General features: G+C 44.1%; 2 protein-coding genes and 1 non-coding gene across 7 annotated transcripts in view; all 3 read right to left on the bottom strand.

Annotated features, from left to right (window-relative positions):
• Window positions 1–28,734: 28,734 nt before the first annotated feature.
• Window positions 28,735–119,889, bottom strand: CDH17 (cadherin 17). 3 transcript variants are annotated; one of them, XM_031439328.2, is made up of 19 exons: window positions 119,770–119,889; window positions 99,700–99,904; window positions 78,518–78,588; window positions 73,317–73,415; window positions 67,633–67,767; window positions 66,601–66,739; window positions 65,440–65,598; window positions 65,128–65,327; window positions 62,215–62,346; window positions 61,709–61,859; window positions 57,592–57,807; window positions 53,666–53,742; window positions 51,501–51,692; window positions 43,469–43,713; window positions 40,189–40,319; window positions 37,223–37,462; window positions 31,865–31,981; window positions 31,615–31,728; window positions 28,735–29,650 (listed from the first exon to the last, which is right to left on the bottom strand). In XM_031439328.2, exons 3-19 carry the CDS (start codon window positions 78,566–78,568, stop codon window positions 29,550–29,552), a joined length of 2,499 nt encoding a protein of 832 aa, XP_031295188.2. In that variant the 5' UTR covers window positions 78,569–78,588; window positions 99,700–99,904; window positions 119,770–119,889; the 3' UTR covers window positions 28,735–29,549. The 3 variants fall into 3 exon arrangements, with proteins under 3 accessions (XP_031295188.2, XP_010974309.3, XP_031295187.2); XM_010976007.3 differs by lacking the exon at window positions 99,700–99,904; XM_031439327.2 differs by lacking the exons at window positions 99,700–99,904; window positions 119,770–119,889 and adding an exon at window positions 88,404–88,487.
• A 10,513-nt stretch (window positions 119,890–130,402) lies between these two features.
• GEM (GTP binding protein overexpressed in skeletal muscle) overlaps window positions 130,403–144,179 on the bottom strand; it is a 24,744-nt gene continuing 10,967 nt past the window's right edge. The window contains exons 1-5 of one of the 3 annotated variants that reach the window (XM_031439331.2): window positions 142,776–142,868; window positions 141,038–141,377; window positions 134,492–134,568; window positions 133,533–133,737; window positions 130,403–132,032 (exon numbers count right to left, since the gene is read on the bottom strand). In XM_031439331.2, coding sequence (XP_031295191.1) covers window positions 131,755–132,032; window positions 133,533–133,737; window positions 134,492–134,568; window positions 141,038–141,368 — 891 coding nt within the window. In that variant the 5' untranslated portion in view covers window positions 141,369–141,377; window positions 142,776–142,868 and the 3' untranslated portion in view covers window positions 130,403–131,754. Of the gene's footprint in view, window positions 132,033–133,532; window positions 133,738–134,491; window positions 134,569–141,037; window positions 141,378–141,621; window positions 142,679–142,775; window positions 142,869–144,179 lie in introns of those variants that run through there. The other 2 variants (XM_031439330.2, XM_031439332.2) reach the window with 2 other exon arrangements.
• On the bottom strand, window positions 139,779–139,850 carry TRNAV-AAC (transfer RNA valine (anticodon AAC)). Its single transcript has one exon. It is a non-coding gene; the product is annotated as a tRNA-Val (tRNA).

Genomic DNA, 144,179 nt, shown 5'->3' with positions numbered 1-144,179 from the left:
CAACAGAATACAAAGAAACTATAAGGAACTAAAAAAAAAAAAAAAAAAAAAAAGCTGTGTGCACACACAGTTGGGGACAGTCATGCACAAGATACAAAAAGACCAAAAACCTAACTGCCATTTCTGAGATGGTGGGAGCAAAAGCAGGGTACTGCGCATGATCGCTGCACACAGCACCACCAAGGTGGGCAGACCACCTAAGCCACCCCTCCAGCCCAACCTCTGGACTCAGCCCTGTCCTCACCCCATTTAAGGGATCAGCTTGCCCTGCTCAGGGAACAAGCAAGGGAAACTGCTACATGTTTTTGCCCCCTCCTGCTGCAGCACAAGTCCCAGTAAACCCTGCCTGAATTTCTCATCTGGCCTCTTATCAATTTCTATTGCCTGGGGAGTCTAAGAACCCTGGCCGGTAACAATGGGATCTGTCTTTGGGGTCAAGTTTAGAGGAAAGATCACCAGGGAAGCTGTAGCTCCCCAGAAAAGTGGTGCAGTGCTTAACAGCACACACTTGGAAGGCTGGGGAGGTAAGCTGGCAAAATCTAATCCCTGCCTAGATGTACTACTCCACTGTAGAGTGATGGGTTCAGAAACGTCAGCGTCAGGGGTGTGGCCTGGGGCAGCACAGCCACTCTGAGTCTCCTTAAAGGGAAGATGAGCCCAAAGCTCTAGCAACACTTCTGTTTTCTCCCCTAGTCCCCTCCACAGCCTAAGAATGGTGTGGTAAGCAAAGGAGCATTTCCTCACACACTGAATAATAAAACGAGAAAGAAAACCAAGAAAGGCACTATCCCTAAATATTACCGCCAGGAAGTCTCCGCAAATGACTAAGAGTCATTTTAGTGATAAGATTAAGTCTGTTCAAGGAGAAGGCACTCCGAGGAGCTGCTGGCCTCCCGCGCCCTCCCTCCCACATCTAATGACATCACCGCACCGACAGGAGGAACGTAAACAAGGCCCGCGTGTGCCAGCTGGTACCCGTCTGCTCAGGAAGAGCACAGCAGACGGCTCGGACTGTTGGCAGGTGAACCTACATCAGATGTTTATCTAATATTTTTGTTTAGCTTTTCAGGGGCATTTCAGGGGCATTTGGGATCTATACACAGAACCTCGGAGCTACTGACCAATTAAGTTAATGCAGTAAGAAAAAAGGCATTGGTCCCAGGGACAAAAAGCAACCAAACTATATTCTCTCTCTCTTTTTTTTTAACTGAAGTGTAGTCACTTACAATGTGTCAATTTCTGGTGACAGCATAATGTTTCAGTCATACAGGTATATATATATGTTCATTTTCAAATTCTTTTTCATTATAGAGTACTACGAGATATTGAATAGAGTTCCCCATGCGATACAGAAGAAATTTGTTTTTTTATCTTTTTTTAATTCAAACTATATTCTTTGATAAACCTTTAAGGAAATAACTATTAAAAATATTTTTTGTTTTATTAGATTTTCCAACTAATTATTTCAATGCCTACTTTAATATATAGTTATCAGAATATATAGCACCTACCACACTTTTAAATGTAAAAACAGCTGTACCCACACAGTGGAATACTATGCTGTTATACCATTATGAGGAATAGTATTATATTTACAGATAGAGGGAGACGTTTACTGGAGTAGTATTTTTTTTAACAGACTTTATTCTTTTAGACCAGTTTCAGGTTCACAGCAGAATTGAGTAGAAAATACAGAGAGTTCACACATAACCCTTCCCACCCACACCTATGAGACTCCCCTACCCTCAACCTCCCTCATCAGTGTGGCATATTTGGTACAATCGATGAACCAACACGGGCACATGATTATCAACCAAAGTCCATAGTTCACATTAAGGCTCACTCTTGATACTGTACATTCTGTGGGTTTTAACAAATGCGTAATGACATGTAGCCACCACTACAGTATCACACAGAATCATTTCATTGCCCTAAAAATCCCTTGTGCTCCATCTATTCATTCCTCCCTCCCTCCCTCTCCCCAAACCCCTGGAAACCAAGATCTTTTTGTTGTTCCTGTAACAGTGCCTTTTCCAGAATGTCATTTGATTGGAATCGTACAGTTTATAGCCTTTTGAGACTGGCTTCTTTCGTTTAGTAATATGTCTTTTAAGTTTCTTCTATATCTTTCATGGCTTGATAGATCATTTGTTTTTTACTGCACATATATTTTTTAATTTACATATATATACTGTTCATTGTTTCTAAGAACATTTAGAGCTTTAGCTTTTTAAACTTACATAGTTATCAAAGGAATAAAGCCAACCACAAAGTAAGAATTAACTCAAAAAGATACATACACCCTGCTATTAACTTGAGTAGTATTACTTAAGTAATATTAAACACAAAAAGCAAATCACAAAATAGCATTGCATGAACCCTTAGCAGGGAGCGACCAAAAGATTTAGGACAGGAACTAGTGTATTAATTAGGCAGGTAAGGCTGTATTTCTTGTTTTCTTCCTTTTACTTGTTGACTTCTAATTTTTGTAAATGATCTTATATCATTTTGTAAAGTTTTAAAAAATCATTTTTTAAATAGTCATAGAGTCAGGGAAAGGGCTGTTGCATCATTCAGTCAAGAAAAGTCCAGGGTTGCTTCACAGGCCCAAGTCGCAACTATCAGCAAATACGACAAAATTATTTCCGGAATAGCAAGAACACTTCTTGCGATAAGCCAGAAACTCAAGGATGCTTCTTGGGGAGGAAGCATCTGAGAAAGGGAGAGCCTGTGATTTGAGAGAACTCTGATGAGTTCACCGTGAGAAATGTTGGCAACAGGGCACAGGAGGAGGCCAGGAAGCCACTGGCCTGCCTGCCTCCTGTCACTCCCGGGAGCCCGCTGTGCCTGGACTCCTGGCCCCTGCCCTCAGGCAGCGTCTTCATCCTTTTGGTCTGCTTCTGCTTCGTTGTGGCGCTCACTCCCATTGTTCTTAGGACTCTTGCCAGACCAGTCCATCGGTTGTGGAGACAGAAGAGGCAACAGAATGGTCCCAGAGACAAGGCGAGGGGTGAGGGCGGGCTGAGCGCCTGCAGGTGCTGGGTCAGGCTCTGGGCCAGTCTCCTCTCCCTGCTTGTATTATTGGACTTCATCCTTCTGTGAGCCACGTGGACCAGCGTGGCTTTTGTTTCCCCATTCTACACTCAAAACCCTAGAGGTGGGAATTTTTAAATTGTAATGCATTATTTAAAAATACGTTGTAGGGGGTTGGGGAGATAGCTCAGTGGCAGAGCGTGTGCTTACCATGTGCAAGGTCCTGAGTTCAATCCCCAATATCTTCATTAAAAAAAAACCTTGTAAACTACTGAATGGAAAATTCTAGAAGAATCTCAGAGATGGTATATCTGCCTTACAAAGATGTTAGGAGGATTAACTTTCATATAAAGCATTTAGCATAGTGGCTGACGTATAATAAGTATTTTATAATGCATGCTAGCTGCTAATAATTTCTAACTCAATTTATCCCCTTTTTAACATAAATTTGCCTGTGTTCCAAATCCTGTTTATTTCCAATAGTTAAAAAGTTGGTTTGATTCATTCTTGTCCTGTGGAGACAGAGAGAAAAAATTCTCAATCATCAGAGAGACATTGATGAGGCATTTCAATCATGCTTAATTTCTGCAGGCGTAGATCACTTTCTGTGGCAAATTGAATACCCCACTTGATTTCCTTCAGAGTTCAGAAGTTCAAAGAGTCCTTGCAATGTTTCCTGGCTCTGTGAACCTTAAAATGGATCTTCTGTGCCCTAGGAACCAACAAGGTTCAATCTTAGTGCTTTTATTTGTTTAAATTTGCATTCGTGTCTTTAGTCCTTTTGAGATCCCATAGCTGTGTTCTACTGGATTTGGGATGCAAGTCCAGGGCAGTTTGCTCCATAAAAGAGCTGTTGCTGATGATCTGATTGCTTCTGACTACTAAATGATTTAAGAATGAAACTTCTGAGACAACAGGGGAGACCATAAAAAAAGCTGAGCACTTAACCAGGATGACAGTCCACTGCAAAGATGACTCCAAATGACAGCTTAGGCAAGTGATGGATATGTGTTTTTTGTTTGCTGAGATCTCTTGAGAGAAATATCCCTCCCCATTCTCCATCCTGTGGTTCAGCCCCATGTGGCCTGGGCCTGTCCAGAGTTCTCCATGCCCCTGTCACAGTTGTTACCCAACCAGGATGAAACAGAGCTTCCACTGGACTTTTTCTGGAACTAGTAAGAAAGAAGCACTCCTTTCTTTTTTCATTAGGATCATTAACTGAGAGAGTTATGTAAGCCTAGAGCTGCTGCTGGCTCTGTTTGCCTTTAGAAGGAGAGGTGGGAGAAAGGTACCCAAGAAGAAAGCTAACATGGAGCTAAAATTTGGAAAGACAGTCCCCTGAGAACATCTCATGAGTCCCTGGGTCCAGCCCTGCCAGAAACAAGCTGTGTCCCAGTCTTCACAGTTACAAGAGCCCATAAAAGTAAGTCTGACTTGGCTTCTTCGCTTGACAACTGGAGGAGACCCACCTACTGCGAAGTTTATTAAGCACTGTTTACTGATCTCTTTCTCTGTGCCAGGCATTGAGCTGTCTTGAGAGCCTTTCATTCTCTCCTTTGAGGCAAATGAAACAGAAAGTCTTCAGCAGCAGTGAGTCAGCTCCTAAGAGCCCATGGCACCCAGAAATATTATTTGACCTAATCCTTGAATATTTAGTGAATCTTGAAATACCATGGATGTACTTCTCATCAGCACCATCTCATTATTCAGTTTTACCAAAGAGGAAAATCACTCCTGAAGCATTGCTGTTTCCACTGGAGAGCTTCTACACCAGGGCTCCCCAGGGGGTACTGTTAAGAATTCTTAGCTGACCCTGCTCGAGAGGAGAGAGTGAAAGAATCCAGTGATGATGGAGAAGAGGACCCTCCCCAGGGAGTTATTTTGTGATGCTGTCTTCCTTTATCCCCAACCCAGAAACACAATGACCATGCCTTCTTGAGAGCAGGTGTTTGTAAAAAATAACCCATTCTCTGCTTTGAAATTTTCTAACATGGAAACCCACATCCGAGAACAGACTATGAAAAACAGTATCTTTGCTATTTTTAGGAGCAACCACCCTCTTTCTCTGAGTAATAAACCTAATGCTCGGACTCGTGACTCGAGGACTATAGGCAAATGAAAACTGTATTAGGTTCATATTTTCAAAATAGCACCTCTATTGTGCTTGCCGTTTTGCTCAGAATAATTCTGCCAAAAATACTATGGAGGAATGTGAGCACGTGGTTTCCTTGCGAGAGAGAGCTAGCAAAGAAAGAGGAGTGAGGGCCTTGCGGGTGGGGAAGAGGCAGACAGCTTACAAGCTACAGGGCTGCTTTGAGGACACCTGTGACCAATGTCCTAAGGAGAATTCTGTACAGTTGCAATTTGAATTTATGTCCCCTCTGCTTCGAAGTCTTGTCCCCACGGTACTGTCTGATACCAGAAACTGCCGCATTTTTTAAATGTTTGTATGATCACACATCTGGATCTTGAGGCTGAAAGGTCCAGGATAAAGAGGGGTCAGTGGAAGATTGGGGTGGGGGGAAGAACAATAATACCAATGGGTAGCATTTATTAAGCACTCGCTACCGGTGATATTGAGAGATAGTAAGAAATATATATTTGGTCTTTGCTGCCATTCCTGGCACGGAGCTCCTAAAAGCCTTGTAATTTCAGTGATAAGCGCTATAAAGTCTAAAGGGGTGTCTTCCATTATTCATAACAAGCCCCTTTCAACCACAGCAGAATCTATGTCAATGAAGTGACTTTCAGAAAGCCCCTAAGGATAGGGGCTGGTTGCCAAGGGAAACAACCAAGTGACTAGAGGGTTGGAACTTTCAGCCCCACACCCCTCCACTTCTCAGTAGGAGAAGGGGGCTAAAGGTTGAGTTTAATCACCAATGGCCAATGATTTCATCAATCATGCCTGTGTAATGAAGCCTTCGTAAAAATCCCTAAAGTATGGGATTCAGAGAGCTTCCAGGTTGCTGAACCCAGGGAGGTGCGAGCCTGGGTGGTGAGCCTCGAGAGAAAACGGAAACTCCATCCTCCTTCCCTCATGCCTTACCCTATGCATCTCTTCCATCTGGCTGTTCCTGAGTTGGATCCTTTCATAATAAACCAATAATCTAGTAAGTAAACTGTTTTGTCTGAGTTCTGTGAGCCGCTCTAGCAAATTATTGAGCCCAAGGAGGGAGTCATGAGAAACTCTTATTTACGGCCAGTCAAGGTACAGACGCTAACTTGGACTTGAGATTGGCATCTAAAGTAGGGAGTGGGGTAGTCTTGTGGGACCGAGACCTTAACCTGTGAGATCTGATGCTGTCTCCAGGTAGACAGTGTTGGAATTAGTTAAATTTGTAGGACACCCAGTTGGTGTCTGCTGAAAATTGGAGACTTGCTCAATAAAGGAAAAACCCTCCCCCACTTGGATTACAGAAGTATTCAGTGAAGAGTGAATAAAGGGAACAAGTCTTTTCCTTTTCATCACCTTATTTCCTATAACCCTGATGGTGTCCTGGCAGGGGAAAGTCTTGGTTACCCACCCAACATCCATTTCACTCTTTCTTGTAACTGAATCACTGTTTTGTTCTTCCCCAGTGTAGCCTTAGGAAAACCGAATGCATTCCCCATGCCAGTGATGGGCTGGATTCATCTCAGGGTACTCTCATCTGCTTCCTGGTGGCTGGTTCAGAAATGACCACTTGTACCTGTCATCTGGAAAGGGAGTGGCAAGGAGAATACTTCTGGGGGGACTTCTTAAGAAAGTCCCCTTAATCTTTAACGCTTAGAACAGCTGCAGCCATATCGCTAACAGTTTGGGCAGAACCAGCATGAGGAGGGCAGAACTGGGGGAGGAAAAGCCAGCTTCCTTGGTGGCACAACTGAGCCGCTGAGCCAGACAGCCCTGAAACCAGAATTCTTCTGCATGTCCTGTTATGTACAATTATCAATGTCCTTGCTGCTTAAGCTCATTTGAATTGGATTGTTTTGCTACTTGCAGCCCAAAGCACCCTGATATGTGGCTATTATTTTTCCCACTTGAAAATCAAGACTTATGAAGCTAAGTAACTCGCTCAAAAGTTGGAGAGCAGAGTTCAAGGCGAGGTCTCTCTGACTCTAATGACAAAGTCTAACCTGCAAACTAGTTGGGAAAATGGGCCATTCATAGCAGGGAGGGGAGCCATGGAAACAATGATCCAGACCCTTGACGGGGTGAGACATCACACAGGAGTGAGTGTGATTCTTCTTTGACTGTTCCTCATCGTATGGGGGAGGGATCTGAGGCAGGGCACCCTACGTGGCTAGAGTGGCACAATGTCCCAGTCTTTGGCTGGGGGCTGGAGGAAGTGTATGGAACATGTCCCCGGAGGTCCATTTAAAAGCATAAAAGGCACATTGATCAATTTTACAACATTAAAAATAACATTTTCACAGAGTTTTTCAGTGTACAAGGCACTTTTCTGATACATGATTTTAGTTGATTTGATTCTTTTAAGGATATTATGGAGGCATGTGTTTGCCTCCAGAGGAAACTGAGGCTCTGTGAAGTTCCTAGACTTGCCAGAAGTCTCTCAGCTAAGTGGTGGAGCTGGGGCTGGATCCAAAGTCCGTCTGATTCTAAATCCATGCTCTTCCTGTGTCACTGTGTTTGTCAGTACGACTCTTATTCCTGCAGGTGACACTCTCAAGGTTATTTGCTTAAAAAAAATTTGGCAGCACTTTGAGGAATAGTAGCTTGCATGGTTTTTGCAATGACTATGTGATTTATTTTTTCTTTCAATGTTGTGTTAGTTTCTGGTGTACAGCATAGTGGTTCAGTTCCTTTTCACATTCTTTCTCAATATAGATTATTACAAGATACTGAATATAGTTCCCTGTGCTATACAGTAGGACCTTGCTGTTTACCTATTTTATATATAGTAGTTAGTATCTGCAAATCCCAAACTCCTAATTTATCCCTCCCTCCACTTTCCCCTTTGGTAACCATAAGCTTCTTTTCTACTGACTTTCTGTGAGTATCTGTTTTGTAAATAAGTTCATTTGTATCATTTATTTAGATTAAACATATAAATGATGTCATATGGTATTTTTCCTTTTCTTTCTGGCTTACTTCATTCAGTATGATAATCTCTAGGTCCATCCATGTTGCTGCGAATGGCATTATTTTATTCTTTTTATGACTGAGTAATGTTCCATTGTGTATATATGCCATATCTTCTTTATCCAGTCATCTGTCAATAGCCATTTAGGTGCTTCCATGTCTTGGCTATTGTCAGTAGTGCTGCTATGAACATTGGGGTGCATGTATCTTTTTGAACTAGAGTTCCCTCTGGATATATGCCCAAGAGTGGGATTGCTGTATCATATGATAACTCTATTTTTAGGTTTTTAAGGAATCACCATACTGTTTTCCATACTGGCTGCACCAGACCACATTCCCATCAACAGTGTACAAGGGTTTCCTTTTCTCCACACCCTCTACAGAGTTTATCATTTGTGAACTTTTTAATGATGGACATTCTGACTCATGTGAGGTGATATCTCATTGTAGTTTTGATATGCATTTCTCTAATAATTAGTGACATTGAACATTTTCTCATGTGCCCATTGGCCATCTGTATGTCTTCACTGGAGAAATGTCTGCTTAGGTCTTCTGCCCATTTTTGATTGGATTGTTTGGGTTTTTTTGTTATTGGGTTGTATGAGCTGTTTGTATATTCTGGAAATTAATCTCATGTTAGTCACATTGTTTGCAAATATTTTCTTCCATGACTGTGTGAATTAGAGGGACCTGTATACTCTCACCCTTCTAGGGGGAATGAAGGGAGCCAGCTTTCTTGAGAGTTCCCAAGCAAACTTCAGCCCTGGAGCCAAGAATCCTTATTGTCTGGAAACAGGAGAAGCTCTTTAGGGAGGGTCTCATAGCCCAGCCTCCCACAGGGAGGCTGCAGTGCTCAACCCTCAATTGCAAAGCTCTTGGCCACTGGTACCCTTAGGTCACAAGAGAAGATGTTCCCAGCATCTGTCTTGGTACCTGGCCGAGGAGTCATGCTGAGAGGAAACTACATCATAAATCAGTGGAGAAATTCAAGCTATCTGTCTCCTAATGTTACTCGCTGAGGTTTCTCTTTGATTGTTTATAAAGATGATTATAAATTGAGTTTCCTCAAGCAAGCACACAGCTGCCCAGAACTGTTCTGTTCTCACCAACAGCTGTGTGCACGGGGTAATTCTGTCTGGAGCCCCGCTCTGACATTGCCATGGGATGTTCTACTCGTGATTCTAGTTTCTTAAAACATATATTGAGCACTGAATGCGTACCAAACACCAACGATACCTTTATTCCTCACAGTCCTGCGTCAGCAGGTGTTATTATTTCCACTGAAGAGATGAAGAGACCCGGGACTAGGCTACTGGACTACCACCAGAAAGCAGTAGAGGAGACGCAGGTTCTGTGCGGGTCTGCTTCCACTGCAGGTGCGTGCCCTAGTCCATGACGAGCCCACAGCGCCCAGGGTGGCAGCACCAGACTTCCTGGCAGTTCTGGTTTATGAGCCAACTATGCACACATGTTGTGTTTGTACTTAGTGGGATCAGGGTTACTGAAGACCTAGTCTTCCATGAGCCTTTAGTCTGCTGAAAACAGCTGTTGTGGAGGGGACTTCCAGATGAAATCCGATATTCATTTTCCTCTTCTCCTAGGAAAGACGATTTATCAGTGGGTGCATTACTACCAAGCTAAACATTGTATTCCCAGCCCCACTTGCGGCCAGCCCTGTATCTGCCCAGCCTCAGGCGTGAAGAAGGAGCCCAGAGTCAGCAACAGAGGCATCGGTGGTTTAACAGAAGGCAGAGCTTACATGTCTGAAGCAAAAGGGTCCTGGAGCAGCAGCCCACCGTGGACAGCAAGCAGCAGGCAAGACGTGACAGCAGCCGTCTTCGTCGTCAGGAAATAGGGGGACCACCAGTTAAAGGGGAACTGACGTCAGGTTGGCTCAGTAGAGGGGCTTGTCCCTCTCAGCTCCTCAGGCCAGCGATCTTCATGGGGCAGAGGGACTTCAAAAAACTATCACAGTGGAGCTTCAGAGCTAAAGATTAAAACAGTCACTAGCTGGGGCTGGGGCAACTATGTATGTACTTACTGAGGGGAGTACAAAGTCAAACCATATATGTAGCCAAAGCTGAGGGGTGTATGTGTGTCTGTGTTGAATTTGAGGGTCCTGTATTAGCAAGAGCAATCGTGGAAGGCTTCGTGGAGGAAGCATCTCCAGATCCTGGCCAGTTACAGTAAGCTCAGAGGGACTTGCAGTTTTCCATTCCCTCTAGCGTCTTAACAGGTAGCCAGATGACAGAGCTGGTAGAAAGCTGATGGACAAATTGAAGAGTCTGTCCTTCCTTAATCCAGTTGTTTTGGTTCATTTATCAAGTATTCATAAAACAAAAGTACCTAGAGGGTCCATGAAGGGAACGGCAATGAGTGAAGTGGAAACCTGGAGACACGTGTCCCACCCAAGTCGACAGTGGATGCCCAGATCCTGCTAAAGTGTTGCCATGTAGGAACAGAGATCCAGAGCTGATTAAATAAGATTTGTCTAATATAATGACCAATTTTTTTAATGTGAAATATCCCAATTTTTAAAACCTGATTATTAACTCAAAATTTTTAAATACAAAGAGGGACAAATTAAATTCATCTTTGGGCCACAGTCAGCTGCATCCTGACATTTTGAGACCACGTTGATATCTGTGCTCATTGTTTGCTGAATACTAGCTTTGAGCAGGGCACTGTATTAGTTCCAGGTTGTATGTGTGTATATGTGTGTGGGGTGAGATGAAAAACAAAGAATGCCTTCAAGGGATTAACAGTCTAGGGGGACAGATACAACATAAAACACATGCAATTGCAGGGAGGAGGAAGTCACATCTTATTTGGGGAAATCAAGGCTGGACAGCTGCCTGGAGGATGCACCTTTCAGGGAGAGAAACCAGAAGAAAGAAGAGGACTTCAGGAAGGGTGCGGTGGTCAACAGCACCAAATGCGACCCAGAGATGAAGGAGGACAAAACCCGGGAAAGGTTATTGACTTTGACAAATAGGAGGTCACAGGTCACCAAGGAGAGGGTATTTTTCGAGGGTAATAGGACTGAGGCAGTGGCAAAGCTGAAAGTACAAGTGATGCCCCTGGTTGGAGAGAACTGCCCACTGCAGGAAGGAAGCAGGAAGGTGGCTGAGGGGGCTTCCGCTCTGGAAGAGACAAGGGGTCAAAGAGACTGTGGGAAATGGGGCAGGGGAGAGGGAGAGATGGATGATGGTGGAAAAGAAGAGACAGTAAGAGCAGGCTGAGAGGGGAGGAAGGAGAGGATGCAGCCTGGGGTGTGGGTAGGGGGTTAACCGTGATGGGAGGAGGGAGACCTCTGGGAAAGGAAGGCGTTGTCTCTCTGAGAATACCACAAATCACCAGACAGTTCCCAAAAATCTCATTTCTGAAAAACATGAGAACAGAAAGCGGTGTTGGAGAGTTGTAAGAAAAAGAAAGAAAGAAAGAAAGAAAGAAAAAAACCCTTTAAGTTATTTCCATGGAAGTTCATTAAAGAGTAAATCTTTTTGACTGCAGGAAATCTCCTTGAGAACATAGGAGCTCAGTGAGAAGGTTTTTAAAGAGTTTGAGGCAATGCAAGTCAAGATGCATGAAATTCAGCTTGGCTAGAGATGAAATCAGAGTGGATTAGCATGAAGTGTATCTTGAGGAATGGAAAAAATGTTCTAAGAGTCCATATTAATAGAGTGGGGTTATCTGTGGAGCAGAAAGATATCCAATGACCCTTTAGCTATGAACTAGAAAAACAAAAGGATTGGAGCACTGTAGATTATTTTAGAAAGGAGTGGGAATGCGCCTGCTGCTGGGTAACCCCCTTTACATTCTCTTCCAACTCCCCTGCCTTTGTGGGAACTCAGCGTTTATTTCTCTCCTAGCTTGACTTTAGCTCTCCGTTGGCAGTGGCGCCATGTCTGCTTTGTGCTGACTGCCTCTCCCCAAGGGCTTCCTAGAGAGCAATGTGAACTGCCTTACCTGGCTTGTTACTATCCCACTAACTTGGTTTTCGATAAAAAGACTCAGTGCTTTTACTCGTGCTACTTTCCCCACTCTTGACCTCCAGCAGATTCCTGTAACTGTTCCCTGGAGGGCGTCACAGGCAAAAGGTGACCTAGAAAGATCAAGTAGCATTTATCCTGGTGCGAACCTACCATGCACCAGCAGGGCTTTCTTTACACACATACATTATTGCGTTCAGTTCTGACACTAACCCTCTATCTAATCTCTGCCACTTACCAGCTATGTGACCTCAAGAATCTTTTTTTCTGCTTAAAATGCAATAATAATAATAATGAGTCTATGTTATAGAGTTGTGAAGCTTACAGGAGTTTAACATGTTTAATGAGCTTAAATAGTGTTCTATATGCAGTAAGCTCTCAATATATGGTGATGATGATGATGATGATGATGGAGGGGTCATTACTATTCTTATTTTACATATGAGGAAATTGAAGCACAACTTGTTTATTTCCCCACTGTCAACACAGCCAGCTGGTGAGCGGTGGAGAGGGCTGAAGCCAGAGCCCTTCTTTTTATACAAGAAAACAGTTAAACTCGTGAGCTAACAGAGCTCCACACTTCAAGAAAGAAAGATAAGTCATCAACGGTTGTATGGACTCCAAGCTCATTGCCCCTCATTTCAACTGGCAGTGGCGCATGACTGTGGCCTGCTCCGTTTGTTTACACGCCCAGCTGGTTCACGTGGACTTCCCTGGCTATGAGCAGTCCTCTGAAGTTCTGTGAGCTCCGCTTTCCTCCAGCTGGATAGAGCACAAGCCATTTATGGGCAAAAATCTTCTCTGAACCTTGACCACAAATATCTGCTAAACAGGGAGTTATTCTGGGGGAACCTTGGTGGTTTGTCATGTAAAGAGAAACATGGGTCGTGGGATTTGCAGAGTGAATCACAGAGGCAAGGATCCCCTCATATGGAAACACTGTCACAAGCTTCTGTTGGGGAAACACTGAACGTGCTTAATTTACTTTTCCTAATCCTCTTAGGAGCTGACTCCTTCTCAGTATAGATGCCTCTAAAAAAATTCCAAGGCTCTTCGTATGTGTGCTAAAACTGATACTTAATGAAGTTTTATTATATCGCATGGAGAATCACAGCCTAGATTTAACCATGTTGTGTGAAAAATTCTGTACTGATACACTGTCTTTCTTTCCAGTGGCCAAAAGGGATGCTGAAGCCTCTTTTGTTCCCTCTGTCAGCGCTGTCTTTGCTAGATAATTGTTATTGTTATTATTATTAGTCCATTGGTGTCAAAACTCAGTTCGTTGATGCTAAGGAATGATTCTAAGATTTTATAGGTGGTCAAGGGGAGAGCTAAATAATGTCTCTGTTTTTGCCTTAGTTGCTTCCTTGGTTATGGGGGGTATATAAATGGACCCTAGTCTTCTGTTAAGACTGTTTGCAAGTAAATGAAAGCTCAACATCAACTGTTCAAATAAACATGAATTTTTTTCACATAACAACAATAAAAAATCAACAAGTGGAGATTCTGCAAAAAACTAAAAATAGACTTACCACATGATCCAGCAATCCCACTCCTGGGCATATATCTGGAGGGAACACTAATTCAAAAAGATGCATGCACCCCAATGTTCATAGCAGCACTATATACAATAGCCAAGACACAGAAATAACCTAAATGTCCATCAACAGATGACTGGATGAAGAAATTGTGGTATATTTATACAATGGAATACTACTCAGCCATAAAAATAATAAAATAATACCATTTGCAACAACATGGATGGGCTTGGAGATCATCATTCTAAGTGAAGTAAGCAAGAAAGAGAAAAAAAATACCATATGATGTCACTCATATGTGGAATCATAAAAAGAAAGAAAGAAAGAAAAAAGAGGACGACTAAAGAACTCATGTACAAAACAGAAAGTCTCACAGACATAGCAAACTATCTTATGGTTACCACGGGAAAGGGGTGGGAAGGGGTAAATTTGGGAGTCTGAGATCTGCAAATTTTAGCCACTATATATAAAAACAGATAAAAAATAAATTTCTTCTGTATAGCATAGAGAACTATATTCAATATCCTGTCATAGCTTTTAATGAAACTGAATATGAAAATGAATATATGTATATACATACATGACTGAAACATTATGCTGTACATCAGAAATTGACACATTGTAACTGACTATACTTCAATTTAAAAAAATCAAGGAGGGGGCCATTTTTTTCCATTAGCGATTCAACAGCTAAATGATGTTAAGACTACGGTCCCTGCAATTTTCTCATTTGCAAGATGGTTGCTGAATATTTGTCTCCTTTTATCACGGAGTTTCCCCCACCCTTTAGCAGACATCTCTCTGTTTTTAACTCCTGCCAGAATGGTGGCATATGGCCACCTTTATCTATCTGCAAGGAAGGCTTAGAAAACAAGCAAGAGAAGAGGGGACTGCGGGTGGCTGTTGGGTGTTGAGTAAGCCAACCCTTCACGTCTAAGTCCTGAAGTATAGGTTTATAAAACTAAACAACTGACTCAAGTTGTTCAGCAACTTAATGAAAAATATTTAGAGATTTGTTTGGTGATTCAGCCATCAACTGCATTTGTATGTTATTGTTTAATGGGTTGTTTGACTTTATTTGGACACCCTAATCCTGCTCAAATCTTCTGTGATTTTGGTCCACTAATATATTAGGATAAAATCTAATCAAAACCAATGGTTTTTCAATAACATTAGTGAATCAGTGCCGGGTTGACTGTGTAAGAATCATCTATTTATTCCTAAGTCATTTTTGGTCATTTGAGTCTTTCAAAGAATTTGTCCATTTTGTCTAAATTTTTTAATTTGTTGGAATAAAATTGTCCATAATATTATCTTCTTATCATTTTAATGTCTGTAAGATCAGTAAAGATGTTCCCTTCTTTCATTCTGATATTGGTAATTTGTGTCTTCTTTCTCTCTCTCTCTTTTTTTTTTTTTTTGATCAGTCTAGCTAAAAATTCATCAATTTCATTGATCTTTTCAAAGACTCAGCTTTTATATAAATTGATTTTTGCTATTTTTCCCCATTATTCTAATTTATTGCTTTCTGCTCTTTATTATTTCCTTTCTTTTAGCTAGGAAATAACTAATAGTTTGGGTTTAACTTACTCTTCTTTTTCTTGTTTTTTAAGATGAAAGCTTGGATTGTTGATCCTGGCCCTCCTCTTTTCTGATATAAGCATGTAGAGTGTAAAATTCCCTCTTAGAAACTGCTTTAGCTGCATCCCACCCATTTTAATATGTTGTGTTTTTATTTTCATTTAAATCAAAATATTTTCTAAAGTTTTATAGTGGTATCTCATTGTTTTTTTTAATTTGCAATTCCCTAATGGCTTACAGTGTTGACTACGTTTTCACACACTTACTTGTCTTCTGTATATCTTCTTTGGTGTGGTTTCTGTTTAGGTCGTTTGCCCAACTTTTAATCAGGTTGTTCATTTTCTTATTGTTGAGTTTTATGAGTCCTTTGTGTACCTTGGGTTACAATCCCTTATCATATATGTCTTTTGCAAACATTTTTTCCCAGTCTGTGAATTGTCTTGAACTGTTTGTTTTTTCTAAACCTGTTTTTTTTTTTTTTTTTCTGGGCTTCAGTTGAGGTAGATTCTATGGTTATATCTTTAAGTTCATGAATCTTTTCTTCTGTAGTGACGAATTGGTTATTAATATGATCCAGCAAACTTTTAAAAATGTCAGATATTGTGTTTTTATCTCTAGAATTTCTATTTGAGTTCTTATTTATAGCTCTGTGATCTCACTGTATTTTTCTTTTAAATACTTGAATACAGCTGTTTTAACATCCTTCTCTGCTGGTTCCTTTATCAATGTCATTTTCAGATCTGTTTCTATGGATTCCTACTCATGCATCATGTTTTCCTCCTTCTTAGCATGACTAGAAATTTTCTATTGGATGTTCGACATTGTGAATTTTCCCTTGTTGAGTGTCTGGACTTGATTGTATTTCTTTGAAGACTGGTGGACTTTATGTTGCAACTAGTTATTTGCTAATGTATTTAATCCATTTTGAAGCCAATTTTTAAGCTTTGCTAGGGTAGGTCTGGAGTATCGTTCACTCCAAAAATGGTAGAGCTCTGTTATTATGATGTGACTCTTCTGGGTTCTCCACTGAATGTTGAGGGTGATCAAAAAGGATTCATCAGTCTGACTGGTCAGACCTCAAATCTCTCCCCTCCCTGTGTGAGCTTTGGGAATTATTCAGCTTATAACTCCCTGCTCATTCTGTGCCCAGCCTTGTGGAATTTCACACTTTACACACATGCAGCATAGTACTCAATAAAGACTCAAGGGAATCCCTATACAGAGAGTCGTGGTTCTTTTTCTGTGTTATTCCCTCCTTTTTGGAACTCTGTCCCACAGGTTCAGCCACCTCAGCCTCTCCAAACTCTTATCTCTTTCCCTTCAACTCAGCAAGTCTGCCACACTCTCTCTGGATTTCCTCCCGCTATGTCACTGGTCCATAAATTGCCTTCGGGCAGAAGGTTGGGGCATTCAGAGGATTCACAGGGCTCACCTCATCTCCTTCCTTCCCTCAAGAATCACAGCCATGTGCTGCCTATTGTCCAATGTATGAAAACAATTGTTTCATCTATTTTGCCCAATTTTCTAGTTGTTTACAGTCTCAAGTCCAAACCTCCTTACTTCATCTTCACAGGAAGGTAGGTTCTCCAGATGATTTTTTTATATGCAGCCATGTTTAGGAACCACTGGTATTAACAATTTTGGCATAATTCTTATCTATATTTTATCAACATTATGATGTTATTAATGGAATCACCTTCCCAGGTCCATTTTAAATATCCATTTCTGATAACAGTATTAATAATGTATAATATACTGTACCAGGCAGTTTTAGAAGACTTAGCATGGTTTTATTTACATCATTTTTTAATCTACACAAATACTATTATTAAACCCATTCTCTGAAAGAAAAACCTAAGGTTCAAAGATATTAAATAGCTCTTCCCTGTGTCATACTGCGAGTAGATGGACCAGACAGGACCAGATCCTGTCCTCTTAACCCACTGTATTACAGTGCATTCCAGGAAGCCCACTGGATGGCATATAGATTAAACTGCTGTACATCTACATTTAAAGCTGGAAAACCACAATTATGTGGATCTATGTTAGTGGACACTGCTCATTTTGTGTAAAGATCACAAAAGCAAAGAGATATATATTATCAAAAATAGTATGCCTCTAAGTATTTAACATTCTGAAATGGCCATACTGATAATCAGATTATTTTAATATACCCCCTAAACTTATGTCACTAAAATTTTACATTTTAAAAATCACTCCACAATACTGTGAAGTTGTCATCCTTAACCCAATCCTAACATTTCATCCCGTCATCAACTCCTACCTGGAAATTAAGATCAAAGTTGTCTGAGGATGAGGGAGGATCAGAATAGAAAGATCCACTGATGTATTGGGTCCATCACTAGGTAATTTAAAAAAATAAACAGCAATTTTATACGTTTTCATTTCAATAAAACATCAGAACACTGGGGTCAAAATAGTTATATCAAAATATTTCCTAAATCAAAATAACTATATCCAAATAGCTGTGTTGATTGATCCTAAAATATTTTTCTTCAGGCGTCTTTTTTTTTAAAAGAAGGAGTGACTTTAAAACAAATCCCATTTTAAAACATCACAATTTCTGGAATATTTTGTTTTCACTCTTAGTCATCTGTTTTGTCTATTTCAGTCAAGTCAGATTGGAATTTTCTAAACAGACCTTGAAGCAATAGGTGAAGCCATGAATTAGGAGACCGAAGAGTAAACTGAATGGGAGAAGACGTCCTTCTTCTCAGCTCCATCATTCAGGAAGGACGTCTTCTGTGTTTATCCTTAAGTCTAGGGCCACCACTATTTGCTGTTACGTGAGATCCTCAACAACAACGTAGCGTACTTCTTGAGACAAATGAAAGAAATCCATGTCTATTAATACATATTCCTAAATAGTAAACGACTGCATGGATGTGCTTGGATGCACACGGCTGCTGGCAGGCATCAGGTCCACCTTGGCTGCTGGCCAGAAGCATTTTTTTTTTTTTTTGTCATGTGACTCTCTCCCTAGGACAGCTCACAAGGTGGCAGCTGGCTTTCCCAAAAAAAGCAAATGAGATGGCAGCCCAAGAGAGAAGCCACGGTCTTTCTGTTATCCAGCATTAGAAGTGACATCCATCACTTCTGCCAGATCCTATTCACTAGGACTGTGTCCCTAAACCCAGCCCACGCTCATGGTAGGGGCTTAGACAAAGGTGTGGCCACCAGGTGTTGGAGGCAGTGCTAAAGGCTGCCTACTTAACGGGTCTTATATGCAAACTGAACCTGTTATCACCCAGGTCACCACTTTGTTGTTAAATCTGCTTGACACTTACCAGTCCAAGGCGCCTCACTACCTTTGAGCTTGTCAACCGCTTACTCCCCTTTATAATTTTCTTCTCTAGTCTGCAAATTTTTGTCTTACTCGTTTTGGCCTCTGTTTCTATTCTCTTTCATAGGGCTAACTTACTCTGCCAAACTTCAAGAATTTTCACCTCGTTCTTTTCATCAGATAGCATTCATCCACGTGTTTATGTATCAGTGAAATGAACATTATTGAGCAGCTATCACGTATTAGGTGTCCTGACATTAACCACTCTGTTTGGCAGTATTTAAAGGTTAATCTCCTTTGAATCAGTGCTCCAAACTTATTATAGTCACATTATTGGCTCTGAGGACAGACATACTGGAGATTTCTTTTGACTGTACTTCCCTTGCATTCAATCTGAAGTCACCTGCATAAGCAGGTGGGGGTGAGAACCGACCATTCTGCTTCATTGTTTCCCATTTTACTTTGGGGAACATATGAGGTAGTTTAAAAACTTGGTAATGTTTGCCCTGAACTTGCTCATCTGAAAGTGATTTCAGTTGAGTGATTTAATGACTGGAACATTTCAGGGCTTTTTCCAGGGCACCAAAACTTTTAACATGGTTTATGAATTCTGCATCACTCTCTGGCTGACCATTTCCAGCTGTTGGGGAGCCTTTACCAAGTCTCTCCCTAAGTCCATAGTTCTGGCCTCACAAAGGGATTTTGATATCTTTTATTTCTTTAATATGTTTCCCGATTGATCTTTAAGATCAGGCTCTGACTGTGGTGAAATACTGTCAACATTTGCTTAATAATCTTTTGTTGGAAGCATCCTTAAACCTGGAGTCTAGGGACATCCAAAATTCCTTCTAAAAACTTGACAGGGTTCTGCTGAGTGAAAAGATTAATGAATAAAGATTGAGGAAACTGCATGAACAAAGGCTGTGGTGGTTGTCACCACTGCGTCTACCTGCTTCTTGGGAATAAAAACGTCATAAATAGTGATTTGTGGATTAAGTGAATAATGCATGAATCAGAAGAAGGTAATCCTTAGCTAAATTCAGAGTGTCCTAGTTCAGGGAGCAAATATGTCAATCATTGGGATGACTCCATGGACAAGGCTCTCATCGACAGAGCAGTCTTCCCCATGCACTATCAGGGTGAAGGCTCACTCACCCTCAACACATACTTTCTTCTTTACTTTTCTCTCCTTTCCCTCACTCTGAGCATTTTCCATGCTTCCTTTATATTCTAAACACGACTTTATAAAGAGACTATGAGCATTACTAATGTTAAGCTGTATTAAAAAGCTGGACATATGTCAAGAAAAAAAACTATTCAGGGCACGATTCCAGAGAACACATACCCAAATGACTTCATTCCTAACCCCATCGCAGGGTGTTGTCCTTGGCCGGAATATGGCAATTAACATTCCCTACGAACTCTGAAATAGATAGACGCTTCTTACAGGACTGAGGTTTGTGGAAAAGAGTTTTGCTTAGATTTTTAAATCGTTGTCCCATTATAGCAGAAAGTTATTTCTAGTTCATTCTTCTGTATTCTTGTTCAGTAACGTCTAATCTTGGGTAAGGAGAGACTTCCCAAATTAAGCCACGTGAGATTTCTTCTCTTTAATAGTCTTTGACATGGAGGACACGGATTTGGGTTTATATGGTTAACAAACACCAACCTTGGGCTCAGGTGAATTGAGGCAACTTGTTCTGCTATAAAGAACTTCTGGAAGGTCTTGAAATGCTTCAGTTCAATTCAACATTTACCAAGAAGCTGTTTTATTGAAGATTCTTTGCTGGCAGCAGAGGCTCAGTGACCATAAGAATGGTCTCCTGACCTCGAGTTGCTCAGAGTTTGTGACTGATGGGTGTGCAGTGAGGGGAGAACAGAGAAATAAAAAATAAAAATAAGACTTGATGCTCTATAAATGAACATCCTCCTAGACACGTAAGATAAATAAATGCCTATTGCACATCAGGCAGAACATGTATCAAATGGTAACAAGTCTAGACCTTCAAAATGTATGGTATGGAAATCCATGAAATTCAAAGTTGTGCAAATACAGCTACTCAGCGAGAGAATCAAATGATGAGCTCTATGAGATCTGTGCATGTGGGAGCGTGGGAGGGGACAGGAACAGCTGACTGAAGACACCGTATTGGCAAGCTATATCTCTACGTCTGAAATCTTTGAAGGGATTCTAAAATACGGCCATCTGAGGTCCTTTCTGGACATTGGGAATCACTTTGCTAATGACGCACGAAGTGAGGACAGCATCCATAATGGTCCCAGGCTGAGGAGTCAGTGAGAGTTCAGTCTCAGTGTTGTGTGTGGCCCCCCGAGGGAGCCCACCAATGCACTCTGGGGACAGAAGGCTGGACAACCGGCTACCATGGCCTGAGCCCCTGTTTCAATAATTAGAAGGAGAGTCAGGAGGTAGGAAACCTAGGGTAACCCCAGATACTGAAGACAAAGATGCTTCAAACCCGCAGGGAAGAGAAAACTATTTTTCGTTTTCCCACAGACTGGATTTTCCCTCCCAGCTGGTTTTCCTCCAGGGCCGCCCTAAGTCTCTGGGTTCTGCTCTGTTGCCTGCTTGCATCTCCTTGACAGTTTCTGCCCACGTCGATCTCTCCATTCCTTGAGCAGGTCAGCAGCTAACTATTTTCTGTGTCATAGAGGTACATCTTGGCTCCATCATTAGATTCTAAGCTAAGTCATTCATCCATTTAAATATGGAGCGTCAGCCATATGCCGGGCACCGTGCTCAGTGCTGGGAACTGTTCGCAGCCATGAACAAGGTCTCTGCCCCTTAAAACGCAAACTAATAAAGGACGTATTATATGCTATGAAAAGTGCTAGGAAGAAAATTAACAGGGGGAAATTAACAGGCAGGGCAGCTCAGAGGAGACAAAGTTTACGCTGAGACCTAAAGCAAGAGACAAGGCCAGCCACACAAAAGGAGCTGGAGAGGGGAGAATGTTCCAGGCAGAGGCACGTGGAAAGGAACAGAAGTGGAAGGAATTCAGCCTCCTCAAGAAAGTGTCAGATGCTCAGTGTGACTAAAGCATGGTGAGCAAGAGGGAAGAGGCAGGAGACGAGGTCTGAGCGAGTAGAGGCCAGATCAGGCAGGCTCACAAAGGAATTCAATGTTATATCTTATTCATTCAACATTTGCTGCTCAGCCCAGGACTTCCTTCAGTGGTAACCCTGACGCCCAGCACAGACCTCTGCTCAGGGTGAGCTTTCAGCAAATACTCGACAGTTGAAATGACTGAGAGGTCCCACCCAGCCTTGCACCAACATTTCCAGAATCTCCCGCCCATCAGTCATGCTGTGCCCAACTTCACAGCCAGACCTCAAAGGTCCCTCTTCAATCCATGTGTTTGACAATGTCCAGCCCTCACCCGTGCTTCTCCCAGAAAACGGAGAGCTCGGTGGATGAGAATGATTTTGGCGAGCACCTCTCATCACTAATTCTCCTCTTTTTTTTTTATTTTTAAATTTTTTAGCTTTATTGAAATATATAGTAATTGACAAATAAAATAGTAAGATATTTAAACGTGTACAACATGGTGATTGATATACATACACAATGTGAAAGGACTCCTCCCATTGAATTAAATTAACGCAACCATCACTTCACATATTTAACTCCAGTGCGCGTGAGAACATTGAAGTTCTGCTCGCTTAGCAAATTTCAGTTACACAACACAGTGTCATCAGGCGGATCTGCTCCCGAGAGGCGGTCCAGCAGTGTGGTTCAAGTCTGAAAGCTGGGAGTCAGGCTGCTGGAGATCCCTGTCCTGGCTCATTACCCATGAGCTGTGCCCGGCGGGATGAATCCGGAGCCTTAGGTTTCCTCCTAGTAAGAGTGCTGTCTCATAGGGTTTAACCCTCTCATAGGATGTGAGCATTAAAAGGGATGATGCATGGAAAGCCCTTAACACAGTGCCTGGCACAGAGTGAGCCCTTAATTAATGATGTGCTAGTGTTAGCTACTGCTGTGTCAGTATTGGCATTAGCATTATCAGTCATGGGCCTTAAATGCCCCAGACATCCCAGTTCCACCCTCCCCTTCTGTTTGGAGAAACCCTAAGCACAGCTGGGTGCCACTTCTGTGATGGGTTCCCAAGTCCTCAGGCAGAAGCCCCCTCCTGTCCCACCACGGGAGCAGTCTGTGTGCCCCACCTTGGGGATACTTGATTATCTCATTGCAGGATGACTGGTTAGGGGGTCTCCCCTGTGCAACAGTGCAGCCCATGACAACAGAGACAGTGCCTCTATGTAATTGTCAATTCAAGACTCACATTTTTTTACATCTTAACAGCTCGGAAATTGACAATGCATCTTACCAGCAGTGGCATGGCAAAGTTAATTGACAGTGCTCTCCTCTTCCTTAGTGTCACATAAAACAACAATGCACCTTAGAATAGACGGGTCCTTAGATTAGATGAAACACAGCAGCTTTGGGCTGGGCTTTAGAGTTAAGACTTCCGGGGTCGCTTATTTGGTATGTGACCTTGAGCAAGTTACATACCTAGCTGTCCTCCATCACAGCCTCTGATCTGTGCAATAGACATAATAATTGGATCTCCCCCATACAGTTGTTGTAAGGATTTAATGACCACATTTTGTAAGGCATTTAAATAGTGCCGGGCGCATTATAAACACTGTAGAATTATTAGCTGCTGCTGTTTGTGTTCCCAGTGACCAGCTCAGTATCTGGCCATAACGGGCTTTAGTAAATAGCTGACGAATAAGCAAAAGAGCAGAACAGCAAGCTTCCTGCGACAGCCAAGGGGTACGGCTCAGGCCTCCTCCAGAGGCCCGGGCGGCCAGGGCGCTGGCTGACTGTGGCTTTCCCTTCCAGGATCACACCCCAGTCGGCCACCCGGCACAGCAGGGGTTCGAAAGCCGGTGGTTTCTGCCCAACATCGGCTCTCCCAACAGACAGTCCTTGCTTCGGGGCACGGTGTTTGCCTGGTCCAGGCTCTCTCAGCCGTGTGATGGCCTGAGACCCTCCGTATCAGATCCGCCCTCCGTCCTTCCCGTCCTCAACAGCCAGCAACCTGCCACAGTGGTCCAGGGCTCCCCCGCCTTCTCCTTTTCCCCCCCTTTATCCTTTATCCCTCACGGACCTGTCCTCCCCCAGATCTTTTCCTTGTCTAATTCTGTCTTGGCCGCTGCTTCTTGGAGCACACACGATGCCCACCTGGGCCCAGGTGAGACTTCCATGTTTCCTGGCTGGACAAGCCTGGTGCCGCCAGAGGAGAGGCTAAGCCAGGAAGATGTGTCCAGCCTGAGAAGAACTCAGACCCCAAGGAAGCCTTGCCCCAGGGCCAGCATTTGGCACAGACTGTGCCAGGATTTCAGCCAGCATGCACAAGCCACATGCGCTTACTCAGGGAAACCCCTCCCCCTTGCAGGCCCCAAGAGGGCTGTCTGAGATCCTGTGACCGAATCCAGACTCAGGCTGTTCCCCACACAATAGGCCAGTATATTGAGAGACAAGGTGTTGGGGCAAGGAGTAACGACGTTATTTGGAAAGTCAGCAGATGGAGAAGATGGAAGACTAATGTCCTGGAGAACCATCCTCCTCAAGTCAGAATTCAGGCTCCTTTTATACTAAGAAGGGGAGGGGGTGTGGCTGGTTGTTGCAAGCTTCTTGGTGTCAGAATCCTCTGTTCTTGCAACTGTCCCCGTAGGTCAGGTCATGGTGTCCCTGTGAACCTCCAACAAGAAAAGTGTTATTTTCTGTTCTGCAACTTTTAATCTTTATAGGAATGGGAAAGTGTTCTACCCTTAAAGGTCAGAGCCTTGAGAATGGGCTGTCCTGTATATTTCAGGCTATAGGCAACATTCTTTTACAAAAGGTGTAGAACCAGCTCGACTCAGCTCAGGAAACAAGAGCACAGGGTTAGAGAGTCAAAGGAACAGATCTAACATGGAATCAGATTTGTTCTTTCCTATTACCCTCCTGCCACAACAAAAGGCAAAACTCAGCAGTGAGCCTCAGCCAGGACCTCTCTCCTCCTGCCCCACAGTGGACCTTGCCACTTTAAGAACTTTCCCTTGGTTCTTTTTTTGGTAGGGGGGAGGATAATTAGGTTTATTTATTCACTAACTTTTTAATGAGGGTGGTACTGGGGATTGAACCCAGGATCTCCTGCATGCTAGGCATGCGCTCTACCACTGAGCAGTACCCTGCTCACCTCCCCTTGGTTCTTAGTCTCCGCTGCTAACCAAGGCCATGCTGGCTTTGAGCAGAGCCATCGGAAATTCTGCCTTTGGGATCTTTTCTTGGCCAGGAGCCAAGTTTAACTTCAGTTAATAAAAATATATTCTGTTTCCTCCCAGCCCTGCACTTAATTCAAGAGGGTAACTAAAAATGTTGGGTACACCCAGGTGCTATTTTAATTCCCACCTCCACATGCACACCCTTCCACCTCTTCCAAATCCTGGACTCATCCATCAGCCCGATTGCTGCAATGGAAAAACTGAAAACTTCTGTGTTTTTTGTATTGAAGTACAGTCAGTTACAATGTGTCAGTTTCTGGTGTACAGCACAGTGTCCCAGTCACGCCCATACATACATATATTCGCTTTCATTTGTTTTTCTCTGAAAACTCTTTCTCTCAATCAGACCAAACACTTGTTTCCACAGTCTGCCCATTCTTCCCTCCCCTTCCTGTCCCACTGCCCCACTCAGCTGGCTCTCCTAGGGTAAGGATCCCGTGACAAGAAGCGGGCTTTGGTTTCTGGCCAAAGAAACTGCTGCTGCAGACGAATAACTTCTGGAGGCCTCAAGGGTGGCCTGTGCTTTAGCTATCGACGTCACTAGACCAATACCCCTTAGAATCATCTACCATCTCAGGTCGCTGTCCTCCTTGGCTTAGGGGCCCAGATGGCTTACACATGACTAACACAGAGCACATACCCAGGAAATCGTTTCAAAATGTCGAATGGAGACTGTAACATGCTGGGATGTAAAGGTGGAAAACCAACAAAATGGAAAGTAACTGTGTTATAAAATATATGTATATTATTTGCTTTTTTACATTGTCAGGAATATCCCTTTAAATAGCCGGCTCTCCAAGCACAAGCACAAGAAGCTGTCACTCTAAGCACAGCACAAGAAATGTGGGCTTTTCGGGTAATTTTTGCTCGGGTTTACAAAGGGGCTGCTCTCCTGCAGGTGAGAATCGCTTCTTTCTTCTAAGCTTCATGCTTGGAGTTCCTAGGCTCTGACGTGGTGACAGAGTGACGTGGGTCTAGACCCACCAGGCTGCTCTCAGTTGAAGGATCTCTGTGGGCCAAGAGATGGCTCTCCTGACAGCAGCCCCTCCCACCTTCCCTGAGCTCTGGGTCATGGGCCATGTTTGCATCTGAGAAAGGGTCTAAGTGGTTAGACCCGCTAGGGTTAAAGGTGCACAGAAAGTGGAGAGGATTGGGGAGCTGATGGTCTGAAGAAGGATGCTGTTTCAGACCCTCAAAAGGCTCATATTCCACACAAGCCTGGTCCTAACCTGGCCCCCTGGAGATTGTTTGGAATAAGTGTTTTCAGCTGTGTTTGCACATTAGACTCACGGGGAGATACTTTTTGAGAACGCTAAAGCTGGGCGTCCTGCCCAGAGGTGCTAACTCAGCTGGGCACGGTGCTCTGGAAAGAGCGCTTTTGAAAAACTCCCTCAAGTGGTTCTAACCTGAACCCACTTAGCATCCCTGGGGCAGACTCCCCCTCGGCCTCACAACTATTTCTTAACCGTCCAGCAGCTCTTGAGGGCTTTGTCACCCTCGGGCATCGTTTCCCGCTGCAGCAGCTCTGAGGGTGTCTGAACAGAGCATCAGGGTTTGTATGTAGGGACGAGGGTGGTAACGTGGGCGTTTAGGGCATCTTTGAGGAGACGGTAGCTGAACACAGAGAATGGATTCATTTCAGTTTTGTCAAATGGGTGGCACTTAAGTGACAACAGCATAAGTGGCCTAAATGAGTCAGCCATCTCTTGTATTCATTCTTCAGAAACTTACAGAGGAGCACTTTGAGCCCAGACTCGTCACAGAGACATTGAAAGTATGCTGAGGAGCCCCAGACTACTTGGGGAGATCAAATGGGCTCTCATTTAGAACATGAGGTCCACAAGCAAGGTACAAATATCACTCTTTTGATTGCAGGGGTAGAAATCCACGGAGCTTTAAGTTAAAAAAGGAATGTGCTGACTCACAGGATAGGAAAGTCCAGGCCAAGGCTGTCTTCAGACACAGCTGGATCCAGGTACTCAACATCTTCAACATCTCCTCCTCTCATCTCTTAATCCTCTGTGGTCTCTGTTCTGGGGTAGGCTTACCTCTTGTGGTGAGCAGAATGCTCTAAGCTTATTTTCTACTAGCTTAGCAAATTCCACTTAAAGAGAGACATTTTCTAAGAGTTTCAGCAAAATTCAAAAGTGAGTCTCGCTGAGAGAAAGTGCTGGGGAGATGGGGAAAAATAGCAAGTTGACTCTACTCAAACTATACAGGCGAGGTGTTGGGGAGCTGGGGAAGGGGTGGGGGGATGTTTTCCAGGGAAAACGGGACCACTCTTACCAGAAGAGGGTCTAGATCCTGGGATTCTCCTCGCCGCAGTGCAGAAGTTGAGATGAGGTAGTGGCCTCATCTAGTGAGCTGTAGGAAGGAAATAAGAGAAGGCTGCCCAAAGGGACCAGTAATTAAATTGATATTAAAGACTTTAAGAATGGGTAGGATCTGGTCGTGGAAGGAAGAGAAGGTTTTGGGTGTGTGTGTGTGTGTGTGTGTGTTCGGTCTCTCAATTTTTTTGTTTTTATTTTTTATTGAAGTGCAGTCAGTTACAATGTGTCAGTGTCTGGTGTACAGCACAGTGTCCCAGTCATGCATATACAAACATATATTTGTTTTCATATTCTTTTTCATTAAAGGTTATTATTACAAGATGTTGAATATAGTTCCCTGTGCTATGCAGAAGAAATTTTTTTTAATTTATTTTTATATATAGTGGCTAACATTGCAGAACAAGAAGCAGATACTAATCAGTGATTTCAGATGAGAAGGTTGTGTGACCGGTCTACTATCAGGTGGTACAAGCTGATCCAGAGAGGACCACACGGAATTGAGGCAGGAGGGATCCCTGAGCCACCGGAGCAGACCTCCCTCAGTTCTGCCTCAGTCTTTCTGGAATGATAAAGTGATTTCTGGAAAATAAGCAGGGCCAGTGATGCTGCAATTTTAAGTGATCTAAATGTCCTGTCACAGTCACTCTTAGTCAAAAACACACAGATGAAATAACTATAGAAGCTGTTGAGAAAGTCAGACTGTTCCTTGGGTTGGAGTGTGTAATTTGCGCAGTAAATTTGCTTTTGGTGCTCTTGGATTTTTGTTTTCCTTTGTTTTGTCTTTCAATGTAAGGTGAGATGAGAGGGCGCCTCACCCACGAGACTTCCAGTGAGCCTCATGTGGAAAAAGCAGGTAAAAGAGCTCCATAGACCCTGAAGCACAGGATAACCTAACACAAGACAGTAGTACTGAGGTCTTGAAAATAGAGTTTAGATACTTCCTCTTGTTTTACTTTTATGCCTTTAAAAGATATAATAGAAGCCCACAAAGAGGGTTATTTATGAAAAACAGAACTCCAAGGCCTGCTTTAGCCGTCACTGTAGGCACACTTTTTCAGATACGAGGTTTTTTCCCCAGAAATTCTTGAAAATTCTGAGCAGCTGTGTAATGTTGAATACTTTCAAGGCTCAAATCAGGAGCCAGACCACAGCTCCAGGGCCTAGAAATGCTTCCAAGTCTCCCACATTTTCTTATTTAAAATATATAAATTCTTTGGTTGTTTGGTTGGTTGTGTTTTTTTTCGGGGGGGAGGGGAGTAATTAGGGTTATTTGTTTTTTTAATGGAGGTACTGGGGATTGAGCTCAGGATGTGGTAGATGGTAACCACGCGCTCCACCACTGAGCTATACCGTCCTCCCTTAAAATGTATACTTTTTTTTAATGTATACATTCTTAATGTATCTGCCTCAAACGTCCCAATCCACAGTCACAAGAGCTGTGAAGCTGTATTTCAATGTGCCCCCTCTTTATGGGTTAATTCTACTCCGGAGGCAATTTTGGTAAACGATAGGCAACCACTGTTACCTAGTCCTTCCCGCAGCACACGCACAGAACCAGGAAGCAGGGCCAAAGAAACAAAAGATCCAAGAAACAAAATCACAGTCAGTGTTTATTCTTGATTTCCTTCACTCCTTCTTTCATGCCTCTTTATTTCCCTCCACATTAGATATGCAGGGACCACCGCGTGGTCAGCGTACCCAGAAGGCCCACGAGCGCAGCGGGTGGGCGTGCAGGCGGTGAGCGGCCGTGGCCCGCGGCTGCTCTCTGCGCCGGGCTGCGTGAGGCAGGCCCCCGCGCGGCCCGGGCTGGGCGCGCGCTCCTCCCAAGTGGCAGCTCCTCCAACGGAAGGCACCGTAAGCCACGCAGGGCTAAGGACGGCTGGGAACACCCAAGAGCTTCTGTTCAAACTAAGGGACGTCTGTGCTTTCATTTTTCCCTAAGCCTGCACTTTGTTCTTTTCTCCCACAAATGTTAAAATCAGTGAAATGCCAAAGGAGACGGGGAGGAAGGAGACATAAGATGGAATCAGAAAAACCACAAATGGAATCCAGGAAGTTCTCTGGTGGATGACTGATAAACCTCCTTGAGGAACCAAAAATGAACAGAGAATTTCATCAGCCCGCCTTTCCGTAAGAGGGAAAACACACACACATTTTTGTTTTGGGATAAATCATTAAGGCTTTTGCAGAGGGGGGAAGTGTTATGAGGAAATGGAAAATGTCTCTCCTGTCTACAGCATATGAACTATCTAACGGTAATAAAATATTAAAGGGCAGGAGGGCATATCTGTAAAAAATTAGAGTGCACATGTTGGACAAAATGTAAAATTATGGCATTAAATGGTTGTGTTACTGAAATAGCACTTTATGCATAAACTCAAACATTCCTTTTCACATTCAGCTTCTCAGAGGTTTGACTTCAGATGCCCGAGCACTTCCAGCATTATTCTGGCCTTTATTCCTCTTCATCCGGATAAACACAACTGCTAAAATTATACCTAAAAGAGAAAACTCAGAGTCAAATAGATGGAATCTGAAAATAGTACGTACTGTTACATTCATTTATAAAGTGGCACCCTGGGTGGAAAAAATGACTCATATAATTTCATTTTTGTTTGTGGCTCAACAAAGTTTCGTTGTCCTGGTGAATAAGGGACTCTAGGCATGGGCTTTCTTGAATAAGTAACTTATCACATTTCTTGTCAGTAAGTGTGTATCAAGCCCCAGGTCCTATCTAAGCTGGGCACTATGGCTGGGTCTCTGTCAAGGAATTTAGCATCCAATGCCTGTGCTGCTCCGAAGACTAAATGCACGGGCTCCTGGCTGAGCTCCTGAACTGCGGACACACTCGGTCAATGCTGATTCCAGGCCTCCCCTTCCCTAGAGGAAACAGCCCAACGAGAACAACCGGAAGCCTGTCCTCGGACCTGTTCACCAACCTAAAGCCTACTTTCATGCGTCCACACCAAGCATCTTACTTTCTTTGGCACCTTCCTCCTGGCTCCAGCTCAGGCAGACTACCTACCTTCTCTGGTTTCTCCCATCTCTGACCTCCTACAAAATTACATTATGCAGTTTAGCACTGAATGTGTGAACTATAAATCAGAGACCTATATGGAAAAGGAAGTTGTTGTAAGGAAATTAACCTGGCAGTAAGTTTACAGGAGGAATCATGGCAGGAAAGACTGGATGCTCAGAGGCCCATTAAGAATCTTGCAATAATCCCAATGTTATTGAAAAAAGTCAGGACATAAAACTGTAAGATCCTATTACTTCTATTTTGAGATCACATAACTCATCCAATCTTTAGCCTGGAGTAAAATTATGAGATTAAATAGTCATGTTGGAAATCTGCTATTTGGCATATAAACTCAAAAATCCTTTCAAGATGGGAGGACAAAGAGTAAGGAAAGGCACAGAGGTGGAGGGGAGCTTGGCGAGTGAGTAGACCCCCAGGGTCAGCTCAATGAGTATGAAAGGTGTGCACCACGCTGTGGTCCTCGGGGAGAAGTGATGCTCACCACGCACATGTTAGGATGGGCAATGGTCATGTCACAGGCCCTTCTATGTCATAATAATGAATTCGGACAGGAGGGTCTAAGGAAATGAGATCCCTTTTAGAGCTGAGAATCAGAGCCCAATGTGGTAGACTGGATGGCTGCAGAAAAGCCCAGATGTCAAGAGAACAGTTAAGAATACTTAGAATAATCCCAGTCCTTCCTCTTAAAAGAGAAAGGCTGTGAAACAGTGCCAACCTCTTCACCCAGGTGCGCAGAAATTGATGAAGTATCTACTCCTCATACTTAACTTGTGGCGAGGACACCAGTCAAAAGAGGGTAATGACTATCGTAGGCTCTGAGCTGTTCATGGAAGAGCAGACAGGGAAGTCTGCTGTCAAGCCAGGCCAGGGGCCAAGGCAGAGTGGGGCCTGTGATACAGTGGAGTTATTCTGAGTTAATAAAGAATCAGGGTCCACAGTCATAAGCTGTGGAAAACACAGGAAAGTTGTGCAGCTTCCCAGGCACCCCGGCACGCCCCCCGAAGGCCAGCTCCTGCCTATCCCTGCGACGGCCACCGGACCGCAAGCTCTGTGAGTGTCGGATCTGGGCAGGTCCACCCCTGTGGCCCCGTCAGGCACACAGCAGAGGCACAGCCACTGCATGTCCTTCTCCTTCAGCCGGAAAGCTTGGTAACTAAGCATAAAGTAAAACAATTTATGCTTTAAAGCCTCTTTTATTGTATTTCCCAAACTAAACAACAAGGCAGTCATAGGTCGAGGGTGGTACTAAAGCAGTGTCTCCCAGCCAGGAAGGTGTGACACAGTTTACTGCTGAGCTGCATTCTTAACTCCTGCCTGCGTTGCCATCTGAGCAGCCGCCAGCCCAGCCGGGGAAGACAGACCTTGAGCTCATGCGTCTGAGACCCAAGACAGAAATCCTTAAATCTGAGAATTTATACTCACCGATGACCAAAAAGGTAGTAAGAAGTATGCCAACTGCCAGGCCCACAGGGGGTATCCCAGGCAGGTGACCTGCTGGCTTGAAACATGTTTCTTCCACACATTTGCAGAAAGTCACTGAAAAACAGAACAACATTTGGTAAAATAAATTTTCAAGTCAACAGGTGCAGAATTTCATATCAAAGACAAGAATTCTCGCAAACTACTCATACTGACAGACATGATCCTAAGTTGCCTGCAGCAAAATGCCTACCTGGTAAAGACACAGTCCCTTCCAAGGGCGGCCGACCACTATCACTGATGCGGATTGGGATGTAGTAAACTCTTTCCTCAAAGTTCGTGTGCTTGGTGGAGAGGCGGGCATGAGTTCCTGCCAGAACAGGGGGAAGTGAATGACAAGAAAACACAACTGCAGACCCCTGGATGAGCAGGGATAAAGCTCATCTCTGCATTATATACTAAAGTTGACTGGAAAATGGTTAGATATGAGTTAAACTACCCAGAATAACACCACTCCAAAAGTACCCTCCATAAGGTCAAAAAGGATGCTAAAGCATCCTTCAAGTTCTCAATTCATGAATTCTCTGTAAAAATTAATACGAAATACAAGATAAAGAAGTTGTGGTGTATTTATACAATGGAATACTACTCAGCCATAAAAAAGAATAAACTAATGCCAGTTGCAGCAACATGGATGGATCTGGAGATCATTACTCTAAGTGAAGTAAGCCAGAAAGAGAAAGAAAAATACCATACGACACCACTCATATGTGGAATCTAAAAAAAAGAGAGAGAGAGAGACAGAAAAAAAAGACACTAATGAACTTATCTACAAAACAGAAACAGACTCACAAACGTAATAAACAAACTTATGTTTCCAGGGAGAAATTGGGTGGGAAGGGTAAATTGGGAGTTTTATATTTGCAAATATCAACTACTACATAAAAATAGATAAAAAACAAATTTCTTCTGCATAGCACAGGGAACTATATTCAACATAGTAATTTATAATGAAAAAGAATATGAAAACAATTACAGGTATGATTGAAACATCACACTGTACACCAGAAATTGACACATTGTAGCTGACTATACTTCAATAAAAAAAATTAAATACAGTTGATTTCATAAAGTTCCCTCAAACACAGAGAATTAGAAAGAGAAAAAGAAAGTTAAAATAATAATTGCTAATTTTTTTCCAGATTTGATGAAAACTCTAAATCCTCAGATCTAGGAAGATTGGCAAATCTCAAGAAGAAAAAAGAACAAAACTACACCAAGGTACATAATCAAATTGCTTAAAGCTGGTGAAAAAGAAAATCTTAGTCATCCAGAGAAAAAAAGGCACATTACATTCAAGGGAACAAAGAAGAAACAATACAATCCAGAACACAGTGGAGAGAGATCTTTAACGTACTGAAAGAAAAGAGTCTCAATATATTTAACAGGATTCCAGTCAAATGTTTTCTGGTCAGTATGGAATTAAATTAGAAATTGGTAACCAGGAAGATGTGGGAAACCCCCATAGCACATTTCTAAATCACTCATAGAACTGAATGAAGACAAATTTATAGCACCAAATGCCTATGCTAACAAAGGAAAAGTTCTCAATTGCCTCAGCTCCTACCTTAACAAAAATAAAACAAGAAGAACAAATTAGGTACAACATAGGAAGAAAAAGGAAATAATAAAGACCCAAGCAATAAAATACAAAACAAACAAAAAAAAAGTAGAGAAAAATGAATGGAACCAAAAGCTGGTTCTTTGAGAATATATCAATAAAATTAATAACCTCTAGCCAGATTGATCAGAACAACAATTTAAAAAAGAGGCAAAATTTGAGGTGATATCACTACATATTCTGCAGATATTGAGAGAATAATAAAATAATATTACAAATAATTTTGTGCCAGTAACTTAGACAAATCAAATGAAGTAGACAAATTATTTGAAAGACAAAACTAACAAACTCAGTCAAAAAGAAATCTGTAACTTGAATAGCCGTGTATCTGTTAAAACAACTGGATTTGTAGTTAGGGCTTCCTGCAAAGAAAACTTTGGCTCAGATGGCTTCACTGGTGAATTCTATCAAAATTTAAGGAAGAAATAAAAAACAACACTTCCTAAACTCATTCTAGGAGGCCAGAACTACTCTGATACCAAAATCAGACAAAGATGAGAAAAGAAAAATACAGAGCAATATCCCTTATGAATATAGATAGTAATATTCTTAAAATTTTAGCAAATCAAATCCAACCATACATAAAAATGCTAATATTTCACCACAAAGTAGGCTTTATCCCAGAAAGAGAAGACTGATTTTAAGATCTAAAAGTTAATAGATGCATACTTCACCAATTAACAGACAAAACAAAACAACCAAAAAACCCCAATCAATCATACAATCATCTCTCAACAGATGCAGAAAAAGCACTTGAAAATTTTAGCATCACTTCCTAACTTAAAAAACAAAAAAGCCTCCCAGCAAGTTAGGGATAGAAGATAAATCCTCAGTCTGTTAAAGGGTGTCTACAAAAAACCTGCAGCTAATTTATACTTAATGGTGAAAGACTTAACTGCCTTCTCTCTAAGATCAGGAACAAGCCAAGGTGTTTCTGCTCTCACTACCTTTATTCAACATTATCCCGAAGGTTTTAGTCAGTAATAAAGCAAGCTAAAGATATAAAAGCCATCCAGATTGGAAAGGAAATAAAACTGTTATTATTCACAGACAACAAACATAATTGTCTATGTAGAAAAGCTATGAATACGTTAGAAAGGAAGAGAGAACTTATGAGGTCACCAAAGTTACAGGATACAAGATCAACACACAAAAATCATCAATTACAGTTCTATAGCCTGCAATTACTTCAAAATTAAAAATTTTAAATATTTAAAGTAGCCTAAAAATGAAATGCTTAGGGGAAATTCTACAAGAACTAAAACACATTGCTCAGAGAAATTAAGGAAAACCTAAATAAGTGGAGACATATGTCATATTCATGGGTTAGAAAACTCAATTTTACTAAGATGTCAGTTCTCCCCCAAATTCAGCTATAGAGTCACACAATCTCAATCATAATCTGCATAAGCTTTTTGGGTAGAAATGGACAAGTTTAATTCTGTAAGTTATATAGAAATGCAAAAGACCTAGAATAGATTGAAGAATCTTGAAAAAGAACAAAGTGGGGAAATTTACACTACCTGACTTCAAGTCATATTGTAGAGCTGCAGTGATCAAAACACTGTAGTACTGCTACAATGACAAAGAGATCAGTGAGACAAAAAAGAAAATCCAGAGAGGGGAAAGGTATGACTCAGTGGTAGAGCACATGCTTAGCATGCACAAGGTCCTGGGTTCAATCCCCAGTGCTTTCATTTAATAAATAAATAAATGTCTAATTACCTCCCCCTCAAAAAATAAAAAAGAAAAGAAATAAATAAAAAGTAAAAAAGAAAAGAAAAGAAAGTCCAGTAATAGATCCAAATATGTGTGGTGACTTGATTTTTGACAAAGCTGCCAAGATAATTCAATGTGAAAAGGATATTTTCAATAAATAGTGTTTAAACAACTAGATAGCCACACTAAAACCAATGAACCCTGACCTTTACCGTGCATGTACAAAAAATTAACTTGAAATGGTTCATAGAGCTAAATATAAAAGCTAAAGCTATATAACCTCTGGGGAAAAAATAAGAAAATTTTAGTGACCTTGGATTTTGCAAAAATGTCTTAATACACACAAAAGTCAGAGATTATAGAAGAATAAAAAATCAATAAATCAGATGTCATCAAAAAATGTTAATTGACTCTTCAAAAGACACTGTTACAAAATGAAGAAGTAAGCCACTGGCCTGGGAGAAAATATTTGTAAACATGAATCTGACAAAGAACTTGTGTCTAGACTGTATAAAGGATGCTTATGACTCAACACAGAAGCCAAACAGCCAAACTTTTTAAATGGGCACAATATTTGACCAGACAGTTCACCCGTGAAGATACATGGATGGCAAATAAGCACATGAAAAAATGTTCAACATCATTTGTCATTAGAGAAATATAAATTAAACCATAATGAAATACTTCCCTCCCACTACAGTGGCTAAAACTGCAAAGACTGAGCACAGCGAGCCCTGGGAAGATGCTGAGTAACCAGAACCCTCATTCACTGGAGGGAATGTAGACTGTTACAGGTGCTTGGGAAGCCATTTGACATTTTCTTAAAAATTTGACCATACAAGGTAATCTCCTTGGTTAAGTCTATTTCTAGGTATTTTGTTGTTTTTGATGTAATGGAAATGTTTATGCCAGTTATAAAATTCTGGCTTTTGAAGTGAAAAAAAAAAGTGAATGAAGGGCCACAAATGGCAAAATATCCTTCTTAAGGGTGAGTTGTATTCCATTACATATATAAGCCGCATCTGCTTTATCCACTCATCTATTGATGTGCACTTAGGATGCTTCCATATCTTGGCAGTTATAAGTAATGTTGCTGTTAATAGCAGGGTGTATGTATCTTTTTGAATTAATTCTTATTTTGTGGTTGGCTTTATTCCTTTGATAACTAGGCAAGTTCAAAAAGCTAAAGCTCTAAACGTTCTTAGAAACAATGAACAGTACATATATATAAACTTTAAAAATATGGCAGTCTATTGTGTATATGTATTTACATGCAATATATTGCATATGTGCAGTCAAACTGTAACAATTCTAATAAAATGAAAAATGAAAAAAAAATTTTTGACTGTACGGCTACCGTATGACCAGCCATTACACTTCTAGGTATTTAACCAAGAAAAATGAAAGCGTACGCTCCTACAAGGCCCTTGTTCACAAATGTGCACAGAAGGTTTATTTGAAATAGCAAAAACTGGAAGCACCCTGAGTAATACTCAATAAGTGAATGGATAACAAATCGTGAGATAGCCATCCAACGGAATTCCACTCTACAATAAAAAGGAGTGAAGTGTTAACGTAGGCAAAAACATGGTGAAATCCCCAAATTAGTATACTAAGTGAAATGAGCCAGACAAAAAAGAGTACACACTGCATTATATTATTTAGATAAAATTCCTGAAAATGCATATTAATCTATAGTGACAGGAAGCAGATCAGTGGTTCCTTGGGGGTGGGGTGAAAAATTAAGGCCTGTAACAGCACATGGATACACCTTAGAGGGTGGTGGGATGTTCCTGATTGTGCTGATGGCGCCAGTGGTGTGTACATATATCAATTTTTATGAAATTGTCCGCTTTAAATATGTGCTGTTAACCGTATGTCAATTATATTTCAATAAAGCTGTTTTTAAAAATCATCATGAAACCTGTTTCTCAGCTGCCATTGGAAATTTTGCAAATGCTGCTCTGATTATCCAACTCTTCATCTGCACTAAGGTGGGATGCTTGCTGTGTGTTGACAATCTTTCCCTCTTCCAAACCCCGGGGCTCTCAGCCCTTTTGAGAGCTTCCCTGTGCAAGTTTCCGCAGCATGAACTTCCTTCCTGGAGCATGGAAGAAAGCGCTGTGCTGAGGGCTGCCCGCACACCAAGGCAGATAAAAACCCATTTCATCACCCATCAGTGTTTTTCTTGATGTATTTTTGACAACTCACCATTGATTCCGGAAACTTCCCAGTCGCTTTGTAAGCTTTCACTGCCAAGGGCAAATCTAAAGCGTGGACCCAGAAATGACTGCTGATCATCATCTGTGACCTCAAAAATGAGACTCCCGGGCGCTTTGGGGGGATGGCAGAAGAACAAGCCTGTGTACTCCTTGACCAGCCGCGGGGGGCTGTCGTTCACATCCATCAGCGTCAGGTGGAACTGTGCGGTGGAGCTCAAGGAGGATCCACCTGAGGAATTGAGTCATTGAAACATGGTATCAGCTCTCTCATTCTCCTCTTAATAAAAAAGGATATTTCCTTTTCTTTAAAAAAAAAAAAACTACAATTCAGATCTAGTTTCGTTTTCTGGTTTAAAAGTCTTGATAATGATAATCACTAAGAATAATGGGCTAATATGTTACATACATCACTTCAAAATAACTCTGATGTATATTGACAGGTGAGAAGACTGAGGCTCAGAGAAGTTGTATGACTTGCCCAAGGTCACACAGTAAGAGAGGCTTCCGACCCAGGAGGTCTGACTCTCAAGTCCACACCTTTAAACTGCTCCTCAACACTGACTTACGCATGTTCGTTAAGTTTTCTAAGCCTCATTTTTTCAGCTGTAAAACATGTGGCTTTATGAAGACGCGATGAGTAGCATTCTTAGAAAATGGTGAAGAAAAGCACAAACATTATTTGCTGTGGTGTAGTGGTGAAAAATTAGGACTCTTAGCTGTGCAACTTAACTTCTCAGTGCCTTGGTTTCTCCAACAAATATGGTCAGTAAGAGTACCAGCCCCACACGGATATAGGAAAGGCAAGTGCTTAGAACGGGGCTGTCAGCACAACGTGAACACCGACTGCTCTCATCCGCCCTGATGTCATCACAGACGCTGCTTCTACAATTTCTGACTCTGACCTGCGTCAGCTCCAATAAAGCCTATTTGCCTGCTTTTCTTGTCCAATGTCTTCTATGTCTCTGGCTACACTTAATCAAAGGGGGAGGAAGCGCCCATGTGCTCTAGAAGTCATTTCGTCTACGTGCATCCTTTCAGGGCCAGCAGCTGCAAACAGAGTAGGGTCTTGAACCCTGGTTTTGACTGACAAAACTGCTAAAATGTGAGAGGCTATTACGACACATCCAAAGCACAGCGCTGACCCCATGGCACGTTGTCGCGGAACGCACAGCACAAAGGCTCAGCCAGAAACTTCCTGCTGATTCAATCGGGAGCTTCTAAATCAAGAGTGAGTGGAATGTACAGAGTGTGACAGTGGAAGGTACTTAACTAAAAGCAATGGAGAGAGCTGGTGCCTGACCCGCCCCATCCGCTCACACACGGCTGCTCCGAATTCGACACAACATGCCGGCATTTCTACCCTCATGGCTTTAACTTGACTGCAGTGCTTTTGTTTTTCTTCATCTTTTTTTTCCCCCTTTAACGGAGGCACTAGGGAATGAACCCAGGACCTCGTGCATGCCAAGCAGGCACTCTACCACTGGGCTATACCCACCCCCAACCCCTGTCTGTCTTCATCTTTTCATACACAGAGACCATTTTTTGTGATTCCCACCCATTGGAATGTCCAGTTCCCAACCCTGGGATTCACATTTTGAAAGTTTTCTCTTTTTTTTGTCTAAACTGTATTTAGTCATAATTTGTTCAGTTCTCACTTTTTGGTCAGCGAGGCAGATAGATTTACTGTCACACTAGAGGCTCTGACCAGCATAGGATCAACAGAATCCTGGTTGTAAGTTAGAAAGTTCTATTTAAATGCAAAGAAACTCAATGTTTTCATCTCAAGCCTTATTCCAGCACAATATTCCTGAGTTTATTTTTAGAGATTATATAGGGGCGGGTCCAACATCCTTGGCTTATCTATACAATAAGTCCTTCCTTTCAAAAGTTCACCCTACTTCATCAAAACAGATACCCAGGGCCCCCCAAATCTACTGAATCAGAATGTGCAGGGTGAACTCCCCAGATCTGCACTGAACAAGCTCCTGGGTGATTCAGGCGCGTGTAATGTTGACAACATTGCATCAGACATTTTCTGTTTCAAAAGGACGAGATCTCAGTCACTGCAACTTAAGGCTGGAGGAACAAGTGATGGTCTGGGTCAGCAGGGCAGTGGTTTGACTCCGCCCCCAGGAGAGACCCACAGCCACTGTGGAGGAAAGGAGGTAGTTCAGCAGGGACACGGGAACCTTCTAGAAGCCGTAACCCCTACAGGAGATGACAGAACGAAGAGCAGCCCAGAAGCCTAGTCAGCCCCCAGAGCAGCCCTGCCCGGAAGAGCCCTGCAGAGGGACACGGGGTTCACATCGTGAACAAAACTAGGAAGGCGTGAGCACGTACGTGCCTCCACTTTGGTACCCTTCTCGTCCTTCTATTATACGATATTCTGACAGTTTGACCCAGTGGAGTTTCCCACCCACCTCACCTTCCCTCCCATTTCTGTTTATACATCCCCTAATAGTTTTTTTTTAAATTAATAGGCTTTATTTTTTTAGAGCAGTTTCAGGTTCACAGCAGAACTGAGCAGAAAACACAGAGAGTTTGCACACAGCCCTCCACACATAGATACTCCCCTACCCTCAACACCCCTCATCAGTGTGGCATGTTTGGTACAATCGATGAACCAACATGGACACATGATTATCAGCCAAAGTCCACAGTTCACATGAGGGTTCACTCCTGTCGTTGTACATTCTATGGGCTTTGACAAACGCATAATGGCATGCAGCCACCACTACAGTATCACACAGAATCATTTCATTGCCCTAAAAGTCCCTTGTGCTCCATCTATTCATTCCTCCCTCCCTCCCTCTCCCCAAACCCCTGGAAACCACGATCTTTTTGTTGTTTCTGTAGCTGTGCCTTCCTCCCCTCACCATCCCTCCCATTTCTATTCATACATCCTCTAGTAATTTACGTTACCTTTTATTTATTCATTTATTTATTTGGACTCACCTACTTCCGTTGCCACCACTTGAACCTGATACAGACTTTCAGCTTCCCTGTCCAGCGGAGCCACGCTGAAGATCTCACCGGTGACAGGGTCGATTTTAAGCCAACCCCTCTTGTCGCCTCTCAGTGAATAACTTTTTATAAAGAGAAAAGAGCAAAAGAAAGCTCACATTACTGTGCGTGAAAGTGTGAAGACAGTTTATGCACCACTGTGCTATTATATCAGCGCTCTCCCTTGCATATTATTCACAACATATTTAAAGGAGCATGACCTAATATTATTAATGTTTTATTTGTATACCAGCTGCCTTCAAAAAGAGGATTTGTTCATCCTTACAAAGTGGTTGATGTATTTATTTTAATAGAAAAGGTAGAGTTACAAACTCTGATGGAAAAAGGTTAAACTTTTCTGGCAATCAAAGAATTTCAATTAAAACAACCTGGAAGTATCTTTAGACCAGATTAGCAAACCGCCTCCTCTAAGAAAACCCGAACACCCATTGGTGGAAATGTTGTGTGAAGGGACGGATTCAGAGGCTGCTCGGGTCACAGTGAATTCCTCATTCAACAGACAGCTACCGGGGGCTTAGCCACGTTAGGCTGTGGGCCAAGAGAGGAGGTTACAAAAGGCGTTCTTAGGCCACTGGAGAAGACAGACACGGAGACAGATAATTTCAATAAAATGCGATGAATACAGTGGAAGGGGCCGTGTGGAGTCCCAGATACGTTTATGGGACCAGAGAAGCCTTTCTGAAAGAGCAGATGCTAACTAAAGCAAGAAAAAGGAGGATACTTTGCGCAGAAGGAATGGCATGAACTAAAGCAGAGAGGCCAAGGGTGTGGGGGGGTCAGGCATTCCCGCAATGGTGGGACAAAAACTGGACACGGTGGATGGCAACAGATGAAGCCAGAGAGATTGGAAAGAGCTGGATCGTGGGAAGCAATGGGCAGCCAGGGAATGGTGTTAAGCAGGAAGGTGACCTCATCTGTTTTCAATGGAACTCATTGGTAGGTGTGTGAAAGATGAATCTGAGACAGACAAGACTAGAACCACAGGGAAACCAATTGCTACAGCCTTTTGGAAACAACACATCACAGCCATAAGGATGTCTACATTTTCAGATCAAAGAATCCCACCTCTGGAAATTTTCTCCAAATAAAAAAACAATAATAGAAGTTTAAAAAAGAATTTTATGCATACATTCAAAACATGTTCTATAATAAAAAGACAAAACAACCTACATGTCCAGGAGAATGACTGAAAAATTATGTGTTAGTTCAAATTAATTTTTTCCCAGTGTTAGAATATTCTATATGCCAAGCACTGTGTTAGGCTGTGTGTATAGGTGATGAATTAAAAAATTCCTATGTTCTTGGGATTTCTGAGTGAAATGGAAACCCTTTGGAGGGTTCGCAGAGGAGTCATATGATCTGATTTACTTTTTAAAGACCCACCCTCTGATTGCAGTGTATGGACTCAGGGTGGGGTGGAGGAGATGATAATGGTGGCCTGGACCACTGCAGAAGTGATGAGAAGCAGGTAGATTCTGGATATATTTCAATGAAAGAATCTCCAATATTTGCTGATAGATTGTATTAAGATCCATTGGGTGTCAACAGATTCTAAGTTTGTGGAGCCGGAAGAAAGAGAAGAATTAAATTGCTCCAGCCAAAAACTGTGGAGTCATCCTTAGTTCTCAACTGACTTACTACTAGCATCTGAATTATTGATTATTCCTCATTCATGAAGTACTTTTTTTATTTGTCTCTTACAGGACACCCCCCTTCTCAGTCTTCTTCCTCATCTGCCTGATTTTAACTTAATAGTACATCCATTATATCTTGTCCTGGATATAAATGCCTTTGTTTTCCCCCCTCATAGACTCAAATTTATATTCACTTGTCTTTGACTAATGATTTTTTTAATTACATTCTCATGAGGGAGACAGAAGCATCTGTTAAGCAGTAGATGGTTGTAAAATTAGTAACATTTTGTGCCCTATCATAATCTGTGACTCTGATGTATCTTTACACTAACCACACAGTATAACCCAACTGTTCTTTCCTCTCTCATGTTTGTCTTTATGGAAGCTGACAAGTGCTTGGGGAGGAAAACAGCAGGTGGGAACTTTACTCCGACAGACAATCAGAAAAAGGTCTTGGGACCGATTCCAAGTGCCTAACTGATTGCTCAGTGGGAGGCAAGACTCCCATCAAACGTTCAGAGACCCTAAAGGATTGGTCATTCATAACCACATGTGGGTTTTAAGTCATGCTGAAATATCTGTCATGCCATGGACAGGAGTGCCCGTGTTCTGCAATAGAAGCAAAGGATCTGGGTTCAAGCCCTAGCTATGTGCTTATTAACTATGTGATCTTGAAAAGATTACAGATACAGGGGGGAGGGTATTACTCAGTGGTAGAGTGCATGCCTAGCATGCACGAGGTTTTGGGTTCAATCCCCGGTACCTCCACCAAAAGTAATAAATAAATGGATAAATTTAATTACCTCCTCCACCAAAACAAAAATTTTAATTAAAAAAAAAGGTTATAGATACAGATACAGGTATGGATACCTACACATGCATGCCTATCTTGGGAAGACTAATTATCACTGTGCATTTTTCAGGCAAATCTGGGTGAGTTCTATTGCACCAAAAAAATGGTTGAGAATTTCTAGGATGGAAAGATTTACATTTGTTCAACTACCTCAGCCTGCGTACTTGCCACTCCAGCGGTGAGCTCTGGAATGAGTCTTGTCACCCTGGACCTGCTCCTTGCGGCGCCGAGCAATCTATGCGCCCTCCATCGAGAACACTCCCTCCGCCCTGCCAGGCGGCCCCGTCTGCCCCGTCAAATTTTGCCTTATTCTTCTGTCTAGAACTCCAATCTGCCTTCGGGACTGGGGCCCATCCCCAGTCCCTGGCCCCCATCACTGGTCCAGACACGGGGCCTGGCTTTGGACAGCCCAGTCTCTGGACTCCCCCTCCTGAACTCACCAGCCCTCAGCTGGGAGCTGCAGTAGGTGGGCTGGAGTGGAACCTGCCCTGCTTCCTACTTGATTGAGTCTGGGTACTCACTGATGCCCCCCAGGGCACTGGCACCTGCTGGAACCACGGCCAGTTCACCAGGTGTACTGGGACGTGGCTTCAGATGCTGGCTCCTCCCTCAGGGAAGAGTCCTGGAGTGAAGCCAGCTTCTCAGCCCCTCCCAGCCCTTCCTCCTCCCCACTGGCCGTGGTCCCAGCGCACAGCTAGGCCTGTCCAGCCCTGCTGTCCTCTACCTTATGTCCAGACCTTCCGGATCCTTGGCAGTCACGTTGCCCACTTTAGTGTCTCTGGCCACATTTTCACTGACTTTTGCTTGGAATACTTGCTGCAAAAATTGTGGAGCTTCATCCACATCTGTCACAATTAGCCTGAATGTGGCAGCAGAGCTGGCATTGTACTGTACACCTGGCACCAGAGGCTCAGGATTTTCTGCTTGGAACACAATGTTGTGGATGTGTACTGTTTCAAAATCAAGAGGCTGTGGAGAGGAAAAAAAAGGAAAATTAATTGGGTGATAATTAGCTCCCTTAAAAGATTCATTCCCATAAGTCAGAGAAAAACAAATATATGATCTTGCTTATATGTGAAATCTAAAAAAATAAAATTATTTATAAGCCAGAAATAGACTCAGACATAGCAAACTGTGACAAACAAACTGTGGTTGCCAGGCGGGAAGCAGGGGAGGGATAGATTAGAGTTTGGGATTATACATTACTATATATAAAATAAATAAACAAGGACCTACCATATAGCACAGGGAATTATGTTCTATATCTTTTAATGAGCCATAATGGAAAAGAAACTGAAAAAATATATATGTATGTATGTATATGTATAACTGAATCGCTTGTTGTACACAAACACTGTAGATCGACTACACTTTAATAAAAAATGAGAATAAAAAATAAAGACTCATTCCCTATGCACCTTAGAAATCTCTCTTACAGAGCAGCAGTTCTCAATCCAGTGTCAGCAAGAACTTGCTTCTCAGAGTAAGAGAGCCATAGAAAAGTCTTTGCTGCAGGACTTATCAGGGCTTTTAATAAGCTAATGTGTGTTGTCACTCTCCTAGCAGAGGAGATCAATACAGCACTTCTCCAGTTTATTTAACCCTGGGGTGATTCCTTCACTCAGCAGAAACTTACTGATTTTCTCAAGACAGTTCTCAGAAGACACTGGGAAATGTGTATGTAGAGATTTCCACACTGAATAATGATTTCCCAGGGACCTCAGGACTCAAACCTCAAAATAAAAGACTTTAAACTCATGGAGGGTGGGGGAGGTTAGCAGAGCCAGTCAAAAGATAGGTCATCTGCTCTTGTTCAAGGTCATGCTGAACAGGGCCAGGGATGAAAATCAAGAAACCAATTTTGGTTTAGTCTGAAGAAGACTTTAAGCTAGGGCTTCAAGACAGAAAGAGCTGCTTCAAAAAAACACAAATTCCTAACTCTGGAAGCTTTCAAGAATAGGCCTAAAGAACACATGTCAGGTTAGCATAAAAGGTCTTAAATATCATTTAAGCAATCTGTTTTTTAAAAATACCATCCAAGCAATTGGTTTATATTCTTCTAAGGTTCCTGTCAAGACAGAATCCATAATTCTATGGGGGGGGGGGGCAACAATCCTACTCCTGGAGACCCGCTGAGCCCCTAAGGCAGGGCTTCTTAACTGGGATAAAGGGCTTCCAGGCATCAGGGAACTCCTAAAAACTAAAATCTAAATATTGTATTGTTAAAAAAGAAACAAGAGGTACCAGATCAACCTGGAATTAGCTGGTCAGCACTGAGGTACTCTGCCCAGTAGGCCCTTTTGCTTCCCTTAGGAAGACACCCTTGCCTGAAACAACACATTCTTTGCTAGTAATTCCCTTTTTCCGCCCCCTTCTGCCTTTAGAAACCTCTCCTTTTCTATGCTCAGCCGAGCTCCCTTCTGTTTGCCAGAAGAGGTGATGTCCGAGTCACGACTAAAGCCAATTTGATCCCCAAATCTACGCTGCTGAATTGTTGTTGTTTAACAGAACCTATGTGTATATGTGAGATGTTTTCTGGGGAGAGGATATACAGCTTTTGTCAGAGTCTCAAAGGTACCCATTAACTGGAAAAGATGGAGGCACCAAAGCAAAGCCCAAGAGGCACATGAGAGATTTTGGAAGCTGTCCTGTGTGACTCACTCTCCCAGGGTCTCCAGGTGAGCTGCCGGTTCTTTAACGTCAGTTTCTATCAGTTTCGCACTAGTTAAACAGAAATGGCAGCATCCATTCACGCAGAACTGACACCTGGGTGTGTTAGCTCCACCTGCACTTGCCCAACTTCTGAAAAAATTCTCCCCTTCAGTCAAAAGTTGGGCCCATGCAGTCCTCTCCCTGTTGGCTTCTCTGAACCCTACTCTTCTTTCCCCAAATGGACGAGTTCCATGTCCTCTGGAATCTCATAGTACTTAACTCAGGATTCTAATTGTGTGGTTATCTATTTTAGATCCTCACGGACTGTGAGCTGAGAAGAGGAATTGTGTTACATTCGTCTTTCCGTCTCATCCCTTCCCTGACACGCGGTACCCATGTGGGAAACTGGGAAACATCCAGATGAGAAGGCCTTGCAGGCTCCAGGGGGAAAGAGATTCTGGAGAAAATCTCCACTCTCTCGAAACCCTCTCCTCCAGGCACACACAAACACACACATCACAACCTAATTTCTAGTTCAGAAGAAAGTACGATAGAAAGTTTGCTCATATGAAAGAGGAAGAATTATGTGTGAAGACTCAAGGTCATTTGAGATAGAAAATAAGAATCAATTGACGTTAGTCAAAATGCAGGATACAAAATTTTGGAAGCCAGCTGAGAAGTAAAAAGAGAGGTTTTTCACAGAGATAAGCACCCAGTGCCTGCAGGGCATGACCCCATGATGACCTCCTGGTCACGACTAAGTGGTCTGATAGGGCTCCTCCCCTGAGGGGTGGCGGGGAGGGGTGTGCGAGTTCGAACATCTTAATCCCAGGGACCCACTCCTCATCTCAGGGGATGAAGGCAGGGGTGTCAAACTGAGAAAGCCTAGTAGACGGAGCAGGAAGGCAGCAACCCCCAGAGCAACCCTGCCGTGCTTACAAAGGACCCAGCACTCTGCTCCCTGTGGGTGCAGCCACGCCCAGGCTCTGGCAGGCAGCCCGGTGGTCCACGTGCTCAGACAGAGGAGGCACACCTGTCCTCACTAGCAGACAGGTCCTCAGTCCCCATCCCTTCATGTGGCCACCAGAGGTGAGTCCTAAAGAAATGAGATAGCATACGTGCAAGTGGGAAGCAGCCTGTGTTACCAGAACAGAACAGGCGAGGCTGAGAGTAGAGAGGAATGATGGAGAAGACGGTGCACGTCAGGCTAAGAAGCGGGGACTTCATCCTCGATGAGCAGAGAGAGGCGGTAAGCACGAGACTGACAGGGTCAGAGCTGTCTTTTAGAAAGTTAACTCTGGGAGCAGCCACGGGAGGGATGCGCTTGGACCGATCGAGACCTGGGCTGGGAGACTGGGTGGGAGAGGGCATCAGTGCTGCTTAAGTGCTCACTGAATGGAAGGACCAGCCAGCCATCGATCAGCGTGCTTGACTTTCACGCCAGGAAAAACAATGAACCAACTCTTCCCGGGGGGGGGGAACAAATTAGAAGTGGAAGACACCAAATTAGCAACTGATAAGCAGCAGAGCTTAATCAAGGTCAAGTTGTGTCAAAGCACATGTCTGTCTTTCATGACACAGGGATATGCCTGCAAAGCCAAGCCAAGGGACCCTCGCGGCCTCGTGGGATTACCTCAGGCTTGTTTGAGCGACTTACTCATCAAGTAAGTGGAAAACACACACTCAAGCCACAGTCTCTCTTCTGTGCACCATGGCTTGAAAGGTCGAACCTGTGATTTAGGTTCAGCCTGGAAGCAGAGATAAAGTGTTGAAGGAGAGGAGCTGAGACGGGAATATGTGACCTTTTCGGCGAGCATCGTGATGGGAGAAAATGTGCACATCACTTTTCCGGATGACATTCTGGCTGGTTAAAAATAGGTCAAGTACCGAGAATTTAAAAGGACCAGTCATGAGGGAGAAGTGACAAAATTCACATAAAAAAAAATTAAAGCCAAAACAAACCCCTGATTTTCAAGAAAGGGGGTCCCAGGAGAGTCACTGATGAGCCAGGGAAGGCCAAAAAAATCTTCCTGGCTCCTGACCCCCGCTTGGCCCCAGGAAGTGACCATGATGACATAAGAGGCCAGAGCTTTGGGCAGCAGCAAACATAGAGAGGACTGCACTTCTAAAACTTGTTTAATCCTAAGCACCACTTGGGGCTTGTGAAATAGTAGAAAAAATATATATATTGGTCTCTGCCCCTATTCGCTGCCACCGAGTTCCTTGGACTTTCCTGGGTGATAGGAGGGCCTTTTGTTCTAAAGAGGTGACTCTTGGTGGGCTCCTTGGATGGCTTCAGGATGGGAGCTGGTTACCAGAAAGACCCAGCCAAGATTAGGAGCTTGGGACTTTCGGTCCCACCCCAGCCCCCGGGAAGGGGAGAAGGGCTAGAGGTTGGGTTAATGATCAGTCATGTCTACATAATGAAGCCTCAATAAAAATCCTCAGAGCAAGGGGTTCAGAGAGCTTCTGGGTTAGTGAACACATCCAAGTGCCGGGAAAGTGAAACACATTCCAACTGCATGGAGACAAAAGCTCCTGCTCTTGGGACCCTCCCAGACCTCACCCTATGTACCTCTTCATCTGGCTGTTCACCTGTATCCTTTATCACATCCTTTATTATATAATAAATTGATAAACATATTCCTTGAGCTGTGTGAGCTGTTCTAGCAAGTGATCAAACCCAAGGAGGGAATCATGGGAACCTCCAATTTACAGCCAGTGGGTCAGAAGTACAGGTGACAACCTGGGACTTGCAACTGGCTTCTGAAGGGACTGAGCCCTTAACTGGTGGGATCTGATGCCCTCTCCAGGTAGACAGTGTCAGAGTTAAATTGGAGGACACCAGGCTGGGGTTGGAGAACTGCTGGATGTGTGGAAATGTGACATCAAAAGTGAAGCTCAGTAAGAGGGCAAGAGTAACGGGAAACACAGGAGTGTTCTATCTCTGTGCAGGGCACTGGCTAAAATGACTGATTCCCAGGCCCTCCCATGGAGAGGCTGGGTCAGCAGTCCCCGGTGGGCACCATCTGACTCTTGCATTAGGCAAGTCTGGCCCCTTGGCAAGAGGGGAAAGCACATCTGGCCACACGCAGAACCCCAGATTCTGCCCTCACTCTCACTGATCAGAGTTAAGATAATGCTGGACATTTATTAAGTTTACTGCTGCTGCTGGGTGCTGTGTTGAGAGCTATACGTGTACTTTTGCATTCAATCCTCCAACATCCTCATCAAGAAGATGCTACCATTGCACCATATTTTAGATCAGAAAATTAAGGTCTGAGGGGTTACAACATTTGGTCGAGGACACAGAGCTAGTAAATGGCAATGCCAGGACCCAACAGAAATCATTTCCCAAACGAAGCCAGAGCCTGAGGTCAAGTTCCCAGCCCTGCCATCACGGAGGGGCCTGACTGTGGCTGGTCGTGGGCCTGCACCGCAGCTGCACAGTGCGTCTTACATCTGCCGCCCGCAGAGTCCACGTGAGAAGCCAAGGAGGGTGTGCAGAGGCCCTTCCTGAAGCAAAAGGGGCTTCAGTTTGGAGAATGGGTTCCTCTGTGAATTTGACCTGCAGTTAGCACTTTTGAACCTCACATGAACAGTTGCTGATAGAATTGAGATTAAGAAACTTAGTTTCTGGACAAAAAAAAAAAAAACTACATCAAATTAAAAATCTTCAGCATTGCAAAGGAAACAGCTGGGAGCACAAAAAGGCAGTCTGTGGAGTGGGAGAAAACACCCTTCTGATCTGTTGGTGGAAATGTAAAACGGTGCGGCTGCTACGCAAGACAGAATGGGGGTTTCTCAAAAAATTACAACTAGAACCAAAATATGATCCAGGAATCCCTTTTCTGGGTATATATCCCCAAAAAAACCCCTGAAATCAGAATATATGCACCCCCATCTTCACTGCAGCATTATTCACAGTAGCCAAGAGACAGACACAACCTAAACGCCCATCAGCAGAGAAATGTGATGTATACATACAATGGAAAATCCACAGCTTTCAAAACAGGAGGAAATCCTTTCGCATACTATGGCAAGGAAGAAGTTTGAGGACCTCACAGTAAGTCAAACGAGCCAGTCACAGGAGGACAAACACTGTGTAAGCCCACTTATCTGATGTATGTGGAATAATTAAACTTACAAAAACAGAAAGTAGAATGGTGGTTGCCAGGAGTTAGGGGAGGGGGAAGCGGGATGTTGTGTGTTCACTCAAGGAAAATGAAAAACCTAAGACCTATGGCGAGGTACACACAGTTAACAATACCGTACTATACACTTCAAATTTAAGAGGGTATATTTTATGCTATGTGTTTTTTACAATTTTTTTAAAAAAACTTAAAAATGATTAGCATGCACAGAAGTACACTTTACATTTGATTATTTGACCAATTACAAAATAAATACTGTGTGTATTATACAATATCAGGAATTAAAATAGTTTACATTGGGATTTACAATTTTTTAAGAATGATTAACACATGGTCCTAAAGCAGTGGCGGTCCCCGATGGCTTGATGGGGAGGGAACTAGAAGTAAAGGCGAAGTCATACACAGCAAACCACACAACAGAATCTAACTGATTTAAAATACTAAAACCTGTATAAATACATACATAGGTCACACGGACACCCGAGGGGCAGTGGGCTAACAGTTGGTGGTTTATCCTAATCAAGAATCCACACCTCAGGGCTGGTTGTCACTTAGCATTTGGAAGGTCCTCATCAGAGATCCACACCCCTGAGGCCACTACTACAGGCTTGGAGTTGGCACTGCCTCCAGCTGCTCTAGAAGGTTTGTGAATTAGCAAAGTAATCGTCCAGAGAGGTTTCGTGGTATCAGCGAGTCTTCTTCGGCAGCCTCCAGCTCGCTGCACGGCAAACCTTCAGCGTTCAGCCAGGCTGGCAGAGTCTCTCTTGCTGTAACTCGGACCCCTCTTAATTCTAAATCTATCGGATAGCATTGAGTGCCGCCTCCTATTGAGTCATCTGGTAAACGGTTTACATGCTCCAAAGCACAAATGAGGCAGCGTGGAGAAAAGGGTCAAGCTTCAGGTATACACAGTGGGGGATGGGAGTAGCTCAAGGGAAGGACGGGAAGACCCTCTATAAAGAAGCAGGTTCTACGCTGACCAAGATTTTGGCTCCAGACCACCCAGTGCTTACAAAGGGAGGGACGAAGCAAGAGCCAGTGGACTTTGCCATACCGTAAAAGCACGGGGTGGGCGGGGAAGAAGGCGTGAAAGGATAAACTTGTCCAAGAAAACTTGAAAGGGGATCTACCAATTTCCAGTCATTATTAAAGAGGAGTCTATGGCTGGCCCATTAGAATAAAAGGTCTAATAGAAAACAAACTTATGGTTACCAGAGGGGAAAGGGGGTGAGGAGGGATAAATTGGGAGTTTGGAATTAGCAGATACTAACTACTATATATAAAATAGACAATTAACAAGGTCCCACTGTAGAGCACAAGGAATTATACTAAATACCTTGTAATAGCCTGTAATGAAAAAGAATATGAAAAGGAATATATATCCATGTATATGTGTATAACTGAATCACTATGCTGTACACCAGACACTAACACAACGTTGTAAACGGACTGTACTTCAATTTAAAAAAAAAAAAGAACAAAGTGCCTAAAGCCTAAAGGACTTACAGGGTTCATCCAGTCGAACACCCCACATTTGCAAAGGGAGAAGTAAAGCCCTGAGCACCACCTCGCCCCAGATTTAGCAAATAAAAATGCAGAACACCTGGTTACATAGTTTCAGATAAACAACAAGCAATGTTTTAGTACTAGCATCTCCCAAGTATTGCATGGGACATATTTATACTAAAAAATTATTCATCCTATATTTTATATATTTCATATGGCAATTCTACCATGCTCTGCAAAGGTTACTTGGTCCGTCAGTGACAGACCCAGAATGAGAATCCTGCCTTCTGTCTTTCGGAAGGACAGGAGTGACTGAGAATGCTCCAGGAGTCCATCACATGCCTGACGGTCACTGCTAACACGTCACCTCCACTTACAGGTCCTTGAATGGTCCATCATACATTAATCTTCAGAAAAGACAAACTCCGTAAATGGGCCATTTACCTTTTTAACTTTGACATATCCAGCATTGGTCTGGGGATCTGTGTCAATCTCCAAGCATCCTTCACTGTCTCCCTGCGTAACTCGATACAGGATTTTGGAGCTCCCAGTGTGCGGTTCATCCGCATCGGTGGCCTGGATGGTTAAGATGGTGGATCCAACTGCTGTGTCTTCAGCCAGCGTTAGGTTTCCATACTAGGACGGAAGCCGGGGAAGGAAACGGTGAGTGTGTCCACTGTCACCAAGTACAACTGCCACAGGGCAAACTCGTCTCGCTGGTTTCAGAACGGACCAAGTCCGAGTTTGCATCAGTACTTACCGAGCACGTCTTCCCTCCTGATGAGTAGGTTGCAGCTGATTTTGACATCAGTCCTACTTGCAGACTGTTGTCCATTGTGCCGAGAAACACAAGGTCTCAGAGAGCTACCAGCAGGATTCTAAAACAGATTCTCCCTCCCACTCCAATACGTTTAATACCTGTATTTATCATTATGACAGTAATGAGATAAATCAACAGCTTCTCTGTACTGAGTGTCCGCAGTGTGGCGGACACTTTACACACATTGTTTTGATTAATTCTTAAACCACCAAGAAACAATGGTTAAGAATCTGAACTTTGGAGTCAAATGGCCTCGGTAGGAATCCTAGGCTTGCCACTTACTAGCGGGGTGACTTGAGGTAAGTGATCTAATTTCTTTAAGTGTCTGGTTCACCACCTGTCCATTGGAGATGATGATGATGATGATAAAATAATAATAACAGAACCTACTTCGTGTTTGCGGTGGGGATTTACAGAGGTAATGCATAGAAAGCCCTTGAACACCTAGCACATAATAGTGCTCATCAAAAACGTAAGCAGCAAAACAAAATCCCCTGCTGAGTAGCGACATTATCATCTCCACTTGACAGAAGGACAAAGAATTGGCGAGGTAAACCCCCCCACGACCACACAGCTGCTGAGTCACAGAGCTAGGACTCCAATCCATGCTTGTTCAACTCCAAAGCCAGTGCTCTTAACCGCCAGCCTAGACCACCTCCCACTCCCCCTCTGAGGACCCCCCCATGTCCTGTCTCTTGGCATCTCGATCATGAAGATGGTAACAGGCAGGGTCTGAGGGAGGACCACGGCAATGGAAGAAGTGGACTCACTCTTCCCAGAGCCCAGTTTGCATTTCTAAGCTCGAAGAATCCCAAAGCTGGATTCTGATGCTCAGTCTAATAACACTGTCTAGATGCAATGCAAGGAAACACAACACGCGGAAAGGATCAAATGCCCACGAGAACGGAAGCAGAGAAGCAACAGGCTCTTGCTCTCGTGTTTGCTTAGCCTCAGTGCCTCTTACACAAGTTACATCCAGCCACACCTTTTACCTCCCCAGGCCCTCCCATAAATCAGTTCTCTTTTTTTGTCACTCTTATCCCTCTTTTGATTTATGAGCATCATCCCAAGGCTCTGGGCTGCTTCATAACTGACTTCAAACGTAACAACCTAGTCACAAGAGCCTCTCTCTCCTCCAGAATAAATAGAGACGTCCCTTTCAGGGGAAGCAATGATAAAAACCACTGCCAAGTTTCAAGCCCACATTAACAGTAAGTAAACTTGAATCTACTTGATGTACTCAACTGATCTTCTTTCTCCTGTTCTTTTTCCCAGTTCTTCTAATTCCTGCTGATGTCTTGAGCACTTTTTTTTTTTTTGGCATAAGCCAAAGATTAATTTTTCTTCCCCTTTTTTCTTATCCAATTATTGCAAAATGAGTTTAAACTGCCAGGATTCCAAATTTTCAATTTTGACTAAAAATGCTTCTTTGAGATCTCACAGTCATCCATTTATTGTCCTACTACACACAAAATACAGAATGACAAGCTGCAAGCAGCCGCTCAACTCCTCTCAATTTGACAAAGATTGTGGTTGTAGCTTTTAAGCAGTCCTGGCAATAAATGAGCCATGGGCAGAAGTTTATAAACAGACGCTCCCAGATATTGTTAACAGTGAACGTTATTGTTCCCCGAAGATTTCCACTGAAGATGACGCCCAAGTTTGTCACCAGTGCATTGACTAAGATGTTAAATCTGGCATTTCCCCTAACTACTGTTTGTCTTTATTCCAGAGGTAGGGGTCAGGTAATATGAACAACATTAAGAAAAACAAGGTAACAACTACTCACATCTGATTTTTCAAAGATGGGGATCTGATCGTTGATATCAATAATGTTGACTTGCACATGGCAGAAGGTCTTGAAATCTGGAAATCAAAGTCATGTTACAAAACCTTTCACTGAAAATCACGCATTGAAATCAGAAATCTGCAAGGAGAAAAAAACTGGCAAGCGAAGTGACCACCACAGCCATAATTTGACTACTGACATGTGATTTATGTGGCGAGGGGCTTCTCTGCTCCCCACCTGTGTCCACGAGCTGGCCACCAAGGGGAGGCTGAAGAAAGCCTGTGAGAGACTCCCCTGGGTTCCCACTCCCTCTGCACCCTCCTCCTTGATAAGGCTTTTTCCTGAACAAGACAGCGTCTTACCTATGAAGCAGCCTCTTTTCTGACTAGTGAAACTCACGCAGCCTTCAAAGCCCAGTGCAAAACTATCCTGCTGGAGAGTCTTCCCTGAGCATCCCACTGGCTGGCTTTCCTTCTCTGAGCACTTCCAGCACTGACTGTCCTGTATCACCTCTGTCCCCACGATGGGAAGACCCACATGAGCATGGAAGGGCTCAACTAGCCCCCTTCAAAAGGCCTGGCTGCCCAGGCTACAGAGGCAGGGGTAGCTCTCAGAACTCTGGGGAAGTAGCACAGGCTTTGAGGGGTGCGTCTGACATTTCAGAGACCCTGTCAGAAACAACAGGTTCAACCTGGGTCCAAGATGAGCATGGGTACAGGTCGTGATGGGGTGCCCAGGAAAATATCCAGAACTAGAAACAACATGATGGTTTTTTGTTGGGGTCGCCATTGCTCTAACCATGAAGTAGGGTACAGTACAATAGCTGAGGCTCTGGGCTCTGGAGCCCCAGAGTCTGAATTCTGTCTCTGATACTCATCAGATGTGTGAGAGCTTGGGCGTGTCACTCAAGGTCTCTGTGCGGTAGTCAGTTTATCTACAGAATGTAGGTAGCAACCGAACAAGGGTTCTCATCATAACAGTTAGCCCTCCATGCTCAGCTTGCGTGACTCATTGCATCCTCATTCTAACTCTACGATGTAGGTGCTATTATCATTCTCATTTAGTTCACAAATGAGGAAGCCAAGGGACAGAGAAGTAGGGAACCTGCTCAAGGTCATACAACTAACTAGTGGTCGACCCAGAATTCAAATCCATGTGCTCCTTTGCCGTCTCCACCCACTCTTCACCCTTCATCCTGCTCTGTGCCCGGGAGGCTGACCTTGGGAACTGCATAGGTGGGCATCCTGGCCCCTGGGGAACAGTTGGGTTCTTCCAGTGGGAGCACTGTCAGGAGAGCTGAGGCAGGGCAGGAGGGACAGGGTCAGGGCGCAGTCCCCCCACTTCCAGCAGCCTCTTCCACAGGCCCAGGCACAGGTCTGGTCCTTCCCCTCGCCCCTCCTCACTTTGGAGTGAGAAAGGCGGTCCACTGTCCATCGTATGGCACACCTCCTGCTGGTTCCCCATAATCCTAACCACAGCCTTCACAAATAACCCCTTCTTCAAACTCTTATTTTAAATTAACTTATTTATTTTTCGATTTGGGGGGGGGGTTAATTAGGTTTATTTATTAATTTATTTTTAATGGAGATACTGGGGATTGAACCCAGGATCTCATGCATGCTAAGCACACACTCTACCACTGAGCTATACCCTCCCTCCTTTTAAACTTAGAATCTAATAATAGTATTATAAATAAATGATGACTCAGACATTATGCTGTACAACAGAAACTGACACACTGTAACTGACTATACTTCAATAAAATATATATATATACACATATACATAAGTGGATGTTAATTAAAGCTGCATCCAGTCCCCATGACACCTGTAGACAGCGGGAATGGCTGAAGAACTTCAGGAGGTCCCAGGCCTGAGCTCACTGGCTCCCTGCTCTGCACACATCTCATTTGGGCCAGCAGTGAGCCCCCTGACTAACAGACCTTCCCTGATTTTCTGTAAAACTATGTTAATTGCAGCCTAGCGTCTAATTTTCTGCAGTACACAACTGCATGTTTAATCCTCTCGACACACGTATCTATTTATATATAAATAGATTTTATAATCTGGGGCCCCTATGTTCTATAGACGCACTCAAGTACACAGACAATTTGTGATCTTACTTCCACTTTGTGCCCCTGATAGCCTCAGACCGCTTCAGGTGCCCATGCATTTGTACATGGGACTTCTCCTCCCCTAGATGCCTCTATACCGTTTTGTAACCTGTCATATTCATCCTTCAGGACTCAGATCAATGACCACTCTTCCTGAAAGCCTGATCTGCTCTGTCTCCCTCTCCCCTGACCACTCACCGCCTTCGTGGGCTACCTCGGACACATTTCCAGTAATTTACTTATGTCCATCTCCTCCACCACGAGCATCCTTTGAGGACAGACATTGGGTCTTATCTGTGTATCCCCAGTACCCTGAATGGTGCCTCCGACAAGGTCACTGCTCAATAACCACTGAAAGAATGGATGGTTAATGGTGCGAACCTGTCAGCTCATCGTGGGCAGGGATGATTTATTACGCACACGTCTGTCAGACCTCTTACAATGCTAGCCATTATGGGAGGCCCTCAATATTTGCCAAGTGACTATGTCTCAAACTTTCTGTTTTGGGAGCCTGCTAAACCCCAGTTCTCTTCAGCACATCAACATCTGTATAAAGAAAAAAAATGTGAAGCACTATATGAAATGAGGCTCTTCGCCACACCTGTATGATCTCTGTCTCCTAGCATAGCAATTACTGAAGTGTTTGGTAATCTACGAGTCAGTGCCAGTTAACTCAAAGAAAGGTTCTTAACCTCGGAGTATTTATGACCCTAAAATAGGCCTGTCCCCAAGTTCATATATGTTTGTGTCTGTGCAGTTGGTCTGAGAACGTGTGTGTTTGTTGAGGAATTCATAGTTTTCATCAGATTCTCAAAGGGTCTCATGACTTTACCAAGATTAAGAACCACTTGCTTTGCAATTGTATAAGGAGTAAGGAGAATGTCTCCTGATACCATCCGATGGTCCACTAGAAGCTAAAAGGAGAAGACAATACTTCCCCAAAGATACTTTTTCTTTTTTTCCTGCCCTTTCATACAGGAGAATCCTCTGAGCCTGAAGGTAGGCTTGGGAAATACAACCAATTTCCTTGTTTGTGATCCTGGGGGCCGTGACAACGTGCCTTGCCGACGCCCAGCAACAGGGGGCTTAACTGAGGACGTGCTGCTGTGCTCTGAAACACAAATGCGCATCACCACACTTGTGCCAAGGCCTTGCTTCCCCCGGGCTGCCCCCAGCTTCAGCACATTTGTGCCAAGGCCTTGCTTCCCCCAGGCTGCCCCCAGCTTCAGCACATTTGTGTCAAGGCCTTGCTTCCCCCGGGCTGCCCCCAGCTTCACCACATTTGTGCCAAGGCCTTGCTTCCCCCAGGCTGCCCCAGCCAGTGACTGAGCAAGGCAGGCAGGCGAAGGAAGGCCTGCTTCTGAGATCACAGACTCCTTCGATGGCCAGTTTTAGACTCCCCAGTGACCTCGCCGAGCTTCCCTTTGACTGCTTAGTGGTCTGGGGTCTTCCCACCGCCTTCCTCCCCTCTCCTTCATTCAGGGTCAGGCTTGCATTGAGGCTTTCCCAGCCTTCTCTGTATTCCTTCCCATTTTTTCTCATAGGCAATTCCCCTAATAAAATCTTATATATTAAATCCCCTCTTGGTATCTGCTTCTCAGGAGACCAACACAAGGATGTTGCCTGAGCAGCGACTCTGGCCATCGCCATGTCGGACCAGCTGGCTCTGTGCCGCGGGTGTGTCCTACACAGGAAGCAAGAACTCTTAAATGGCATCCTTCTGTGATGCGCCCAGGTTCAGAGCGGGCAAACAAATCACAACTAGAAGAAAAACAAGGTTTTCACTCCTGACCTGGTGAAGGTGACACCGACCTTTGTCAGACACCTCGACTGTCAAGTTGTACTGCGGCGCGTCTCGCTTCCTCAAGGACTGCTCGGCTAACTTGACTGTTCCCAAGTAGGCTTCGACCAGAAAGAGCCCGTCTCTGGGAACTGTGGGGGTTTGGTCCACAAGTCTGTACCCTAAAAGGCTGTTGACAGTGTTTTCTTCATCCATGTCATGAGCAGTGAACGTCCCAATGCTGCTCCCTGGAGACAAGGAAAGAAGGAAACCCATTCATTACAGGTTCTTTTTCAATCAGTTAAAAAATGCTTTCTCTGGGGAAGCAGGTCCCTAGAAAGCATTGTAAGTAACTGAGTAGCAGGCTGCAGTTCTTAGCCTGAGGTTGGTTTTTCTAGCCCTCCCCACAGTGCAGCGTGCTGAGCAGCGTATCTGTCTGCTAAGGCTGCCACGACCCAGTACTACGGACGGGCTGGCTTTGGCACAAGAGAGGAGACTGGAGGTCGGAGGTCGCGGTGTCAGCAGAGCTGATGTCTTCTGAGACGGCTCTCCTTGGCTTGTAGACGGCTGTGTACTCCGTGCATTTTCACTCGGTCTTCCCTGTGCTTGTCTGTGTCCAGATTTTCTCCTCTTAGGAGGACACCAGTCATATTGGATTAAGACCACACTAATAACATCATGTAACTTAATCACATAACCCCCTCAAAGACCCCGTCTCTAAAACATTGTCACCCTTTGAGGTGCTGGGGGTTAGGCCTTCACCATATGAATTTGGGGAGGACACAATTCAGGATCCTGAGATGAAATCGTCCTGGAGTTGGTGTGGGTCCTAAGCCTAGTGATTGGTGTTCTTAATAATAAGAAGAGGAGACACAGAGACACCCAGGGAGGAGGAGGTGACATGAAGGAGGGGACAGAGAATGGAGTGATGCTGCCAGTAGCAACCAAGGAGCCACCAGAAGCCAGAAGAGGCAAAAAAGCGTTCTCCCCTAGCTGGTTCCTTGATGTCAGACTTCTAGCTTCCAGAACTGGGAATGAATAAACTTCTATTGTTTGAAGCCACTGAGTGTGTGGTAATTTGTTGCAGCCGCCCTCAGACACGAATGCACAAGGCAAACGCCATAACTAAACACAGACACGCTCCAAGCAAATCTGTGGAACAACCGCAGAGACGGGCTCCACCCCAAAGATAAAGACAGCTCGGGGCAGCGAGCATTCAGGCAGCCTCTCCGCCTTGCTGCACTTTATGGCCCTAAGTTTTATTTCTGTGAGCGTCTCGGTCCAGGCAGTTCCAGAAGTCCGGCCGTGACTGCGGGCTCCACCCAGCTCTGGGTGAGTGAGGCCGGAAAGGGGCCGGATCATCGTGCTCTGTGAAACGGAGGTCATGGGTTGCTCTACATGAAGCAAGACTCCCAGGTGGGGGCTTAAACGTAAATATGTACACCCCCCACTTGTGGAGCTCAGTTCCACCCTTTCCCTCACATTACTTTGCAGCCACTGCTTTACACGGAAGTTTGCAGGGTTTTGCGGAGGAGGAGGAACGGAAGTCCCCATGTTATGTCTGTAACGGAGCAGGCACGTGCAGACGCATCTCTGGGGCTGGGGAGGAGGAGCAGAAGAGAACACGTATCTAGCGTAGGAGCAGGTGCTATTTCTGAATCCATCCCAAAAAAGTCACCTTTGGGACATGCATCTACCCCTGTAAGAAAAGCTTCTGTGCGCTGGAATGAAAGTGTCGTACTAAATTCTGTGACTGTTTGGTGTCTGAGCAGCCCTGCTTTGAAGCTTTCCCCTCCACAAGTGGGCAGAACACAGGGGACCCTGTTCTCTGGCTCCACAGGAAAGCTCCAGCTGTCACAGGCACCAGGAAGACTGCTGACATCAATGACAGGGAAATTCCAGGAGGGCTGCCCCCTCCCCGGGGGGAGCAGGGAACTTCGTGAAAGGAGGGCCGTGTCTCTCAGTGGCAAGGGCCAGGACCAAATGGCAGCCCAGATGGGCTCCGAGGTGGACACGGCATCCCCTGGGCACTCAGAAATACTCTCGGGAGGCAGGGCTTTTACGAGAGGCTGACTTCCTGTGCGAACACGGAGGTGGTCTTGACAGCAAGCAGGATTTCAGAATCAATGTCGGTGTTACTGACACTTGGGAGTATGGGTCCCATGAGACTCTGGCTAATATAAGACACCAACCAGGAGACTATACACATACTAAGTAATGGTTCAGTATTTTACTGTGCTGGACAGTAAGCCCCCAAAGGGCAGAGGTATTTTTGCACCCTTTTTAGGTTACATATATAGAATAGATTCAGTCTGTGTTGATTTATAAGAATTCCTGGTCTATTGGGTCCAAAGTCAAGACTTTGTGAAATATTGTTACAAGATAAATTCTCACTTTTAGAGAGGCAAAGAGCATGCCGAGCTCCTGAACGATTTATTCGACCAACAATGACTTCCTCACCTGTCTCAGGAAACCAGTACTGTGCTCTTCCCAGATGAGGCAGGCAGCCTCTACCGCGGCTTCCAGCACCCTGACTCCCAGTGGGGGTGCCCTGGTGTAACCTCCTCGTTCTGAGTGCGAGCTGGGCCTAGCGACTCACTTCCCACGAATGGAATGTGGCAAAAATGAGGGGATGTCACTTCCAAGATTAGGCTATGAAAAGGCTGGCTTCCATCTCACTTGCCATTTTTCGAGCCTGCCCTCTTTCTTTCTCTCTCACTAAGCTCTCCCTCTGAGTCAAAGGCACCACCTAGACTCCTGACTCACAGAAACTGCAAGATGATAAATATTTGTTGTTTTAAGCTGCTAACTTTGGGGGCAATTTGTCATGCAGCCACAGATAACACTAAATGTTAGTCCCTATGCAGAGACTAGAGGTAGCGTCTACAAAGGTCTTCAGAGTTCTTCTGCCTTCGCTCAGCACCACAGACCACTCTAGATTTCCACAAAGCATGAAGCTATAAGTGTTCCTTGGCTATTGTCACAAATTCCATTGTCACGCTGCTGTCACTGTTAGAAAATTCTTCCTTATAATTAACTAAAATCCTTCAAACCCGTCATTCAGCTCTTCCTGTTGCTGCAAGAAATGGAATAAATGAAAAAGAGAGGAACTAAGCAGGACACGCTGACAGTAGGTAGCCTCCATATGACACTCCTGACAGCAAGAAGAAAAAAAAAAAAAAGAGCGTGGAGCCAGGAGGCCAAGTGAGCAGGACCCACCAAGCCACCAGCACAGCACCCACTGTGTCAAAAGTGTGCAGCAAGCAGGGCACGGAGACCAAGAGAAAACGATGAGAATGTCCGTGAGGCGGTGAGGACCCGCCCACGAGGGCAGCCCGGCCCCTGGAATGGTAGTCGTGGGCGCCTGCTGACCTTAGGAGGCCCTGACACTCACATAAAACAGACAAAACATTTCCAGCCACGCCAGCCTGCTCAGCCAACAGACTCAGCACCAGGGGGTAACAGACAAGAGGCGCCCCAAATCCTGGGAGGTCATAAAACACCCAGAAATCACAATGTTCTGAGAGTGCTTGTCCCTGTAAAAAGCTAAGCTATCCTGGCACCGGCAAAGGAAACAAAGCAGGTCAAGAACAAAAGGACAAAAGCAGGCAGGACTTGAACTTCACCTGCCAGCCTCGTGCACTATCGTCAGCTTCCTAGAGAAGGACAATCCAGGGTCGACTGCAGGGTATCTGATGTTGGGTGTGAAGGTTTAAATTCTTTAGCAAATTTGGTTAGATTTTGTCTGTCACTGAGTTTGTTAGAGGGCAAATAAGAATCTACGGGAAAGCCCGGCAAATGAGATAAATTTACACGTGGATGCAGGACACTGGTGCACGTGGTTATGGTGCTGTGGTGCTGGTAAGGGCAGCAGGCGTACTAGCAGTGGGAACTAACAGAGGTGCTAGGAATAGTGGCAGGACTAGTAGTGGTGGTAGTTACAAAAGCTCCAGTTTAAGAACATTACCCAGAAATGGTCTGAGACTAAACACTGTGCCCGTGTGAGCCTGAGTGAATTCAGCCCCGATGCTGTGCTGCACATGGACAGCCGGTCCCCGACCAGGTTTAACCCTGTCCGCCTTTTACTCGACAGAGAGGAGAAAGGGATCACAGAGCTAACACAGAGAGGACAGTTACATGGCTTCTCACCTATCTGTTCATTCTCCTGGACCTCAAACACCGTCAGTGCAGATGGACACGCAGGTGGGTTATCGTTAACGTCTTTAACCTTCACACTGATTCGCAGTGGGAACGCAAGTGGTTTTCCATACTCATCCTTCGCAACCGCATAAAAAACATACTGCAACAAGATCAGAGTCACAACGTAACTCCATCAGCCCCTTTAAAAGGCAGAATAAACAACTATTTCAATGCTATTTCATTTATCCCCTTATTTTTAATTTCCTTCGAGCAGAGAAACTAGAAAACATACAATGGATCAGATTTGTGGAGATAGTATCATGTCTTTGAGAGCAATGGTGCACTGAGGTTCAGATACAGTTTAGGGGGTTTTGTTGGTGGTAGCGGCTTTTCTTTCTTTCTTCCTTTCTTTCTTTCTTTCTTTTTTTTTTAAGTAAAATTGTTTCTGCTCTCAGCTGTCTAGGGGCACAGGATCTTGTCGTATCTCATGCGGAATTCCTCCCAGTTTTACTCACCGTATCTGTTTCTTCTCGGTCCAAGGGCTGAGTCACGTAGATATATCCTTCCTGGTCGATTGAAAACGGGAATGTTGGTGGCTTCTCCTTTACCTCTAAGGAATAGTGTGCACCTGGCTCATTCCACTGCACCTGCAGGGCCCAGAGGGGATTGTGAGGGAAGACACATTGGGACTGAGAGAACGAGAAACGAAGCAAACAATTTTGGGTTCTCGATTTGAAATTTCTGACACCTTGTTTGTACATCTGTGGTTTCTTTATTTTTTAAGGGTAAATAACAATTCTTTTTACTTCTTATTTCTTATTGAAGTGTAATCAATTTAGAATGTTAGCTTCAGGTGTACAGCAAAGTGATTCAGTAACACATATACACAAGTGTATATATGTGTGTGTGTGTGTGTATATATATAGTGTCTTTTCCATTATGCCTCATTATAAGAAATTGAATGTAGTTCCCTGTGCTATTCAGTAGGTCCTTGTTGTTTATCTATTTTATATATAGTAGTTAGTATCTGTTAATCCCAAACTCCTAATCTACCCTTGCCCTCTCTTCCCCTCTGGTAACTGCAGTTTGTTTTCTACGTCTGTGAATCTATTTCTGGTTTGTAAATAAATTTATATCTCTTTTTTCAGATTCCACGTATAAGCATGATCATACGATATTTGTCTTTCTGTGTCTGACTTACTTCACTTAATAGGATAATCTCTAGGCCCATCCATGTTTAATCTGTGGTTTCTTATAACCACTGAGTTATATTTTTCATTTTTAACCTAAAATAAGCCCCCTTTTTTTTCCTTTTTACTAAGTTGTATTGTTCCAAAAAAGCCGGTATTTTTCTTCTAAAGCAATTTCTTGTGAACTCCCTAAAGAGTTTGTGGGGTGTTCTTTTGGAAGTCTGGCTGTGAAGGCTTTGTATCCAGGAAACACCAATGTAAGAAACAGAATGTACTTTGTAGCTGGCATTATCTGAGGACTAAGCCATGATGTCGCGAGCTCCCCAAACTCACCAGTGAAGGTTAAGAGACATTTCCAACCTCAGCATGCTGTTATTTAAGATAAATGAGCCGTAAATAAAGAACATTCCTCCCCTAAATATTTAGTCTTAAAGATTTCAGGCATAAGAATAATTGCCAACTCCTAGAGTTGTTTTGTAAACAACTTGGCAAAAAAAAGATCAATAAACTCAGGCCAGTCTACTTGCTACAGACACAGCCCAGCCTCTCTGATTCTACCGCTGATTAACATTTGTTGAGGGTTTACCCCACGCCAGACACAATTCTAAACACTTTGATGTGTTATTGCAATAAATCCTCACACAGCCCTGTGAGGTGAGACTGGTGTCCTCCTCATTTCATAAATGGGGAAACCAGGGCACAGAAAGTTCAAGTGACTGGCCCAAGGTCCCCAGCTACTTGAAATTTCCACACCAAACTATTCTCTCAAACCAGCTTAAGAAGGGCATCTGTGGACTCCCTTTGCCCCGTGCTGGTTATTTAAGCACCACCCTCTGTCTGAGCCAAAGACCATGTTCTTGGTTGTAAGCGGTCTCCCCTTGTGCCCTAAAAGTTCTTCTCTCTTGAGCTGTCCCCCTCCACTCTTCTTCTTCAGTTTTCAAGACACCCCCAGCCTTCGAGACACAAGCACTTCCCCCAGGCCTGGGGGTTGGGGGTGGCACCTGAGAATTTCTTTTCTCTCACAGCCCCAAGGGCAAACAAGTATATGTGTTCCTTTTAGCATTTACAAATCCTTATGAAGGTAACTTAAATAATATCAGAAAGACTTTAGCAAAGGAACTCAATCAGAAATTCTCGTGGCAATGAGTCCTGATATATTTTCTTCGCTGGTAAAGCAGAATACTTCTTGATTTCATTCTTTTTTTCCTTGAAGGTGAAGTTCATTAATTCAGCAGTCAATAAATAAAAGTCCTTTTAGGTTAAGACAATAGATACAGTGGGCTGGGCCATTCAGGACCCCTTAACAATAATAGTGTCATTAAAAAAAAAAAAAACTTAAGGGAACTACAGACTGGGACGCCCTCATTAGATTAACGTCTTCCATCCACTTCCATAGACACCACCTCCCAGTTAATTTCCACAGCAACTCGAAGAGCTGTTACTATCCTCATTTTACTGAGGAGAAGTTGGGGCTCATAACAGTTCAATGGCTTGTTTATGATCAGTCCTTTAAGTAATGGAGCAAGAATGCGGTTTTGTTCATCTGCTTCCAAACCCAGTGCTCTCTCACTATCTCACAGCTGCTGTGTCAAGAAACCTCTGGATCTTCCAGGAAAGACCAGATCTTGATGGGCCCCAGGGTGGATTTCCAGGAGCTAAGAAAGGAGGAGGGGGCCCAGGGTGAGACACCAGCCATAGAGGTGGGAACAGGGAGGGCTTGAACGGAGGGGAGAGGTACCCACAGGAGATGGGGTTGGGAGGGGATGGCTTCCCCAGGTAAAGGCTGTCTACTCAGCTCTTACCCATGGCCAGTCCTATCTTTGTTCCTCAGCCTCTGATGAATGAGTTTTTCTGACAGAGATTTTTCCCACAGGAGTATGAAACAGGTTTTCAAAAATATTTGCAGCCCGAAACTTGAATCATGTACATGTGCCATATCCAACCCAGTCTAAGGCAGCCATATCCCACACTATGGACAGGGAACAACAAGTAACAGTGTTACCTACTCAGAAGGTGGAAGTAAGTGAAGTTCTCTTTCAAAACTATGTATATATCCGAATCCAAGCTGGTAAGGTCCAGAATTTTACCATGACAGCAGACTCCAGAGACTAGGGGCAGACTTTGTCTGTTTAGTTTGCTTTATAATTATGCTATGCAAGCGTGGCAGTGAGGCCACGAGGGTGAGCCCTACGAAGTGCGTGCTGGTTGGGCAGGCTGCAGGCATTCCTTGGACACTACCTGAGTGATTTTGATGGGGAGAGGGCTAGTCGAGTTTTCTGCAATCTCCACAGGTTCTGGTGCTTTCCAGATATTCTCCTTCACCATAATATTCACAGATGTGCTGTCACTGAAGGAATGGTCATTCTGGCCTCCCATGTCTTTCACTGAGACCACTAGGTTGTAGGAAGGATTCTTAACGGGATCTAATTCCCGGGATCCTATGGGAAGTAGGAGAGAAGAGAAAAGGAAATGTCTCTAAAGGTGATAACAGATCTTGGTCCCTTCTTCTGACTCAGAGAGCCCTGGGAGGGCGTTCAGCACTTCACTTACCTTCTAGAGTAAGGGAAATTGCCCCCGTTTTGTTGTTGATCTGAAAGTACATGACATCGTTGACCCTGGGCAGCTGCATGATGATTTCATAAACAAGTTGGCCATTGGGTGTGGCTGGGTCATCCAAGTCTGTAGCATTGACATACATAAAGGGCTTTCCTGTTTAGCAAAACGTACCCAGGAAAAAAAAAGGTATTAATTAATTGAAACCCAAACCAACCATAGCCACATTTGCCTTCTATGAAGGAGAAACAGAATTCAGAAAGATGCCGCAAGTCACATCAGTAAAGGAATAAATATCTTTATTCTGCTCCTTTCCCCTAGGATGGGGTTTCTTAAAGTATGGTCCAGACACCTCTAGGGGTCTTTGAGACTGTTTGTCGGGTCAATGGAGCCAAAATCATCCATGTGTAAAAGATCCATTCAAAATTCAAGATAATTCGATGGATTTTAGCATAAAGGAGTACCCTCTAAAAAGGCACTGATGTGGTTTCAGATTTCACATTGCAACCAGCCTTTAAGAAACCACTACTTGTTGAATTCTGATCTAGTATCAAAGAATATCCACAGTTATCTGAAAATGCTATTACAAAACTCCTCACTTTTCCAATTACAAATCTGTGTGAGGAGGGTTTTTCTTTAAATTCCTGAGTTGTTGGACATGGGCATTGAAGAGTGAGAGACAGAGAAGATTAAGTAACACAGAGGGAAACTTGACAGTGAGTTCATGGCAGTGGCCAAGAGTCTTTCTGAGAACTCAAAGTCCAACATTCATGTTTATTTCGTGCACTGTTATGATGCGCCTTCATTCCTCCAAATCTTCAGTCAAGCCTGCTGCACGTACCTATGCCTCGACGAGGGGCTTTTGTGGAGAAGAAAGGTAAAAGAACAGCGAGGAGACGAGCCAGAGCTAGGAGTAGGGAGTAAGAGAAGACAAAGACCTGGGAGCCGGCAATGACCATGAGGATGGCCTGGGAGGGGATGTGGAAGAGGCAGCTTATCTTTCCAGAGTGTTCCAGACTGTTCCAGAGCTCTACGGTCATCTAAATCCTCCCCCTAAAACAGTGGTTCTCAACTGGGGGAATGATAACTACAGCTGTCCACCCACTGCCTGTTCTCCTTCCATCCTTCCACACACAGCTCCAGGCTCCTGCCAATTACCTGGGCGGGAATTCTGCCTCACGGAGCCTTCATAGTTGGGCTGGACAAACATAGGTCGATTGTCATTGATGTCCTTCACCTCAATGGTGATGGGGACCGGGCCCTCCACTGTGTTGCCCTGAGCATCCAGGGCTGAGACCTGAGGTCAAAAGGAGAAGGAAACCACCATGGTGAGTCTGGACTTCATATGACACACCCAAAAGTCACTCGAAGGAAATGAGAGCCCAAATAACCCATAACCTGGTGACTCTAGGGAAGAAAGACACCCATAAAAGCCCAAATTGGGAGCTGCTAAAATAGACCCTATCAGTCAAACCAGGCTAATCATGACTGTGTTTTTCCAACAATGGGGTATGCTGGACACTGGACATGCTTTTTTCTAAATAGTTGGAGGAAGTGGAATAAGAACACTTTGGCCCTTGAGGGTATGGAAATGCCATGTCCTGTTACAGAAGCATTTGTGGTCCATCTGCGGAGCTGATCATGAAAGCTTTCGGCTTGGTTTTTCCCCTACAATTTGCTCTTTACCATTCCTGGGTATTCAGATGTAAACCATGAAACCTAAGTGGAAAGAGAGGGAGAAGGGTGTCTTTAGTCAGCCTCTGACTTTAGTCATCGGTTACTTCTGCTTCATGCAAGGCCCACAGGAGCTCCGTCCAGCACTGGTGCTGCCTTCTTGGTGGGTCCAGAGCCCATCCAATAGCCACAGGCAGATACCAGTGAAATATCAGAGAAGTGCTGGCTTGGTTTTGATCCAGGTGCCTGAGTGCGGCCATACTTGGATGAGTAATGCTATCTGGGAGTCTTGGCAGTATAAACTGGGTTACTCTGGTCAAAAAGCCGAAAAAAGCCAACTCTCTAGTTGGTTAAAAAAAAAAAAAAAAGGACACATGAGGTGTGCGAAGCATGCCATTAATGTTAGGAGAGCTGAAACGCAATTCTGTGCAAGGGATGGAGGCGCCAGCGATACTTCCAGGACAAAGGGCGCTCAGAGAGATTGGAGGTGATTTCCTCTGTCTGGTCTCAGTTCACCTGGAGTCTGTGAACAGCTCTTGTTTCCCTGTCCAGGGATCTGTTGTGATACAGAAGTCCATCTGGTTGTATCTGAAATATGCCATCTGTCTCTCCAGTTAGTTTGAAAGTCACAGCAGGAGGATCGGCCTTAAACTGGGGAAAAAGCAAAAATCAGGTTAGATTATAAGGAGAAACAAAGTTGTAGAATTTGTAATAAGCCACAAAGTTCAGGTAACGGTTTTATTTGTACAGTCACTAAAGTAGGAAGTTCTAAGCTTTTAAAGTGATGCATACCGAAAGTTTGCTTGAAACTTAACTTTTGATATTTGCATTCAAAATACATTTCCCTCAAGAAACAATGTGTGACATAATTCAGTACATTGGCAAAAGCAACTGATGCTTCAAATTGTAGCTGGAGTTAGATGAGATTTTTCTGGGAATATCTGACAGCTACTAGCTCCCAAGAAACATTAAAAAGGGTAGCTTCATTGCTAGGATAAAAAAGATGTCATTTGGTACTTTTAAAAATTGTGACAAAGATTAAGAGATATTTTAATATTAAGGAAAACAATTTAAAAGTGTCTTTAATTGATAAGATTTTATAAGACAATTTTACTTTTTCAGAAGTGAAGAAAATATCAATGATTATTCATAGGATAGCTATAGTACTTTTAAAACAAGAATAGAAAGTTCACATAAAATAAAGCAGACGTAAAAGTTGTTCAACTGCATTAATAATTTTAATATATTTTATATATTTACAAATTAAAAACCAGTAACAGCCAATATTGTAAAGGGTGTAAAGAAACACATATATTAGTAATGGAAATATAAATTTGCATAATCCTTTTGGAAATAATTTGAGGCATAAAATATTTGTAGCCTTTGATAGCAAACATTACTAAACTGAATTTATCCTAAGGAAATATTTTTTAAACAATAAACTGCATGCTTGTAGCACAATAGCCTTATTTATAATACTCCTAAAGTTGGAAACTCCTACATGGTCAAAAAAGAAAGACAATGAAATTATATAACACATAATATAAACCTGATAGAATTTTAAGCATTAAAATGTTCATTCTATAAATTATAAAGCAACAAAGGAAACCATGATAAAGTATAAAGTAACAAAAGGAGAACATAAGAGTAAATCTAGACTATGATTGTAACAGTACCAAGAGTTTTCATGTCAGTGGGCAAGAAACGGAATTGAAAAAAACAATTGCTGTGTTAAGTGGGTAGGACTGTGGGTGAAGAGTTTCTGTGAGTGTTTGCTGGTTGGTATTATGTTGTTTATATAATAAATGAGTGTTACGATTTTGCATTTTAAGTAAAAAGACTGGACACTGGTGAAAAGGTGGAGTCAGGGTCTACAAAAAAAATTTTTTTTTCCTTCCATAAAAGTAATAAGAAACTGGCAAAAATTGTAAATATCAACTTTTTTAGAACTTTGGAAGCCAACCAAATGCTTGCAAAATCCAAAGAGTGTTTATTTACGAAAATTACTATCAGTAAGAACCAAACTTCATGGTTACTTTGACCTGGACTAATTCCATCATCCTTTCTCAGGATATGCAGTGGCCTTGAAAACCAACGGCCTCACAACCATGGTCCTACAGACTTTTTGAGAAACCTCCATACTGTTTTCCACAGTGACTTCCCCAGTTTATATTCCCCAACAGTGTATGGGGGGGTTCCCTTTTCTCCACATCCTCACCAACGTTTGTTATTTGTGTTCTTTTTGATGACAGCCATTCTGATCTGTGTGCGGCGACATCTCATCTTGGCTTTGATTTGTATTTCCCTGATGATTAGCGATCTTGAGCAACTTTTCATGTGTCTGTTGGCCATCTGCATGTCTTCTTTGGAAAAACGTATATTCAGATTTTCTACCCATTTTTAAATCGGACTGTTTGTTTTTTTTTGATGTTGTATGAGCTGTTTATTTACTTTTGATATTAACCCCTTATCAGTCATATCATTTGCAAGTATTTTCTCCCATTCAGTAGGTTGTCTTTTTGTTTGGTCAATGGTTTCCTCTGCTGTGCAAAAGCTTTTGAGTTTAATTAGGTTCCATTTGTTTATTTTTGCTTTTATTTCCTTTGCTTTAGGAGACACATCCAAAAAAAATATTGCTACAATTTATGTCAAAGAGTATTTGTTTTCTTCTGGGAGTTTTATGGTTTCAGTCTTACATTTAGGTCTTTAATCCATTTTGAGTTTCTTCTCGTACATGGTGTTAGAGAGCATGATATGCTGGACTAGAACCAAAGACCTGTGTTTTAATATCAGTTATGCCATTAACTTATTTAAGCCTCAATTTCCCTACCTATAAAACAAGCAGTTGGTACAAAAAGTCTCAAAGGTCTTTTCTAACACAGATTCTGAGATTCTAGAAGGAAATCTCCTTCATCTCCTATTCCTCCACTCAGACGCACACACACACACACAAACACACATATAGAAACAAGAAACGTTCAGCCATCACAGCTGGGCTATCATTTCCTGCCGAGAAGAGAGAAATTTTGTAGCATGGTTAACGGGAAAGAACAGAAAAAGACGTGGAGCAACTCAAGGAATGACTTCACTGGCTGGGATCCTCAGGGACTGTGAAACGATCCCACGAAGCAGGTTCCCGGTCTGTGATGTCTGTAAGTGAGAGACTGCCTCAGCGTACAGTTCTGATTCTGTTCCGTGGCTCACAGAACCTCTCCTCCAGAAGATGCAGCTGTAACCACAGACCCTCTGGCCATACATATATTTTGCTTAGATTATAGGACAATTTTTTAAAACTGTGCCAGTATTCGTACATCAGGAAATTTTACATAAATATAAAAATGTCTGACTTTTCTGGGAAAATCATCAAATCCAATAATGCTGTACACAAATTCTGACTCAGGAAATTGTCTGGAATTGAATCCAGCCCGTGCCCTTCGGTGCACTCTCAGTCCCCTGTTCCCTGTTTCCCAGCTGCTGAAGCCAAGGATCAGAAGGCTTTTAAATTCACGTTTGCCCAGTTGGGGTTTTCTCTACATCTGCTTTTTGCTATTGCTTTTCTTGTCTCCAGACAGCATCATTCATCGCTTACCCGGCCCTTGTGGGCAGTGAGATAACTCACTACAGACGGGCTTTCATGTCGTCCTCACGCACGGGGTTAGCACCTGGGGGAGGAAGACCCCCGAGTCTGCATCTCCAGACCGCCCACCGCCTCCTACCGTCTCCACCTAGCCACCCCACAGCTCACCCTCAACTCAAGACGCCAAAAGCTTCTTTACTAATTTTCCCATAAACCCACCACCCCTCTTCTCTCCCTCTCTCTCTCTCTCTCTCTCTCTCTCTCTCTCTCTGAATAACACCACTAACCAGCCAGTCCAGCAAGCCAGAGACCTGCGAGTTATTCTGAACACCTTCTCTCACTCTGGCACTCATTCAGTAACCAGTCCCAGCGGCTGTGACCCCTCACATTGCTCCTACCCGTCTCCTTCCCTCCACTGCCCTTCGTACTTACTTAAACCAGGCCCCATCACGTCCCACTGGCCTGTGGCAAACAGCATCCCAAAAGCCCTCCCACCTCTAGGCCCACCCCCTTCATCACACACCCAGAGTGATCAGAGCAGGTCTGTACATGTACGGTCTAATTCCTTTACACTTTCCTTAACCTCCAGTGGTGCCTGCAGCCTCCCACAGATTGAAGAGCCAGTCCAGACCCCCCACCCACACCCCAGACCCCAGCAGCGCCATGTTTGACAGCATACTATCTCCCACCCTAAACCACCTGTCATCTTTCATTGTCTGGCTAAATGCACGTGCACGCTCCCCGTGCTTTTCCCCATGCTGTACTCAGGGCCAGCTTTCTGTTTGTGAGTGCCTGTTCGCCTTTAAATGCTCAGTTTAGGGGTCAATGAAACCTCTTCTGTTCACCCATTAGCATCCTCTTTTAAAATCGACCACCCTTTCTCCACCTGCCCTTGGTCCCCTCTGCATCCCACCAGCCTCCAATCAGAACCCTTCACTGCATGTGTTGGCCTACTTGTTAGTCTCTTCTACTACCCAAGAGCTCCCTGGGGGCAGGGATGGTGTTGGGGGTCATCCTGTATCCCCAGTACCCAGCATCGCGCCTTGTAACAGTAGGCACTTCATGCATCGTTAATACAAGATGATGAAAAGAATACGAAAACAAATACATGTATGTATATGTGTGACCGAAACATGCTGTACTTCAGAAGTTGACACAGTATAACTGACTATACTTCAATTTTAAATAAAAAAAGAAGATGAACTTGTGCCTAGCCCACAACGTTCTTACCAGCTTGTGAAGCATAAAAACACACAAATGAAAGAATTTTTTAAATGTGAGAAATCTATAACTAAGTGCTCCCTGGCAAGACAGAGACGTAAACAAGGAGATCGTTCTTGTGTGAGCCCAAGCCACACACTCCCAACCAGGGCCTTGCATCCTCTCCAGCTTCCCCTTCCAGTTTGCAGCCCCGGATGGAGACCCAATTCAGGCCCACTGCCTTTGGGAGAAAATCTAAGAGTCCTACGAGTCAGGACTCTTCCTATCTCTGCAGCCCCCTCTCCCAGCTTCTTCGCCAGGCTCTCTGCTCTCAGCCACTCCAGCCTTCTGCCAGGAGTCTGTGCACGACCCACCCTCTCCCAGCGCACGGCAGGTGTCCATGCCGTGCCTTCGCGGGAACGTTCCTCTCTTCCTATCAGCATCCAGCTCTCAAAGCATTTGCTACTCCCTCAGGGCCTGACTTCCCCGACTGGAGAGGTCAGAACTCCATCACACCCTACGGCAGGAAGGCAGAGATAGACGTGCACCCCTGCCAGCTCATACTATGGGGCCTCTCTGCATTAATCTGATGTCAAATGAGAGAAGGAGGGGTGAGACAGCTTTCAGCCTCTCCTGCGTGGGCAGGAACTGTCCAGGAAAACACATGCTTGGCAGTTAACAGAAAGCATCTGCCTTCGATGGTAGTTTAGCAAGCCTCTGTTGCTCCCCCAGTGCGTGGTGGGGTGGGGATCGTGGCACCCCTCAGAGACTCATCGGAGCATCCTTAACCACCCCAAGGTCAAGTGGCTTCCCCGGGGGATTTCTGGTCAATGGGGTAGTATGTTTTTCTCCCTCCCTCCATTACATTTCCAGTCCCCTTTATAGCTGAAGTCTCTGGCCCCCACCTGCAATCCACCCCTCAGTCTGATGCTTTTCTCAGTGAACTAACTAAACGAGATGACTGCCTCCCAGTGCGCTTGGCCAACCCACAGGCAAGGGCCCAGGGATGGGCTCAGGGCGGGCAATGAGGAAAGCCATTCCAGAGAACCCGCATCTTCAAATGCTTCCAGCAGCCTGTCTGTCCTCCAATAGACAGCTGCTCAGATGGCCGTCCCGCTCCAGAGCCTGGGCCCTCACCCCCAACCCTGGGGGAGAGGCGGGGCCCACAGGCGCCAAGCTCCCCGCCCCAGGGACGGGAGCTCTCCCCACCCCCCATGCAGTTGAGGAAGTTCAAAGGAGGACGTCAGGGACAATGCCTTACGATACTGAGGCCACTCATCTCTGTTTTAACTTAGCTTCTGAAACTATCTGATAATGAGATCTGCCATGCCTCTATTTTACCTCTGGCTGTACAGGAGATAAAGGAAGAAAAGTCCACTGAGTGAACCTGCAAAATCAAGGTGTGGTCAGGAGGAGCCTTTACCTGGAAGATGATTTGACTCGGTTCTTGGCCTTCAAAAACAGAAAATGTCATGGGCTTCAGGGGTCCACTAAACTTTCCCTCTTGGCCATATCCAGTTGTCTAAAAAAAAAAGGAAAGAAAAAGAGAAAATTAGCATCACCCTCTCGTATAAATGTATATGTGCCACTTACTGATTTTATCATGGCTTCCAGGACAGATGTATGAAACCTAAGACTGCAACGTGGCTCAAAATAATGTGAAATCTAATCAACACAGGCAGGAAGGAGTCTAATATTAGTTGAGGCTCTATTATGTCAAGGTGATTTGCCAAGAGGCTTGCATTGCTTTTCTCATTTAACCATTCAAGCAATCACCCTGTGGGGAGAATATTATTATAAATGAGGCTCACAGAGGTTAGCCACTTGCCCAGCGTAAATCCATAAGCAATTGACATGGCACACACACTGGGCTCTGACTGAAGGAAAGTTCGTGATCTGCCCACAATACCACTCCGCCATTAAATTCTACATGGTTTTACATCAGCTCCTAAAACCCCTCCACCACAGTTTATAAGGAAATCCGTGGCAGATTCCCCGCACACTAGAGTTTAGGCACGTCAAGGACAACTGAATTTATAAGGGAAAAAAAATACGTAGACACGTTTAGTACAATTCTTCTTAGCACATAGTTTGATTGTAAATTTTGGTCAAATTTTGAATCTGAATTTGAACTGAACCTGTTACTAACATTTGATTAGCAATTTATACTCATGCAGAGAAAAAATTAAAGCACAAGATATTTAATTCAAGGAATAGCCCTGCAACATTTCCAAAGTCAAAAGACCCTGAACTTGACAGGCAAGAGTCCCTGTGGACGCCCAAATGCAGGCTGGAATAACAGTCAGAAGAGCTCACACTTGCTAAATTAGTTCATGCTGAGCCCTGTCCTTAGCACATTTAATCCTGACAACAACCCTGTGGGGTAAATCATTACTGCTAGCTCCGTTTTACAAACGGTGAGACTCAGACACAGAGAGATTAAGTAATTTGCCCCGGGAGTGGTAGGAAGCAGAATTCGAACCTGCGACTCCAGACCCGGCTCTCTTAGCCATCACGCCCCGCTACCCACCAGGGGGAGCATGAGTGACTGACACATCCTGGGGAGACACTGGCAACATGAGGGATGTGCAGGAGGGTGCGACTCCCACCACTCCCAGCCCCAGAGGATACGGAGTATTTAAAAGCAGTTCCTGCCATCCTTTCATTTCCCACCACGACTGTATCACCGAAGGGAAACGCAAGGCAGAGTGGAGCAGGCTGCACGTGGGAAGAGACAGCGGGCCATAAACTCACCGCGGAGGGAACCCTTTGGGACGGGGGATCTGGAGGGATCTAGAACCCTTACCAGGTGTTCCGCCCTGCCTTCCCCACGTCCCCGCCTTCCTGAGTGGCTCTCCAGGTCTCCTTACCTGTGGTGGGATTCAGGGCTGGGATAGGTTAGAATCGGAAGTGTGATACGGGAAGTTGATGGTTTTGGAAAAGTAAGAACTGAGGGGAAGAGAACTTGTTTTCCATTTCTTTATGGAGATGAATAGAATCCATAGAAACACTGGAAATAACCCCAAAACAACTAGTATAAAATGATGGAGGAGAAGATCTTATACTGTATCTCTCAGTTCACTGAATCTTGATTAAGTTGATCTGGGTTGTCAACAAAAAACCAGCAATAAACAAGAGCACAGAGGGCTTTGGAATTTGGCCTCCTTTCCGTCAGAGCTGGGGCAGGCCCCTGGATTAGCTGTCCCCAGCCATCTCCAACCTCTCTCCCTTAGGGAGCCAAGTGATTGCTTTCCCAGACTCCCTTGCAGCTGGGAGAGTGGCCAAATGACCCAGTTCTGGTTCACGAACAAAAGGTGAAGTCCGCTTGAGGAGGCAGGGACGGGGAGAAGGGTTCTGGTCAAGCCTTTGTTTTCCTGATGAAAAAGGACAGATGTGGCTGGCAGCCCTCTTCCTGATTCCATTATTCTAGCTCAGATAATGGACCTCATGTCTGTAGCTGTGGCAGCCATCATGAAGCCACGGGGGATAAACCAGCTCAAATAATGGGGGAGCAAAGGGAAAGACACCGAATCTCCAATAACATCACAGAACTGCTGAAGCTGCTCGGGACCGCCGCGGCAGGCTTTTCGGTATCCGAGAAACATAAGCCCCTGTTTACTGAAGTCTCTCTAAAGTCGCTTGCAGCTACACGCATTCTCAGTCGGCACAATAATTAGACTTTCAGCTCATCAGTTCCCTTCAAGGTCTATCATCATCTGGGGGCTCTTCCTCCCTCCCACTTCTTTCCACATTGTCTCCACTTCCATTAGCTCCTCTGGAAGGCGGAGCACAAGGCCCCGCCATGGTTGGTACAGGACGAACGCAGTGCCTTTTGAGGGGTTACTGCTTAACAGCAAACCGCCCTCATCAACCTTCTGCTCACATCGGCAAGCAGCCAGACTTTCCATTCAACACCAGTGACGGCGTCTATAGGAAATCTGCATTAGTCGGTAAACGTCACTAACAAGCCTGCATTTCTCCTAGGTGGACCAGCTCGCTCTCCTATCAGGAAAAAAAAAAGAAAAAGATAAGTCTCCATTGCAAGGTTCAAAGTTGGGTTGGGTTCTCTTATCAGGACTAGCAGTCTCTCCTCCTGACAATTAAGCTGGCTATTTGAGCTATAAAGATTTCAAAATGCATGTGCGCGTCATGAGTCATCGGCCATCCTGCCAGAACCGGGAAGAATGCCATGGGGGAAACTTGTGGCAAGACAAGAGGGTTTAAGTGAGAGTTGGAGGAATAACACGCACTGTCTTGCACAAACAGGTGAAAGGTAGGGAGAGAAGGGAACTGGTATTTTTGTGTTTCCTGTATGTCAGCTGTGGAACTAGACCCTCCACACACACCATGTCTTCTGATCCTCAACACTACCAGGAACGTATCTCCAAAGAAGTCCCATAGCAGAGGCACAGATGACCGGCGCTGCAGTGGGATGGTGCCAGCTCTGGTGGACCACCAGGCCCCACCCCTGCACCAACCACGCTGCTGCACTGCCTTCAGGCCAGCGAAGGACACAGGCAATGACCAGACCTGCCTGCCTGGTAGCCGCCTTCATTGTACTTTCCAGCAAGAGTTCTCTGCCTTGATTACACAGTATTTATATTTATAGCATCTATTCTTCTTCCTTCTGGAAGAAGCACCATCCCAGGCAAAACCCTAAAACGACTGGCTTCCCCTTGATTTCCCTGCTGCACTACTCAGCACTCTTTCTCAAACCCTGGATCGCTCGCTCTCTCTTCGGTGCCTTGGCTACGTATCCAGGCAGTGTTTCTAACCCCCTATGAGAACCAGTTCTCAGAAAAGAACAGGAGAGCCACTCGTAGTATGGAATAAATGACTGGCAATCATTTTAAATTACTTTCTCTGCTGAATAAAGCCTTATGCTGAAGGAAATAAGCTCCAACTAAATGTCCAGTCTTCATTGGAGAGGGTCTAGGAGTGCAGGGGTGGGATGGAGGCAGAAGAGGAATGGCTCCCCGCACGTCCCTGAAACCCCAGCACACAGGTAGCAGCCTCCCTCCTTCACCCAGCGACAGCCGTGCCCGTGGCTCTCTCCTGGGCAGGGCTCTTGCTGCTAGCAGTGGTTTGGCCAGTTTTTCTTACACCAGGGAGAAATCCCTTTGGGGTGAGAGTAGGGAAAAGAAAACTTTATTTTCACCCTTTATCTAGGAAGAAAAATGCATGTCTCCTCAGACAAGAAGCCCAGAGGAGCCAGCTAATATCAAATTATCGTGGTAGAATCTTCTCTCTCTTAAATCTCACTGTTGTTTCCTAATAGAAGTCTATAAGTTTGTATTTAATTCCTGCCTTGCTCCTGGCCCTGTGTTATGTGCCGAGGCCGCAAAGCTGACTAAGACACAGTCGTCCTCATGAAGGTCAGGGTCCATATGAGTGTAGACACTGAATATTTAAGATGTGGTAGTCATAGTGATAGCTAATATTTATCAAGTGCTTAGACTCTGCCAGTCACTGATCCAAGGACTTTATAAGTGCACTGTCCCATTTATTTGCTACATGAGGCAAGGACTCTTATTAGACCCGTTTCACAGGGCAGAAAAGTGAGGTTCAGAGCTTAGTCATCCAAGTTTCTATCACTGGTAAATGGCGATGCCAAGTTGGAACCTAGGTCTGACTTCACCACCACCTTACGATTATACAGATAGTAAAAGACATTCGAGAGGGTAAGAAGAGGAAAGAAGGCAAGTGGGGATGTCTGACCCAGGCCTTAGGCAGTGCCAGCGACAAGCGTTGAGCCCCTGTCTGTAAAGATGCACATTGCTTGCAAGGTTAGGATTGCAGATTTCCCCCTCAAGAGGAAAGCTCTGGGAGGTTGACAAGTTTGGCTCTATTTCACTCTAAATATTTTGAATTGCGTGGGCTCTAGGGGGCTGCCTGGAGCTTCCTGAAGTTCACTGTTATATTTGGGTCCTAGAAGACAGGAACCAAGACGAGAGGTGCGAGGATCTAGGAGCTCCTCCTAAGGAGAACGTGAATGCTTCCCCATAGTCCTGCTCCATAATACAACAAATCTGGCAAGTGTAGGACCTGGAACGAGCCTCCGGAGGAAAGCAGAGACGGCACCCCTCCCTCCACCCAAGGCCGAGCGCTGGTCTCCCCAGGTTCCACCCCGCTCCAGCTTCCCCAAGCCTGAGTCGACAGGGTTAAGGACAGATTTGGCCAGAAAACTCCAAACCATGTAGGGAAAGAAAAGAGCAGAGCAGAGCAGGGTTGAAAACAGAGAAAATGCTTTTCTTAATTTTGGTGGTGGTGATTTCTCATGGTCAAAGTAAAAAAACAAACAAAAGTCCAGATTAAGGGACGTAGACTAATACAGGCAGCAGTATACTTTTCTTTCCAAGGCTCGCTGACCTGTACGTGAAGGTCTAAAGGGGAGCAGATGGATTTGCTGACGCCTTGCCCAGGAAGTGGCACGGACCTAGAACGTTGAGCCATTTCATCAAAAACAGCACTTTGGGGTAAACTATGTGCCCTCGGTACACAAAGAGTTAATTTTGATTGTCTTTTTTTTTTCACAGTGATGACAGCCATTGCGTCCCTGGTGTGGGGCAGAAGGATGTCGGGAAATGGTCTACTGAACGAATACAGAGCATTCTCTTCCCTTACCAGGTAAAGTGCAAGGAGACACACGCCGAGCAGCCGGGCTCGCGTCGTCATGGTTTCCTTTATGCAAACTCCTGTGAAGAAACCGGAGAGAAATTGATTCGTTCCCAGCCTGTTAAAACCGTGTCTTTCCAAGCAGAGAGGATCACGGGATGACATTCAGTTCTAACCCTGGCAGGATGGGATCCCTGGGGGTCCGCCTCTCCTCCCCGTGGAACAGCCTCGTCTCCCAGGCGCTTCCTGATACTTCATTCACAGCAACCACAGGCAGACGCCCCAAAACGCGCTCATGGGAATTCCACTTCCTTCACACCCGCTTCACTCTATTACAGATGTCTTCATTTAAGAGTCTCAAGTAATAGGCCACGAGTATAATTTTCACCCATCATATGGATAGGGAAGGTGTGTTTTGGCAAATACCGGAATAACTAGATACTAATATCTTAGTGCTTCTGATTCAAAGCTGCAAATATATGAGATTCTTCAACCAGAGAAAACCCAAGAATGTTCACAATCCTTCATTCAAAGACTTCACCAGCCACCTCTTTGCTCTTCTAAAATTTGCTGTTAACTATGCAATACACCTGAGGATAAAATGTACTTCTTAAGACTCCAGAAGGAACCCAATATGAACCCAAACTCTGCCCCATTCTCTTCTGTTCAATATTATTTTTCCTTTATTCCCCTGCATCTTCATATCTCACCTGGAAATTAAAACTTCCAGGACTAACTGATTTTGAGATCTGAGATAAATTTGCCACGTGGCCTGTAAAGCAGGGTTGTTGCCTATCATAGTATTGGGCTGATAAAATAAAACGGAACATTGCAGATCTGTGGTAAGGGCTTCAGCTGCAACACAAACCGTCACGTTCATTAGCATCCACGCAGGGTAGAAGCCCTGTGTGTGTAAGAAGTGAGCTCCGGTCTTCACATCCAGCCGACTCCACGCAGGAGAAAAACCCTACAAGCATGGAGCGTGTGGATTTTGAGAGCTGTTTCTAGTGCTTTCCAATCCCTACTGACAACAATATTGATTCTTCTAATTACTAAATGATATCTGCCTATTGTAAAATATCAAAATATTATGAAGCAAAAAAAAAAAAACCCAAAACAAACAAAAAACCCCAAAAAACCGAGGAAATGCAGAAAGTAGTCACTTCACTGAAATTCCAATCACTTTATTGTCCCCAGGAGTTATGGATGGTCTTGGTTTCTTTCATCTTTTTATTTTTTTAAGTTTTCCACATTGAACTTGTATCACTAATATAATCAGCATGGAATGGTTACAAACTCTAAAAATTTAGAGCCTGAAATTTTTTTAATCCCTTACATGTGGATAATGTATTTGAACTTTAGAAAGGGAGAGGTGCGATCTCATTTCAACTTCACAAATGCCCTGGGGGGTAAAGGCGGAAATGAGCACTTATCAAGCATTACCTGTACGGTAAGCTAGCGGAGGGGCCTTTACAAACAGACTGGCAGCACTGCAGGTGAACTCTGAGTCACAGAGTCTAGACCGGAAACCCAGCTCCACCTCTCATTAGCTGTGCGGCCACGGGGGCGCTACTTAATGTCTCTGTGCCTCAGTTTCCTCAAATGGAAAACACGTGGCAATTACTCAGTAAATGGGTGCTCTTATAAATTTCTTAGAGACATAATGAGTTTAGGACATGTTATTTTATATATGAGGAAATTGAGGTTCAAAGTTAAGCCCATCGCCTAAAGACAACACAGCTAGGAAGTGACCCTGCCATGCTTCTCACCACGTCCGGCAGATTCCAAAGTCCAGCACCACCTTCAACTCCTTCTCCTGTCCCCTACATCAGGTGATCGCTCAAGAGACGGAGATGGAGGCATAGAGATTTAGAGAACTATAAAATGTACATGTTGTTTGTACCTGCTATCTAAATCAAGCAATTTGCCGCAAGGATTTACAGCTATTTGAAGGAAGGACTAAAACCCTTCAGGACGGTTAGATCTGTAAATTCTGTAAATGTGTAGAAATGGGCTTTTGCAACGGAATTCATTTGGCCTAAGTGTCCAAACATTGTTTTAGAATTGGTTCCTTGTCTTAAACACAAATAAGACATCTTTCTACTGCTTAGACTGCTTACGTGGTTTGGAAACACATGGAGACAAATGACAACCCCAGCTCCTAGCACACCGCAATACCCATATATATATAGGGGTAAATTGGTGTTCTTAACTCTAACTGTTCTTTTTTCATATTAGCAAAGTGAACATGATCAGCTAGCAATCAATATCAACCAATATTTTAAGAGAAGTAAAAAGACAATAATGACACATCCGGGGATCTCTCTCCTCAAACCCGCAGCGTTCAAGATCGTTCCACCACTGGTCTCCACTTGCCCTGCAGCCTTATCTCCCCACGCCCTCCCCACACCCAGGAATGCCAAGCTCCCTGTGGACTTTGCCCTGAGCTTTCCTGTCTCCACACTTTGCCAATGCTGTCCTCCCCACCTGGCACGGGGCCCCGCCTGGAGTAAATGACAGTGGTATTTGCTGAGTTAAGCTGGATTGAGAGTATCCTTTCTCACTTCTACTTCTACCATCTTATAGCTAGGGCCAACTTACTCACTTATTTTAAAATCATGGACTTATAAAAAGCTTCTATTATGTGCCAGATACTGTGCTAAGAACTGAGATAACAAAGCAAGGGGTACAGGTTCTGCTTCATGCAGCTGGGACCTACATCCTCCATGAAATCTCCCTGATTTCCAGCCATAAGCCCCTCCTGCCTGACTTTAATTTTTTATTGTTTATTTATGTGTCTGTGTTACTACTGCTTCTACTAGAAAACAAAATCCTTCAAGGCTTTATTTTTTTTTAAATGTTTTTAATGGAGGATTGAATCCAGGACCTCGTGCATGCTAAACATGTGCTCCACCACTGAGCTGCACCCACCTTCCCTCCCAATTATTTTTTTAATCTCTCAGAGCTCTTCACTATGGCTAGCATATGTTAAGCTCTCAACAGACGTCTGCTAAATTCTACAACATTTGTGATTGTCTAACATTGATATCCTATGAATTCATCCAATCTAGAAGAGCTTTCAGAATAAAGAGAAAGTGTTACAGGAAATGAATCTGAGATTTAAAGACTTTGATACAGAGTAATACATTTTTATTGTTGACAAAAAGGATTATTTTTCTTTTAAATACACTAACAGATTTCTGCTCAGTAAATAGGTTAAGAACTAGTTGATATATATCATCTCTACTTGAAATGATTTTTTTAGCTTTTTTAATCTCCCAAAGATGTGTAAGTTGAATGATAGAGAAGCAAATAAAAAGAAAATAAATGTCTTATTTTAGTCAGATGCTCAGACAGGTGACTGTCTGGGGTGTTTTAAGGAAACTAAAAAGTAAACGTAGCAATGCACTCATCCTTTATCTTGTCATTTGCAGTTAGTTTGATCCCTCATGGAGGGGTTTCCGGTGGGAAACGGAAGTAATTGCTCTCCCATGCTAGGGTCCCATGACTTCTCTGTGGACAAATGTACCACACGATGCGGTCGTCAGACTGGCTAGTTTGGGTCCTGCCTCCCCCAGGGACTGGTGTCTACTCATCAGTAAAGTAAGCAGGAAATAGTGCCCACCTCTGAGAGTTGTGGGACTCAGTAAGTTAACATTTTGAACAGTGTTCGTCAAGTAAAACTTCATTCTGCCACCCAGGTTTGCTCAGTCAGAACTTTAAACATCGCCCTCCAGGACCTCTCCCGGGCTTCCCAGGTTTCCCGGATGTCGATGGCCCCGGCATTGAGAGTACTCATGAAGCAGCGTCGCAGCCACATCCCCACGGCCAAATGAAGCGGCCGCACAGAGCCCTTTCTGAGTGATCCAAGGCAACCTACTGCCCTGCTAGGACTGTGCCCGAACAGGACTTTGTCTCTCAAACAAGTCCTTCCTATATTTCCTCTTTCACACGGGCGTAATTTCACTAATGACTGTCACAGCCTGGATCATAATAATGATGCCACAGGGAAACCATAATTCATAACTGAAACTGCCTAAACCCACCAAGCCATACGCACGTGATGGATTATTGCACAAACATACTCAGAAAAGGACTGGAACAGATTTCCAGATAATTCAGTGACATTTTATCTGAACTACCTGAAGTACTTGATCCAACCATCAGCTGCGAATTTTTGCTACTTGTCAGGGTTTCCCTCAGGTACAAAGACGACATTCAGACAGTTTCTGTGGCAACTATCTGAGAGGCCAAGAACATCCTTAGCAACACAGGTCAAAGGTTTTGGGGGAGAGGGGGCAGTTTTGAAAAGCCACCACCACTTGTTTTAACCGCGGACCATCTGTAAATATGGAATCTGGGCTCTGGCCTTGCGGCTTGGGGCCGATGCCTTCATTTTGCTCAACGGAGCCCAGAAACCCCTCCATGTCCTAAATCTGTGTCCAGCCAAGACAACAACACAAAAGCAGCTAACATTTACTGAAAACCCGTTGTCAGCACGTGCTGAGACTCCTCTATAATTATCTTACTGATTTTTCATAAGAGCCCTATGAAGCATTAAAATTTCTCTCTGTAAAGATCAAAAATCGGAAACTGAGGGTCAAAGAAGTTATGAGACTCGTTCAAGCTCACACTGCCTGGCTAATTTCACACTTGTGCTCTTACTCATGTGTTATTCTCCCTCTGAAAGCACACGCATTCTCACAAACAAGACATCTAGCATCATTCTATCTGTTCTATAGCTTTCCAAAAATGCAAAAGTTTTTTTTTTTTTTTGCTCCACGGCTGCTCTCCCTCTTCAGAGGCTGACCTGACTCCGCCCTCTCAGAGGAAATTCAGCCCAGGAGATTTAACTCCTACAGCGCATCGTCTTCTGTCTTTTTTTTTTTTTAATGGAGGTACTGGGGATTGAACCCAGGACCCTGTGCATGCTAAGCTATACCTTCCCTCCCTCAGAATGTGATCTTGTTTGGAGATAAGGTCTTTTACAGAGGTAGTGAAGTTAGAATGAAGTCATTAGGGTGAGCCCCAGTCCGGTACGACTGGTGTCCTCCATCTGCGGTACTTTGTCACGGCAGCCCTGGCTAATGTATCAAGCACTCTAGTTTTGACTAACAGAGGCATTGCCGTCTCAAGATACAGGTGGCCTCCGGTGGGGCTTTATTCAGTTATTCTAAATGCAGTGCCCACAGCATCCCAAGGAGTCCACTCGAAGCCTGACTGATTCTCCTAATGGGCTCCAATTCTTCCAAGAGCCATTTTCAGACACTCTTTTATCATTTCCCCATTTATCTGAGTAAGGAGGGAATTTCTAGGTCCCAGGTCTCAAAACCTGCAAGCAAATCAATACATGAGCATTGATTTCTTTCCCTTTGCAAAAAGCTAAGTGATAGGCAAACCTTCCACAGAGTCAGTCATTGCTCATCCTTTTTGTTTTTCTAAAAAAATTAAGGGTTTTGAATTAAAATAATTTGCCATGCTCTAAGGTTGAACCATACATTTCCGACAAAGATGGTACAGAAGGAGAGGACTGCAAAATTTCTTTCCAAATATTACAGGCGATGTGGCCAGGAAAGAACGTGACTAGAATTCGTAACACCATCAGGACCAAACAGCGCCAAGCATCCCGGGTGCCACTCAGTTGCCCTCTGCGTTGTATAGCGCTAAGAGCAGCATAAATTATACAGCGAGGCCAGATATGAGTAAAGAGCATTGTTTATCAAGCTATGTTCAGATCGATCGTGCCCATCTCTGTGGGCTCATTCGCAAACCCCTGGCACAGTTACATCACTTAAGGTTCAGAAAAATCACAAGAGGATCTGACCAATTTGCACTCTTGACAAATTAGGGACCCAATTAAAGTGGCCATTGATAAGCTAGAAACAAATAGACAGGCATAAAATCTGGGCTGCTGCCTTCACATCCAAATGATTAGGAGGGAGGGAGGGAGGAAAAGAAAGTGTGGGTCATCCCCTCCCCCCACACACACATAAATGTAAATGCTTTATTCTCTCATGAAACTTTGCAGTAGAGACATGCCCATCTCTCAGCACATGAAGATCTGGATTTACACAGATGTGAAAGTAAGGGTGGTCATTAATCAACAGGTTCATGGTCAGGAAAACAGGTTCACACGAGGATGGATGGCTCCTCTTAAAATATTGTAAATTTATATAATTGATTTACATACAAATTATTGGCATAACTATTCTTTTTTTTTTACCTTTTTATTTATTTATTTTTTGGGGGGGGTGATTAGGTTTATTTATTTATTTATTTATTTATTCATGGAGGTACTGGGGGTTGAACCCAGGACCCTGTGCATGCTAGGCATGCACTCTACCACTGCACTATACCCTGCCCCCAGTTACTCTTATTAAAGAAAATAATGAGTTCTAAGGCATATTTTGAGAAGTGGGCTCACGCTTCCTCCTGGCTGGCCGTTGTCCCACCCAGCATACCCCCACTGTGAGCAAGGGGAGGGGCAGCTGGGGCGAGGAGCCTTCCCCACATGGGGCCACAGGATGTCCCAGCCCTGAATGGAAGTGCCTTCAAGATGAGGTCAAAGGGAAGGGGGCGGCCACATGGGACACAGACGGTTACTCTGCCACGATGCTCCTCTGACGTGTGAAGCAGGTTGGCGGTAAGGATGCGGGCGTTGAGTTCCCTGAGGCACCAGGTTTACACCTCAGAAGCCCTCCAAGGCGGGCAGGGGGAGGACCTCTCCTCCACATCCGGCAGAACAGCATCACACGGGCCTTTCCTGGCTTAAAGAGGAGGACTGGAACCACTACTTCTCAACAAAGTGGCTTAATTATTTTTGACAAAGTGTTTCTTCATGTGTTATACCATATTTCTTTGTGTATTATAAAGTGCGCAGATGAGTATTTTGTCAAGATAATAACATAATGCACCCTAGCCTTAGAAATTTGGTATGAGGTAATAAGTTTAGGTTAGATCTCATCCCAAAGGATTAAACTACTTAGATTTAAAGCAAAACAAAACCAAAGACTTGCTGTAATACTCGTTCATCTACAAGGTGACCCTGAGGCAAAGATTCCAATGACCAACACGCAGCCATACTCAAACGTGACAGGGTAACTTTCTGATTTCTGTAATTAAATCATAACTGACAACTGGGATGGACAAGAGAGTAAGGGGAAAGGGAATGTAATCTATCTTCATGAAAGAAGATACCTCTTCTTAAGAAGAGATCTCTATGAAATCTCACCCATGAGTTTAGTTTCTTATAATTGAAACTTAAAAAAAAAAAGCTAAGTTAAGTATTTTGAAAACCCTATGTAAGTTTCACAGTAATCCTGTAACGCAGGTCCCCTCTGTCATCCTACAGGGCAGGAAACAGCTCAGTGAGGTGGAGGAAGCGGTGTGATTACTCTGACTGCACAGACAAGCACAAAATCTTCCATATGAGGAACACGTGTTCCTCTTTAAACATTCTTTAGGAGCACAGATCTGCCCTTTTGATTTCTCTTCGTGCCTTACTCAAAAGCACAAGTCCTAATGTTTTCAAAATATGGTAAGAAACTATTGATTCAGAATATCATGGAAGAGAGAATTCAATGTCAGTCTCATAGAATATTCTTAAGAGAAATTAAGTTTTCTTTGTACTACATAGACAATAACCAAGTGTAGCTTGGTCTGTTTTATACGCTTAAGTGAAAAATCATCTTTAGTATAGTTAAAACCTCAACCACTGGGTGGATATCTGCTTTTATTAAGTTAATACTTCTTGTACCTAGGTAAACATCCCTATTTGTTCTCACAAGGAACAAACAGGTAGATTGATATGCCCCTAACAGACCTCAATACCTCTTTCCTTGTTTAATCAATGAGGAGACTGCAGAACAACTAGCCCCTTCTAAATTCAGCACCAGAGGCGAGGGGGGTATAGCTCGTGCGTAACAAGCCTGAGGTCCTCGGTTCAATCCCCAGTACCTCCTCTAAAAATAAGTAAATAGACCTAATTACCTCCTTGCACAAAAACAAGTAAATAAATGATTTTTTAAAAATAGATAAACAACACAAGGGATTCCTGGAGTAGCATAATTTTATACTAACAAATAAATCTGTATATTTCTGTCCATGTAAACTAACCCCCATAAAAGCACTCATCCGGGGGCCTCTGGAGAAAGGAACACAGTGATGCTCAGGTTTCCGTCCAGAGTCATCTCTCTGGACAAGTCTTCTCTCTTGAAGAAAAGTGGGCACACTCTCCTTTCCAGAGAATTCCTTTGACAATGGAACAGGAAGCTGAGTTGCTGCCAGAATATACTACGCCTTTCGTGAAAGAAGGGAGGAGGTACTGCAAGTGCAATCTTCACCTTGACTGACGAGGATTTTTCCCAGGGGTCGAAGGAGCAAGTTTCAAAGGACGCCATGCCCACATCTCACCGGAAGACATACGTATGAAATGTCAGTGGGGCTTTAAATTGCCTCATTAAGGCAAAAAGCAAAACCCAAATGTTTCTCATTCTCTCTTATTGTCGCACTTCACTCCTTTGGTGTAGTGTTAGTTCCTCCCTGACGCAACAGAAGGTGTAATTATCACAGTGTTATGATGGCTTTTCTTTCCCCTAGAGACTGAAACAGTAACTTGTCAATTTGACCTAAGTCGCCTACTTGAACTTCCTCATGAAAAGGAGCGTTAACATTCATTGAACGTCTATCATGTGTGAAACAATGCACTGAGTTCTTTACATGCTTATCTAATTTACTCTCACAACTACTTGGTTAGGCAAGTAACCTCCATTTCATAGATGAGAAAATTAAGGTACAGGGAGCTTAAGCAATCTGCTCAGTGCCCGCTGGCTGGTAAACGATGAAACTGGCCTAATCCAGCAGCCCAGCCCTGATGACTCATAAACCATACACCCTGTGATCCATAATAAACCCTCACTCAGCAAGACGCATTTGGTTTCCTGGTGAGAGTTGAATGTCATCTATTTTCCATGTCATCTAAACATGTGCTTTCTCCTTGTTTCAAATTATTCCTCCCTTGCTATCTAAGTTTTTGAAGAAAAATAAAAACGAAAAAATACTAGTAAATGCATTGCCCTTCCAATCTCCTGCTTGGCTTCCTTCCTCACAGAGGGCGTCTGCTCCCAGAAAGTCATCCACAGTGAAGAAAAAACTGAGACAGAGGCAGGGGCTGGCCCTCTGAAGGCACCCATAAGCAGCACGTGTCCTGACATCTCAAAATAACCACTCAGTAGCTGATGGTACATCCACCACTGTGACCGAAAAGAAAGACCAGAATCTGACCAACACAAACATCAACCTTGCTTTCCCAACTGGGAAGGCAGATCTGTCCGTCTGTTTTTAATTCTTTTTCCACTGCTTTTAATAAAGGGCTTTTCTTCTCCTTTGCATGTCCCTTCCACCACTGTCTCCCGGACAGTCTTAAGAATCCCAAAGCAAATCTCACTCTCTGAGAAGTAAACAGAATGCTTTTGAAGATCACATCTGAGAGATGACACTTAGTGAGAATGTGCCCCAATTTCTAGAATACGAGCCCCAAGGGGCATCTCGGGGCGAGACACTTTGATGTTTTAAGTACAAAGAAGGGGTGTAATACACATGTAAACATCCAAAGCCTTGTTCTTTCCTTTAATTCCACTACCAAGCTTGATTCAATCCAAACCACTTCATCAAATGAATTTACAAAAGATACAGACTGATTAAAAGAAAATGAGAAAAGAAATCAGGTTCCGTAAGCAAAAGTTGTCACACCAGGAATAAACTTCCCTTCCCAGCAAATGCTACATAGCACCCCTCAAGGAATAGATCTGTCCTTTTAAGTATTCCCCTCCACCATTTATTCTGTCACTCTCAAAGAAATATGTTACAGATAGAGTTAAGACGCGTCAACCCTTACCTTTCTGGAAGTAAGTAACAAAATGGTTGTTAAAAATTATTTTCTTCCATTCGGCTGTTGAGACTCTTGCTAGGATCTGAGTATCTCCCCAGGGGACACTCCCTCTGCACAGCTCTGCTTCCCCAGCCTCTCCCTTCACCTTTAGTCAAACATTAACCATCGACTGGTTTTATTGATTTTCAGGAACCATCAGATGTCATAAAAGGTATTATTACATTGACTCCAGGAAAGAAATGGATTTGTACCCAAAGAAGGTAATTCACATCTCTCTAATACATCTCAAAACAGGTTTCTGAATTTTGGTAGGTAGATAAGTCAGTTACAAGACAAGGAGAAGTTAAAGTGGAAAAATCTTCTATGCGATCAACTACCTGTAGTGTGTAAGCTCCATGACATCAGACTTTCATCCATATTCTGCCTTCCCAGCACGTAGCATAGTGTCTGCACAGCAGACTCAGTCAACAAATATTTGTGCAGATTCCATCCCAAACACAGACGGAGCACAGGGTGCCATGCCTGAGCAGTGACACGGTTCACCAGAGGCATGGGCAATGACTCAGAAGGCGCAAGCCATGAAGCAGTCTGGCTGCACCTGCTTCTGAAATCCAACGGTGCCCTTCAAAGTCTGCATGAAACAACCAGCCTCCCCCCAAACCCAAACCAAGTCGTTTTTCCCACCACTCTGAGAACGAATTTACCTAAGTACAAGTTGCTAGTTTTTCCGCTCAAAATGAGGTTTCCGATTAAACAATAAAAAGCCCGTAGCCCCAGATTTCTGAAGTTGAAGCCTCATTTAGACTGACCCCTGAGGCCCACCCCTGTGTCACTCTGGGAATCTACACCGAAGATGAGAAACAAGGTCACCTTTGTGTCCAGTGTGGTACTCACTCTGATGCTCATTTCTGGGCTTCTCCTGAGCTGTGCTGTGCTTCCCACTGGTCTCTAGATGTGCATCTACTACAGTGGGAGCCCAAGAGCCCTGTTTGGGTGGGCTTCTTCCTTCCCAGATCCCCCTGAGAGGACTTCACAATTGCTTTAAGCCCCATTCATCTCGGGGCCCCGGAAGTGAAACCACCCAGTCGCCTGCCAGTGGTCAGCACCCTCGGGAGACCAGCAGGCCCAGAAGGGCACCCCTTCCCCCGTCTCAGAGCCACCACGGCTACATTTAAGGAAAGGAGGACAGTGACTCTCACACTCTCGACACCGCTGCCTCCCATGAGCTGAACAAATTGGCCTGGTTCTACAGAACCAGACAGCTTCCGCTTGTGTGTTTCACTTCCTGAATCAGTGACGAGAGTCTCACGGCATTATGATTATAAATCAATAAAAAATGTTAAAAGAAAAAAAAAGAATCTCATGACATTGCTCCAGAAGGAGTTTGCTGCTTCTCTGGAAACTTTTTAATAATGTATGCAAAACGTATGTTTAAATCGGTAAAGTTTCCTTTAAAAAAATAAGAGTATATATGTATTGATTTTAGTCATTGCCTTTCAGTGATATCATACAGCCATGTTCATGGCGTATCAGTTGAAAAAATACGTTTTCTCATTGAATCTTTACAACAAGCCCATGAAGTGGACTCCATCTTATAGAAACAAAACAGAGGCACAGAGAGGTTTGACTTCTTGCCCAAGTCACACAACCTGTGATTACAGAATCAGGACCCCAACCCTGGTCTTTGTAATTCAAAGCCCAGTCTATTCACCACGTCTGTAGAATCTGCCCGATTATTTTCCTCCCGGCTCCATGTGAGCAATAAAACCTCCACAGGAAGACATCCCTCCGTGTGAGCCCATTCCTGGAGACAGGAGACGGCCAAGTTCCTAAATCGGGCTTCCCAGTATATTTTGTGCTAGTTCGAGACCCTAGCTTCCAAGTCAGGGAATCTGGTTGATTAATCCCTAAAAGGCCAAAACCACCCACCCGAGAATTAACAGGTGACGGCACCTCTGAACTGTAAAGGCTCTTCCTGTGCTCTCCATGATGCTCAGAGCTTGTGGGTTTCATCACTTATATACTAACTTACACATTTGTAATTTATAAAAGTATCTGGATTTTTAAATTCCAGATTAATTCCAAAGATTAGGAGCGTGCATGTTCTGCCCTGTGTTTCAGGGTGAACACCATTCATTTTAGGAACCCATTTTCATGCCAAAATGAGGCACTTCTAGTTCAATAGTTTAATACTGACTGAGTAATAATAGGAATAATAAGAAAAATTTAATTGATAAAGATTACTATGTCCCTTTATCAGAGCAAAGTAGATGTAAATTATCTATATGATGGAAACAAGTGAACAATTGAAACGGTCTGGGCTGATACTTCTGACTGACAGCTTCGTGGTAGGTATTAAAACATGTTAGCACTTTTGTCCACAGTAATGTTTTAACCAGTCCTCCAACATTAGCCCTGGAAAACATAGAAGAGATGTTTAATTTATGGACTGTGCTAGTTAGTCATGACTAAGGTTTGGATAGCCTCCCAGATAAAAAAAACTTTATGAAAATTTGGGATGATTCTGAAAATTCAAAGTATGTTATGTTTCCAATATTTTTATTCCTTAAAACTCAAAATAAGTGAAATCTATGAATGCTAAGGTTTTATGTTTTTTCATGCTCTTGCACCTTAATATGTCCTTTACTTGATTATATACCATGTATTTTGAGAACATTTTATCATGAGTCCATTAACATGCAAGCCTCGCCTGACAGAAGTTATATAGTACATATATGTGCAATGGTATTTTTGAAATACTTAATATCTGTCTTGCTCATGTTAACTTAATGCTGGCAGAAACTTTGTCTTTTATTAGCACTCAGTAAATATTTTTTAGAATTGAACCCCTTTCAGTTATTTAATTCAATAGTTCCAGATAGTCAGGATTACATATGGACTCACCCAAGGTTGATGGGAATCTGGACAAGTGAATGATTTTGTATGTCCTCAAACCAGTATTTTGCATCTTTTGTTCCACATTTATTTAGTGGAATGAGGTGAAACTAATTTTCTGCTAGTGAATGTTTTAGGCTGAGACAGAAATTTCCCTGATGACTTCCACTAGCCAGGACAGTGGCCATTTTTTGATCAGTGTAAGCAATATGGCCCCGGTCTTTACATAGCTCTTATGCTTGTTGGTGGGTGGGTTTGAGTTTGGAATTTTTCCTTGATGTTGTTGTTTGCAGCAATTTTTCAAATCAGGACACTTTAAGGAAACATTAAATGACTTAAGACTTAAATAATAAAATAAATCACTAATTCCAAGTGAGAAACACTGAACTATAGACAATGCAGTTGCAAAATCTTAGCTAATGGTCACCTGTGCTCCTCCTAAAAATATTCCAAGACAGTTTGAGGCAAATAAAGAGTTTTTTCCCTGTTCTCTGTTTTGACAGAAGTGGATCCAATTTGTGGTTGTTTATTTCAGGAATATTTTAACTCCATCTATAGATGGTGGCTCCAGGAAATTGCCCAGTAGGCGAAGTTCTTAATCGGTCTCTAGTTCACCATATCCGGAAACTGCTGTAGAATCCTATGAATGGAACGACTGGAATGTATCCATATCATCAGCCATCCATTGGGCAAATGCCTTCTAGAGCTTTCTAAACCTGAAGAGTTTATTAAAGCTGGGTCTTACATCATGAGATCCTGGTCCAGTAGGTCTAGGATGCACCCCAGGGATTAACATGTTTAAAGCACTCTGGATTCCAGACGCAGGTAACCACATGGTATCTCCCATGAGAAAGACAGCTTAGGGATGCTGTGCTTCATCTGCCAGTATTCTTTAGCAAGGCCTGCACTTGAAACTAACTTCCCCCCACCAGGTAGGCTTCATTTCTGCAGGGTCTGCCTCAGACAGCGACCCCACTGGGTTGATGTTGTACATGCGGACTGAATCAGGCAGACACACACAAGCTCATCTTCCCTTGGACATTTTTTCTAACGATCGACTGAACATTTTATTTGACCTCAGATTTTTTTTTAATTCCAAGACATTACAATAATCTTGTTGGTTTTCTGAGACTTGGCTCTGTCTCATCAGATTTCACCCACACGAGTCTTTGCTCACACCCAGTTCACACTCAGGCCATCGCATCTTGCCCCCACCTCCTCTGTCTCTCTGAGACGGCACTTGCTGAGGTGACAACATCCTTCTCACGATAATCAGAGACACTCTCCAGTCTGCACCGTCCCACACTTTTCACAGCATTTGACACCATCATTAGCCCTCCCTGAATCACCCTTTACCCTTGGTTTGTTTGCCAGCAGTCTGTCCTGGTTTTTCTTGTACCTCTTCAGCCCATCCCATGCAGTCCCATTTGTGGCCTCATCGGACTCCCTGGGTCAACCGTAGGTTGTCCTGCCTTGTTACTCATTCGAGGAGGTTGGATCTGCTCCTATCTGTACACCAAAGTCTCAAGTCACACTCACCAGCCCAGATGTCTCCCTTGGTCTGGGCTTCAATCATTTTAATCCAACTAACGTTACCACGGTTCCGTCTACACATCTCCACGGCACAACAAACTCAACACATCCCAAATTAACCTCACTGTTTTCATTCCTCCTGAACTGATTCTCCTGGGACAGCACGTGTTCATGTCAGCCCTGGCAGTCATCAAGGCTTAGCCAGTGTGCTGTGATTGATTAGTAATTCCTGTCGGGGGCACACAGAGGAGACTGGCAATGGATACGCCTGGGAATCGCCAACCTTGCCAGGGAGGACCCTGTGACTCGGACACTGGGGGCTCAGTAAACATCAGTTTACCTTCTCTGCTTATGGGTCTTTTACTAAACAGCAAAACATTGGGATTGCCTCTGAAAATGTTGCCCTTGAGAAGTATTCCCTGGGAAAAAACAGTCTCTTCAACAAATGGTGATGAAACAAATGCATATCCACATGCTAAGTAATGAAGTCAAGCTCCTACCTCACACCATCCAGAAAAACTAGCTCAGAATGGATTAAAGACCTAAGTGTAAGAGCTAAAACTAAAAAACTCTTAGAAGAAAACAGTGGTAAATCTTTATGCCCTTGGATTTGGCAATGGTTTCTTAGATACAACATCAAAAGCACACACAATAACAGAAAAAACAAACTGGAACTCATAAAGAAAATAAAGAAATTTTGTGCTTTGAAGAACCCTATTAAAAAAAAGTGAAACACAACCCACCAGATGGGAGAAAATATTGCAAATCACAGATCTGAGAAAGGGATTGTGCCCACCTGGAATGTATTAAAACCTCTTCCAATCCAAAAATAAACAGATAAAAACCCAATCAAACATGGGTAAAAGATATGAATAGACATTATTAAAGAAGGTATACAAATAGCTAACAAGCACATGAAAAGATGGCCAACATCATTAGGCAGAAGCAAAATGTAAATCAAAACCACAAGACAATGCTTTACACCTATTAGGATAGCTAGAATAAAAAACATACAGTAACAAGTATCGGCGAGGATGTAGATAAATCAGAATCCTCACGCACTTCTGGTGGGAATGTAAAATGATATAAACACTTTGGAAAAAAATCTGTAAGTTTCCTCAAAAACTTAAACCATTCGACCCTCTCAATTCACTCCCAGGTGTGTATCTAAGAAAAATTAAAACATATGTCCACACAAAAACTTGTACATGAATGTTCATGGCATTCATAGTATTCACATTCCTTATGCATAATAACCAAAAGTAAAATCAGCCAAATGTCCATTCAACTGACAAACAGGTAAACAAAATCTGGTGTAGCCACACAATAGAGTATTTTTCAGCCATAAAGAGGCACGAAGCACTGGCATGTGCTACAACATCAATGAAGTAGAAGGAACCAGACAAAAAAGGCCAATTACTGTAGGAGTCTATTCATACAAAATGTCCAGAAGAGGCAAGTTCACAGAGACGGGAAGCCGACTAACAGTTGCTGGCGGTCAGGGAGTGGGGTTTGGGGGCGGGGTGGAAGGTTACAGCTAAGGATATGGGCTTTCTTTCTGTGGTGATGAAAGTGTTTTAAAATTCACTGCAGTGATGGTTGCACAATTCTGTAAATATACTAAACACTAGTAAGTCCTACACTTTACCTGGGTGAATTTTATGGTATGTTAATTTTATCTCAATAAAGCTGTGACCCAAAAAAGGACGCAGTAATTCCTGCAGCCAAACCCAACCTGATATGAACGTATAAGACCCAGACTGCACATCTGCACTGACCTCAATCCAGACACTTCAGAACAAATGACTTGTGTTCTATTATCACAGATGCTTTGAGGGTCTTTAATCATTTTATTTTCACTTAAATATATTTGTTTCACTTATTTTATTTATTATTTTATCTCCTCTTTTATGTTTTACTTTAAAAAAATGTGAATAAGAACATTTCAGGACATGAAGAGTTTCTTCGACCTGAGCAAGAGGGAGGGAGAAGTGTGATCACAGGTCCCTCAGCCTCTCTCCTGGGGCCTTTGCTCAGGCAGTTCAATACCAGAGGAGGCCTTGGAACTCAGTGCCCACCCAAAAGGGAGGACTGTTTTCTTCCTACGTGACCAAATCTAGTAACTGGAGAGGCAAAGGAGAAATGTTTTCTCCCTTTAGTCTTCCCGCTCAGGATTACATTAAGCCTAGTGTCAGTAACAACCCAGGAGAAATTCTGGAAAAGCTCTGTTATCTTAAGCCTGAAATTTTCCAGTTGCTACATGAGAAAACCCAGGAACTGAAATCTCACATCTGCGATCCACTTAATCTCCCTGCTTAAGTAGAAGCAGCCCAGGGTGCAGAGGAAGGAGGAGGAGAGGGTGGATCTACTGGGGAGAAATTCTCCGGGCTTACCAGTGAGGGCTCGGGAAATGCCAGGTCTCCCCCAGGAAGCAGGGGGAAGGCCCCGCAGAGCATCTTTTTTTTTTAATTCTTATTTTTAATTAACGTGTAATCGATTTACAGTTTTAGTTTCAGGTGTACAGCAAAGCAATTCAGTTATACATAAATACATACATACATATTTTTTCAGTTTCTTTTCCATTATGGCTCATTACAAGAAACTGAATATAGTTCTCTGTGCTATACAGTAGGACCTTGTTATTTATCTATTTTATACATAGTAGTGTGTATGTGTTAACCCCAAACTCATAATCTATCCCTTCCTCCCTTCCCCGCTGGTAACCACAGTTTGTTTTCTATGTCTGTGAGTCTATTTCTGGTTTGTAAATAAAATTTGTATCTTTTTCTTTTTTTTTTCTAGAGTCGCACTTACCTTGCCTGCCCCTAGTTTAAACCTAATGAATTTGACCAGCGTCTCACAGAGGCAGGGCTCCAGAGGGACTTCTTCACTCCCATATCGTCCCAATTCTGCTCCCTAAGCATGAGGAATGACAGGGGTTGCCTAGAACCAGGATTATATCCAAATAGATTTACAAGACAGAGGTGACTCAGAAAAATGCACCCCAATGTTCACAGCAGCACTATTTACAATAGCCACGACATGGAAGCAACCTAAATGTCCATTGATAGATGACTGGATAAAAAGTTGTGGTATATTTATGCACATGTGGTATATTTATGGAATACAATTCAGCCATAAAAAAGAATAAAATAATGCCATTTGCTGCAACATGGATGAATCTGGAGATAGTCATTCCAAGCAAAGTAAGCCAGAAAGAGAAAGAAAAATACCATATGATATCACTTATATGTGGAATCTTTAAGAAAAAAGACACAAATGAACTTATTTACAAAGCAGAAAGAGACTCATAAGACATAGAAAAGAAACTTATGGTTACTGGGGCGGGGGAAGGAGGTGCAAAAGGGATAAATCGGGAGTTCAAGGTTTGTAGATACTATTATATATAAAATAGATAAACAACAAGTTTCTTCTATACAGCACAGGCAACTATATTCAGTATCTTGTAGTAACCTATAATGAAAAAGAATATGAAAAGGAATGTATGTATGTACAAGTATGACTGAAACACCATGCCGTACACCAGAAATTGACACATCGTAAACTGACTATATAGACAATTAAAAAAAAAAGACAAAGATGGCAGTACCCTCTCTCAGTTACCACTTTATACAAAAAAAAAAAAAAAAGAATAGTAACAGTTAACAGTTAATAACACAGGGATTGACTAACCTACCACTCTTTTCTATCCCCTGAAAGAGTTTTCTGAAGACAAATAACAAATTTTTGGTTCCGGGGTTCTCAGCCCTGGCTGCATGGACTCATAAGGATTCTGACTGGATTGGTTTTGCTGACCTGACAGCAACCACTTCTGGGGTCTCCAGCACAGCTGAGGTTGAGACCCACCGGTCCAGTGCCTGCCCTTTACAGATAAAGAAACTGAGGAACAAAGAAGATAAAAATAGCCTCTTCAAGGCTTGAATCCAGGTGTGAACTAAAAAAAAAAAAAAATCAAAGCGCTGAAGACCTACCCTGGGCTGAGCTCCAGTAACAGCCAGCGGAACGCGTGGCTCTACCTAAGTACCAGGCAAAGCAAGCAGACAGGCAGCTCAGGACCACGAAGCAGGTGCACCAGCTCACAGAGCCATGGCCAAAACATCGATACTTCCACCCCAACAGCATTCCCACCAGCTGGTCCCTCCACTCCACCTTTCCTGAGAGTTACTTCACTGGGAATCCTGCCCCGGCTGAGAAACCTACGCAGGTGTCATTTCCATTAACTGATATAACACCAAATACTCTATTCCACAGAGCATTTTCTACCCAGATCTCCTCCCCAGCTGGTATCCTCCTCAATCTCCCCTCCCAACCCGACCTCCCTTGTCACAGAGCAGTAGCATCACCTGGCCGACTTGATCTCGTCACTCTCTCAGCTGGTCTGGAGGAAGCTCATTCTCTCTCAGAGCTAATGCGTAAGTGGTTAGCTTTACTATAGCTCAGCTCAGACCAGCCAAGCCTAGTGGCCAATATTGTTCAGAGTTAGAGATGATGCCTGGTGTACCTTGTCCCCGGCAATAACTCAATTATCCCTGACTCGATGGGCTCCCTAAATGTACCCTCCCCTCAATGGCTGAACATTCGCTCCGTTACTGGGTACATGTAGCTCCCAATACAACGATGTGCTGACCTTCCTTCTGGGATCTAACTGGTCTACAGGGACCTTGGCCTTGGAAAATCCATTTTCTCCTGTCTTTGGAATACAGGGCTCTTTGGTCCTTTGCTTTGTTGACCAGGAGGGAAAGAATGGAGGAAAATTACAAGGGAGCCAGTCCCAGTGGTCTCAGTGTCAGTGGCACATTTCCTGAGCCTGATACAGGCAGTGAGAACTTATTTCTCCCAATCTTTATTCAGCTCTCTGATAAACAAGTCTGCTATTCTCTGAGTCAGAGTGCTTAAGACCAGACTTTGGAGACGGGCAAAATTGAGATCTGAATCCCAGTTCCAATGTTATTCTTTGACTCTGTATTTATCACCAACATGGGTTTGGAAATCTTAGACCAGACCCTCCATACCACACCCTACTCTGTGCTCATAACTGCAACGGCCCAATTAAGAGGGTGAAAAACTTAAGTGCATTAGGGGTCTCTGTAGGGAGCTCAAACTCTGTCTAAAAATGGTACCAAGATATTTAAGAGTATGTTGAAGGTAGAAAGAAGAGATCATGTTTTCTTTTTTTAAATGTTTTATATTTATTTATTTTGTGGGGAAGGTAATTAGGTTTATTTATTTACATATTTATTTTGATGGAGGTACTGGGGATTCAGCCCGGGACCCCATGCATGCTAAGCATGTGCTCTACCACTGAGCTATACCCTCCTCCCATTTTTCCATTAATTCCTTTTCGAAAGAGCCTTTCAACTCTACTCTACCTGCCTTAAGAGTGTTTTCCCATCTTCTTCCCAACCACAGTCAGACCAGAAATTAACAGCAATTATCCTCATCTGTCACAGCCTCAGTAATTAGGAGGCCTGAGCAGCCCATCTTGTGGTATTACAAAGGCTGCCAGAAGACTAAAATTGGTGTCATGAACACATCAAACTAGATAAAGAGGAAGCCACAGAAAGTTAAGTTCAAATCCTCAAATGAGTTTCTGCTTAAAAAGTTAGAATACAGCAAACATCAGTGAGAAAGCTCGAAATGAACCATTGGATATCACAGGGAACGTGATTTGGACATATTCCTCACCAAATGACTTCTGGAAGTGCAGTGGGAACTCTGATTTCTATTGGTAGCTGACTAGAGAGTTGCCCTGGCTTTATAACCCTTCAGCAGTGATAAACTAGGAAAAAACCATATGCAACATATAACATATTTTGTGGCACCTACAACTCTCCCCAGCAGGAACCCTGCAGTTTTCAAACGTAGTCCATTTGTTTGTTCCAGAAGTTGTTTTGCTATCTGACACGTTTATCCACTGAATTTAGGGATGGACCCTAATTCTTGCCTTGAGGTGGGAAGCCCCATGAAAAACTGGCAGGACCCACAGGCAGGGACACTACTTTCCCACCAGTGCCATCTGGTTCCCTAGTCTGGCAGTATTATTTCGCTTTTGTGCCTCGGTAAAAGGGCTTCCTTCTAGGAAAGCGGAACTTACCCCTAAGATTCTATTGGTTCCCAAAGCTCACTCCTGATTGGTCCATTTCTAACACCTACTCTGCATATGATGTTGCAAAATGTTGCAAAGTCTTGACTGGTAGCCTATAAAAGCCTGTGTAAACCTACAGATGGAGTCCAGAGCTTGGAGTGTTCACTCCTCTGGGTCCACTGGCATAATAAACCTGAGTCCTCCAAGCCTCCGAGTGCTGCTTGGTCTCTCACTAGGATCCAGGTTGCTGTAACACTGAGCTGTAACACACTTTGCTGTAACAGCTTAACTACTTCGTCCAATCACTGAGTAGTTACTTTGACGACCTCTATTTAGCGAGGGTCTGTTCTGGGTCAGACACTGGGCAAAGCGCTTGGCTTATGTCCTCTCTAACGTGCACAAGTATGCAAGGTAGGTCACAATCTCCAAGCCCCCACTTACAGCTAAGGAAACTGAGGCTCACAGAGTTCAAATACCTTGCTCAAAGGCACATAGTTGGTAGGTTCCAGCGCTAGGATTTGAACTCAGATGTACTGACTCAAGATCTTTGCCACTGTGGACACTGCTCCTGATTCATAGGGATGCCCTCATCACAGCTTCTATCCTGGACACTGACCACATCCTTTCTCTCATCACTTGGCCTTGAATGGCTTTATTGCCACCAACCAGAAGAGGCCTTAGTATACATCCAACTCCATTTTATATAGTCTAAAAAAAGTTCTGGAGGATTTATGTCACAACTAAAATTGTTGCTTTAGGCAAACTCACCTATGTTCAAGCAGGCAATGTTAAGCCAGCCCTATTTATTCATACGTTCCTATGTGAATTCATCCAGACTGCTCTGTCCAAAGGCCATGCTCTCCATTTCATAAGCCTCATGGCTTCATCAAGTTTCAATGTTGAGGAAGGTGGAAGCTTCTCTTCGTATTTTCCAGGCTTAAATCATGTCCACTATGCTGTGTGGAGAGGAACCCTAGGGTGACAAGAAAAAGTTTCTCTTACAGACCTGGATTGGAGATTGTCATTCTAAGTGAAGTAAGCCAGAAAGAGAAAGAAAAATACCATATGATATTACTCATATGTGGAATTAAAAAAAAAAAAGAAAGAAAAAAGAGGACACAAATGAACTCATCTACAAAAGAAACAGACTCACAGACATAGTAAACAATCTCACTGTTACCAAGGGGGGAAATGGGGTGGGAAGGGAAAAATCGGGAGTTCGATATTTACAGATACTAACTGCTATATATAAAATAGATAAACAACAAGTTTCTACTGTATAGTACAGGGAACTATATTCAATATCTTGTAGCAGCCTATAATGAAGAAGAATATGAAAAGGAATATATGTATGTATATGTATGACTGAAACATGATGCTGTACACCAGAAATTGACACACTATAAACTGACTATACTTCAAGAGAAAAAAAGAAAAAGAAGTTTCTTTTATAGATGTCTTTCAGTAAATAAATGAAGCGAGAATGATCCAATTTGAATACTACCATTTTGCCAACACCTACTGAAATAATGAGTTTTAGGCAAAGGTCATCAGTGGCGGCCACAGCACTAACAGGCAAGCTGGTCACTAGGTGCCTTCCAGCAGAAGGATGCAATACTATTTATGCAGGATTATTGCTCAAAAAATGCACCTGAAGTCAATAAAACTTTTGATTCTAGAGTGTAGATCTAGCCACGTAGATCTCTTTGCACTGACTATATAGAAGATGCAGAAACATTCTCTGTAAGGACATCTTTCCCGTCCACCAAGATAAAAGCAAAGGATGTAATATCAAAAGGTAACTGAGTAAAGACTTTTCAACAGGAATTCAAATGAATGAGGTCCCTCTAGGATAATCTTTCTGCTGGTGATTAATTGGATTCAAGAATAGATGTTGAAGCCCCAGGGGAGTCTCTAGTCTGTAAATACCAAATGCTTCAGCCAGGCTGTGTGTGTATATGTGTGTGTGTGTGTGCGTGTGTGTGTGTGTGTGTTTAAACACAAACAGAAGTAGAGGGAGTAATGTAATGAACCCCATGCACCATCACCCAGCTTCAGCAATGATCAGCTCATGCTCAGTCATCTTTCATCGATGTTTCCCTTGAACCACACTACCTGACCCCGCACCACCAACCCCAAGCATTCAAATTGGCTTCTTAGTGGAAAAAATGGTGGTCTTGTCTGGAAGCAGCTCTCTGGCTGACTCTGCTAGAGGTAGAATGGTCCTCACTCACTTGGAATACAGGCCAGGCTTGTCAACTCATAAAATTATGTCAGCTCTGCTCTCTGCCTGATATCAAACTTACAAAAGCTCTTCTACTGTTAAACTAGCTGGGTTCTTGGAGGATTTTTCCAATTTTATTTGCGCTGAAGTCTGAAGAGGAAGGTTACTCTTAACATCACCTATTTGTGGTAGCCAATTTTGAGGAAATTTTGCTCTCTTAACCACAGACAATGGTGAGTTCTGACTCTTAATGACAGAAGTTCGTGAGTTTTGGCTCTGGACCACAGAAGTTCATGAGTTGAAAAAACTATGTATGGCTTCCTCCTTCAATCAATGACTCAGAATAACTGCCTTCTAGACTCCAACCAAACAGCTGTCTTTGCCTGGCCACTGCTACCCAGGTCTGGTCAAAAACCTGAATGAATATGAGAAAGATTCAATCCTCACAGCACACACCAGGATAAATTTCAAGTAGCTCACAGATTTAATTTCTTTAAAAGAACCATACCGTACACATAGCAGAAGAAAGCATGGGTGAATCTCTCTGCAATCAGGAAAGGGAAAAACTCCTAACTCAAAATCCAGAAGCAACAATGGCAAGACTAATAAACTTCATAATAATACTTTTTTAAAATTTTGCATGGAAATAAATACCAAGAGCAAAGTAAAAAGAAATGATAAACTAGGAAAAAACAAAAAACATATGCAACATATAACAGAGAAAGGGTTGAAATAGTTAATGTATAAGAGCTTCTAAAGATAGAAACAAAAAAGACACCAAAAAAGTAAACAAATGGACAAGCAACATGAACAATAGTTTATAGGAAAGAAATACAAATAGCCCTAACACATATTTTTTAAAAACCCACTGCACGTCACTAAAAATAAGAAAATATAAATTAAAGACTATTTCTTAACCATCAGATTAACAAAAACCCAAAATACATGTCCTGTTGGAGAGGCGATGGGGAAATAGTCACTCTCATATATTGCTAGCGAATGAAATGATAATACCCTGGGGTTGGGAACTGGGCCATATCAGCAAAACGACATTTACCCTTTGTCTTAGAAATCTCACTTCTAGGAATATATCCCATAGATACAACTGGAAAAATGATCCAAACACGTATGTACAAGGTTATTTATTGCAGCACTAGTTATCACCTCCCCCGAAAAAAACCCAAATCTGGAAGCAACCAGAATATCCACAATAAGGCTCTGAATGAATAAAATGTGGTATATCCACTCAATGAATAGAGTGCAGTTAAAAGGAACAAGGATGATTTCTATATCCCACTATGGACCAAACTCCAGGATACACTATTAAGTGAAGAAAAGAAGATAGAAAAAAGTATACATAGTACGCTACCATTTATCTAATACGGAAGAAGGGGAAGACACAAATTTATATATTTGTATGTATATAAATTATGTACATATATAAACACATATACATGTGCATTTGCTTATACATCAGAAAAGAGAAGGGTAAACCTCTTTTGTTTAATTGTTAAAGAAGAGAAGGATCAAAGTGGAGAGAACAGAACAGAAGCTAGAACTTCTCTGAATAGAATCTACTGTACAGATTTGACATTAAAACCATGTAAATTCTTTACATGGCTGTAAAACAACATTAAATCAAAATGAATAGATAAACAACAAGGTCCTACTGTATAGCACATGGAACTACATTAATAGCTTGTAATAACCCATAATGAAAAAGAATATACATAAATATATATAACAGAATCACTATGCTGTGCACCAGAAACTAACACAACTTTGTCGATCAACTGCACTTCAATTAAAAAAAAAATCAAAATGAAAAGAAAGCAATTCCTAAACATGGAAAGCAAATGAAACAAATGAACGTTCCCATATATTGAGCTGGAAATGCAGCCTGAGAAAAATTCATCTAAGTAATTTTATTTTTGGCAGGGGAGGTAATTAGGTTTATTTTTTATTTTTTGATGGAGGTACTGGGGAACAAACCCAGGACCTTATGCATGCTAAGTCCACACTCTACCAATTGAGCTTTATCCTAATCCTGCCAAGTAATTTTAAAGCAGTAATATGACTATGAACCCTAGTGGGATAGCTTCTAAGGACAAAAGTCACTTTAAAAAACCTTAAACGTTTTCAGAAATCATACTGTTAGCAATGATTATCAATGCCATTATTCTGAAACATAGATGGTAAAGCCAAAAGTAATTACATTAGTATTGTTTGGAACTTAAGATTTTAGGCAGAAGAGAGAAAATATACAAGTACAAAATCAAAGAAGTTAAAAACCCTATAATACTAAATTCAAATTCAAAATATTAGCGGGCATCCATGATATATTTCCTTTTAAATATTTTTTATCATTCTGTCCACTGAAACAGCCTAGAAACAATGGCCAACTCATAAGCAGAGAGTAGCCCTAAAGCCAGCTTGTGATCTTTAAATTGTTTTTCCCAAAAGGAACTAAGCCTCCTTGGAGAAATTGCTGATTCTAGGTCTGGAACAAGAAATGTACAAGATGTGCCTAGAACATCTGTCATACCGGACAGCAAGGAAGTTATCAAAAACTACCGGGGGTGTATCAAAGGATTCAGAAGTAAACAGAAGGAGGCTCTCAGAGGCAAAAGATGGAAATTTTTGAGAACCATTAAGAATAATGACGGCAATGAACTAAAATACATCAAATCTGTTAAAAAGCCATGAGGTTGTAATTATATGCAACAAATTATTGAATAATATGCAACAAAAATTCATTGATGAAAGAAAAATACCATATGATATCACTCATATGTAGAATCTAAGAAGAAAAGAAAAAAGGAGATACTAATGAACTTTTCTACATAACAGAAACAGACTGACAGACATAATAAACAAGCTTATGGTTAGCAGGGGGAAAGAGGGTGCGAAGGGGTACATTGGGAGTTCGAGATTTGCAGATAGTAACTACTATTATAAAATGATTAAAAAACAAATTTTTTCTGTATAGCACAGGGAACTATATTCAATATCTTGTAGTAACTTATAATGAAAAATAATATGAAAATGAATATATGTATGTATATGTATGACTGAAACATTATGCTGTACACCAGAAATTGACACATTGTAATTGACTAAATAAATAAATAAATAAATAAATAAAAATAAATAAATTCATTGATCTCCTTTGGAGGATGCTAGAGAACCTATTTATTATTCTGAAAACATGTAAGAATCAAGGATTTAACCTGCCCTTGCCCAAACTATATCTCAGTTAACTAAATAGTTTTAAGGAAAAGTTTCTCACTGTAGAAGTCGTTCAGCAAATAAATGAAGGAATGATGGAGTTAGAAGATTACCATTTTGCAACCGCTACTGAAAAATGGATCCAATCAAAGATGATGAACTACGACAGACAGACAACTGGTGGCACCATGTGCCTCTTGAGAGAAGCATGCAATACCCCTTATGAAGAATTCTTGATGAAAAATTATACCTGAATCAGATCAAACCTCCAGTTCTAAGAGTGTAGGTCTAAACAGCTGGTCTACAGGAAATACTGGTCAGAGGAACAGGTTACAGATGAAATGACAGTCAGAGTTGCAAAATACAAAATGTGAGACACTACAGGGCAGATGACTCTGTTTCTTCCATGTATAAACTGAAAAGGGAAAAAAAAGATTAAATGATTATAGACTAAAAGAATTAAGAGAATGTTTGGACCTTATTTGGACCTGATTGAAACAAACCAATTCTTTAAAAAAAAAAAATAATGGAGGTGAGAGGGTATAGCCCAAGTGGTAAAGTACATGCATGAGGTCCTGGGTTCAATCCCTAGTACCTCCTCTAAAAATGAATAAGCCTAATTGCCTCCCCCCAAAATAATAATAGTAGTAATCTGTAAGTTAATAAACCTAATTACCTCCCTCCCCTGTAAATAAATAAATAAAATTATATAATTAGGGAAATTCCAATGCTGTCCATTTTTAGGTGTGAAAATGGTTATGTAATTTCAGTTTTTAAAGAGTTCTAATTTAGTAATACATGTGGAAAGACTGATGGATGAAGTGGTTTGCTGTCTTGGATTTGCTTCAGAAGAATCCATTTAGGCTGTGGGGGAGGGTAGCGTGGTACACAGGCAGCTTAGATGGAAAAGATCGGGTGTGACCTGAGACTTGCAGAAGCTGGGTGATGGTACGTGGAAGTTTATTACATTATTCTCTCTACTTCTGTTTATTTTAAAATGTTCTATTAGGAAACATTAAAATGAGAAAATTCAACGTACACACACACCCTGACTTCTTGTTCTTGTTTTGAGCAAAGGATCTGGGTCAGTAACGGGTGAGTGGTGATTCTTTTGTTTAAACAAGCAAAGCATTCACTTCTTTTTCTTAAAAAAGACTATTTATTTCTTTATTTAAAATTATTTTCATTGAGATATAATTAACATATAATATTGTATTTTAGCAGAAACATCTTAAATGTCCACATACAGTGACTAGAGTAATGGTTAAGGAAGCCATAACACATTCATAGGATAGAATATTTTGTGACCATTGACAATGTTACACAGAAATTGTAATGATATGAAACGTAATTATGGTAAATCATCAAAAGTGAGGCCAAGGAGGATGCAAACTTGTATTTTATAATATTTCAGTAGAAATTATAATAAAAAACTCCCTCTGCATAGGAAAAATCTAGAAGAAAGACTTTGAAACACTGACAAATAACCCTATGACTACAGCAGATCTATGAACAAGTTTTATTAGATTTTGACATTTTTCAATCTTTTCTCAACATGGATTAATTTTATAGCAGATAAATAAAATGGAGTGTTATTTTTGTTTGTTTCTTACTAACTTTTTGTTTGTTTCTTACTAATTTGCATTTACTTCTTTAAGGACAGTGATGAGCACTTGCTGATTGGAACGCTGCCTGACAAGAGACCATTCAACCGTGACACCGTGTGCTGAACACTCCTATTTCACATTCTGGATCTGGTCTTTCAGAAAATTTAAATGAAGCCTCCTGAATTAGAAAGTAAATTTGGAGGTCAAAGCACTAAAATATTAGTATTCAGAGATAATAACCATCCTCCTTTGTTAGCGCCTAAATGATGTAAAGACTCTTCCTGAGCTTGGCTCTGTGGCCGGGTGGGTGCACAATAGCACCTACAGACACAGGGGCCGGTGACCTGGCCGCCAACGGGGTTGTAGGGGGAGGGGCAGATTGTCCACTTGAGATTAAGCGTCAGGAATTTGCAGACATCCTGGGGATGTCGTTAACCTTTCACGGCACGCTTTGAGGCTCTGTATCTCCAATGGTCAGAGAAATCTAAGCTGATGGTGGGGTCACAAGTGATTACACTCAGTGCCATTCAGGAAGTATCATTCCAGACCATATACTAAGCATTTTATATTACCTCATTGAATCTTCAGGGTGCTCCCCCTCCCCTATGGCACAGGCTTTATCACCACAATTTTACAGTTAAGAAAAAGGAGGTTCAGAAAGGTCAAGTAATTCTCTCAGGGTCACACAGCTGGTGAGTGTGTTTGTCCTCTAGCCTAGGAAGGTCTGCCTGCAAAACACTTTCTGCACTGTCTGGGTTTGGCAGGCCACGGGGCAGCACTTCGTGGACATCAGTGATGGGTGTCACTGCAGGTATCAAGCAAAGAGCATTTCTTGGGCAAAAATCCTAACCTTTGAAGTAAATGCGGCAGCAGGACTAGGGTGGGGATGAATACCTGTGACACAAGACAGATGAGTTCAGAAGACAACTTACGCCTCTGTCAGCTTGTCTGGGCAGCAAATCCAGGACAAAAGCATTCAGAAAGCCCAGCAGGGGCTGGTGGGCCATGAGTAAGGAATACATATATTTCACAGCTCCTTTTTCCCACCATCTTAAATCGCTTTTAAATAGATCACAAATGATATTTTTATAGCCAAACGCAGCCCCTTTTCCCCCGTGGCAACTAATGCAGTAAGAGCTCATTTACTTAGCATCTACTGATGAGAAAGTAGGGATACAATAGGATGAGAATTGATGGCTGTAAAGATGAACCAAAGGCAGGGATATCCTAGAGAGGTTTATGACTCATCAAAATGCGATTATATTCCAGAGGCAGAGCGCTAAATATAGCTTATTGAATTAAAATCTTCTGACCACTGTTCAGCTGCACAGGGTGATGTGAAATCTATATAACCAGAATAGTTGATTACCCAGAACACCACACTGGCTTTTCTGCCATTGGATCTAGGTAAACACCGCCTTCACAGTGTATATTTACTCCATTGCACGAAGAGTTGAAGATAGATAAAACCAAACTGGAAAAGAATCTGGTAGAAAATGACCTGGAGAAAACCCTTTCAAAATGTATCATTTCTAGGGAGAAATTAAACTCTACCACCTGGGAGTCTGCAGAGATCCTCCAGCACATCTGGGGAGGCCTCCCAAAGCTATCACCGTGTTTAAGGAAATATATGTGACTTGTTGCAGACACCCAATAATTGCTAAGGGTCCTAAGTGGCAGCTGTTGCTACTATTACCACATTATAGTTATGAACATGATCCTTGCCTTGTAGGTTCTTATAACAGAATTACGTTGGTGGAAACGGGCTTGTATTATCCTATATTTTGTCTTCAGAAGAGGAGTGGATGCGGCTTTGGTCTCAGTTTAAGACTCCCTTGAACATAGTACAATCTAATAATGACCATGCTATTCCCTGTCTTATGCTTTTAATTTATCCCAAATAAGGAAAGAATGAAGATCAGGCACAAGACAAAAAGACTACAGTATTTCTAAAATGTAGAGCCTTCGTGAAAGAAGTGTGACGAGCAGAGTTGTCCAGTGAAGCCCCTGAGCTGACAGAAGCAGAAGAGAACAAAAGGCGCCCTTATTGCCAGAATTAGTCAGGATTCTCCAGAGAAGCAGAACCCATAGAAAGAAGTTTCTTTTAAAGAAAGAAATGCAGTTATAGAGACTGGCAAGTCCAAAATCTGAAGGATGGGTCAGCAGACTGGAGAAGCAGGAAGAGCCAGTGTTGCAGTTTAGGTCCAAGGCCATCGATGACAGAACTCACTCTTGCTGGAGGAAAGATCAGTCTTTTGTTCTATTCGGGCCTTTGACTGGATAAGGCCCACCATGTGGGGGAGGGCGGCCTAGTTACTCGAGTCCACCAATTTAAATGTGAATCGCATCCAAAAACACTCTCACAGAAGCACCAGGATAATGTTTGACCACACATCTGGGCAGTGCAGCCCAGCCAAGTCACAATCTCACCCCCCCCCTTCTCTCTCTCTCTCTCTCTCTCTCTCACACACACACACACACACACACAATAGCAAGATTCATCACAAAGTGAGGAAGGCAGTATCTGGGTCCTACTGCCAAGCACAGGGGTCTTGTAGGGCCCTCCCAAAAGGCCACATGCCTGATGACAGCATCACTGCCTCAGTTCCAAGGTTCGGTTTTATTTCTTCTTCTTTAAAGAGAAAAATTGTCCATTGATCCAGAACACGGGCATTATTCATCTAAGACATTATCTGTAGAAGCTCTGAGGTAAATATTGGTATGTCCCCTTGTCACAGATGAAGAAACCCTTCAGCAAAGTGACTGGCCCAGTATCCATCAGCTAACAGACAGAAGACAGGCCTTCAGCCTCCATATCACTGGTGATTTCTCTTCCTGCTGCCTCAAAGGTAGGGGAAGAAAGAGGATCAGATAAACGCCTGTGATGGGAAGTGTGTGTAATATTTCACGTGCTGTTCTGTGATTGCAACTCTGGTTCGGGGGCTTGTGGGAAGGAATATTCACGCAGATGAACATTCGAGCCTGTCGCCTGCAATCCAGACCTCCTCTTCTAAAGAGATTGAAGGATTCTCCTGGCAGCAAGACACGCCCACAGTTCCCAGACGTTCACATCCTCTCGACCATTGTAACTTGTTGCAGGTTCTTACTGAGGCTCTGGAAAGGCTCTCATCCGGGCCATCTCCCCAGCCTCCTGTTTGCCGGCCCCAGACTTAGACGAACGGTTGAGGTCAGTCTGCGGCAGAGCCAGCCCCAGGAGCCTCTCGCTGAGAGACAGGCAGCCAGTGGCAAGGCTGCTCTTTGATCTCTAGCTGGCCCCTTCTGGACCCCTGGATGACCCACATCAGGGCTTCCTTTGGGAAACCACGTCTTCGGCTCATGCTTGGAACCACCCTTGTTTGTGGCTGGGTGTTTTGAGGGTGGAAACATTGAGTTGGAGGCACATAACAAGAGGATTGTAATAAAATCACTTGTGCTGTTTGCTTTTTGTGTGTTTGTATTTATGTTGGTACTGGGCTAGGAAAGCAGCCTATTTCTTTCTGCTCCCTGTGCACCCCAGGTAACCCTGTTCCTGCTTTCGTCCAGTGCCCGATCTCCAGGAGCACCAGGGGTGGGTAAAAGGCTGAGGGCTTGGCAGAACCACAGGCATGTGGGATGCAGACATGAAAATAACACCCCCATCCGTGGGGTGTGACCCAACCGACACGTCCAGCGCAAGCCGGACCTGCCATGGCCATCTTCTCCTGGGGGTGGCTCAGGAAAACCTGCTGTCCCCTCCACAGTGCCTCTTGCTGCAAATAGTGGGCCAGCGCACATTTGCCAAAGCTCTGCAAACCATGGCAAATGTAAAAACAATGCGAGAGCAGTCAGTCTAAGCCAAGACAGCCATGTGCAAGTGGAAAATTAAGGATGACAAGAGGTAATCCCAGAGAGTCTGATGCAAGGATAATGACTAGAAACCAGGAAAGTGCTTGCCTTAATTTAAAAAAAAAATGTTACTGGCAATAAGGCAATAATTCAGAAAGGATTTCTATTAAGAGAACCCTGCACTGGAAAGAAGTTAATAATGCATTAACTCATTTAGATCTCAAAGTGACATTATGAGCCTACTACATACTTTCATTGTCACCGCCATCTTCTGGATAAGGAAACAAGCCCAGAGAAGGTCAAAAAACTCACACAAAGTAACACTATTAGTAAAGTGATACCACCAGGATTTGAACCCAGGAAGTTTGACTCCCGACTCTTAAGAACTTAACCACTTTACTACACGGCATTCTAACTTTATAAATTTTTTTAAGCTTATGAGACATTAATAGGGCTGTTAGGATTTATCTTTTTTATTCCATCTTATTTTGTATAACAATATCACATACACTGATTTATAATAGAGACAATAATAAAGTTGTGTATTTTCTAAATATTTTATAATTGGGACTTTTTTTTTTCCCCAGCAAGTAAGATCTTGCTCATGTTCCTTCCCCCAGAATTTTCCATATATGGGACTTGTACTGGCCTGGAAAGGTTTTAACCCAAATTGGTTCTTTAAAATATGAGATCACAGTGCTCATTACCCTACACTGTGTTGTCTCTTTTGGGTCACACTGAGTTTTAGCTTCTTTCAAGAATGATTTCACTGCATCAAAATTTAAAACCTTAAATTGAGCTCTAATTTATTTCCACATATCAGTGAGTAAGATGAGAGGAAACTGAAGTGATCTGTGTTTTCTGATTTTTGGCTTTTGGAAGGATTTTTTTTTTTTGTCTTTTTTTTTTTTTAACTTAGTCTTCCTAAAATCATACCGTGAAGATAACCTCATTCTGCATCAGCAGATAAGTGAGCAATCTGTCTCCAAGTGAATAGAAATCTTAGAGCTGAGTTTTTTTGTTTTTTAAGTCATTCCAATGTTTCCAATGCCTTTAACAGTCCCTATGGTGTCACAGGCTGTGTGGTGACCTACCTCTTCATTTAGTTGCTGTGACATTGTAACTTCTTTAAGACTCGGTTTTCTCAACTACAGAATGGAGCCAATAATCCCTACATCTTGAATTGTGAGATATAACCGAGGCAGTAAAGATAAAGACCCAACACAAGCTTGGCACAAGGAAGGATGCAAGGACAGCTAAGAGCCCCCTGACTCCCCCTCGTCTGAGCTCTCCCAGTTCTCCCTCTCTCACGAGGCATGTGACTTTGGATATGCTTCATTCATCTAAGATTTCTGTTTCTTGGATGTGTGCCTGGGTATCAAAGGGTCCTGCTGACTCTCTCTGTAACTCCAAGATGCCCTCTGCCCACCCACCACCTACTCTGTGTGCTGGCTACCTCCCATCATCCAGGCTGGTGCTCAGTCCCGGTCCAGGCTCCTGGCAGATTTTTGCATCCTCGCTCACATCTGTTATCTCCAGGACATCTGAAACGAGCTAAATGTGCCAGTTATGCACTACTCAAGTAATTGCACAAATCTGAAGCTGCCTCCATTAAAATGAATGTTTGGGCTGAAGAAAACTTCATCTTGGAAAAGAAAGAAGATTCCCAAGTTTGCCAGAGAATTTTCTTAATGCAGCGACTAACCTAGACTTGGCAGAACTGGGGGCTCCCCCAAAGCAGTGACAGTGTCTTTCTTCTGCACCCTCCCAGCAGCAGTGTGCTCCAGTATAGCCACACCACCACCTCTCTCCATCCACTGTCACCATATTTGATTTGGAAACGGGACAAAAGAGAAATCAAACTGAGGGTGAGCTCAATAAACTATGGGGTGCTGACTGAATAAGACCATAATTAATTACACACCCATCTTTTACTGAACACTTACTCTGTGTCCAAGTTCAATCAGTAAGATGTTTAATCCCCACAACAATCCTGTGAGGTAAGTAGATACTCATGAAATAAGAATTTTAATTTTCCTCGTTTTACAGATGAGGAAACTGAAGCAGAGAGAGGGGCAGTGGTCTGACTTCAGAGTCCACGTCCCTTACCACACACTGTATATCACCCGTGATGGCAGCAGTAACAGTGACGGTGGCTTGTATTTAGTGACTGCCTCAATGCACATTTAGCGATACCACACAAATGAAATACGAAGAGGGAATTTGCTCATTAAAAGACAAAAAACCCAGCTTCAAAGATGCCCATGTTTTAATGAAGGAGCAAAATTCATCCCAGAGATACATGGTGCTTTTGTTTATTCCAGTGATTTTCAACTCTAGCTACATATTAGAACCACTTGGAGAGGTTTTTTTTTTTTTAATACCAGCATCCAAAACTTACCCCAGACCTGGAGGCGGGACCCAGACATCAGTAATTTTTTAAAGCTTTGCAGGTGACTCTGACGCAGGTTGAGAACCACTGGTATACTTTAATCAACATACGTAGGACCATTTTTGGTGAGAACATGGTTGGAAAGAAAAGCATTGTCAACAGCAACAACAAAAAAAAAACATTCTGCACAATAGTTACAAGAAGCTGGAGTCTTCTTCAAATAGGAAGAAGAGTTGCGGAACCTAGAAAAGGGAAAAGAGAATGTTTGGAAGGAGATCCATACAGTCCAGGAGGAGAGACTGAAGATCCAAAAACAAGATGACAGGAAAGACCCTCGGGGAAAAGATGAAGTGGGAGCATACGAAACATGGATACAACAACACTTGACTCTTCCCTGTATCCACACCTGCTGCTGTGGGACTTCGCAGCTCCTCACATCCAAAAGTAGACTCCTTTTCCCCTCCTCTTGAATCTGGGCTGATTCTATGAGTTGCTCTGACCACAGAATGAAGTAGAAGTAATGGAGTGCCAATTCTAAGCCTACATCTCAGAGACCTAGCATACTTCCACTCACCTGCCATATGAACAAGTCTGGGCTTATCTGCTGCAAGTCGAGAAACCACATAAAACAGAGCCTAAGTGTCCCAGCCAAGCCCCCAGATGTGAGAGTTTGGCCAAGATCAGCAAACTGACCACAGCTAACTGATGAGCCATGGGAGAGTCCGGCTGAAACAAGAAGGATCACATTGTGGATCCTCAATTGCTGATGCACAGAATTGTGACCACTACATTTGGGGCTAGTTTGTTATGCAGCAATAGCTAACTGATACAGATGACTAGTGAGATGGCCTGTGGAATGTCTGAGAGACATCAGAAGGGTAACACCTAATACTCAGTTTTAGGTTGTTGTCTGAACTCTGCTATAAACCCTCTTGAATCCTTCTTCCAACAAGGCCCAAATCTTCAGTGAGCACAACCACCTTGGCTACTGATACTTTTCTAATGAAGAAAGGGGATGCAGGGCAGCAAGTAACAGGAGGGCAGCTGTAGCAGGAAAGATGCAGAAGTAGCTTGAAAATTCCTCAGAGGCAGGAAATCAGAGTGCGAGATCATCAGGAGGAAAACAAACCCTCCCAAGGATTCTGAGACCCCTGAAGAAGGGGACATGGGACGAGCCCCAGCGTGTGGAGTGGACCTCAGGTAAGGTTTTCAGGATATAAAGGAAAAGGTCTCAGGCTGGATGGCTCAGGACACACCTGCAGCAGACCTTTGGGTATGCTGACATCATTCCATTTGATCCCCACAAGGATATCCCGAACAGGGAAGTATTTATCACCCTCACATTATAAGAGTCAGGATCAGAAGATGAAATAACCTCCCCAAGATGACTCACCAGGGAAGTGGTGGAACCGGGGCTGTCTGACTCATGCTTGCTGAGTAAATCTGATTAGGAGGTAGGAGCTCTGAAGCCTTCTTCCTGAAACTCCAAACTCCCAGACCTTCCAGGTTGTGGCTTCCCACTGTACCCTGGCCTTATTTGAATAAAGTGACCCCAGATCCCCAGATCCAAATCCTGGCATCCCGTTCAAATGCCATCCCAACCCACCGCGTAGGACTTTTCACTCTAGTGAGTAATTCCATCAGTTTCCATCAACCCGGCAACCCTGTTTTCAACCAGAGCCAGGGTTTCTGGGTTCCTAGGACCACCTCGCCTTCCCCCACCTGGCAGTACTGGGCCCTCAGATCAGAAGACCAGCCCGGGTTCACATTAGCATCCGCTGCTCAATGCAATGATCCAATCCCGCCCCAAGACGTGGCGCTTCTCCCCAGAGCCCGCCTTGCCTGCAAAGCCCTGAGCAAGCGACACGGCAGCTGGCGCATGCGCTGACCCTCCGCGTGCGGCAGGGGAGGGGAGAATCAAGACTCGAGCATCATGAGGCTGGGGGTCGCAGGGAACGTCAGGAACCCATGGCTTGTGTTCCTGCCTCTCTCCCTCTGCCACTGCAGGGTCAAAAACATCTCTGTATGCTGGGAATTTTCCCCTAAAAAATTACGCTTTCTTTAAAAAAACAAAACTGTGCCACCTGCTTTTGCTTTCAAATTGATTAAAAAAAAAAAAGCCTTGATTTTACCTCCCCAGGTCTCCAGGGGTTGGGAACGAGGACAATTAAGCTCATTATTCCCCCCATCTGCTCAGGTTGCACATCTCACAAATACACTGTCCATTTTGGCAGGACCCTGAGCCGCACCTCCCTCCCGCCCTGGCAGAGAACGTAATCCTTACAGCGGGAGCAGTGCTTTGCCGCAGGAGATCAGCAGGTCAGATAAAAATTAATTGAATGTGAAGCACCTTCTCTTCATGCTAATTGCAAACCCAGCTTGGAGTCTCACATTTGTAAGAAGCTTTTATCATAATTAATCATGTATTTTATGGAAGGGCGGCTCTGGTGACAGCTTGGTCCAGGTCCCTGGATTTCCGGGCCTGCCTGTGAGTCCATGGTGACTCACAGATGCATGCCTCATGCCCACCTCCCTGGAGGCCATGACCTTCGTCCCTGAGCATCTGTCACCCGAGGATGACTTCAGCGTCCATCTGAGCCACCTCTTCCGGGGCCCACAGCTTTCAGATTCATCTCCCAGCTGCTCTTACTCCTCTGGGCTGCTAGCTACCTTAAAAGGGCCCCCTGCAGGCCCTGCACATCCCACACACTTTCTGTTGCTAACAGATGAGTCTAAGTTTATCATGGCTGCCTGAAGGATAATTAAAATCCCAGCCTGGAGGGTCAGCTATCCATCGGCAATTAGGACATCAGTTACTAGCCCCCCACCCCTCAGACCCATCTGGGCTTCACTCACACACAGCGAACTCCACCTTACTTTGAACGCTGCAAGACTGGGAAATTACAGGGTGGCAGGAAGGGGAAAGGGGACAGTGGGCCACAGAGGTAGGGGCCCAGGAGGTTCGGAGTTTGAATCCTGCCCGGTGGCCCTCTAGCCGAATAGCCTTGGGCAAGTTATTTAAGCTCTTCAAGCCTGAGGCTCCTCCTTCGTTGAGCGGAGACAGGGCTACCTGCCTCCCCGAGTTGTTGTCAATGAGAGGCTGCTGTCAATAAGATAAGGTACCTAAAAACAAACTACTCGTGCGCCAAAGCTGTGGGCCAGCTCGTTGCCCTGCCCTCCAGAACCAGGTCGGGGCTTCAGGCCCAACTTCATCTGCCAACGCTTAGTGAGGTGAGCTGGTTCTGTCCCCTTTAAGCCCACATTCCCCATCTGCACCCCACTGTTTTTCAGCCTTCCCTTGATGACATGAGGTTAAGTGGAAGCCCTGAGATGGAGGCACTGCCCAGCCAGAGGTTAATTTGTCCTCAGTGTGCTGGGCAAAGGGAGTACCACAGGCAGGCTGCAGGAAGAGGGAAGGCCTTTTGAGGGGCCCGATGGGGAGGAGGAGGGAGCCCAGGATGGCAGGCATAGGGGGAGAGGCAGGGCCTCAACCCCCAGAAGCATCTGCCCCAGCCAGTCCCCATCACCCCTTCTGGAAAATGACTGGGAGCTCCTGCCTTTCTACGGTATCCTACTGGGGACTCTGGGTCTGAGACCTTGGATATTTTGGGGCCTTGAAGTCTGTTATATTTCTGCATGAAGGCCCCAACCTCAGAGCCTTCAACCCAGGCAGAGGCACTGACCAAGGCCTCTTCACAGCCAGCCTCCTCAGGTCCTCTGACTACCTCACCTTCCTCCAGGGGGAGCCAGGGAGGACCTGCCAGAGACACGACCCTCAGCTCTCCAGGACAGAACAGGGTCCAGTGTCCCCCCAGTCCTCTCTCCATGATCCCAGAAGTGCAGTGTAGCAGCCCCAGACAGACCTGGGATCAAATGCCACTGACAAGCTGTGTGACTCTGTGTAAGGTTCTCAACTTCTCTGAGCCCCCGTTTCCTCCTCTGTAAAATGACAGTAATAGTAGTACCTGGTGACGTTGCTGCGAGATTTCCACGAGATAAGGTGTGTAGCATGACTCAGAGGAAGCGCTTGGCGAATGATAGCTCTGATTTCACTGGGTGGGAAAATCTGGGAGAGAGCAGAGTCACAGCCAGCAAGGTACAGAGCAGAGAGTGCAGGACAAGGAATCAGAAAATCGGGGCTCAAATCCAGTTCTGCTGCTTCATGGCCGTGTCTTAGACAAGTCACTGGACCCCGACACAGTGGGAAGGGTGACACGTCTCACAGCGCCGTCCTGAAGGTGCGTGTGAAAGCACAGTGTTCGAGAGCCGCCGTGAGTGGGCATGGTTTGTAGGTTCAGAGGATGCCGGAGCATCAGGAGACCTTGGAAACTGTCATCACAAGGGCATATATCAGGCTTTATTTAATGTCACGTCCCTCCAGCACAGAGGGTGATGCATAATTAAAGCTCAGTAAATGTTTATTTTTGACTTAATAGATTTAGCCCAACCCTCTTCACTTTCTAGAGGGAAAAATCCTCTAGCGTGGAAGTGACGAGACACCAGCAGAAGAGCTGAGGCTGGTCCCAGCCTCCAGGGTCCTGCCTCCTGGTTCATGTTCTAAAAAACACCATCTTCAGTGTCAGAAGCATCCCCACTGCCCATTCTCATTGGTCCCACCTCACTGCACGTGGTGGCTGAGGGTCATTCACCCCCAAACCTGACCCTGTGGGAAGCAAGACTAGTCCAAGCCTTGAGAGGCTCCCAGCAAAGCCCTAACTGCCCCCTCACAAAACCTGCCCTCAGGGGACCCCGGGTCCTGGGGTCCTGGTGGACAGTCATTCATTTCTTGAACACCTGGATTTGTGAAGGGATAGAAATACGGATACCTGCATGGGATTTGGAGAAGAAGGAAGACGGGGTGCTGGTAACAAAATAAACAGGTGCCCATTGTGAAAGTCACAGAAGATCCCCAGATCACTGACAGATTCACCACTCTGCCCTGGGGAAGACAAGCCGTGCCCATGAACACAGCCCCTGCTCAGCCCCCGTGTCTGTCTGCAACCTTGCCCTTCAGGCTGGCGTCCTGTCAGACACCAGGAGTTGGCAAACCAGGCACCAGGCCAGGGTCTTGCCAATACGTGCCGGGCTACAAAAGCCAGACTCTGTGTTTACGGGGATTTCCAAAATACAGCTGTACAGAGGTGAGTCATGGTGCCTTTAACGAGGACGTGGACATTGACCCACACCGGCTGTCCATTTGGTGTCCATTTTTGGAAGCTGGGGGACCCTCTATGGCATTTCAAAAGGCTGAGCTCCTTCTACCCCTCAGAAGCCTCATCAGGCCTCTGTCCCAAGGTCTAGGCCAGTGCCTGCTGGAGCAGACTGTCCTGAGAGGTTATGCTGGGCTCCACTCTGGAACTGAAGCAGAACCCTCTGGAGACAGGGCCCTGGGATCTGCAAGATCCACAGGGGACCAAAGTCTGATTACTGGGCTGCACTCCCCTCACGCCGAGTGCTGGTGCTGGATCCCTAAGTGCCAGAGGAAGAGGACGTGGAGGTGATGGTGCTTTGAAGTAGGACAGAGAAATGATTCGATGTCAAATAGGGATGGAGCCCCAGAGCCTGGGGAGGGGCTGGCGCTTCTGCAGGGCTACCCAGGCTGCCACTGTGCCACCCCCCGGGCAAGAGGACTTGAATTTGGGTTTGGCTTCGCGGGTACCTGCAGAGGTGGGATTCTAAGAGATTAGGAAAGCCACACTGAGGGCCCCATGCCGAGCACGAGGTCAGGGGAGAAGAGCACTGTGGGGGGCATCTCAGGAACCCACCCAGAGTGTCAGTGCCCAGTACACAAGGGACCAGACCCTAGTGGGGCTACTGTGCCTCCGAAAGCATAATAGTGGTGAAGGTAACCACTGCCTCAAGGCCAGCTGTTTGGACCTTGAATAAGTCCCATATCGTCATGAATAATCCAAAGGAGTGGATGTCTCCCAAAAAGATCATACCTAAAAGAAGGGCTGGAGAAAGGCTGGACTAAGATTTAATTTTATTAAAAACTAAACATGTCATTTCTCGTATCTCAGTGTCACAGAGATACTTGTTCCCAACACATAGATAATACGCATACAAAAAAATTCATGAACTATATTTCTGCTTCTGTGAGGTTATCACTAAAGCTGTGAGTTTATGAACGAGGATTGACTGGAATCTGACCCCTAGCTTCCCAGCACCAACTTGGGGAGCTCAGACCCACTTTGGCTTATCGCGTGGATCTATGTGACATGTGTCCTTGCCCTTTATGTAAGCTGTGTCTAATGTTCACACTGAAGAGAAGAGTCAACCAGGATTGAACTTGCTATGGTACAAGTACAGAGTTCTTTTTATCAGCACGTAAGAACGTTCCCCAAAACACATTCTGTGGAATATTAATCCTGTAAGCTGCACCTGGGAGTATCTTGGACACACAGGTAGGGGAAACACTGCATTCTCTACTCCCGCCTACTTGGAATTCACAATGCATCTTCAATCATCATCTGAGAAAGTTTTCAGTGAAGAAAAGTAGCCGGGCATTTATTGTCTGGCCTGCCCAGTACCCCTGCCCCCTCCACGTGTAACAACATTCTGGTTTTCCTTTGGGGAACTACTTCCTGCCTCCTTTCCTCCCTCCCACCCCAGCCCTGCATTTCACGTGGTCTTGTTTGTTGAAACAATTCAGTGACAATTGCTGCCTCATCCTCAACACACACACACTTCCACATACAGGCTTCCCAGCTAAATATGACAGCTAGGGCAGTACACACACAAGACTGTTGGAGCTAAGTCTCTCAGAGCACAGCATCATTAGAAACAGTCTGTGAATTCCCGTTACTAAGATTCCTAAATCCTTGCCATATTCTGTACGTTCAGAGATTTTACCTTTCATAGTATCCCTTGGTCCCCATGAACTATATAGAATTATTCCGATAATTAGCCAAGCTTAGTTTCTGTTGCTTCTAACCAATGAACTCTTGGTGATGCCAGAAACCAGTTTCCCACATGCAAAGAAATGAAGTTGTAGCCTTACCTTACACCACATACAAAAATTAACTCAAAATAGATCAAGGACGCAAACACAAGGGTTAAAAATATAAAACTCTTAGAAGAAAACACAGAAGAAAAAGTTTCCTAACATTGGGTTTAGCAAGGATTTTGAAACCGAGGGCAGTCATCAGTTAGATCTCTTCAATCATAACTTGCTTAATAAATAGTATCCTGAACTTGCCTTCACCGATCAAGCTCACCTTAATTGTTCTTGCAAATTGCATGAGCTCCGAGCTTCATGGAGTTTAGACAATATATCACAAGACTCCTTTAGCTGTCCCCTACAGACAACACCTCTGATGTATGGGTCTCTACAGCAACAGTTGCTAAAGTCATTTCTCAGGAACGCAGAGCTAGTCTTGCCCAGATCAAACAGACTGAGACGACCAAGCATCCAACAGGGCTTGGGTGAGTGTCCGATGGATGACCTTTTGACCTCAGAGGGCCAAAAACTCCACCCTTGGATCACGCTAATGCTGCCTTTTTCTGTGCATGCATCCCATGAAGTATAACTCAGATACGCCACAGAGCACCAATTACTTTACCTTTTCCTTGCCTCCAGTCGTCTTTCCCATCCCTCAGACCAGGTCACTTCCTCACCCCACAGATAACCCGAGGCCCTCGTCTTCAGGGAGGCGGATGTGAGACTTACTCCCCTGTGTCCTCACTTGACTGCCCTGTGAATAAACCCCTTCTCTGCGGCAAACCTCTCCATTCAGCACTTGGCTTGCTTCGTGTCAGGGAAACGAAACTGGTTCAGTAACAATTTCTCGGATATGATGCCAAAAACACAGGCAACAAAAGAAAAAGTAGATAAACTGCACTTCATCAAAATTTAAAATGTTTGGGTATCAAAGGACACTAGAAGCAAACTGAAAAGACAACCCACAGAATGGGAGAAAATATTTGCAAATCATTTGTCTAATGAAAGATTAATACCCAGAATATATAAAGAACTCCTGCATCTCAACAACATCAAAAAAATAACCCAATTTAAAAATCAGCAAAGGACTTGAATAGACATTCCTCCAAAGAAAGTATATAAGTGACCAGTAAGCACATGAAAAGACACTCAACACCCCTAATCATTAGGAATTTGCAGATCAAACCACAGTGAGACACTACTTCACACCCAGAAGGGACGGCTAGCATCCAGAACACAGAATATAAAAATTCTGCTGGTGGGAATGTAAAATGGGCAGCCACTGTGGAAAACGGCATGAAGATTTCTCAAAAAGTTAAAAATAGAATTACCAAAAGATCCAGCAATTCCCATTTCTGGGTATATTCTCAAACAAATTGAAAACAGGGACTCTAAGACATTTGTACACCCATATTCATGACAGTGTCTTCTATAATAATAGAAAGGCACAAGCAATCCAAGTGTCTATTGATAGATGAAGGGATAAACAAAATGGGGACTACATTTGTGGATACATGCAACGGGATACTACTCAGCCTTAAAAAGCAATGGAATTCTGACACATGATACAATGTGGATGACTCCTGAAGCCATTATGCTAAGTGAAGCAAGCCAATCACCAAAGGACAAAGATTACCTACAAAGAGAAAAAGAGTTCTGGAGATGGAAAACAGCCATCGCGACACAAAGTGCTTAATGCCACTGAACTCTACACTTAAAAATGGTTAGAATGGTAAATTTATGTTATGTATATTTTATTACATTTTTTTAAAAGAAGCTCATTTCATTTTCTATAACCTAATTTTCCCAGAATGCATTTAATCATGGAATTCTCCCTTTTCACCATAACTCACTTGAGTATCACAGAGAACAAGGGATCCAGAGAACACACTTTGGGAAAGGTTTGGCACATGACATTGAGGCTGGACTTTCAAGGATAAACTCTCATGTTGCAGTAGGGCAAGGGTCTCAGCTAACATGGGAAAGAAACACATGGGGCCAGGCAACTAGGGAAGGAAGATGCCTGTGTCTCACTCAATAAACGAGGATTAAGAGGGAAAACACTAAATTGCAGAGAGCAGAGGAGGAATATTCTTCTCTGGGGTGTGATTTCAAGATATCTAGGAGATAGTTCCCATGGGGGGAAACTTCTTTTGGAGTACTCTTTTGGAAGCAAGCTTGGAAGCTTGGAAACAAGAAATCCAGGCAAGAAGTTTGAGGCAATATGCCCCCAACATACACCCCCAGGGACTGGGGGCCAATCCCCTCCACCATTATAGACCACACTGTTGACACGCAGAATGCAGGCTGCTTAGCAACCTCAGAGCTTAATAAAGGCTTGTTGAAATTTTTAGCCTGTTCTCAGCCACGAAGGGGAACTCCTTTGGCAAAGATTTTGGTCCACCCTTTGGCCAGGGCATTCAGGCTGGATTACCCAAGAGAATGGCATTGACTACCCAAGGGGAAGATGACAATTTAGGACAACAGAGTAGGACAGTCCCTTGTTACAGAGCCCCTCCTTACTTCCAGACATTCCTCCTAGAACTAGCCTCTGAAGGCTCTTGGTTTTCATTTGAATAAAGAAACTAATTAAATATCACTAAAAGTTTCTGAGCTTCCTTCAGGTGCCAGGCAATGCACTTTTTATGCCCTTTCTCATTATTTCCTGTTAAAAGCCTAAGAAGTAGATAACCTTAATTTCTTTCTTCAAATGAAAAAAGTGAGCCTGAGAGAAACTGTTACCTGCCCATGTCACCTAGCTGGGAATGGGCAGAGCCAGGCTTCAAACCCAGGCAGCTGGACTCCAGAACCCCGCCTCTCCTCGTGGCCACTTCATCTCATCTTTTCAGCCACCCTCTCACACAGCTGCACAGTCTGCATCCTCCTTCTCAGTCACCAAGGAGGTGGATTGTGTGTGTCCACTTCCGTCTTCTTTCCTATACTCACAATTATAACCAGAAGCACCTGTGAAACCCTGGGGTCCTGTTTATCTGTTGGGTGGGGAGCACCGTTCCGCACAAAAGCAGGGGACTGGACAAGGTCACTATCAATCTGATTGTTTTTATGAGTCAAATGTCCTCATTTTCAACACCTAAAATAGCATTTCTCATTGCCCAGTCTGTACAGAGATTCTCAAAGACACAATAAAGAAAATCAAATTACAAGTTCACTTCCTTTGCTGCCAGAGGAGACCGGGTTTGGCATTTCCCTAACTGCTAACATTTTTTAACTGGCTTTAGACTTTCCAAGGGACAGTGATCAAGACCAGTCCAGTAATGTCAACAAAGCACGTAAGTGTCTACACGGGGGACGGGGGGGGGGATCCAGGTGTGCGCTGGGGGCGGACACCGAGAGACCTACCTACTGCGTAAGATCTTCTCCACGTGCCAGTCTGACCTACACCAGTTATTGTCCCTCCAACACTGTTGAAGCCACCGATGTGCAAACAAGCCCTAATGCCGCCTCACATGTGCATGGCACTTTAACAACCCTGTAGAGATTTGACTATCGTTAGAGATTACATAGCACCTGTACTTATACCGTCAGCTTAAAAACACTGCGAAGTTGGTATCATTTTTCTTACTTTATATACGAGGATTTTAAGGCTCACTATTAATTAGCAAAGCCAGGATTTGCATCCAAGGCTTTTAACTCCAAGCTCGGCGTTCTCTGGATGTGAGATACTGGCACTTACCAATCCCTCTTACACAGTTCCTTCGCCTGGCAGAAGCCTGCGCCGGGCAGGGTTAGGAAGAGTCGAGATGGTGCTGCGCACGGAGGGGCAAGACCCAGGCGGGACGAGACGCAGGCGGGGCGACTGAAGCGCTCCTCTCGCGAGAGCTGGGGGACGGTGGCGGGAGGGGTGGGCGGCAGCTGCCCGAGCGCCGTAGCGCCCCCAGGCGGCAGAGCCTTATTCTCGCGGGAAGGGCACTGAACTGGGATCTGGGATTCTCTTTGTGCAAAAAGGAGGAGGTCCTCTCAAGCTCTGAACTGGACTCGTGTCCCGGAGCGCACAGGGCGCCATGTCCTGCCGTGGGACCAGGAGCGCTCAGTACGCATTAGTGTCTGGAGTTCAGCAAGCACCTCGAGGGTGGCTGCCTCTCCATCCCTTTTATTTGGCCAAGTGACCTCCGGGAGGCCTTAAACTGACCCGAGCCCAGGCCTGCAAGTGCAGGCCCTCGATGACAGCCCGCGGAGTCACAAGCAAACGTAAGTTCCAGATCGGACCTTCCCAGCGGCCCTTGTGAGCAGTCTCCTGCACACCCCTTAGGTAAGACCCTACTCTTCTGTTTGAATTGACCAATCTGGCCTTACTCCAGGAACCCCAAAGCTCTCCATCCTCGGACCCTAATAAAGCCGTGTGCCCAGGGTCCTGCTGCCCTCTCTGGCCCTCCCCGTGCGGCCCCTCAGGGCATGCCATGCCACGTGCCTCCTCCAGGACCTGTGAGTAATAAACGTCTCTGTTTCCGTTCCTCTCGTGGTCCGTTGTTGACTGGGGCTCACCATCCAGCACAGTTAACAAAGTTACAACCATCAGGTACTACCATCCTTGCAGACAACATTGTCCTGGCCGTGACTCAGATAACGCACACAGGGCAGTTAAGACGTGCCCTCCCCCAGCCCTGGGTGACACTGTACACGCGGTGACCGCTCAGCCACGGGCCTGTTTCCCGGGGTCGCATGGTGTTGCAGGTTCTGATCTGGAAGACATCTGGAGGCCTTGTTTTCACTTTTTTTTCCCCCACCTCAGCTCAGAACTACTTTTTGCCCAGTCATTCCTCAGATAATCCCAGCTCCTCGCACTGCTGTTTCCAAATACTGGAACACAGGATGGCCAGCCACCAGCTCTATCTTATAATCAAACAGATGAATCACAGGCAATTTCCTTTGGATTTTTAAAAATAGGATTTCCACCCCTACATCATTGCTTGTCCGGCCTAATGTTTACAAAAAAAGAAAGAAACTACTGCTTCAAGCATATCTGATTTTTTGTTTTGTTTTGTTTTCTTATTCTTTTTCATTAAAGATTATTACAAGATATTGAACATAGTTCTCTGTGCTATACAAAAGAAACTTTTTTAAAATCTATTTTTATATAGAGTGGTCAGCATTTGTAAATCTCAAACTCCCAAATTTATCCCTTCCCACCCTCTTTTCCCCGGTAACCATAGATTGTTTACTATGTCTGCAAGTCTGTTTCTGTTTTGTAGATGAGTTCATAGTATCCTTTTATTTCTTTTTCTCTTTTTAGATTCCGCATATGAGTGATATCATATGGTATTTTTCTTTCTCCTTCTGGCTGGCTTACTTCACTTAGAATGACAATCTCTAGGTCCATCCATGTTGCTGCAAATGGCATTATTCTACTCATTTTTATGGCTGAGTAGTATTCCATTGTATAAATGATTGTTTTTTAATCAGATGAAAGCTGAGTGTTGAGTGGTGCTCCTCAGAGCTCTGTGACTTTCCCATTTTATGGTATTAGCAACTTGCTCTTTTTTTTAAATTAGGTTTGTTTTTTTAATGGAGGTACAAGGGATTGAACCCAGGACTTTGTGTGTGCTAAGTGTGTGCTGTACCACTGAGCTAAAGCCTTCCCCCCCACAACTTGCTATTCTTTGTGTCTGTGGTACCCCTGAAAGTTGGATTTTGCAAACATTCACGTGAAGGGTATATTTCCCTCATCAGATATTTATTTTAAAACATCTGCCATTGGTATTACAATTATTCTTTATCTTTAAATGAGGCTGGTGTAAATGTGTGTGTGTACATATACAAGCATATGTAGGTAGGTAGGTATAAGTGTACGTGTATATAAATAAAATTGCAAATACCATTCAAGAAATTGTCCTCCAAAACTGTTTAAAATTGTCCACAAAGCAGTCGGATTTCTGCAAGTCAGACACTGGCCTTGGGGCCTCTGGGTGATGGCAGAGCGAGTAAATCTCAGGCCGCCTGAACTTTCATGTTTCTAAAAGCCTGACAGTAACAGACTGATAGACATAGAATACAAACTTGTGGTTGCCAAGGGGGAAGGGGGTGGGAAGGGACAGACTGAGAGTTCAAAATTTGTAGGTACTGACAGGCATATGTAGAATAGATAAACAAGATTATACTGCATAGCACAGGGAAATATACACAAGATCTTGTGGTAGCTCACAGCGAAAAAAAATGTGACAGTGAATATATGTATGTTCATGTATAACTGAAAAATTATGCTCTACACTGGAATTTGACAGAACATTGTAAAATTACTATAACTCAATAAAAAAAGTTTTTTAAATAAATAAATAAATAAATAAATAAGACAAAAATAAACAAATAAGACAATTAATTAATTAATTAATTTTTTTTTTTTAAGTAGCTTTTCTGCTTGGAATCAAGCGGTGGAAATCAGCACCACAGAAGATGCAGGCTCACTTTTGTCTTCACTGATCTGACCACGATCTCAGCAAACTTAAATTACGGCTCATCTTGAGGTTCAGAAAGGACACGCCCCTCTTGAATACTCGGTTTCATTGGCAGATGCTGAAGTAAATCAACCCACAGAGAACAGCCCCATCTTTGGAATATACTGGAAAGTGGAGCATATTCCAAGATGAGAGTCTAGTTGACATTTGAAGTTATTCTAATTGCAGTACCCTACTTTTCCTTTAATGGGGAACCTTCTCTTTCCCACGTCCACCCCTAACACACAAACGCACACTCTGGTACACATACACGCACGCACACGCACACTCATACAGAGTCACATGTGCAAACAATGGCACTCCTTTGCTAAAAACCTCAAATCCTTTGCATCACTTTCCTAGTCACGTGACAAGACAAAAAGGTGTATAACATTTACTTCCTCTTAGCTTCAGGAGTTCAACGGGACAATTACTGATGGTTTATGGTCTCTCGTTTTGTGGCTGTTTTCGAGGCAGTCAGAGTCAGAATCCACACTCTTACTCCAATATAATCGTGACCAGGGCCTCGCTACCCTGCCCTGCTCCTGCTTTTCCCTCCCTCCCTCTGTTGTTTGCACTGCTGTCTGGCTGTTGTAGGCGACAGGCTTCATTGCGTTGGGAGCGCTCCTTATGCAAGACCTTGAAGCCTGCCAGATACTGTGTGCACTCAGTAACCCAAGGAACACATCGATGCTACCCCTGCTGGACAGCGCCCTTCCCTCCGCCCCGGCACAGTGCTCAGTAGCCGAGGCCAGGCCTTCTGGAGGCTTCCTCACTGGTCTCCTTGCGGGGAGGGGCTGGTCTTGTTCAGTCGGGTTCCTGCCAGGTCAGCTCTCCCGGGCCACGTCCCGAAGTGGGGCCACTCGATCTGTCACACCCTATTTGGCAATATTCAAGCGCCTGCATTGCCTTCTGAACCAAGTCCAAGCTTCTCAGCCTGGAAATTGATGTATCCGACACTGCTCCCATCTCAGCTCCCCGTTTAGTCACTCTCCACCTCTTGGATAGACAATAAATTAAGCGCTTTACATTTAATCTTCATGATAATCCTTTGAGATGGGTATTATCCTTGTTTTTCAGATGAAGAAATTAAGGCTTATAGAGGCTAAAGTTGCCCTAAATAACCCAGTGTATTTCATTTCCTTGGGTTGCTGATGTGACTGTAACTTGGTGGCTTAAAACAACAGATGTATATTCTCTAGCAGTTCTGGAAGCTAAACATCTAAAATCATGATGTCGGCGGGACCATGCTCCCTCAGACGACTTCAGGGGGGAATACCTCCTTGCCTCTGCAACTTCCAGTGGTCCCAGACGTTCCTCGTTTCCATCTGCTTCACTCCAGTCTCCACCTCCATCCTCACATGGCCTTCTTCCCTATGTGTCTCTTCTGTGTCCAAATTTCTCTTCCTCTCCCTTCTCTTATAAAAGCATCATTCATTGGATCTAGGGCCCACTGTAAATCCAGAATGATTTCATCTCAAGATCCTTAACCAAGTACATCTACAAAGACTCTATTTCCAAATAAGGTCACAGTTTTGAGTTGGACATGGATGTTTGAGGAACACAATTCAACCCACTACACCTAACAAGTAAGAATTTGAAACTACATTTTTTGACTCCAAGCCTCATATGTTTAATCACTTCATGTAACCACCTTCCAGAAACTCCTGGCTGAATTGGACTTGTCTTATTTTTCTAAAGAGATTTTTCTCTTTCCTGCCCCTCTATCCTTGCTCATGTGATTTTCTTTACATAGACCAACCTCTCCCTTTTCTTTCTTTTAACTAAACTTACCTGTGGAAATCTTGAGTAATCTTCAAAATCAAGCTAGATGCCACTTCCTCCAAGAAGTATTCCATGATTGCACCAGCCAAGCAAGAAATTATTTCACCCATCCAAGCTTCCAACTGCCTTACTTCACATGTCTCTGTGGGCCCTTCTTATCTTCTGTCCCATTTGAGGTTTTTATGCAGTTGTCCTCATTCACACCATTCCCACCTTCCACCATTATATCGTAACCATATCATAAGCTTCTTAAAGGCAAGACTGCTTTCTCTCACTGTGTCTTCTCCGCAGCACCTTGCAAAAGCAGGACCTCCACTGATTTTGCCAAGTGAATTCATAATCATTTGTCTCTGCCTATATTGAAGAGTTCACGTATTAAGCAAAAATATAGGATGCTTAAAGTCCAGCTTTTCTCCAATGCCCCCACTTGCCCAAAATGGATTTTTTTAAATAGTCCAATTTATTTTTCCACATCAAGTCCTATCATTTTAATACTATTTTCCCTTCATTTGAATTATATCCAATGACAGCAAATACAGTCCTTTCCAGGTACAATCCTCCTACATTTTTTTAGTTTTCTTTCTACCTCTCATGCTACCTTCTTTGGTTTTTTGAGACAGTCAAACTCACTATTCTCAAGGGTTCTGAAGACCAGGACAAGGTCTTAGTCACCATTACATTCCCAGCACCTGACGGCGCCTGGGCACCCGGTCCCGTCAGAAGGAGACGTGAGTGATGGAAGGTGCTGGAACACTGGGTCAGAGCAGAAGTAGTCGGAGTTCTCTGGGGGTGAGGACTTTTGCAGGCCTCATGTCGGTCTCACCACAAACTGTGAAGTAGGCGTTCTTGTCATCCCCATGTCACAGGTGGGAAAACCAAGGCTGAGAGGATAAGGAAGTTTCTCCTGGTCACACATCTATGGGAGGTGAAGCCAGACGGAAACCCAGATAGATCTGTCTGACCTGAGGTGTCGCCCTCAACCAAAGCGCCCCTCGGCCTGGAACGCAGTGGCGGCTGTCTGCCCGGCTCAGGCTGCGGGGTCCCTGGGGTGACAGTCCCGGACAGGCCCTTCAGCTTAGGAGGCTGGGGAGCTCCTGGCCATTTGTCTGCGAAGATCTGACATAAGTGAGGAGGAAGACTGAATCTGGGAGAACAGAGAAGAGTGTAAATAGTGTGTTTGTGTATGTGGTGTGTGAGGTACATATGTGGTTATGTGTAGAGTGTCATATGTGTGTTGTGTTTGCTGTATGTGCATATTGTATGTGTGTGCTGTGTGGAGGAGTGTGTATGTGGTTTGTGTGAGGGGTGCAATACGTGTGGGGGTAATGTGCTGTGGGATATATGGAATGTGTGTATGTGGTGTGTGTGTGTGGTGTGGGGGGTGTGTGTGGTATGAAGTGTGTGTGGAGTGAAATGTGTGGAGTGTGATGTGGGATACGTGTGTGGTGTGTGGTATGTGTGGTGTGGAATGTGTGTGGTGTGGTGTATTGCGGGATGCGTGTGTGCGGTGTGGGATGTATATGTGTGGTATGGGTGGTGTGGGATGTGTGTGTGTAGTGGGATGTATGTGTGTGGTGTGTGTGTGGTGTGGGGTATGTGTCGTATGTGTATGTAGTGTAGGATGTGTGTGGTGTGTGTGTGGTGTGTGTGTGGTATGTGTGGTGTGGGACGTATATGTTTGGTATGTGTAGTGTGGGATGTATGTGTGTGGTGTGTGTGTGTAGTGTGGGATGTGTGTGGTGTGTGTGTGGTGTGTGTGTGATGTGTGTGTGGTGTGTGTGATTTGTGTGTGGTGTGTGTGGTGTGGGACGTATATGTGTGGGATGTGTGGTGCAGGACGTGTGGTGTGGGATGTGTGTGTGTAGTGTGGGATGTGTGGTGTTGGGGGATGGGAGGTGTGTGGTCCATGAGGATGAAAAGAGCTGTGTCTATAGGAAACAGTTTTGGATACTAGAAGATGCAAATGAGTCACATTTGGACCACAGACTTATCCCAGACACTTATCATCTGAACAAACCGGGACAAGTCACTTTACCCCTGGCCTCATTTGCTGTAAAACAACCTGTCAACCTCATGGGGCCACTGGGAGGACCTGTTCACGAAGAAGCGCTATGAAAGCGTCACTATATGCAAAGCGCACTGAAGAGAGTAGAGAGAGAGAGGAAAGGTAGTGATCCCTGATTTTCAGGAGTCCCATTGCAACTGGGGGAGACAGACATAAAACTCTCTCTAATTTCTGCAGAAGGGAAGACATGTGGCAGTGAAAACGGCCATATCCTGAGCCCTGGACGGCCTGGCAGACGAAAGACGTTCAGCTTACAACCTTACACGGTGGGTAAGAATAGCAACCCCATTTTGCAGGTGAGAAACTAATGGTGAAGGTTTAATCTTTAACGACTCCAAAGACACACTGATGTTCAATGGCACAGCCAAGATTCACCCAGGCCTGTGTAACCTCAGTCTTTACCCCTGTCACCTCCTTGTACTGTTTCCTTGCAAAGGGCAAGGGTGCAGAGATGGGATGCAGAGTGCAGAGATGGGAACCATCGCTCTCAGCTTGGAAAAAGGAGGAGAAAGAACCAATAAAACTGAGCAGAGACACCGTGTAAAACTGGGTCGCTTTGGGCAACATGCGAGGTCTCACGATTGTCATGATTAGTGTGTGTCTGATCACAAAGCCAGAAAGACAGGGAGATGAGAGGGAAAGAGGGGGCACCTGGGAACCAGAGATGTGGGCAGGGACCACCGGCAAGTTCCACTCCGGCAGAAGGGCTACACCATTGGAAAGCAGCCACGTGGATTAATGTCTAATCGTATTAATATCAGGGAGGAGAACTTGGTTAAAGCTCTGCCTGGCTCCATCTCAGGCTGAAAATCACCAATTTCCTTTCTTTTTTTTTTTTTTTTTCCTGCCTAATCCTTTGTAATTTCCTCTAATGCTTTACTCAAGCTTAGGACCATGTGCCTTTGGGGAGCAAAGCGAGGCCCATCTGTTGAATCAGGAATTCGCCAGACCAAAGATAAAGGTCCATCTCACTTTTACTGGAACTCAGCATTTACATGACCCCAAATACTTCCTAACCGTATCAGCCAAAACTCCCTTTGCATTATTGTGAATCACATTCCAAAGGAGGGATGTCAGGGACAGTCTAAAACTTGACCATGACGGGGCAGTAGCCAATGAACAGAAGACATAAAACAATAGATATGTTTCTTTAGAATGTGCTTGCTCTAAAAGCTATTATCAAAATGATCACAATCATCTTGTTTGGGGAGAAAAAACATTTAGAAATGCCTTTTTTTCCAACGATTTTATTTCTTTTATTATAAGACATATAGGTAAAAACTTGCATATTCTGAAAAAGATAGAAAATGGTAATAAAATGGGCATTTTTCTTATTAAGAAACATGTTCATAAATATGCTTTATCAAATGTTAAAACGGTTGTTATTTTGCAAAATAATAATAAATAGAGCAGAGCTGTGGCAGACAAGGGTCAACCCAAAGAACTGTAAGTATTTATGTTTTCTGTTTTATAAAAATCCAGACCTTCAGTTATACTTAAAAATTTGGCACTTTGCACTCTACGTTCTCAACAATTCAATTTTAAAGATATTTTTATGATGGCCCTATGATTTTAAAGATAATGAAACATAAAAGGTGGTCTGACGAAATAGAATTTGATGAAAATAATTTTGCCCTTAAATAAACAATTGTTAAGACACAGTAGTAAAGATGTAATTTTTGAACCCATTAGTGGTACATATATCAGTTCCCAATTCTACAAATTTCAGGATCCCCAACTGTGGGCATTGAACAAAACTTGTTTTGCTAAGCTTTCCTTTCCAGCAAGTCCGTCATTTCTTCTCACAGCTTCATGGAGCAGTAAGAATCACGATCGTGATGAGTCCAGTTCTATGATCCTCGCTCCACGAATCTAAGGCAGAGAGACAGGAGTTCTGCCTCCTTGGAAAAAATCCTTTGACCGCTTTCCTATATTTGTTTATGACCCACTGATTAGCCTCAATCCACATATCCAAACCCTGGGCAAAATTTTAATAACGAAAATGTCTAGGCATTCTTTTGTAGGCTCAATTCTCTACTAGCCAAAGGAGAGAGGAACCACATGTGAACACCAACCACGACCTCGAATGAGTCTTGGGTGTTCGGGTAGCAAAGGTCAGGCTTTTCCTGTAAATAAATACTGACTCTTTACAAAGACCTTTCATTTCCCATGCGGCATGTTGCCCACCAGGTGACCACGTTAATTCCCAGCCACATCTAACAATACTTAAGAATCCAATCTAATATAGATTATTGGTCCCAACGGCCTTCAGTGATGTCCATTGGGGACATCTGGGTGACTCGGGCGCCTAGAGCACAGAGAGGTCATGGCAGGACTTGGACTTGAGCTTGAAGGCCATATTCTTGTTGTTTTTGGCCACGATCTTGCCCCAGAAGCGCCTGGCCTTCCTGGGGATGCTCTCCCTCCTCTTCTGGTAGGCCAGCCGCCGCTCATTCTTCTCCTTGCTGTCCCGCCGGAGGCGGACCTGCCGCACGATGCCCTCAAACAGCTCCCGGACGTTGTGCTGGACGGCCGCGGAGGTCTCGATGAACTTGCAGTCGAACACCACGGCACACGCTCTCCCTTCTGGTGGGGAGAGGAGCAGGGAAGGAAGTCAGAGGGGCTGCGGGGTATGATCCTACACTCACAGAGCCAAGCAGGATGAGTCCTAATTTTAAATGGTCCTTGAGGTAACTCTGAGTCACTCCCACATGTGATGCGGACAGGAGGCCACTGGGACACATGTCCTCCTGGGGCTTAAACAGAAGCAAAGAGTCTCACAGGAAGATTCCTGGAAGCAGGGGAGATGGACTTTAGATCTGGCCCACCAAATGCACTGTGTGAAGGTCTAATTTCATCAAATATGGTAATATTAATTATAATAGTCAAAGTCATAGCCTGAATTTATTGCACTTACTATGTGCTGGGAACTGGGTTAAATACTTTTAAATGTCCACAACAATCTTTAAAAATACATTATCCTGGGGGGAGGGTATAGCTCAGTGTTTCAGATAGATGATGAGACTGGGGTGGGAGGAGGGTCTTGTAAAAACTTGAGGGAGTTCACATAGCCTGTAAGTGGCAGATGTGAATCCAGACCGGCTTCACGCTCAAGTTCATGTTCTTAACTCTTTCTTCTCAGTTTTCTGAATTGAAGATAACTTGGCTTTCCTCTCTTAAAACAATTTTTGTAAGCTTTGGTGAGATACTTTGAAAAAAATTTGAGGATTTCACACATGTACAGTACAGTTAAGGCAAACTGTACAAACTTTTCTGAAATAGTTTTGATTTCAAATATTCCACTGTGTTTGATGACCAGGTGTCCAAGTTTTGGTTGGAAAGAATGATTACCGTGGATAGTCATTTCCTAAAAGTAAGACAGTCCCAAACTGGTTGGGTCTGTTAAGTCTAACAGGCTCTTTTCTCCTGAGCAGAGCATCGCAGTGCAGTTTTGTTTTGCTTTTTTTAACCATTGTACTAAATCTGTATTAGGCCAATAAAATTTTAAGGGCCCCAAAATCACTTGGGTGCCAACTCAACAGATAGGAATTATCCCTGAACTAGGTATGACAAAGTATATGTGACACCATCAGATTGATGCCTTGACTGACTTTTAGGAGGCAACGGGTGAGGGCTGGGAGAGTGTTTCCAGGGTCTGAAGGAACCAGACGCAGCCAAAGCAGAATTCTTAATCTCAGTGAGACTCTTTCCCACAGTTCCCCTAAATCAGAGTTCCCATCCTTCTTACATGAAAATGCTACTTTCGCTTCCTGGAATTCTTGAGATCTCCTTAGAGAACAGAAAGGCTGAGGAGAAAAGTTGGGGGACTGCCAGTAAACCCCTGAGCATGACCTCTTCCCTAAAGGAATCCAAGGAAAGCCCTGGGGATGGGGAGAGTGGAATCCTGCGGGTAGACCAGATGATCTGCTGGGAATGCAGGAATCTTAGAGAGTATGCATAAAATTCCCTGTGGCATCTTAAATGAGTCCCTGGTTTCAGCTTCATGAAAGAGGAAGGGAAGAGCAACTGCCAGAAAGTGCAGCTGACCAGAGATGGCGTCTGTGGAATTGGCACCACTCCTCTTACCTGATACGGACACTTCCCGGCACCGCACCAAGTCGCTTTTGTTGCCAACCAAAATTATAGGAATGTCCTCGGTCTGCCGGGCCCTGCGGAGCTGGATTCGCAGCTCAGATGCCTTCTCGAAGCTAGCCCGGTCCGTGATGGAGTAGACAATCAGGTAGGCATCCCCGACTTGCATGCAGTGGTCTTGGAGCCACTCATTCTCCCCCTGATGAAATGACAAGATCTCCCATGAGCTCAGGTTCGCCTGGTAAAGGTGTCAGTTTCTGTGTGTATCCTAAAGCACCCTTGCTGATATGAGACAGGAAGAAAACTTATTCTGACTCCCTAAAATGCATCAGTCCTCCATGTCTGCAAGATGTCTGTGGCTGTAAAGACTGCTAGCTCATACAGTGCTGACGCCAGAAAGTTTTACTTTCCGATTCCTCCTGCAGCTTGAGTTGATAAATTATACGACTTTGCCAAACATTATTTCTAATTTTATTTAAACTACCAAATGTGAGCCTTTCTAGGCATCCAAAACAACTCTTGCCTCTCCCAAGTGATGAAATTAAGCATCCTTTCATTAGCATAGGAGGGTCCTCAATAAACAGAAGGTTCAGCATATATGCTCAGAAGCCCCAAACATTTAAAAAGCAAATGTTGAAAACTAGTAGTGAGAGTATCAACTTCACATCATGTGGTTTAGTTCATTTAAAATTATCATCTATGCTTTCCCTAAAACAAAAAAACTTTTTTTTTGCATTTTTGAGCAGAACAAAGGGCAAATCACGGCGACTTGCTTGTTATTCAGAGCTCATTTGCGAACGACCTGTTCCTTAGCACAGTCTCATTCTTCAGAAGTAAATGCTTTTAATCAAGGAAATGAGTTCACCTCATCTGGAACACCAAAAAGGGCAATGTCACCCTTGCACCAAACACAAGCCCTGAAGGAGTTCACACAAAGCCGAGGCCCTGCATACCTTATTCTCCCACATGTCCAGGAGTATAATTGTTGCACTTTCTCCATCAACAATCAGTGTCCGCTCATAGGTATCTTCTGGAAAAGAAAGAACAGCGATATTGGAGTCAGGCAAATAGGCAACACTTTTTATATAAGAGGGTCATGTGGAAAATTATGCTGGAAAATAAACTTACTAAATATGCCATTAATTATGTAAATATACAGAGGAAACTGTGTAAATATTCACAAACATAAATTATTTTTTAATCACCATCAACAACATACATATATCCCTCCAGTATTTACTAGGCAGAACACCTAGGTCTTCTGAATGTGTATCACTAAAGCCCTGAAATGAAAAGCATTCGTTTTCATCATTCCTACACCTTTTAGATAGGAAATCCATTTAGGAGAATAAACATTCACATTAGCGCTTTTGTCTCAGGTTCCACAGATGCTGCCCTGAGAAACACTAACTGCCCAGTGGAACTGTAAGCCCTGCTCATAAGCCTTACGGGGAAATCCACAGCGCCTTTCAGCGGGGTGCTTACTGAATTTCACCAGCAGTTTCAGGAGCTTTCAGCTTAGAGACATTTCTCCTCTTCTGAGATGTGGAAGAAAAAAATCTTGAGACTATCCCTGTTTCGGTGAAGTTTTCTTCGTTGAAAAAAAAAAATACAGTTCCCTAGGAATAAACAGGCTTGTTTTTCCATCTTAAGTAGAACAGAAGTGCAGCCTCCAGCTCTCCTTGGTAATGGAAACTTTCCTCCCTGCACTCGAGCCCAGATGGAGTGGAGGGGAAGGGTGAATCCCGCACAGTGGGCCAGCTCCAGTCCAACAGAGTCAGCAGGGAGGGGGAAGGAGGGGCGGATTAACTGAGTTAACTGGGAGTTGTGCAAGAGGGGCTCCCATCAACTCCACACAGTCGAGCCCATACCACTCTATTTTCACAATGACGTTTCCTGTTTTAAATTTAATCATTTGAAAATTATGATCTTCAGAATGATTTTTTTAAATCATTTTTCTTGTGTTCTTTTTGCCTAGAATCTGTTCTTTCAAATATCCAAAGGCTTATTCCCTTACCTCCTTCTGTGCCTTCTCTGAGCATCTATTTAAAATTACATCACCTCTCCCCTACCAATATCCTTTATACAGTCCCTGTTTTACTTTACTTCATTGTGCGGATTGCCATCTAACGTGACTCCATTTAACTTAGTTTATTATTTTCTGCCCCTCTCACCCCCTAGAGTGTTACAGCAGAGATTTGCATCCACCAGCACCCTGGTAGATTGTAGGTGCTCAGTAAATACTTGTCGAAGGAGTGAATGACAACTATAGCATTGCAGCTGTGAGCACAAGGAAACCTGAATCTGAATCTGGATGCCATGCCTTATTAACTATTTGGCTCTGGACTGCTTACTGAGGGTCTCTGGGCCTCAGTTTCTTCATCTGTGAAATGGGACTGATAACAGTACCCACACCTTAGGGCTGTGTGACGATTCTGTATGTTGAATGTTATATTAAATGTTAGCTGCTATCATCACTTCCTCACAGGCAGGAAGTCAGTTCTTGCCATACTTGCCGTGTCCCGTTCTAGGTAAATCCGAGCTGAAAAGCATGACGCTGGAGGACCCAGGACATTCCCTGTTTTATACTAGTGAGGGGTTTATAAAAACAGTGCTCCCGGTTTAATGTTTCTTCATCTAGGAATTAGACTCAGGAGAGGGAAAGGAAGGAACACGTGGACAAATGAGAAGAAAATTAACCAGGGGTGGTTCTTTCTGTCAGTTTCCCCACATCCTTCAGGCTTTTGTTCTTCTAAACATGGTAACTGTTTCCCACCGGGGACTGGAAACCTATTCGCATCATGTTGCCGTCCACAACATGCATCACAAATGGGATCGCGGTGGACTGCATCATTTGGTTTACTGAAGAGTGGGGCCTCGGGACCTCAGGACCTTGACAGGCACGTCTGAAATGTCATCAAAGCTGGAGCAGCACAGACAGGGGTGGGGGCAGGGGCGCTGACGGCCCCTTACTCCCTCAGAGTTTGTATCTTTTCTCGGAAAGCCCTCCCTGCACTCAGAAAACTCAAAACAGCACTTTCTCAGCCCTCAGTCCATCCCTCCCCACCCAAAATCAGGCACAAAGGATTCACTTGAACCTCCAGTCATTCAAATAGAAACACACTTGTGTTCCAATAGCTCAGGGAAAATACAACCTCAAACTTTCTCTTGGTTTAAGAGATACCACGTCATCCAGAGAAAAAGGGAACTAAAGATTCCAGCTGCAAAAGTAGAGCCAAGCTGACCTGCTGTTCTGGAAGGTTCCTGACAGGATCATTCTGTCTGGACTTCCTTCTGCCTGGAAGTCACTTTGTTGGAAAACCAAGAGCCTGAAACAATACATCTCTGCCCTGCTTTGTGCGTCTGCCTTGCGCCCGGGTTCATATATCACCTCTGGCTGCACGCCCCAAGGATTCCTCACACACAGAGATCCTGCCAAACAGGAGAGGGCCTGCCTGTAACCAAGGCTCTAGTTAGTCCTTCTTCCTCCCTGTCACTCACTTTCCAAGTGCTAATCAGGTGAAAAGAGGGGGAATAAAAGAATGTGAAATTCTGGAGGAGTCCTTTGAAATTTGCCCTAAAAACAATTTTTAAAAAAAAAAGAAAGAAAGAAAAGAAAGAAATTTGCCCTGGGTCAGGGTGGCTGGAGACAGGGCTAAGGCCTCCTGGCTAGTAAGGCTTCTCAGGAGCCTGGTCGGGGAAGCCCTGGTTCTCCCCGTGCTCTCCATCAGAGCCGGGGCTGGGTACTCACTCTCTGCACAGCAAGAGAGAGCACCCTGCTGGCATGGGATGGAGCTTCTAGGATGCTGCGGTCAGCAGCCATTTTCCCTGGACTCATGCACCTTGATTTATCTTTCCTCATTTGCCCCACTGTGCTTGGAGGACCATGCTGCCCAAGGCTGACTCAGGCACGGTGTGTGTGAGCCTGCAGGGAAGTTCTCTCGCCCACTGAAGCCAGCTCCCGCAGCCCCTAGAAAGTTCTGAGGCTCCAGCATCCCTCATGCCCCAAAACTCTCAGCTGCTTTCAGCTTTCAGAGCCCACAGGACCCCCAGGAACCCTGGAAGGAACGCCTGCTTAGCGATACTCGCCTCTACTCTAGTGGCTCGCGTCTCCTCTGCACGTCTCCCAGGGCTCCAGCCAAGAGGGGCCAAAGTGGATGAGGACTTCAAGCAATCAAAGGGCCAGTGTTGGAAGATAAGCCCAAGGAAAGGCGGCAATAGATTCAGAATCAGCTCGAACTAGCATTCACTCGGTACTTACTATGTGCCAGGCACTGTGCTACGTCCTAATACAAGCCATCATCTCCCTCAATCCTCTTAATATCCTATGAAATAGGTACTGTCCCTATTTTACTAAGAAGCTTGAGGAGGGTAAGTATCTTGTCCAAGAGCACCCAGCTAAGTCAGTGTCAAAGCTGGGGTCCAACCTACATCAGGCTGCGAGGCTGGTGCCCTAGCCCCTACCTCCTGTGCGCACTTGCAGTGCCTTCTCACCCACCTCAGGGCTTCCAAATCCCAGGTGTCCTCAGGGTCTGGCTCAGAGACCGAATCTTCTGTGAACCCTTTTCTGACTGCCCCAGCCAGAAGTAATGTTTATTTTCTCCTGAATTCCCACAGCACTGCCCTTGTACCTCTCTGAAGACACTCATCACATCCTGTTAGTCCATGATTTATAGTTGCTTATATCTGATCTCTATTGCATATGCTGTAAGCATGTTTAGGGGAGAAGCCCCATGACCCTGTGTGGCCTCATAGTGTCTCAGCAAGCTCCATGGTGTATGCTCAGTTACAGTTTAGGGATGAATGGATGAATGAATGAATGGCATTAAATGTGTACAGAGAGTCATAAGATTATTGCAGTATAATATTAATAACATCCACCTTTATTTGGAGAAATAATGATGCGAGTATTGTGTAGTTGTTTTTTTCTTATGGTTAATGCTGAAAAAAAAAAAAACCATGCAGGGAAGTGCCTTGGGAAACAGAAAAGCCAACTAATGATTTCAATAGCCACCTACAGGTACGGTAACCCTAGACAGCATAAATTAAGTCACTCAACTAGGACACACATCAGTCATCTGAGAAGCTTCCTATTGTCAAAGATTCTCTGAGGCGATAAGGAAAGGACTCTCCTTACCAGCTCCCCACCCCATTCAACAAAGAAGTTTCCCAAATATAGAAGCCCGCCTTCCCAAATTTCAGGGATGGGTCAATCTTCTTAATACTCTGTGCCTACGAGGATACCTCCCTCTGGATACATACCACTGCACTCTAATGGACAAGTATTTTTGCAAGTCTACTGTCCACTAACTTTTTCAATTCTTCCCTCTTAAAGAAACAAAAACTCTCTGTTAACCTCTTCTTCCTATTATTCCCCAAAGCACTTTCCTGGTACTTCTGAAGGTAGTCATTAATTTTCCCCTGCTCTGAATGATGACCACTGACACTTAGCTCTTTCCTAAGAGGGTACGTATGTTGAGCCTCATTCATCACTGAGTATCCCAGAGCCTCGTACAGAGCCAGGGATGTGACTGGTGCCCAGCCCAACATGCTGGGGTACTGAACAGCATTTGGAGGCTAAATCCAGGGGCCAAGAACATAGGATTTAGGTTCGACCACAACTAGCTCCAAATCCTGGCCAGACCATGGACTAGCTTTTTCACCCTGGGAAAGTCAGTTGACTTCATAAGCTTCTGTTTCTTCACCTGTCAAATAGGGACAGCAATACCATACTGGTTCAGTTTCTGAAAATATTCTCAAAATACTTGTGGGAAGTACTGAGCACAGTGCCTCGTACAGAGCAGGTTCCCCATCCATGGCAGAATGAGAACAACACCAAACTATTAAGATAAAAGCCCGAGTTCTAATCCCAGCTGCCCCAGAGGGTGGTTCTAGGTAAGTCCCTAGGACTCAGTTTACTCATGAGTACAGGAATTTTGTCAGGAGCAAAATAAACAGCAAATACAATGCACCCAACAGAGTGTCTTTCCCACTGCAAAAGTGCATTTTAGATAGTTCCTGCTATCTTAGTTCCTTCTCCCTTTCTCCAATAGTGACACTCACCCACCAGCCTTTACAAAGAAAGAGAAAATCAATTGTACGATACTGACCTGAGTTCTCCCTTGATTTTTGTTTAGATATTGTCCCTGAGATTTTAGAATTGAGGGGAGAAATCAATGTCCCATCAGTGAATCATCATGAGGTGAGGGGAGGTAATTAGGTTTATTTTTTTTTTTTAAGTGGAGGTACTGGGGCTTGAACCCAGGACATTATGCATGTTAAGCACATGCTCTGCCACTGAGCTACACCCCCCCTCCCACAATAAGCCGTCATTTACAGCCCGGTTCAGGAGCTGCCTCATGAAGCAGAGAACTCCCCAACCCTAGAAGAATAAACATTTAGTAGAAATGGGCTGACAGTCCCGAGGAACGAGCAGGATTCCAACACATCAGGTGGAGGACAGAACCAATTCATCACTAAGGCATCTCCGACTCGGGAAGTCTGTGACTCAGCTGTGAGTTGCAACTGAGAGTACGGACAGACCATGCCACTGGGGCAAGCACTGGAAGGTTCTTCCTCAGTTTCCACAGTTGCAAATAGGGCCACACGGCAACCCTGGCATTGTCTAAGACAGGAGCCGTGGCTGAAAGACACTATATGAATACTCTCAGGAGCCTCATGTTAATTCCCAGAACACAGTGCCACGCTTTACACATATCTGAGGGATACATGCACTTTTGAGATAACGTCACCTCAAATCACTTTTGGAAATAGGCAAGACTCAAATAATAAGTACTTTAAATAAGATTGTACAAGAAAATTGTCTTGAAAAACTCTAAGACTCTATACAGACATGTATCATGGTTGCCATACTTCAGTACTTTTTTAAAATACCGTGCTATTTTAAATACAGATTTTCAACAATTTTATGCCCTCAAAAAAACTCTTAATATTGGTGTAAAGATACTAATGAATTCATCTCTTTTTTAAATGTTTATTATTCATTTATTTATTTTCCATGAAGGCACTGGGGGTTGAACCCAGGACCTCATGTATGCTAAGCATGCGCTCTACCACTGAGCTATACCCTCCCCGCTAATGAATTCATCTTAACAGATCTTCAAATCGGGTTGGTTTTAGGTATCTCCATGGAAAAAGGCTATATCTACACTGAGCTCTTAAAAGCTCCAGGTCAGAACTGGCAAACGCCAGATGTGGGATCCTGACCCGTCAGCTCCACCCTCTGTAACCGGTCTCCCTAGTCCCTTTAGAACTGGAATCTAAGATATTCCCTTTCTGGCCCAGGTTCTAGCTATGAGCATTTCAATTTTCTTGTCCCAAGAGCCTATGCCAGGGCTTCTCTGGGGACTCAGCTCCCCAGCCAGAGCCAAGAATGCATAATCGCAGTTCCCAACTCTGCAGATAAATGACCCACCCGCTCACTCCTTCTGCCTGGACCACTGCTGACGACAGAAGCCCGCTGGGGCTGGGCCACCTACCTCCCAGCACTTCACAGTCGCTGTCCATGCTGTCATGCACGCCCGCAAAGATGTTGGCCAGAGTGGACTTGCCCACCCCCTGCTCCCCTATGAGAACCACCCGGTAGTAGGTGTTCCCTGACTCGGAGGAGATGACTGAGTCTGTGGAGTCGGAGGACCAGCTCCGGCGGCAGTGGTCCTCAGGGGCAGCAGAGTGCCGGCTGCGCTGGCTGTACGGGTGGGGCTCTTTCTGGACCATCAGATGCCTGCCATCGGCCGGGATGCTCCAGCGCTGCTGCTGCGGCTGCATGCCCACAGTGCCCTGGCGCATGGTGACGTTATTCAGAGTCATCGCTGGGTCCTGGAGAGCAAAGCAGCCAAGATGTTAGCATGAGTAAGCATGAGCCTGAGCTCGGGGGCTCAAACACATTCACTGGTGATATTTTATTAGATGAGGTGAGACCTCAGTACCTCATAAGGAACCCCAATGAAGCAGTCCCCAAACCCAACAGGCTTTCAACTGAGCGCACGCGCACACACACACTCATGTTCTATTAGTTATCAGCTCCTCTGGCAGACTGTCGTTCGCAAAGAGAAAAAAGTACCGTTAGCATTGCCCACTGCCCTGGGACTTCCTCCATCCTCAAGGAAGCCTTGGGATTCCCCACTCAGAGCTGGCACAGATGCAGCCAGAAGGAACCAACAGCCTCCAGAGACGGCTTGAAAAGCAACAAGTTAATGCAGCTGGGGACCAGCGAGCCAGGTTAGCTGCTCTGGTCTAAACATAGCTCTTAATTGCACCAGCATCCAGCAAGCTTTTATGCCTCAGTGGGAAACATGTGACAATGACATCACTCCCCCTGGCTGGACTGGACAAGCTCTTATTGGGACTTCCATGTTTAGTAAAGTTGCCCTGATGCTCCCTGGCTCCCTGAATAAGCTATTATTTGGGGGTTAGGGGGGAGATTTCTGTTTGACGTCTGTGCCTCAGCTCTGTCCTCTCACCCACAGATACTGTGTTTAAAACTTCCCAGTCGCGAACCTTGTCCTTCCCGCAGGGAAGTGACCTGCTCACGTTCAGACCTGTCAAATTTAAGAGAAAATGCTTCACTCTTATCAAACCATGTCCACTCCGAGAGTTCTTTACTTCAACTCAGAGTTCCACCTTCTTGAAGCAAATCAGAACTCCCCCAAAGACTCTCCCAAAAAAACCTTCAACAACTTCGCTACAACTTTCCCTTCTCAAGACTCCCTCTCCTTGCACGGAAGTCTGTGCTCCCAGGGTCCTTGACACAAAGTAGAAGCATTCTCATTTTAATCAGCAAGACCCACTCGTGAGAGCAAGAAATGCACAGACACCCCTTCCGACACTCACCCCACAGTCTACACCCCAATACTTTGGCCACTAACCACGATGACCAGCCGTTTTTATTTTAATCTTATAAGCATCGCCTCCCTTGGCCGACTTGAATTCAAACACCAAAAGCCCTAAGTATCACTGAGGGCTGCCCTCTGACCACAATCTGTAGAAGAGGTGACTCTCCTACTGAACCGAACTAAAGAACCTGCTGATGACAAACGGCATCCTTTGTACGTTGAACTCTGCCCCCGACCGGAAAACCGCAGCACAGACCGCACGTTCCAAAGGCTCGTTTCTCAACTTAGAAAGTTCTGCGGGCAGGGAACGCCCACCCCTTCCCCAACCACCACCCCCAACCCCGAAGTCGGGAGGCGCCCCCTCCCCGGCCGCCCCGCTTACTTGGTGGGCGTCCGAGGGTCTGTGCGCGAGCGCGCGCTGCGATGCCGGGGCCGCCGAGCGCGGGAGGCTCGCGCGCCGCCGCCCTGGGTACCGCCGCCCGCGCCGCCGTCCGCAGCCGCCGCGGCCCCGCGCTTTATACGAGCCCGGCCGGCCCGCGGCGGGGCTTTTCCGTGACGTCAGCGCCCCCGCCGGGAGGGGGCGGCTCTGCAGCAAACCCCGAGTTGCAGCCACTTCACGAAATCAGTTACTCGCAGTCATGTGACCCCTCTCTCCCCTTTTGAAAAATAACAACCATTCAATCCCGGGCTCCTTTATTTGATTTTATTTTTACCAGGTGGACGCAGAAAGATGAGAAAACACACTGAGTGCCTGTTAATCGCGCTTCCCAGCAAAACCCTTGCGAGCTGTCCGGATAAAGGATGGAGGAAAAGGCAGGTTTGAATTGGAAGCCCAGTTTCGCCAAAACAAAAAACAAACAAAACAAAACAAACAAACGAACGAACAAAAACAGGGATCAGCCGGGAGTGGGCGGAGATTTAGCCTTTAGGATGGGCTGCCATCACCTTGAGTGGCCAGGGCTTGTGTTAGCCGCATCTCCTGCAACGAAAACAGCCTCTGCCTGCTCCTGTCACCTTCTCTTTGGAAGAGGAGGGGAGCCCGACACCGCTTGGTTTCCCTTCTCCGACAGGCACAGGTGAGGAAAGGGCACAAGATCTTGAAAAAGTCTTGAAAAATAATTAAGGATCCAAGCAGATTGTGCTAAATGTTGCCGCTGCTCCTCCCTCCCGCTCTGGGCTGGGCTGCCGAGGCTCCCCACTCAGGGAGTTTAATCACCATCCCTACGGGCAAGCATCTCTGTACCAGGCTTCCTGGCACGGCTTGGCCTGGGCATGGAGCCAGTGCCTCCAGCCGTGGGAGGAGCCCTGAGCCAGACATTAGGGCCCAAGTCCCCCAGTGATTCCTGTGAGTAAAGGTCACAGGATAATAATAATAACCACAGCCATTTCTATTACCTTTAACGGAGTACCTCTGAGTCCCCGTACTCAGGCGGTACTGTTAGGCCTCTGCAGGATCTGTCTTTACTACCGTTCTGCCAGGTGGCTATACTGCTACCCCCATTCCATGCAGGAGAAGATGATAAACAAGCCAGAGAGCTTGCCCAAGGTCACACAGCTCTCATAAGGATTCAAAGCCTGGCTTGCCCAGCGCTTTGCCCTGCACCACCAGCTGAAGGGTGACAGTGACCTCTTTCTGGGGACATGGGCATTTCCCCGACGCTGTGTTTGGAGATGACACTGGCCTTTCCAACGCATCCATCCATTTTTCCAGCCAGCCTCATCTCTGGGTTGGCTGATGGCATCGGAAAACAGCCAGAGGCACCAGCATCTATTTGAGTGGCTGGAC

The sequence above is a fragment of the Camelus dromedarius genome, chromosome 20 (genome assembly GCF_036321535.1).
Source record: "Camelus dromedarius isolate mCamDro1 chromosome 20, mCamDro1.pat, whole genome shotgun sequence".
Taxonomy (NCBI): Eukaryota; Metazoa; Chordata; class Mammalia; order Artiodactyla; family Camelidae; genus Camelus; species Camelus dromedarius.
This window is presented reverse-complemented; position numbering and strand designations above follow the sequence as displayed.

Bases quoted from the DNA above. Each gene is read 5' to 3' on its own strand.
- CDH17 (XM_031439328.2), bottom strand. From the start codon at position 78,568: ATGACGACGCGAGCCCGGCTGCTCGGCGTGTGTCTCCTTGCACTTTAC. The intron at 51,693-53,665 runs GTGAGTAGTTGT...CTTCCGTCCTAG, and splicing joins CCATCTTTGAAAAATCAGAT to TATGGAAACCTAACGCTGGC. The intron at 29,651-31,614 runs GTGAGTATAAAT...TTTCTCTTTTAG, and splicing joins TACTACCTTTTTGGTCATCG to GTATAATTTTAGCAGTTGTG.